At 52.2% G+C, this 113,078-nt stretch overlaps 1 protein-coding gene and 1 non-coding gene across 8 annotated transcripts; both read right to left on the reverse strand.

Annotated features, from left to right (window-relative positions):
• Positions 1-4,487: 4,487 nt before the first annotated feature.
• On the reverse strand, positions 4,488-98,763 carry PUM1 (pumilio RNA binding family member 1). Of its 7 annotated transcripts, none has more exons than XM_036396955.2 (22): positions 98,670-98,763; positions 93,744-94,117; positions 76,974-77,042; positions 66,339-66,444; positions 64,110-64,288; positions 61,479-61,645; positions 56,608-56,878; positions 49,622-49,715; positions 48,481-48,585; positions 42,426-42,577; positions 39,020-39,158; positions 37,485-37,628; positions 35,389-35,685; positions 28,767-29,003; positions 21,988-22,255; positions 19,714-19,843; positions 18,728-18,856; positions 17,262-17,399; positions 15,412-15,537; positions 14,273-14,394; positions 11,369-11,561; positions 4,488-6,340 (listed from the first exon to the last, which is right to left on the reverse strand). In XM_036396955.2, exons 2-22 carry the CDS (start codon positions 94,104-94,106, stop codon positions 6,209-6,211), a joined length of 3,561 nt encoding a protein of 1,186 aa, XP_036252848.1. In that variant the 5' UTR covers positions 94,107-94,117; positions 98,670-98,763; the 3' UTR covers positions 4,488-6,208. The 7 variants fall into 7 exon arrangements, with proteins under 7 accessions (XP_036252848.1, XP_036252845.1, XP_036252847.1 ...); XM_036396952.2 differs by having other exon boundaries at positions 18,722-18,856; XM_036396954.2 differs by having other exon boundaries at positions 48,481-48,582; positions 66,339-66,447.
• Positions 44,507-44,591, reverse strand: LOC118695639 (small nucleolar RNA SNORD103/SNORD85). The gene has a single exon (XR_004981557.1). It is a non-coding gene; the product is annotated as a small nucleolar RNA SNORD103/SNORD85 (small nucleolar RNA).
• Positions 98,764-113,078: the final 14,315 nt, after the last annotated feature.

The raw sequence follows: 113,078 nt of genomic DNA on the forward strand, positions 1-113,078 counted from the left end.
ACCTAGGGGGTACTCAGGGATAGATGGGAGGGGAAACCTTCGGGCATTCCGGGAATCGCTCCCGGGCCGACAGCTGAACCGGCCTCAGTTTCCCCACTCAGAACCCGGGAGGGCGGTGGGATCAGAGGGCAGGACCATGACGGTGACACCCCCACACCTGTGGGACCATGATGGTGACACCCCCACACCATGACGGTGACACCCCCACACCTGTGGGACCATGACGGTGACACCCCCACACCTGCTGGGTGTCCCGGGAGTGGCTCCGCTCTGAATTTGGGTGTTTGGTCACCCCTGGGGGTGGTGAGGCTGTGGGTGGGATGGGATGGGATGGGATGGGATGGGATGGGATGGGATGGGATGGGATGGGATGGGATGGGATGGGATGGGATGGGATGGGAAGGGATGGGATGGGATGGGATGGGAATGAGCCATTTCCACACGTGAATTCCTCCTTTCCTGTCAGGGGCCTAAAAATAGACTGGGACTCTCCTAAATCCCCTCATTTACCCCCAGAATACAGTCCGGGAGGGGCTCGGGGTGGGGCAGGGAGGTTACTGCAACAAAGGAGGGAAAATCAACAAAATTCAGCCAAAAATGGAGCTGAACCCCCTCGGGTTGGGAGAGCAGGGACTCGGCTCCCCACAAATGCCCCCGAGGATCCTCCCACTGCCCCGGGACTGGAAACTCAGGGAACACCCGGGGGGGAGTGGGAAACATCGGGGGGGCTCTGGGGGCCCCCACCTGAGAGACTCCATTGGGTTTTAATTGTCCTATAATTAGCAGAATCCAAATTAATTGTTTTTAAAGTACATTTATAGAATGAGTGAGAAGTGGGAAGGGAGGGGCAAAACCCAGGGAAAGGTGGGGAGGGGCTGAGGGTGAAAAGGGTTCCCAGGGACACCCCAGGGACACCGGGGGGGGTCCCAGAGTGGGGGGATCCCCGGGACAGTGGGGTGGTCCCGGAACAGGGGGTGCCCAGAGAGGGGGGCCGGGGGTGTCCCTGGGGCCATGGGGGATCCGGGGACAGGAGGTGGCTTTGGGGGGGGGGGGGGAGTCCCGCGGACACCGGGGGGGACTCAGGGACACCGGGGACACCGAGCCAGGGGTGTCACAAGGCAGGGGGGACCCGGGGACACAGGTGGGTGCCATGCAGGGGGGATCGTGGAGCAGGGGCCACCGGTGCTGGAGGGTCCCAGGGATGGGGGTCCCAGTGCCAGGGATGTCCCCAGGCAGGGCTGTTGACCCAACACAGAGGGTCCCGGTGCTGGGGTGTCCCCAGGCAGGGTCCCCGGGCAGGGCTGCTGTCCCCACACAGGGTCCCGGTGCCGGGATTTCCTCAGGCAGGGCGGTGTCCCCAGGCAGGGCCGCTGTCCCCACTCAGGGTCCCGGTGCCGGGGTGTCCCCACACGGGCTCCGCTGTCCCCACACAGGCCCCGCCCGGCCCGGGCCCGTTGCTGGGCCTGCACCGCCCCGCCGTGGCCGCCGCCACCCCTGCAGGGACCGGGCCAGGGCCGCAGGGTCCCCGCGGGTCCCCAGCGAGGGGTGGCACCCCAGGGGTGGCCCCTGAAGGCTGGCGGGGCTTTGTGGGACCCCACAGGAGGAGCTGGGGGCGGGCGGGGGGCGCTGCCAGCGGGGCCTTGTCCCCCCGCGGCCGCGGTGACAGCGGCAGCGCCGGTCCCCTGGTGTCCCCTCGGGTCTGGGCAGAGCGATGGGACAGGGGGTGGCACAGGGATCCCGGCTGAGGGGACAGGTGCCTTCAGATCCCTTCTCCAGCCGCAATCACCAGCCGTGCTCAGGAGGGACGGAGGCAGGGCCTGCACGGAGCCCCCGTGTCCTTCCCGGGCCGTGTCCCCTGTGTCCCTCAGCACGGAGCCCCCGTGTCCTTCCCGGGCCGTGTCCCCTCTGTCCCCCGGCAGGGCCAGCACGGAGCCCCCGTGTCCTTCCCGGGCCGTGTCCCCTGTGTCCCTCAGCACGGAGCCCCCGTGTCCTTCCTGGGCCGTGTCCCCTCTGTCCCCCGGCAGGGCCAGCAGCTCCGATCCCACTCCCCAACTCCTCGGGGTGGGAACGGTGCCAGGGCTGGCCCTGGACCCGCAGGACTCTGGGGAACAAACACAGAGCCTGGGCACGCTCCCTTCCTCTGCAGCCAGAATGGAATGCTCAGTGCTGAATTAAACATTATAAAATAGATTTATCTCCCTCATTTTCACCGTGTTTGTCCCCAGACCTGCAGCTGACTGAGCTCCACAGGTACCACCAGGTAAATGAGGTGGTGAAGAGCTCAAGAGACACCCAAAGAGCTCTAAAACCCCAAAGTTCAAGTGTCCATGCCCCTGCCAGCCATGCTGGGACACAGGGTGGGCAGAAACGCTGGGCAGAAATGGAGTCAAACCTCAAATCTGCTGAATTTAACACTAATGGGGTGGGAAAAGGTCAGTCCCAGTATGGGGTCCCAGATCAGTCCCGGTGTGGGAACAGATCAATCCCAGTACAGGATCCCAGATCAGCCCTGGTGTGAGTCCCAGACCAACCCTGGTGTAGGGATCCCAGATCAATCCCAGTGTGGGAACAGGTCAATCCGTGTGGGGTTCCCAGATCAGTCCTGGTGTGAGTCCCAGACCAATCCTGGTGTAGGGATTCCAGATCAACCCCAGAGCAGGAACAGATCAATCCCAGTGTGAGTAAAGGATCATCGATCCCAGTACAGCATCCCAGATCAATCCCAGAGTGGGGTCCCAGGGGTGCTGGCCCTGCTGAGGGATGGGAATGGGATGTGGGAAGAGTCCGGGCTTCAAACCCACCCTTTCCACATGCTAAGCAAAAATAAGTAATTTCCTGTAAAATGGGCATTTTCTTGCCCTCTATCACTTGGCCACTGACCCTGCCTCCACAAGTTCCCAGATTCATCAGCATTCTCCAAATGTCCCTCTGGAAAAGGGATTTTAAATGCAGCAAAGGGCAGCAAAGGGATAGGGAAGGTCCTGGATGCTGCAAATGGGGGAAGCTGGTGGGAAGGAGAGGCTGATTTTGGGGTTCTGTTCACACAGGGAAAGAAATGGGGAGCTGGAGCTTCCTAAATAAGGAATTGGGGGAATAAGGGAGACCAGGACATCATGGGGGCAGCAGGGGATGAGCGGGGGTAGAACCATCAGATCCATGGAGAAGCACCCGGGAAAGAATTCCCATTTCCCAAGATCCCATCCAGCCCTGCCCTCTGCCACTGGCAGCCATTCCCTGCCTCCTGTCCCTCCATCCTTGGCCCCAGTCCCTCTGCAGCTCTCCTGGAGCCCCTGCAGGCCCTGCAAGGGCTCTGAGCTCTCCCTGGAGCCTTCTCCTCTCCAGGGCAGCACCCCCAGCTCTCCCAGCCTGGCTCCAGAGGGGCTCCAGCCCTGCAGCAGCTCCGTGGGCTCCTCTGGGCTCTCTCCAGCACCTCCAAATCCTTGATTTTGGGGGCTCCAGGGCTGGGGCAGCTCTGCAGGTGGGGTCTCAGGAGAATCCCCCATTCCTGTGCTCATGGAGCCTGTTTAGGACAGGCTCCCAGTCCTGCACTTTAAAATCATCTCTGGGTGTTTCCCCCCCAAAAATAATGCCAGCTCAGCTCCCCCCTTCAGCACGTCAGACTTGCAAAGACAGAAATAAAGCCATGAAAAATGCCCTTCCCCTGCTCCATCCCAGCCCTCCAGCACAGCTCCAGCCCCTCCGTGTCCTGGTGCCACATTGAAGCTCCAAACTCAAATTCAACATTCCATGAACAGCACAGCTCCGAGCCTTCCCTGTGTCCTGCCCTTGTATTGGTGCTCCAATTCTGTGAACAGCAGAGCCCCAGCTCTTCCCTGTGTCCTGGTCCCACAGTGAAGCTCCAAACTCAAATCCAACATTCCATGACCAGCACAGCTCCAAAGCCTTCACTGTGTCCTGCTCCTACCCTTGGAGTGAAGCTCCCAACTCCAACTGAACATTCCATGAAAAGCAGAGCTCCAACTCTTCCCCGTGCCCCTGGATTGAGGCTCCAATTCCATGAAAAGCACAGCTCCAGCCCTTCCCCCCTGTGTCCTGCTCCCACATGGAAGCTCCAAACTCCAACTGAACATTCCATGAAAAGCACTCCTCCAAGCCTTCCCTGTGTCCTGGCCCTGCAGCAAACCTCCAAAGTCCAAAACAGCACTCCATGAAAAGCACAGCCCCAGCTCTTCCCTGTGTCCTGGCCCTGGACTGAGGCTCCAATTCCATGAAAAGCACAGCCCCAGCTCTTCCCTGTGTCCTGGCCCTGGACTGAGGCTCCAATTCCATGAAAAGCACAGCCCCAGCTCTTCCCTGTGTCCTGGCCCTGGACTGAGGCTCCAATTCCATGAAAAGCACAGCCCCAGCTCTTCCCTGTGTCCTGCTCCAAATTCCAATTCAACATTCCATGAGAAGCTCCAGCTCTTCCCCTTGTCCCCTGGATTGAGGCTTCAAACTCCAACAAACAATTCCATGAAACCCCGAGCCAGATTCCAAAGTTCTGTATTTTTCAAAATAAAGATCACACGTTGTTTAGAGACAATCTACACAAGAGTTACAAAAAATAGTCGCCCAGGCAGAAGCATACACAGGTTTGTTAATTATACACATATGGTTACAAGTGTGCTTGCAAAAAAGTTCATTGGAAATATACACAAGGCTCTGTAAATGTACACCGTGTAGTGTTACAATTCTATATTCAAACGAGGAAAATTGACAGTATGTTACATTCACTTACAAGTAGACAAAATGCAAAATACAGTTCATCTTCTGTACAAAAAAGGGGGAGGTGATTCACACTTTACAAGGTGAAAAGGGGCTCTGATTGTAAGGAAAACTAGGAGGGGGCTGTACTTTTGCACTTTTTGTTTCTTACTGTCACAAAAGAAGCAAAACATTACTTTGTAAGATTCAAAAAAACACTATTTGGAACTGAATCAGGTCTGTAGAACATTTAGAAAGGATCTCTACCGTCCAACTAGGTGACAAATAAAACCAAGCAGTTTATTTTTCTTCCTTTTTTGTTTTTAAACATTAACTAGGCTGTATAAAGAGAACATTTCCTTCAAAAGAAAAAATTTACTTCTGGTTGAAATTACAATTTACAATATACAACACTATATGCTACGACCATAAAAGGTGTGAATATACACTGAAATGCACAGGTTTTGCTAAATTCTTTTTTTTTTCCTGTTTTCTTACCAAAAAACGGGTTTTATGTCGATTCAAACTTCTCCACATTTACATTACAGAGGTTTACAAATGTACAATTGTACAGTCAGAAGTATGTTCCACTACTAGGGTACATTATAGATACAGATCAGACATCAAAACAAGAAAATACTACAAATTTTTATATATGTAAAGTCTACACCAAGTATACACTATATATTTATAGAAGCAAGACCAAAGCCGAGTTGGATTTTTTTCTTTTTCCTCATGCTAAATAATCAAATTGTGTCTCTCCAGGTGAACAGAGGAGTGGGCATAAAAAACCCCCCAAATCCTCCACTTTTAGATCATCTCTAGGTGTTTTCTCAAAACGCCAGCTAAGCTCCCTCCTTCAGCATGTCAGTCACAAATAAAATAGAAATAAAGCCGTTAAAAAGTCCCAAAACCGGAATTTTGGTGTCTTTGTTTAAAACCAAACTTTAGCAAGTTGAATTTTTCTCTGTTTAGTATTTCTACCAGTGGTGTCACTGAACTAAAATTCCAACTTCTTGCTGATTTTTGGGCTAAAAGGAGGAAAAAAAAACCCCAAAAAAAGGTATTTGCAAAAAAGGATGAATTAAAAACAGGGGTTTTTTTCCTGTTTTGTTTGTTGTCTTCGAACCAACCACCCTGAAAGTCTCCACATTTGGAATATAGATACAACAGTGAACAAAAATGTGGCCTTCCATGTACATCTGAGACCTATGTACAAGAATTCTATACACCAGTAAAACAGCAGGGCAATTAGTTAATTAAAAAAAATAATTAGTACATGTTATGCATAATAAAATTAAAGAAATTTACAAAGGCTTCTCTTTTTTTTTTTTTTGTGGTTTTTTTTTTCTGCTTTTCTTTGCTTGTTTTTTTTTTTTTTCTTTTTTTCCTGTGGGTTTTGTTTGTGTTTTTTTAGCAACCGTGGCGGGTGGTGTGGGTGGGTTCTGGGGTGGATTCCTGGTGGATTCCTGGGATCCTGGAGTGCCTCTGGAGCAGCCCCTGCTCAGATGATGCCATTGGGGGGGCCGCAGATGGGCCCCAAATCCACCCCATTTTTCATGTAGTATTTCTCCAGCTTGGCCAGGATGTGCTTGCCGTAGGTGTACTTGCGCAGCGTGGCGATGTGGGGCCGGATCTGGGCAAAAGCAACCAAAAAAATGGGATTTAAGACATAAATAATGCATTAAAAAGGCCCCTTGCCCTGCTCTCCACCCCAGCTCCAGCCCTTCCCAGTGTCCTGCTCCCGCATGGAAGCTCCAAATTCCAATTCAACATTCCATGAACAGCACAGCCCCAGCTCTTCTCTGTGTCCTGCTCCTGGACTGCAGCTCCAATTCCATGAACAGCTCTGCTCCAAGCCTTCCCCGTGTCCTGGTCCCACACTGAAGCTCCAAACTCCAACTAAATATTCCATGAACAGCAGAACCCCCGCTCTTCCCCATGTCTTGGTCCCACAGTGGAGCTCCAAATTCCAATTCAACATTCCATGAAAAGCAGAGCTCCAACCTCTTTCCTGTGTCCTGCTCCTGGATTGCAGCTCCAATTCCATGAAAAGCACAAAAGCACAGCTCCAGCCCTTCCCTGTGTCCTGCTCCCACACAGAAGCTCCAAATTCCAATTCAACATTCCATGAACAGCACAGCCCCAGCTCTTCTCTGTGTCCTGCTCCTGGACTGCAGCTCCAAATCCATGAACAGCTCTGCTCCAAGCCTTCCCCGTGTCCTGGTCCCACACTGAAGCTCCAAACTCCAACTGAACATTCCATGAACAGCAGAGCCCCCGCTCTTCCCCATGCCCTGCCCCTAGACTGCAGCTCCAATTCCATGAAAAATACAGCCCCAGCTCTTCCCTGTGTCCTGCTCCTGCCCTTGGAGTGAAGCTCCAAACTCCAACTGAACATTCCATGAACAGCAGAGCCCCAGCCCCTCCCCATGTCCTGCTCCCCTCAGGATTTATGAAACCTGAGTGGGGTCACACCCATCCCCAGGGTCAAACCAACCCCCCCAGACCCCAGAAGTCTTGGCTGGCACTGATGCCTCAGGTTCAGCTTTTCTGTTTTTCAGACTCTGCTTTAGTGTGTGGGTCTGGGTTCACATTATGGGATGCTGAGCTCTGTGCACAGAGCAGGGAGACAAAACAATTCCTGCTCCAGCTGGGCACCAAGGACAAATGATCCAAATCTCAGCCCAGGAGCACAAACACCGTGGGCTGGAGAGAGAAAAACAAGCAGGGTGGGACTGCAGGGGCTAAAGCTGGAATGGGACAATGAACTGCAAGGTGCAAATGGAGCAGAACTGATCCAAGGGAGAGACCCCGTGCCCGGCCGTGCATTTTGGGACCATTTTGGTTCATCTTGGGTGCAGGCCTGGCTGGGCTCTGGTGCTGCCCAAGGTGCATCCATGGATCCATTATCCTTTTAATTTATCCTTTTAAGAAATCCCTGCTTTATTCTTTAGCTCTGTCCAGCCTCTGCTCTAGGGCAGCCTTCCCAAGGCATCAGCATCACACAGTTCTGGAATCCAGGCAGTGTTCCCCAATTCCCAGTGGGATTCTGCACAAGGCAAGCACTGGGGCTTTGGATTAAATGGATTCTCACTGCCTGGGAAGGGTCAGATGGGATATGGGGAAGGAATTCCTGGCTGTGAGGGTGGGAGGGGCTGGGCTGGAATTGCCAGAGCAGCTGTGGCTGCCCCTGGAGCCCTGGCAGTGCCCAAGGCCAGGCTGGAGCAGCCTGGGACAGTGGGAGGTGTCCCTGCCATGGCAGGGGTGGCACTGGGTGGGATTTAAGGGTTCTCTAACTCAAACCATTCCAGGATTCCATGATTTCCCCATTTTCTCCTCTCCAAGTGGATGTGCAGCATTCCCTGCTCCAAGGCTGTCCACATCCACCACTGCCCCTAACAGGGACCTCATCTCCAACTGCTCCTGGCTCAGCAGCTCAGCCTCCAGTCCCTCACATTCCTGTTGCACTCCAGGGACCCCATTCCCACAGCACAAATCCAACCTGGCCCCCATTCCCAGCAGGAATGACTCCTGTGCCCAGCAGGAGCAGAGAAGCTCCAATTCCAACCTTTCCTTCTCTACCCAGCTTCATCTCTTTCACTTTCTCCCTTTACTGACACAACTGTTAAAATCACTTTTCAATTTCATTTTTTAAAATAAAATCTTAAATAAAATCTCATTTTTAGCCCCATCCCAAGCTGCTGTTTTCCACAACCAGCAGCCATTCCCACAGCCCTTGGCTCCATTTTTCCAGGCTTTCCTGAAGCCTGGGATCACAGCTGAAATCACATTCACTCAGGCCCACTTAGCTGTCAACCCTGAGCTATTTTTGACAGCCCCACTGATAATCTAATTTGCATTTTATCCAAGGGCTTTGCTCCATGGGAAAAAGAAAGTAAGAAATGTTAGGAACAATAATTTGTATTTTTTTTAATACACAATTCTCTGTTATGGATTAACAAATCCAGGGCCCTTCTGCTGCCACAGATAAATTGGGTGTATCCCTTGCCAGATATCCTTATTTAATTATCTTTAGCATTTCTTGTGCACTAAAACAGATTTGGGGTTAAAAGAATGACTCTGAGTGGCTCCTGAACCTAAGATTTAACCTCCCTTAGGATTATTCCAGCTGTTTGTGTTGATTCTGTGCATATGGAGGTCAAAGCAGCTCCCTCACACAAATTCCCACTGCTTTCCCAGAAAAATCAGTCTGGTTTAGTCAAGGATGCTTAAATATAATTTAAAAAAAAGCTTCATTAGCATTTGAATACCTGACATTATTCAAGATAAATAAATCTCAGCTTTTCCATGCCTGGGTCAGTCAGGATTTCATTTCTCTGGCTGTACCTGGGCTTTTTCATCAAGTAACCCCAACAAATGTCACTGAGGAAAATTAAAATCCCCTCAGCCCCACCCCCATCTAAAGCCTGTTATTCTCCATCCACTGCCATTCTGCAGCCCTGCAAATGTGACCTTTAAAAGCAGGAAAATGAAGATATTCCCTGTTCCAGGGCTCCCTGCCCCTGGAGCAGCAGGCACAGGGGATGGCAGCAAGGCAGATTTCATTGCAAATGGCTTCATTCTGGATAAATCTGAGCTCCTGGGATGGCTGTGCACTCACACACTGCAGGGTAATGCTAAACCATGGGAGTTTGGGATATCAGGAGGATTCTTCTCCATGGAAAGGGTGCTCAGGCATTGGAACTGCCCAGGGAGGTTTGGAGTCCCCAACCCTGGAGGTGTCCAAGGAATTACTGGAGGTGGCACTCAGGGCTCTGCTGGGGACAAGGTGGGGACAGGGCACAGGCTGCACTCAGTGGCCTTGGGGGGGCTTTTCCAGCCTCAGGGATCCCAGGATTCTGGGAAGTGTCACACCAAAATCCATTTAGAAGTGAGAAACAGGATTTGATAAATTGCTGTGGGCTCTAAGGTGGCACCAGCACGGTGGCACCAGGCAAGGCCAGTGGCCTTGGAGGGACATGGAGGGACATGGAGGGACATGGAGGGACAGGTGGGGCTGGCAGCCACGGGCACAGGGACACATCCAGCAGGGACACAGCCTGAGGGACACAGGGACAGTCACAGGGACACAGCCACAGCAGACAGGCACAGGGACAGATCCAGCAGGGACACGGCCACAGGGACACAATGGGACACAGCCTGAGGGACAAAGGGACACAGGCAGGGGGACACAGCCCACAGGGACAGAGCAAGAGAGACAGAGCCCAAGGGACACAACCCACAGGGACACAGCCCAGGGGACACAGAGGGACACAAGCATCAGGGACAGAGGAGGAGGCAGGAGGACACAAGCAGCAGGGGCACAGCCCACAGGGACACAGAGGGACAACTTGCAGGGACACAGGCAGGGGGACACATTGGGACACAGGCAAAGGGGCACAGTCCACAGGGACACCACAGAGCCAGAGGGACACCAGAGCCCCAGGGACACAGAGGGACAGAGATGGGGGACACAGGCAGGGGACACAGGCAGGGGACACAGCCCCAGGCCCGGGTGGCTCCCGGTGTCACTCTGATGTCCCCAGCCTGGGAGCCACAGGCCCTGGCAGGAGCGCGGCGCCTGCTCGCTGCAGAACTGGGTCACTGGGACACGGGCACTGCTGCCAGCTGCAGCTCCAGCCCAGGGCAGCTCCGTACTCCTCCAGAAAGCTGGAGAGGGATTTGTGACACGGGAATGGAGTGACAGCACACAGGGAATGGCTGCACTCGGACACAGGGCAGGGACAGATGGGACACTAGGATGGAATCGTTCCTGGGACCCCAACATCAGCAGCACCTGGAGCTGCTGGACAGAGTCCAGGAGTTTCTGGAGCTGCTGCAGGGCTGGAGCCCCTCTGGAGCCAGGCTGGGAGAGCTGGGGGTGCTCCCCTGGAGAGTAGAAGGCTCCAGGGAGAGCTCAGAGCCCTTGCAGGGCCTGAAGGGGCTCCAGGAGAGCTGCAGAGGGACTGGGGCCAAGGATGGAGGGACAGGAGGCAGGGAATGGCTGCCAGTGGCAGAGGGCAGGGCTGGATGGGATCTTGGCAATTGGGAATTGTTCCCTGGCAGGGTGGGCAGGGGCTGGGCTGGAAGTGCCAGAGCAGCTGTGGCTGCCCCTGGAGCCCTGGCAGTGCCCAAGGCCAGGCTGGACATTGGGGCTGGCAGCACCTGGCACAGTGGGAGGTGGCCCTGGGCTGCAATGAGCTGGCATTGAAGATCCCTTCCCACCCAAACCACTCTGGCATTCCCATTCCTCAATCCAGGATGGAAACCAGCAGCAAAATCCATTGCAGCAAATGGAGAAAGGAAAGGAAAGAATGATTTCCTGCATGGTTCCAGGTGCCCCCAGTGCCATTTGCCACAGGGGTTTGTAGCCTGGCAAGGCCTGGTTGGAGAGGTTTGGGCTCTGCCAGGGTGCCCAGAGCAGCTGTGGCTGCCCCTGGAGCCCTGGCAGTGCCCAGGCCAGGCTGGGCATTGGGGCTGGCAGCACCTGGCACAGTGGAAGTGTCCCTGGGGTGGAACAAGATGAGTTTTAAGGTCCCTTCCAGCCCAAACCCTTCCATAATTTCCACCTCCCAGTCACTGAAACACTCCAACCCCTCTGCCTTCACTTCCCTCAGGGCCCAGCAGTGCCAGGCTGTCCCTCCCCAGCCCCAGTGCCCACCTTGTGCATGACAATCTTCCTCTGGGCCGGCTCTGCCACGTCGATCATCTTCTGCACCACGTAGTTGGCGTACTGATCCTTCATCATGGTGTATAAGGCACTGTGGGGGCCGTCGTTCATGGTGCACACCTCGTCGATGAGCATGGCCCGCTCCGTGCGCGACGCGTGCGTCACACACTTCTCCACCACATTGCTGAGGGGACACGGCAGCGTCAGCGCGGCGGGAACGGGGAAATGGGGATGGGAACGGGGATGGGAATGGGAATGGGGAATGGGAGTGGGGATGGGGAATGGGAGTGGGGATGGGGAATGGGAGTGGGGATGGGGAATGGGAGTGGGAATGGGGAATGGGAGTGGGGATGGGAATGGGAAATGGGGATGGGAACAGGAATGGGGAATGGGAATGGGGATGGGGAATGAGGATGGGGAATGGGAACGGGAACGGGAATGGGAGTGGGGATGGGAATGGGAAATGGGGATGGGAAAATGGGAATGGGGATGGGGATGGGAACAGGGATGGGAATGGGAATGGGAACAGGGAATGGGGATGGGAATGGGAACGGGGAATGGGAACAGGCAATGGGGATGGGAATGGGAACGGGGAATGGGAATGGGAACGGGGAATGGGAATGGGGATGGGGATGGGAATAGGAATGGGGATGGGAATGGGGATGGGAATGGGAATGGGGATGGGAATGGGGAATGGGAATGGGGATGGGAATGGGGATGGGAAATGGGGATGGGAAAATGGGAACTAGGAATGGGGATGGGAACAGGGATGGGAATGGGAATGGGAACAGGGAATGGGGATGGGAAATGGGAGTGGGGATGGGAATGGGAAATGGGAGTGGGGATGGGAATGGGGATGGGAAATGGGAGTGGGGATGGGAATGGGGATGGGAATGGGAAATGGGAGTGGGGATGGGAATGGGGATGGGAATGGGAAATGGGAGTGGGGATGGGAATGGGGATGGGAATGGGAAATGGGAGTGGGAGTGGGGATGGGAATGGGGATGGGAATGGGAAATGGCAGTGGGGATGGGAATGGGGATGGGAATGGGAAATGGGAGTGGGAGTGGGGATGGGAATGGGGATGGGGAATGGGAACAGGAATGGGGAATGGGAATGGGGATGGGGAATGGGAATGGGGAATGGGAATGGGGAATGGGGATGGGAATGGGGATGGGGAATGGGAACGGGGATGGGGAATGGGAGTGGGGATAGGAATGGGGAATGGGAAATGGGGATGGGAATGGGAACTGGGAATGGGAACAGGAATAGGGGATGGGATGGGATGGGGATGGGAGTGGGGATGGTGATGGAAAGGGGGAATGGGGATGGGAATGAGGATGGGAATGGGGATGGGAATGGGGAATGGGGAAATGGGAACTAGGAATGGGGCAGGGAACTCGGCAGGGAAGTGGGAATGGAGCACAGAAGTGGGAATGGAGTAGGGAAGTGGGAATGGGAACAGGAACTAGGAATGGAGCAGGGAACTGGGAACGGGGACAGGGAACTGGGAATGGGAGCAGGGAACTGGGAATAGGGAACTGGGAACAGAGCAGGGAACTGGGAATGGAGCAGGGAACTGAGCACAGGATGTCTCCTCGAACCTTTTCACCCAGCCCTAAGAGGATCTCATGTGCTGCTACAAGGGCAGGGGATTTGTGCTGGCAGAGCTCAGCAATGTCAAACAAGATTTGGGATCTCAGTGGGAATTTGGGATCTGGACCAGCTCGTATTTCACCCCAATTTGTGCTTTGGGATCTGAGTGGGAATTTGGGAACTGGACCAGTTCAGGCCAGTGTCCAGTGATGCTCTATGAGGTCAGTGTCCACTCTCACTAGAGAAGCCAAGTTGTTGTTTTGATTTTCCCCCCACTGGAACGTGGTGGGAATGGACATCCAAGGTAAGAACAACAGAGAAATGCTGGTTCAGGAATGAAAAATCTCAGCCAAGCAGAGGATTTCCAGAATTCCTGAATATATTAATGAGCAGCCTGAGCTCTCTGGAGAGGCAGAAGTAGGGTACATGAAAGGGGACCACGAGCTGTGCTGGGCTCATCCCACACCCCTGCCTGACTCACAGCATCACCCAGAGGGTCTGCTCAGCTCAGGGGACCCTCCACTAATTAATGGAGCTGGAAAGAAGTTTGGGAAAAAAGAACCAGGCAAAGCAGGGAGGAAGAACCTGAAATAACAACGTGAAGACCACGCTCTCCTAATTCTCATTAATGTTCCACTTCCCTTGTGTCCATGGGTACTCTCATCAGAGGAAGGGGGAATTCTGAGCCTTTGAAGAGCTCAGCCTTCATGTTCTGAGGGCTGGAAGCTCATCCAGCAGGGATTCACACATGTGGGAAGCAGTGCTTTGTCCTGACATCACAAATACCTGGATCCTGCCTCACCCACGTGTGGCTCTGAAGCATCTGGGAATGCTGCAGCTCCCCTTGGAGGGGTCCCTCCCTGGGTGTGACTCCAAAGGGACACAGCAAAAAGCTGGGAATGACTCAGTGAGTGGAAATTCCTCTGGGAAAAGCGGGATGGATTGTGCTGCACTGATTTCCCAAATCTCCCCATGGCTGGACACAGCATCCCCGGGCAGTGAATGTTCTTAAAATCCAAGGGGTAGTGACAACTTAAACCCCATGAAAATAAACCAGATAAAGCAAAACACACAAGAATTCCTGGTGCAATTCAGGAGCTTGGTTTACAGCTACCCTTCCACATCTCCATCCTCCTCCGTGACAGACTGGCTGACATACCTCAGTTTATAACTATTATAAATAACATTTTTTATGAAGCAAAAGTCACTTTCACCTCCCCTACACCCACCCCTACATCTTCTGCAGCCCTTCCATGTGTCCATGCTGCCAGAGGGAGAATTTAAGGAAGGAATTACTACCTGGCAAATTTATGTTGACTCAACACAAGCACGTTGCCTCTGATTTCTGCTACAATCTTGCTCTTGTCCTCGGGCCGGCCGTGCTCCAGGACGTGCTGGATAACGTAATTCCCATACTGATCCTGGGTGGGAGGCAGCAGAGATGGGCACAACAGGTGGGTAAGGGACTAGAAGCATTCCCAGAAAACTGATTCCCTAAGTGCATTCCGAGTTAGAAGTTCAACTAAAGATTAATTATAATATTTACTGTACAAATCAGATCAATACTTTCTCTGCAAAATGTGCATTCTAGGGTGGTACCAGGTGGTAAAATGATGCGTTTTTGTAGAAATTTTCTTAATTTATAGAACTCAAAATTATGTCCTTACACAGGGAATGTCCATATTCTGCTTATTCCCAGGTTTTTTCCCCTCTCTCCAGGTTCAAACCTACCAAATCCCATGTCCTGGAGGGGTGTGCCACGGGTCTGGCTATGGGACACTGCTCTGAATTTGGGAATTTTCAGACCACAGGCTATTTATTTTCCAGTTCAGGGTACCACAGGCATGGCCTGATGTCCATGCCCAGCCTCTTCCCTCTTCCCAGTGCTGAGCACACAGGACTTGGGCCCTGGACCAGCTCATATTTCACCAGTTTGTGCCTTGGGATGTCAGTGGCAATTTGGGAACTGGATCAGAACTGGGTTTGCTGCTTTCTCCACAGGCCCCAAGAGCAGAATCCACGTAAAATCCTGGCACACCATGTTCTCCCAGAGACTGCAGGGAGGAGGGAAGGCAGCCAGGAGGGGGTGAGCACAGAACCAACTCTTTTTAAGAATTCCAGTGACTTTGAATTCTTAAAGCCAGGAGGGATGCCAGGAGCTGATTCACTCCTTTTCCTTGGAGTGATCAGCTCCTGGCACCCCTCCTGCACTGGAGCTCCTGGAAGAGCTCCTGGCTCTTCCCTGCACTGGAGAGAAGCCCCAGGACATGGAGCCTCCTCAGGCAGGGAGGTGCCACCCCTGGCCCTGCGCCCGTGGCCAAAGCAGGCGGTGCTGATGAAATTCCTGCCTGCTGTGCTCACTCCCATCCCTTCTCCAGGCGGGAATCTCCCTGCAGGAGCTGTCCCAGCACTCAGCAGTGACCTGGGGACCCACTGACCTGCACCAGCTGCTCCGTGTGCTGGTGGAGCTCCTCCAGGATGGGCAGGGTCTGCTCGGGCAGACAGTGCTCCAGGATCCGCTGGATCACCCGGCAGCCGTAGGGGTGCGTGGACAGAGCAAACACCTGGGGACAAAGGACAGGCAGCAGCGTGCCATTAGTCCTTGGGAATCCCAGAAACCTGCCAGGATTCCTGCAGGGAATGCCAGCTCCAGGCAGCAGCAGCTGGGAAACACCCACCGGGATCCCAGGCACATCCCGTCCCTACCTGGGGAAGGCTCAGCTTCCCCAACTATAAAAAGCAAATGGTGAAACTTCTTGATTCATCAAAAAAAACAAACCTGGAACAACCAAGCATTGCTGGAAGCTTGGTTATTCTTTCCAAATAATTCCAGCACATTGTTTGCCAGCACAAATTTTAAGCTATTTAAGAAATGCTATGAACCAGAAAAGTTAAAAATGCCCAGCAAAGGATTTTCCTCAACTGTTTGGATTTGTTTAAAAGCCTTAACAGTGCTTAGGAGAAGTGACAACAAAGAATCTTTCTCATTTCTAATGGATTAGCAGATCTGTGGGTGAGAACATGACACATTCTGTTATTGCTGCTCCGTTTTCTGTCTGAAGCACAAAGTCCCATTTGGTTGCTTTGATTTAACAACAGCAGCAAATCCAAGCACTGAAGTTTAAATCAACAGCCACACATTTTTAATAACTGGTGAGTAAACCCTGCAGGGAAACAGGGCCTGGAGTGCAATTAACTGCAGGAAAATCATCTGGAGGTGCTAAGTTTAATCTGCTGTGTGAAGGTTCAGATAAAACTGTGACAACTGGTCAAGGAAATGTCAGCGCCATCAGCTGAGCTCACAGAGCTGTTTCTGCCTTCCCAAACTCCCAGTGGAAAATCCAAGCCTAAATTCTAATCAGGAGCAAGTTTCCAGGCACAATCCTGCTTGTTTTGACCCAGCCAACCAAATCCCCACTTTCCCCAGCTCCCAGCTCCTGGTTCCTGCTGTAGCAGCCCCTGGCTGCTCTCACATCCCTGGGGCAAGTCCTCAAAACTTCAAAGTGCCCCTGCAAAGCCAATTAAATTGAGGCTGGGAACACCCCATAAGCAGCACTTTTGTACCGGGACCTGAGGCAGGCAGAGTGAAGCCAGCCACAACTGATACCCAATGATCAATTCAGGAGAGGACGCCAATAAAAAAGCAAAAAGGAAGAGAGTGTCAAGGACAATTGTCCATTTCTAGATGAAACTCCTGCTTCTTCCTTGCTCTGAGGCCCCTGGGAATCGGCATTCAGCCTTCCTCTAAGTCACCTGCACAGACAGGGAGCAGAATGACACTTTGCTCTCCTGTGCATCCCCCATTTTCCTCTCTGCTCCCTTCAAAGAGAAATGAATCTGAAATGCACCAAGTTCACCAATTCTTTGGGTTATCAGGGTCACCTGCCACTAAAAGGGGATCAGCTCTGGGCTCAGAACTTGCTGGGGTTTTACACAAGTGAGGTGATAATTAAGGGATTAATGGAGTTCAGACATGGCTAAGGTACCTCAGCAGCACAAAACTCTGCTCCCCACCTTCACTGGAAGATGGATTAGGGAGAGCCCTGTTTTCCCTCATCACTCAAAACCACTCAATATTCCAGGAGAACAGACTTGTGCAAGGAGGTTTTACTCTGACAGCTCTGCCCAGAAATGATAACACAGATGTGACCAAGGAGTTTCTGGACTCTCAGGTGGCTGAATCAACCCTGCAAGCAACAGCTGCTGAAACTGAGAATTCCCAGGAGGTGAAGTCCCAGCCACTCTGAGGCTGTTCCAAGCTGGCAGCAGGAGCTGGGCAGGGCCTCACCTGTCCCTTGAAGGCATCAATGATGAACTGCAGGGACTGGGGCTGCACACACTCGATGCACTTCTGCACCACGTGGTTCCCGTTCTGGTCCTTGACGCACTTGAGCACGTGCCCGTCCAGCTCCCGAACCATCTCGTTCTACAGAGGACACAGCACAAACAGAAAGCACCACCAGCATCCCCAGCTCAGAGGGCACAGCTGGCACTGCTGGCCTGGGCAGGAATGGCACAGGAGTGAGGGGTGCTCCCATGGCCAGGAGGTGAGGCTTGGCTGGACACAGAAACCAGCAGGGTTCTCCCCTGCTCTGACACCCTGTTAGCAGCCTGGCCTGCTGGGAGGGGCCCTGGAACAGAGCCTGGAGCTCCATTCCAACCCAGCCCATCCATGGATGGGACTCTGGGAAGATGAAGCCCTCCTTCCTGATGAGCATCCTCTTCCAAGCATCCAAATTAAAGAAATCCTGACTGAGCCAGAGCTTTCCTGTGCATCCTCCATTGTCCTCTCTGCTCCCCTCAAGAGAAGGAAATCTTAAAATGCACAAAGTTCACAAACTCTGGGTTATCAGGGTTACCTGTCACTAAAACAGGGTCAGCTCTGGGCTCAGAACTTGCAGGGATTTTACACAGGTGATAATTAAAGAATTGACGAAGTTTAGACATGACTTTGTATCCCATGTGCAGGGTGGAAGCTTCACTCACAAACAGAAATGACACTTTGGGGCATTTTAATGCTTTGACAAGATCTGGGTGAATTCAGTTTTGTAACTGAACCAAACCCAGGAATTTGGGGAGGACTGAGTACTGAAAAATGCTACTCTGGAGGAGCCAGAAAATCCTTGGAGCAGCAGTGCTGGAGCCTGGGCACAGCCCTGCTGACACACTTGGCTCAGGCTCAGCCTAAAGGGAAGGACCACCCCTAAAGCCTCTTTCATATTTTTAATTTCATAACCTACATTGAGATTCCTGTTACAACCATTCCCAACCCTTTCTGCCCAGCGTATTTTTCATCTCAATTCATTGTTCCTAAAGCCCTTGAGGAAGTGCTTTATTAATGAGCTCTGAGTGGGGCTATCAGCCACATCTCTCCAAAGCCAGGACGAGGAGCTCCTCATCCATCTCCCTGCAGGAGCGCAGGATGCTGACCCACATAGCAAGAACTCAGTGAATATTAAAGGCAAAACTCTTCCTTCAAGGGATTTAAAAATCTCTTTTAAAAATTCACCCTCATTTTCAGTTTTCCCTACACACATGATCTGCTTCCAGGGAATTAACAGAGAAGCAGCCCCATGGCCAGGGAAGGGGAACAAAGAGGTGACAATGACAACAAGGATGGTGGCACGGACTTGTCACACACAAGGAACACCACAAACATGCCAGGAACCAAACCAAGGGAACAGCAGGCACAAGAGGGACAGCTCAGGAACATCAAACATCAAGAAGAAAGTTAAAATTGAAACTTACAATTACCTGCTGGTCTGGGGGGATGAACTCCAGGGCCTTCTGGATCACCCTGCAGCCGTACATCTGCAGGGCCAGGGACAGCACGTGCCCACGGATGCGCTCTGCCAGCGCCAGCTTCTGCTCCAGGCTGCCAAACTGGGACAGGAGAAACAGTCACTGCCAGGACAAACCCCTGCCCTGGCCACTGGCACTGCCCTCCCACCCTGGAGGCAGGAGCTGCCCACTGAGAAGGATCAAAGATCAGTCCCACGGGAAAGGGGTGAACTGGCACGGCCAGACGTGTTCTGTGCCTGCCTGCACACCCCAAAGGGGCTGGGGCCACCAGGGTGACCAACCAACCCTGGACAGCTCACAGCCCCAGGGCTGCCAGAGCTCCAGAAGTGCTGGGACAATGTCTCAGGCATGCCCAGTGGCATTGTTGGGGTGTCTGGGCAGGGCCAGGAGCTGGATTTGATCCTTGTGGTGCCTTCCAGCTCAGGAGGTTCTGTGATTCTGACTCTCAATTACTGGGCAGAAGCACCAGAACGCCTGGTGAAGGACCAGAGCAGTGTCCAGGGACACAACACCTTTCCAGCTGCTGCTCTTACTGGAGGAGTTTGTCCCTTGTTCCCAAGTCCAGGAGCAGTGACAGCTCAGGGCAGCACCCTGGACAAGCTGTGCTGGATCTGCACTCACAGAATGCCAGGGAGGTTTGGGCTGGAAGCGACCTTAAGGCTCAGCTCATTCCAACCCCCATCCACCTTCCACTGGAAATTTGCATCTCCTGAACGCTGCTCTTTATTGGGACACATTTTGCTTCTCAAAGTGTCACTTTTCAGACTAATCTGAGTCCCACCCCTCAGTCACCCCAGCAGTGAAGATCCAACAGCTTGTGGGGAGGAGATGGTGTCAGTGATGAAGGGGTTTAGCCTCAAGGCAGGGTTTGCCAGGCTCATCCAATACCTCAGCACAGCAGGAGCCCCAGGAAGAGCTGCAGGGGAGGGCAGACTCACCTCAAAGAACTTCTGAATGACATAATTCCCAAACACATCCACCATGAGCTGATAGGCTGCCTGCAGGATCTCGTTGAACACCAGCTGACGCTCTGCTGGGGTGGCACGCTCCAGTTTCAGCTGAATAAATCTGAAAAGGAGGCCTTGGAGTGATGCCACGGGCACATCTGTTCATTCAACCCCTTCCCAAAGCCTCACCCGTGTGTTCCAGAAAGGACCATGAAAAATCCCATTACACCGTGAAGATTAAGCACTGTCATTAACCTAAGCTTCCTATCACAAGTTAAATATTCAAATTTAAGACATTTTAGTCATCAACAACTTGCAAAGCTCTTGCAAACACAGGTATTTTATCCAGCCATCTGACAGCTCGGGGTGGTCACAGCCATGAGGTCCATGACCACATGTTGGAATCTTCATTCCAGGCAAAGGAGATCTCAGTAGAGTCATGGAGGATGGCCTCATGTCCAGCTGGCTTTTAAAATGGATTTAGCTGTGCCAGCAGGATGAGTGAGCAAACCACAAAGCAAGGAAGCTCCTTTTCACAGAATCACTGGGTTGGAAGAGACCTTCAAGCTCATGGAGTCCAACCCAGCCCCAACCCCTCAACTCAACCCTGGCACCCAGTGCCACATCCAGGCTTTGTTAAACACCCCCAGGGATGGGGACTCCACCACCTCCCCGGGCAGAACATTCCAGAACTTTATCACCTTTCTGTAAAATCCTTTTCCTGATATCCAACCTGTATTTCCCTTGGGGTAGCTCGAGGCTGTGTGCTCTGGTTCTGTCAGTTCCTGGAGAAAGAGCCCAGCCCCAGCTGAGCACAGGCACCTTTCAGGAGCTGCAGAGAGCGATGAGGGCAGCCCTGAGTCTCCTTTGCTCCTGGCTAAATTCAAGGAGGAATTCCTGCTACCAGCACCTGTCTCCAACCCTGGACAACACCCCCAGGCACACACAGGCTGGGATCCTTGGGGTGTCTGGGCAGGGCCAGGAATTGGACAGGATTTTGAGGTGGGATTTCTAAGAAGAATTTCAAGGTGGGATTTCTAGGCAGGATTTCCTCACTGGAAGGGTGTTCAGGCATTGGAACCGCCCAGGGAGGTTTGGAGTCCCCATCCCTGGAGATGCCAATGTCCCTGAACTGGACAATCCTTGGGGATCCTGAGCGTGACACTGGCTTGGCTCTTCCTGCTTATTCCCTGGTGTGCCTCAGCTTGGGGAAGTGAGACAAAACTCAACTGCAAAACTCAACTGTGAAACTCAACTGTGAAATGCAACCAACAAAACACAACCACAAAACACAACTGCAAAATGGAACCAACAAAACACAACCAGCAAAATGGAACTAACAAAATAAGAACTGCAAAATGGAACCAACGAAACAACAAGCACAAAACACAACCAACAAAACACAACTGCAAAACAAAACCAAAAAAAACACAACCGCAAAACAACAACTGTGAAATGAAACCAACAAAACACAACTGTAAAACTCAACTGTGAAACACAACCAAGAAAACACAACCACAAAACGCAACCGCAAAACAACAACCGTGAAATGGAACCAACAAAGCAACAGCCAGAAAACACAACTGCAAAACACAACTGCAAAATGGAACCAACGAAACACAACTGCAAAACTCAACCGGCAAAATGGAACCAACAGAACAACAAGCACAAAACACAACTGTGAAATGGAACCAACAAAACACAACCACGAAACACAACCATGAAACACAACCAACAAAACACAACCATGAAACACAACCAACAAAACACAACCAACAAAACACAACCAACAAAACACAACCATGAAACATAACCATGAAACACAACCATGAAACACAGCCACAAAATACAACCAACAAAACACAACCATGAAACATAACCATGAAACACAGCCACAAAACACAACCAACAAAACACAACCATGAAACATAACCATGAAACGCAACCACGAAACACAACCAACAAAACACAACCATGAAAGATAACCACGAAACACAACCGTGAAACACAGCCACAAAACACAACCATGAAAGATAACCACGAAACACAACCGTGAAACACAGCCACAAAATACAACCACGAAACACAACCATGAAACACAGCCACAAAACACAGCCACAAAACACAACCAACAGAACACAACCACGAAACACAACCATGAAACACAACCATGAAACACAACCACGAAACACAACCATGAAACACAGCCACGAAACCCAAGGGATGCTCCCCAAGGCGCGGCCGTGGCCAGGCTGCCCAGCCCACCTGGATCCGTGCTGGTCCTGGGAGAACTCCATGATGTGGCCGGCGATCTCGCGCAGCTGCAGGTTGGGGTAGCGGTTGTTGCGGAAGTCCTCGAGCAGGCGGCTGCGGCCCGAGGGCATCACGTCGGACATGCCGTAGCGCAGGCGCGAGGACGGGAACAGCGTGCTGCTGGGGCTGAACAGGCTGGAGGCGCTGCTCGCACTGCGGTACTTGGCCTCCGCCCCCGGCGCCGCCGAGATGTAACGGCCACTGCCGTTCGTCAGCCCCCCTGCAAGAACAGGGAATGGGATCAGGGAATGGGGCAGGGAATGGGGCAGGGATGGGATAAGGGAATGGATGGGATCAGGGAACAGGGCACGGATGGGATCAGGGAATGGATGGGATCAGGGAACGGGATGGGATAAGGGAATGGGGCAGGGATGGGATCAGGGAATGGGATCAGGAATGGATGGGATAAGGGAATGGGGCAGGGATGGAATAAGGGAATGGATGGGATAAGGCATGGATGGGATAAGGGAACAGGGCAGGGATGGGATCAGGGAATGGGGCAGGGATGGGATAAGGCCATGGATGGGTATAAGGAGACATATGGGATAAGGGAACAGGGCAGGGATGGGATCAGGGAACGGGGCAGGGATGGGATAAGGCCATGGATGGGTATAAGGGCACATATGGGATAAGGGAACAGGGCAGGGATGGGATCACGAAACGGGGCAGGGATGGGATAAGGGATTGGATGCGATAAGGGAATGGATGGGATAAGGGAACAGGGCAGGGATAAGGAAATGGATGGGATAAGGGCATGGATGGGATAAGGGAATGGGGCAGGGATGGGATAAGGAACAGGGCACGGGTGGGATGAGGGAACAGGGCAAAGACAGGATGAGGGAACGGGGCAGGGATGGGATAAGGCCATGGATGGGATAATGGGACAGGGCATGGATGGGGGATAAAGGAACAGGACATGGATGGGGATAAAGGAAGAAGGAGACTAGGCACAGATGGGGACAAGGGAACAGGGCATGGATGGGGATAAAGGAATAGGACATGGATGGGCCTCATGGGGACACAGGGATGTGACACTGGATCCCTGAGTTCTGTTCCAATATGGGGGTAGGTCTGACATTCAGCTAAGCAGGATTTTGAGGCAGGATTTCTAAGAAGAATTTCTAGGTGGGATTTCTAGGCAGGATTTCCTCACTGGAAGGGTGTTCAGGTATTGGAACCGCCCAGGGAGGTTTGGAATCCCCTCCCTGGAGATGCCAAAGGAATGAACATGTGGCACTCAGTGCCCCAGTGGAGACCGGTCACAGGTTGGACCTGAAGACCCTGGAAGGCTTCTCCAACGTTGATGATCCTGTTTTATGATGTTCAGGCCTTGGAACTGCCCAAGGAGGTTTGGATTCCCCATCCCTGGAGGTGTCCAAGGAATTCCTGGGCATGGAACTCAGCTGGGCTGAGCTGATCAGTCACAGGTGGGACCCAATGACCCCAAAGGGCTTTTCCAACCTCCATGATCCCATTTTGTGATTCCTGACTGAGCTGCCCACCAAGGAATTGAGATGGGGATGTGTCCAAGCATGTGTGGCACTGCTGGGTTAGGCTGGGAACAGCTACACACTCCAGCAAAGAACTCTGATGATCCCCTCTAAACCAGGATATTCTGTGATTCTGACTCTATCCAGTGACATCACATCTCTGACTGTGGCTTTCTGACAGAGTGAAACAACTTCTGCTCCTTCTCCTGCATCCAAAATGTCTGAACCAGAGCAGTGGCAATCCCAACACTCCCAAATTTCAGCTTTTTTGCTGTTTCCACTGCCTTTGCCTCCACCCTCAGGTTTTTCCCACCTGTCCTGCTGCCCTGGCAAGGACTGAGTTAAAAGAAGCGTGCTGGGGGATAGATATAAAAGTATAAAAAATGTGGATATAAAAGCACAAATCTATCACTATTAAACACAGGTAAATACTAATAAATTAATTCCAAGAAAGGTTTTAAATCCCTGTGCTTTCACAAATGGCTGAAATATCTGGAGCCACACTAAGAGATGCTGAGTGACCCCAAAACAGGAATATGGGGACAGGTGATGCTTCATCCCACAAAGAGAAGCTTTGATAGGAACAAACTTAAACCTTCCAGTGCTGTTTCCCTGCAATTTTCAGGATGTGGCTCAGCACTGTGGCAGAGGATTTGGTTTCTGCCTTTCCTGCAGGGCTTGGGATCCCTCTGCTGGCGCAGGAGGAGCCTGCACGGATTTTCCTGGGTGGAACAAAGTCCAGGGAACGGGTCCTGATCACACAGAGACCTGCAGGGCCCCGGTGAGGCAGGGGGAATCCCAGGGAAACGAGCTGCAGGAATCTGTGCCACAGGGGAGAGCTCCAAGGAAAGCTTGGCAGGGCTGGCTGCAGAGAGGCTGCTCCTGGCAGCTGGGCTGGAATTAAAATATTCCATAAAAACAGAGCTGAGGGAGCTGCACTCCATCAGCATCATCGACACCTGGAGGAAGCACCCATGCAGGAAACTGGATGAGAACTCTGTATCTGATAACAGCCCAATTAATTATTAATGATGACCTCTGTGGCTCACTTCCAGCTCAGGGTATTTTGTGATTCTACATCTCTGAGCTGGGCAAGTTTCTCTGGAGCTGGTGCCAGAACTCTCCTTGCCCAAGGAAGGGGAGGACTCTTTTTCCTCCTGTTTTTTCCCCCAAGGAAAAGGAGAGCTGAGAGCTCCTTGTGCTGCCTTGCAATGGAGTGTCCAGCACCTCCTGCACCCCGACTCCCACACTGAGCAACAACTCCCAAATGCCACCAGGTGGTATTCCTGATATTCCTGATATTCCAGTCTCCTGGAAGGAGCAGCATTGCCACAGGATGAGGAAAGCACTTCCCAGGTGAGGAAACCCGGGTGGGACAAGCTGAGCAATGGGGCACCAATGCTTCCCACACATCTGGAATTCTCACAATTCCCACTTTTTATTTCAACACCTGGAGCAAAGTTAGGAGTTGGGACTGAAGTGGAAATGGTTCCTGATGGGAAAGGGGAGGGTTTGGCACTTGGGCTGTTATCCCTTGGCTAAGAGCACAATCAGTACAGAAAATCTGTCAGAGGCTTTCTGAGAAAGCCCCAATCACGTGGGGATGGAGAGTGACTCCACTTTCCCCCCTGGCTGTCTCTCCTGATGGCAATGCTGACTGCAGGTTCCCCCAGGATGCTCAACATCACCCTGGGAACACAGAGATCCTGTGGGGAACAAGCTTCCTAAATCACAATTCTGAACCTCACCAAAGGCTTGAAACCTCACGGTGCCTCCAGCTCCTCTGTGCCAGGACTTGGTCAGATCCCAGACTTCAGTGAGACTTTACCAAAAACTACAAAGAAACTGCTCCTTCTTCCTCTGGAGCCAGGCTGGGAGAGCTGGGGCTGCTCCCCTGGAGAGGAGAAGGCTCCAGGGAGAGCTCAGAGCCCTTGCAGGGCCTGAAGGGGCTCCAGGAGAGCTGCAGAGGGACTGGGGCCAAGGATGGAGGGACAGGAGGCAGGGAATGGCTGCCAGTGGCAGAGGGCAGGGCTGGATGGGATCTTGGCAATTGGGAATTGTTCCCTGGCAGGGTGGGCAGGGGCTGGGCTGGAATTGCCAGAGCAGCTGGGGCTGCCCCTGGAGCCCTGGCAGTGCCCAAGGCCAGGCTGGGCATTGGGGCTGGCAGCACCTGGCACAGTGGGAGGTGGCCCTGGGCTGCAATGAGCTGGCATTGAAGATCCCTTCCCACCCAAACCACTCTGGCATTCCCATTCCTCAATCCAGGATGGAAACCAGCACCAAAAACCATTGCAGCAAATGGAGAAAGGAAAGAATGATTTCCTGCATGGTTCCAGGTGCCCCCAGTGCCATTTGCCACAGGGGTTTGTAGCCTGGCAAGGCCTGGTTGGAGAGGTTTGGGCTCTGCCAGGGTGCCCAGAGCAGCTGTGGCTGCCCCTGGAGCCCTGGCAGTGCCCAAGGCCAGGCTGGACATTGGGGCTGGCAGCACCTGGCACAGTGGGAGGTGGCCCTGCCATGGCAGGGCTGGCACTGGAGGGGATTTCAGGTCCCTCCCATCCCAAACCATTCCCTGATTTCTCTGTTGTCCCACAGGAAGGGATCCAGGATTTCAGGGCTCCAGGGGCAGCCCCAGCTGCTCTGGCAATTCCAGCCCAGCCCCTCCCCACCCTCACAGAGAAGAATTTCTCCCTAATATCCAATCTAAACCCATTCTCATTTAGGTTAAACTCCTTCTCCCTTGTCCTGTCCCTCCATCCTTGGCCCCAGTCCCTCTGCAGCTCTCCTGGAGCCCCTTCAGGCCCTGCAAGGGGCTCTGAGCTCTCCCTGGAGCCTTCTCCTCTCCATCAGAACTGATTTTATAACAAAGGAAGTCAGACCTCCCCTTCCCAATACCCTCCATCACCAATGAAAGAGAAACTTGAAAAAAAAATGACTTTTCATGGATTTCAAGGTGAAATCCCCCAAAATCAGAGCTATCCCAGGTGACACCTGACCTACAGCATCACCCAGCATGGAACCAGCCATGGAGGGGACAAGGTCACAAGGACAGGAATATTTTGGGAAGATGGGAAGCCCCACACTGATCCTCTGGAGCACAACCCATTTCTGGGGGTGCTAATTCCAATTTCTTTCCAGAGTTTGTTCCCAGACAGATCCACCTTCCTCTGATCCAGAGGAATTCTTAAGATTCTTTGATTCCAAAGAATTTTTTGGATTTTTTTTTTGCAAGGGCAACCAGCTTCTTCCCAGGTTTGGAATCTGCTTCCTCCTCAGGACTAATTTATTGTGGCCATTTAACTGTCAGCCAAGACCTCCACAGCTGCATAAATAAAGGCAAAATCCTTCCAGTTCTATTAAAGTTCTGAACAAGGCACGATGGTAAATCTAAACTTGATCTCCAAGAATCATATTTATGACTACTCCAGCTAACCTAGAGCCAGCACTGGATTTATCACACATGCATGGAACACACATCATAAATACACAGTCTGCTGAGAGAGGAGAACTGCTCTGAGAAGCAGAAGTTTCGTTAAATCCAGCAGATTCATGACACAACCAAAACCAAGTGAATTTTTGGAGGAAATATTAAATTATCTGCTACAGGTGCAACAAATAATCTCTTTGATTTGTTTATGAGGGAATGAACACTGCAGGAGGTTCAGATGGGCACTGCTTTATTATTTAATATTTGCTTTCTTTATTTTTAAGATTTATTTTATTGTGGGTCAGGCAGAAGCTCTTTGAGAAGCTTCAGCTGCACAAAGTCATGGATCTTCCCAAAATGATTCCTCCTGTGCTTTTGATAAGGCCACACTGAGGGGAAATTTTCCAAGGTAAACTCACCAAATCCTCAGCTCAAAGGTGAGCACTGCTCCAGGGAATATTGGTTAAAAGGAGGAATTGTATTCCAAGCTCATTATTCCCAATTTAATGGGTATTTTAAAACATCCCCTTTAAAACCATTTAAATTGAAGATCAACTCTCCTTACCTACTTTATTCCACAAACCATTGCTGCTGTTACCAAGACCAGTGCAAGAAAATCCTCTTTTATAAACACTTGGGAATATTATCCCTAATTTTGAGCTGAGGGAATGTCTCAGGTTGGAAATGGGGCTGTGTGTCCTGTCCCCATGTGTCAGAGCTGGGCAGTTCTCTGCTGTTCTTGGGGCAGTTTTCTTGATCTCTGCCACAGCCAATCCTCCCTGCAGGAGATCTCTGCTGTCCATGGCCACTGAGTGTCCCTGCAGGGCTGATCCAATTCCAGCATCCCATGGGGAGATGCTGCGCCCAGGGCAGGAGCCAAGCATTCCTACCTGGATCCAATGTGAGCCTGGCACAGCACAGCAGCCTTTGCCCAGGGCATTGCCAGAGGAGCAGCTTCTGCTGCCCTGCATGGCCAGAGGGAGCCCAGGCCCATCTGCAGCAGCCCTGGAGCTGCAGAGGAAAACTCCCCCCTTGTGCAGGATCCCTGCTCCAGCAGAGCCACAGCTGGCACTGCAGGAGGGCTGAGCCCCCATGGGATGGGGCTGTGCCACCCCCTGACCCACAGCGTGCCAGGGCCTGCTCTCACTCTGCCAGGGTTCGTTTGTACTCTTGCATTTGGATTTTTAATTTTCCCTGTTACAAAACTGTTATTCCTGCTCCCATATCTTTGCCTGAGAGCTTTTTAATTTCAAAATTATAATAATTCAGAGGGGGGTGGTTTGCATTTTCCATTTTGGGGGATACTCCTGCCTTCCTTAGCAGACACCTGGCTGTTCAAACCAAGTCAGGAACTCATTCCATGTCCTGCAGCTCTTCCAGGAACCCAAGAGGAGATGAAAAATCAGCATGGCTGGGCCAGAGCTCAGCAGAGCCAAAGCCTGGAGGGCTCCTGGGTGAAAATCAGCTTTTATTTTATTTTTATTTTTTCCCTAATAAAGAACTGTTATTCCTATTCCCATATCTTTGCCTGAGAACCCCTTAATTTCAAAACTGTAGTAATGCAGACAGAGGGGGTTTGCATTTTCCATTTCAGAGAAGGTTCCTGCCTTCCTCAGCAGACACCTGGCTGTTCAAAGCAAGACAGGAAATGAGGAGCAAAGATGGAAACCTGTTCCCAGCTGAACCCTGCAGGACACACACTCCAGGAGGGCTGGACCTGAACTAAAGATTGTTCTCCCCCTAAATGATTGTGAGACCACAGAACTGCTGCCTGGGGGAAGCAGGGGTGCTGCAGGAGAGCAGAGCAGGGCCCTTACCCAGGTTGAGGCTGGAGGAGGATCCGTGTGAGGACAAGGAGGGAGGAGGAGTCTGCGAGTGCCCGGGGCCCTGGCTGGGCAGGGGCATCCCCACGGGCCCGGGGGAGGAGGAGAAGCCCAGGCCGTTGTAGAAGCTGTGCCCGATGGGGGTGAGGCTGCTCGAGGTCCTCTTGTACAGCTCGCTGCTGCCCGTCAGCGAGTCCCGGCGCGAGCCGCTGCCCGTGGTGGAGTTCGCCACTGCAGGAACGGGAAATGGAAACCGGGTGAAATGGGAACACTGGGGAAATGGGGAAATGGGGAAATGGGGAAACTGGGTGAAATGGGAACACTGGGGAAATGGGGGAAACAGGGGAAATGGGGGAAACAGGGGAAATGGGGGAAATGGGTAAAATGGGAACACTGGGGAAATGGGGAAACTGGGTAAAATGGGAACACTGGGGAAATGGGGGAATGGGGGAAATGGGAACACTGGGGAAATGGGAACACTGGGGAAATGGGGAAATGGGAAAACTGGGTAAAATGGGAACACTGGGGAAATGGGAACACTGGGGAAATGGGGGAAACAGGGGAAATGGGGAAAACGGGAAATGGGGGAAATGGGGAAACAGGGGAAATGGGGGAAATGGGGAAAACGGGAAATGGGGAAACTGGGTAAAATGGGAACACTGGGGAAATGGGGAAATGGGGGAAACAGGGGAAATGGGGGAAACGGGAAATGGGGAAATGGGGAAACTGGGTAAAACGGGAACACTGGGGAAATGGGGGAAACGGGGGAAATGGGGGAAACGGGAAATGGGGAAATGGGGGAAATGGGAAAATGGGGAAATGGGGAAAACAGGAAATGGGAAAATTGGGGAAAATGGGGAAAGGGGGAAATGGGGAAAACAGGGGAAATGGGGAAAACGGGAAAATGGGGAAATGGGAAAATGGGGGGAAATGGGAAAAATGGGAACACTGGGGAAATGGGGGAAACGGGGGAACAGGGAAAATGGGGAAATGGGGAAAGGGGGAAAACAGGGGAAATGGGGGAATGGGAAAATGGGGGAAACAGGGGAAATGGGGAAATGGGAAAATGGGGAAAGGGGGAAATGGGAACATTGGGGAAACGGGGGAAATTTGAAAAATGGGGGAAACGGGAAATGGGAAAAATGGGGAAAACAGGGGAAATGGGGAAAATGGGGAAATGGGAAAACAGGGGAAATGGGAAAATGGGGAAAACAGGGGAAATGGGGAAAGGGGGAAATGGGAAAATGGGGAAAATGGGAACATTGGGGAAATAGGGGAATTTGGAAAAATGGGGGAAACAGGGGAAATGGGAAAATGGGGAAAACGGGAAATGGGGAAAGGGGGAAATGGGAAAATGGGGGAAACAGGGGAAATGGGAAAATGGGGGAAACAGGGGAAATGGGAAAATGGGGAAAGGGGGAAAATGAGAACATTGGGGAAATGGGGGAAATTAGAAAAATGGGAAAACAGGGGAAATGGGGAAAATGGGGAAAGGGGGAAATGGGAAAATTGGGGAAAATGGGGGAAACAGGGGGAATGGGAAAATGGGGAAATGGGAAAAATGGGGAAAACAGGGGAAAATGGGGAAAATGGGCAAAATGGGCAAAATGGGGGAAATGGGATAAATGAGAAAAATGGGGAAAAGGTGGAAAACAGGAAAAATTGGGAAAATGGGAAATATGGGGAAAATGGGAAATATGGGGAAAATGGGAAAATTGGGCAAATGGGGGAAATGGGGAAAAAGGGAAAAATGCAGAAAATGGGGAAAATGTGTAAAATGGGGAAAATGGGAAAACAGGGGAAATGGGAGAAATGGGGGAAACAGGGGGAAATGGGGAAAATGCAGAAAATGGGGGAAAATGTGGAAAATGCAGGAAATGGGGGAAATGGGGAAAATGAGAGATGCCACCAGCCCCAACACTGGAGAGCCACAGCTCCACTGCACTGGGCTGGTGCTTGGCAAAATGATCAAATATAGTCATTAAAACCAGTCAGAGTCATTAAAACCAGCTAAAATCATTAAAACCACACTGTTAATGAGAAAACAGCCAAACAAATTATCTGGGATCTTGTTTTGCCTTCAGTGCCTTGGAGGATTTCCTGTGACAGAGCATAGGGAGAAACAGCTCCAAAAATCCCTGAGCAGAACGGTCAAAGGATAAAAATCTCCCTGAAGGAAGGGACCATGCTTTGGGGACACATTGAGACCTCTGGGGACACACTGAGACCTTTGGGGACAAACGGAGCATTGGGGATACTCTGAGCACTTTGGGGACATGAGCACTTGGGGACTCACTGAGACCTTTGTGGACACGCTGAGCACTTTGGGGACACACTGAGCACTTTGGGGACACGCTGAGCTCTTTGGGGACACGCTGAGCACTTTGGGGACACAGTGACCACTTTGGGGACATGCTGAACACTTGGGGACTCACTGAGACCTTTGTGGACATGCTGAGACCTTTGGGGACAGGCTGAGCACTTTGGGGACACGCTGAGCACCTGGGGACACGCTGAGCACCTGGGGACACACTGAACACCTGGGGACATGCTGAGACCTTTGGGGACACACCGAGACCTCTGGGGACATGCTGAGCACCTGGGGACACGCTGAGACCTTTGGGGACACGCTGAGCTCTTTGGGGACACGCCAAGCTCTTTGGGGACACACTGAGCACCTGGGGACACGCTGAGCTCTTTGGGGACACGCCGAGCTCTTTGGGGACACGCTGAGCTCTTTGGGGACACACCAAGCTCTTTGGGGACACGCTGAGCTCTTTGGGGACACGTTGAGCTCTTTGGGGACACACTGAGACCTTTGGGGACACGCTGAGCTCTTTGGGGACACACTGAGACCTTTGGGGACACGCTGAGCTCTTTGGGGACACGCCGAGCTCTTTGGGGACACGCTGAGCTCTTTGGGGACACACTGAGACCTTTGGGGACACGCTGAGCACTTTGGGGACATGCTGAGCTCTTTGGGGACACGCTGAGCTCTTTGCTCTGCCCTTCAGGAGAAGGCGTGAGCTCCCCAGGGTCCCTGTCCCGCACTCCCGGGACGGGGCAGACCTGAACTCCCCCTGCTGTTTGCTCAGAGCTGAGCCCCAGCCCCAGGAGGTTTCCCCGTGCTGGCTCAGGAGCGAGCCCAGCCTGCTGCACACTCCCTGCAATCCCTGTGCTCACCTGCAGCAGAGGAGCAATCAGCTCCTGCCTGCCCCCAGCTCCATGGAGCTGGAAATCAGAATTCAATTTCACTCCTAACCCCCATGGTTTTTCAGAGCTGTCTCGATAGGCAAATACAAACTCTTTAAATGCACTGTCAACTTGCAGGGGGAAAAATCAATTCTGCATTAAAATCTTGTTTAATAAACAGTGAAATTGTTAACTGCAACGAACTGATCATTTTTGGTGAGTGCACACGGGCTCCAGAAGCAGCAGGATCAGAGTTTTATTCATTGATTGAGGGAAAACAAACTTTGTGAATCTTGGCACTGAGCAAACCACTCATGGAATTCAATTAGTTAAATAAAGTGAGGTGAGAGAAGCAAATGCTTTGTTTACCTGGAACCAAGATGGTTCCAATCTCAAGGCTGGGTTAAAGAGAAATATTTAGAATAACTTTTATTGCAAACTGTTCCTCTGTGAGGTAACAGCCCCTCCCTGAGCCTGCTCTGATGGAGCCAGGTCGGAACCTGCCCCTCACTCTGCTGAGAGCAGCAAAGTTCAGGACATAATAACTGCCCTGAGACTGAGCAGTAATTAAAACAATTGTTCCACTTCAAAAAAAACCCACAAACCTGAGGGGAAAAAAACCCTAAAAAACCACAGACATCTCTGGATGGGTTTGATTCTGACAGGAACCTTGGTCTCCACCTACCCAACACCATCAAAGCATGGATGGGAGATGCCTACAACCACAGAGTGATTCTTTGGTGTGTGATGGGAACAATTCCCAGAATAAAGCACAGAAACCACCTCAGATCAGCTTTTTTAGAGGCATGGGGAGTTCCTCAGCCTTTACTCTGAGGTGAGAGGGGTTGATACACTCTGGAACCAATTCCTGTCAGCCAGTACTCCACATGCAGGGAAAAACACTTCCAAGTTAATTACTGCTACTGCAAATTATCACCTACTAAAAGCATTCTTGCCAAGAACTGCTGCAGATTTTAAAGCCTGAAGTGGTCCCTAAAGGAAACTTCCCAGTTAGGCCGGGATGGATGAGGAGGGCTCAGCTCAGAGCACAAACTCCTGAATTCAGGGGTTCTCCTTGTGCTCCTTTCCCCGGCTGTGGGAATCCTTAAAATCAGAGGGGTTTGGGAAAGCTGCAAAAGGCAGGCTCAGAGACAGCAGAGCTGTGATTGGAGCTGAGCAGCTGTCATAAGACTGGTCAGCAGAAAAGTTATATGAGAAGCAGAATGTAACAACAACTAGAACAACGGTCTGTGTATTAACACTTGTCTAGAATAATTCCCTAAGCTACAGAAAAGTTTATCCAGTGAGATATTGGGAATTTCTAAGCTTAATAATGGAGCTCTGTGCATTGTGTTTGAAGGCTCACAAGCAGGTATTGTATTTGAAATAAGCAAGCACTGTTTAACCAAAGGTACCTGTGCTTATAGTGATTGGATAGAACTACTGTCAATGTGCTTCTGCTTTGTGTGATTGGTCAAAATTTATCTTTAGTCAGATCTGTCCAGCCACCATGTCAGGATCAGCCCCTGAATATTGCCTCATATTTCCCCCCAACCTTTCCAACCACTCTGTAGGGGTTTCTTCCCTCTTTTGCTGCCCATCCAAAGCCTTACAGGCATTTTGATTACGTGGAGCTGCCTCCTTGACACCTCATATAATCAGTGTTCTGCATTCCTCCACGTCTTGCCTCCCCCTGTGCTGTTGTGGTCCCAGCTGGGGGGGCACTGTGGGCATTTCCAGATGCCCAGGGGGTCCTTGCCCATGCTCCCTTCCCACATCCATGTCCCAACTTTTAAAGTGAGCTGTAACATTGAGTTCTGTGGGGTGTGAGCTGCTGGCACCTTCCCACTGCCATAAGCATGTCATAAGGCTGATGCTGGGATATCAACAGCTCAAGAGGCTGTTCCCCAAGGGTCCTGTCCTGTTGGTGATTCCCACAATTCCCCCTTGGTTCAATGCAAAAGAAACTTCTGTAACTGTGTTGTTTATTAACCACCTTGTGTTTCACAGCTTTACTAGAGTGTATCTGCTTATTACTTGCTTAAAGCATCTTTTTGCTCACAATAAGCATTGCCATATTACAACACAGCAATTTTAATGCTGTGAAAGTCCAGTCAGTTCAAAGGGAGTAAGTCATGTCTGATAGCAATTACAACTCATTCTTCAAAAATGTCTCACCAGTTCCAAAGTCTTAATTCAAAACCTTCCTCCATGTCTATATCTTCATCCACTATCTCTGTAAGATTTTGAGAACTCTCTGTGAATCCACTTCCCACCTCTCTCTCTTGCATAATAAAAATTTCCTTGATAGCTTTGTCCATCATTTGTCTCACACACTGAAGCATGCAGGATATCACTACCAGTACCACCACTAAAACACCCAACACACATAAACCTATTTATAAAGTTCCCTTAGATACAGTGCCAAGCTCCATTCTTGGAACAAATCATCCAACCTCCAGCCTCTGAGGAACCACAGGTGTTGCAGTGTGATTTCAGGGTTTACCCCAGAACCTCGGGTCCCTCCCCTGAGGATTCCCTCCCAGCTGTGTCAGTCACCTCTCCTTTCCCCTCCCAGCACTGTCTGGCACTCCTGGCAATCCAGAAGGGCCTCGAGTGATTGGCAGATCCAAAGGATGCCCTCTACCCCTGGGGGGCCCTGGGCCATCCAGGTGTCCTTTGTCCCTTTGTCCCTCCCCTCCTGTCCCTGCTTGGTGCCTCCCTGCCCCTTCCCTGCCCCTCTCCCCGGGGTTAAAGGAGCAGCAGCCACGGGCTCAGGGAGTTCTGTTGGAGCTGGTGCTGCATTCAGAGGCCTGAGGGCCAGAATAAAGCTCTGGATCCAAACCCTCCATCAGAACCGACTCCTTTCCTTCACCATCCCCTTAAAGCTTCTCTGCCAGAGGGAAACCCCAGGAGCAGCCCCTGTTATGGGGGGAAGCTCCATCCCAGCACCACCAGAGCTCCTGCAGGCCTGGACTTGTCTGCAGTGCCAACTGCAGCACCCAGGCAGGCAAAAGTGTCTGTGGGGTGAAACACCACACACCCAGGCAGGCAAAAGTGTCTGTGGGGTGAAACACCACATACCCAGCCAGCCAAAAGTGTCTGTGGGGTGAAACACCACACACCCAGGCAGGCAAAAGTGTCTGTGGGTGAAACACCACACACCCAGGCAGGCAAAAGTGTCTGTGGGGTGAAACACCACATACCCAGCCAGCCAAAAGTGTCTGTGGGGTGAAACACCACACACCCAGGCAGGCAAAAGTGTCTGTGGGTGAAACACCACAGTGCTGCTGTTTGGTTCAGCAGCAAGAGCCAGACAAGCCAAGGCACGTCCCGTCCCCAATACTGGTGACACCAACACAGAGGTGTGCCCATCAGCCCTGTCCCATTGCTGCTCTGTCCCAGCCCTGGCCACACTCCTCACCTGCGGTGCCGAAGCCGCCCAGGGCCGAGCCCAGCGTGGCTCCCAGGGAGCTGCTGCTGCCGAAGCCCAGCGAGGTGTTGGCGGGCTGGGCCGAGCCCTGCGAGAACAGCGAGCTGCTCTGCGAGTTGCTGCTCAGGGAGTTGCTGCCGTAGAAGGAGCTGGAGGCCAGGTTGTTGGTGGGCTGCTGCTGGGGCTGGGGCTGCGGCTGCTGCGTGCCCAGGGGCCGGAAGGGGCCGTTGGTGGTCCCTGCCAGGCCCCCGGCTGCTCCGTTGGCCGATGCCGCGGCCGCCGCCACGGCTGTGGGACACAATCATGGGAGAAAAAAGGAAAAGTCACTGAGAAAATCCATTTCCATCACAGTTCTGTGTCACAGACATCTTTTATGAAAAATCTTTTCCTTAGGATTTTTCCTCCTGAGAAGCTGAGAGGCCTCAGGAACAAAATGTAACCAATGGTTATCTGCTGCTGTGGAATGCCACAGGTGCATCTGGGATTGGGCTCGTGTGGTTGTTTCTAATTCATGGCCAATCACAGTCAGCTGGCTCGGACAGAGAGTCCAAGCCACAAACCTTTGTTATCATTCCTTTGTAGTCTATTCTTAGCCAGCCTTCTGATGAAATCCTTTCTTCTATTCTTTAATATAGTTTTAATATGATATATATCATAAAATAATAAATCAGCCTTCTGAAACATGGAGTCAGATCCTCGTCTCTTCCCTCAACCTGAGACCCCTGTGAGCACCAGCACAGTTCTGGAAGTTAAAACTTAGCAGGTCTCTTTGAATTGCTACAATTTTTTTCTTTCAGGACCAAACTGCATAAATCTCTGTTTATTGTATCTGAGCTGCTCACAGCCCCCAGACTCCAGCCATGCCCAGCTGTTCTTGCTGCTCTTGTGCTGTTGGAGCTGCACAGATCAAAACCAGGCATGGCTCTTTCTCCAAAGACCCAAGAGTCCAACCAGTACAGCCTCACACTTGCAAGGGCCAGTTAAGAAACCAGAGTTTTGAAATAATTGAAATGATCCTTCAGCACATGAAACATGAACCTCAGTGCCAAGAACATCGAACCCAAGGACTTTTGGTTTTCAGCCAGTTCCAAAGTTAAAGAAAAAGCAAAATAAACAAGAGCTATGAGAAAACAATTAAAAGGCCCATTTCATAATCTGAGCCCAATGCTGGCAGGGGTTGCTCACACCAACAGATTGAAAAATCCTTTTAAAAGCCTTGAACTCCCAAGGAACCCAAATAAATGACAAAGCAACTCATGGCAAAGGCCATTTTTCGGTACGGTGCTGTCATAAAGCACAAATCCTGGGATGGCTTGGGTTGAAAAGGACCTCAAAAATCATCCTGTTCCAGCCCAGGGTAACCTCCCACTGTGCCAGGGTGCCCCAAACCCAGTGTCCAGCCTGGCCTTGGGCACTGCCAGGGCTCCAGGGGCAGCCACAGCTGCTCTGGCAATTCCAGCCCAGCCCCTGCCCACCCTGCCAGGGAACAATTCCCAATTGCCAAGATCCCATCCAGCCCTGCCCTCTGCCACTGGCAGCCATTCCCTGCCTCCTGTCCCTCCATCCTTGGCCCCAGTCCCTCTGCAGCTCTCCTGGAGCCCCTTCAGGCCCTGCAAGGGCTCTGAGCTCTCCCTGGAGACACTGGGAATTCTGAAGGCTCCAGCAGGTGTGAAATCTGGTGCCAGGGGACAAATTTAAATACCTGCCATGAAACTCATGGCATGATTTCATGATACCATGAAAATCATTCAGGTTCCTGCTGCTGCCCCTCTCCGTGGCTGCTCCGGAGGCTCAGCCCAAGTTGAGCACAGAGGATGTTTCTCAACAACAATCCCTGATGGATCTCAGTGAGGGCAAGTTTGTCATCACTGCCAGTGGAGCACGGAGGGGTGGGGATATTGGGGACACAGCAGGCACTGGGAGGGACCTGATGTCACCTCCCTGAACCACTGGGGGGGCAGGACTCACCTGCCTGACCCAGGGAGGGACAGGACTCACCTGCCTGACCCAGGGAGGGACAGGACTCACCTGCCTGACCCAGAGAGGGACAGGACCCACCTGCCTGAGCAGAGGGGGACAGGACTCACCTGCCTGGGCTGCAGAGGAGCTGATGATGACAGGGGCAGGGGCCACCAGGCGCACGGGAGCCCCCAGGCCGTTCCTGGCCCCGGCATTGACCACGAGGGCTCCTGTTTGGTCATAATAAGCAGCAGGAGCCAGCACTGGGTAACCTGCAGAGGCAAGCACAGGTGACAGGGCAGGTGACAAACACATCAGCCATGTCCAGGTGAGTGCAGTGCAAGAGGGTTTTTAAAGGAAAAGCTGAATGAAAAAAAAAAAAAAAAGAAGCAAGAGCAGCCCTGCTTTCCCCAAAAATGTCCACAATGTTGCACTAAGAATTTCAGGTAGAAAAGAGTTTTTGCCCCCTGATTCTTCTATATTACACTGTAACCAGTGCTAATTCAGCTAAAAAGGGGTTTCATTTCTGCTCCACCATATGTACAACATGTGCTGGGATTGCTCAGAGCTGGGGCTGCCTGGGTGCACCCACAGGGAACTTCCACTTCTGTATTTTGGAAGGTTGGTACCATAAAATATTCTTTAATGCAGGTAAATAAACTCTCATAAATGCTGGTGATACACACAGCAGCAGACTGACAGAATACAGTGATTTAGGGACCTCATTAGGGAATTTACTTTAAATGAAAACAATACAATTAAATGCAGTGATTCTCTAAGGTGGGGGGTCACTAAGAGAATGTTCCCTGGGAATATTTGCTTTGCAAATACAGGTACAAAGATATATCTATAATTGTATATATGTGTGCATTTGCTTTGCAAATACAGCCCAAATAACAGAGATTAAAGGAAATCTGCAGACTGCTGGAAATCTGCACAGTTCACTTTGTAACTCAATACTGCAACATTCTTCTTATAAATAAAATAAAAAAACCGAATTAACAGTGACGTGACAGTGCCAGCAAGGAGACCTGAAATCCAAAGAATCCTTTTTTCCTTACATTTGTCCAGCAAGATATATCTGTACATTATTCTAATGAGCTCAGGTTTGTGCTTTGCCATCACAATAATATCCTGAATAACTGAATTTCAGCAGCACTTTACCCCAAAGCCTCAGGGATCAGAGTCAGAATTCCTACAGCAGCTCCTCCAATGAAGAGCTAGAAATGAGAACTAAACCCTGCTCCCTTTTATCCCTTTTCTTCCCCTGTTTTTAAGCCTCTTGGAAGAGCAATCATGGAAGGAAGCCCCTGTTAAGTCAAGCACCTGGCAGGGATGGAGAGCTGAGATGAATGAACGGGACTAAGAAACCTCTGAGGTTTAAAATACATATCCCATAAGCTTGAAAGGTCCACAGAAAAATCTGGAGGTGATTTTCCACAGGAGCAATCAATTCCTGGAGTACAGTGCAGGCACAGGGAGATAACACTGCTGTCACCTGTGCCACAAGGTCACCCGTGAGCCCTCAGTGCTGCCAGCTGGGGACACACCCAACCCCAGAATGAACCCCCAACCCAACACAAGCAGGCAGTGCTGGTGCCAGGCCAAGGCAGCCCTGGCAGATGCCATTTCCCAGGCTCTCCTGGCCTGGCAGTGCTGGTACCTGGCATTCCTGCTGCCAGCCCCTGGCCGAAGGCGAGCGCGGAGTTGACGGCGGCGGCGGCCACCAGAGGATCCGTCTGCTGGCCCTGCTGGTTCTGGTTGGGAGTCAGGGGACGCTGGCTGGCTCCTCCACGGAGCACCTGCAGAGGACACAACAGCCACTGGGTTATTCTGGGTCCAGGACAGAGCCACTGTCACCAGGCAGGAGCAGGAGCAGCACCAGAGGCGAAACTTCTCTCCTTTGCTTTAATTCGCTTTTCTTCACATTCGAAAAGGACCTGGAGGGGCTGGAGCAAGTCAAGGGAAGGGAACAGAGCTGGGAAGAGTCTGGAGCCCCAGGAGAGGCTGAGGGAGCTGGGCAGGGGCTCAGCCTGGAGCAAAGGAGGCTCAGGGGGCCCTTGTGGCTCTGCACAGCTCCTGCCAGGAGGGCACAGCCGGGAACAGGGACAGGAGCAGAGGGAACGGCCTCAGGCTGGGCCAGGGCAGGCTCAGGGTGGGCACCAGGGAAAATTCCTTCACTGAAGGGTGTTCAGGCTTTGGCTGCCCAGGCAGTGGTGGAGTCCCCATCCCTGAAGCATGCAAAACACACAGAGTGGTGCCTGCAACAGGGGTCAGTGCTGGGTCAATGCTTGGACTCAATGATCTTTAGAGGGCTTCTCCAACCTTTCTAATTCCCTGATCTCACCTTCAACACTGATCCTGTGCCACAAGTGTGTACCAGCCACCTGCCCACCTCAGCTAACGTTTGGTCCCTGTCACAGCCCCATTAAAAGCCCTCTGAGCAGAAACCTTACACAGCCCAGTTCAGGAGCTGGGGGCGGGTGACAGGAGGTGACCTGGGTGTCTCCAAGCCACCAGCCCCTGCAGAGGGCACAGACCCGGTGACACAAGACTTAAACCACAGGAAATCATGACCAGAGAGCCCACAGTGGGGTTTGCAGGGACGAGCTGCTGTGGTGGAGTCCCTCAGAAGGGACAATGGCAGAGTGGCCACCCTGCAATGCCCTGGGTCAGGCTTGGCTTGGCAGAGCCTCGCTCAGAGCTGGTGCAGGAACCTGCAAGCTCAGCTTATGAAAGGAGCCAGCCCCGTGTCCCCAGCACATCCTGCAGCAGAGGTGACATTGTGGGTGTCACCTGCTGGAGTTATTAACAGGAAACACTCACTGTGCACAGAAAGGCTGGGGAGGATGCCCAGGCTCAGTGACTGGGAGGTGCCCCCGAGCCTGCCAGAGCCTGCACAGGAAGCTACTGGAATGTTGGGGGACACAAGAGAGATGATGGACTCTGGACCTGGCTGACAGAAGAGATTTGATAACAGGATGCCTTGGCAAAAGCAAATGGAACTTTGAAAATTGGACCTGGATTGCAAGAGGATTCAATCAGATGGATTTACCAGAAAAAGAAAATCCCAGTAAACTCTGCAAGCAAGGGATGTTGTTGTATGCATAAGTTTGTGTGTGTGATTTTAACCTAATCACTGTAGTACACATTACCAGTCTCCCTGAAATAGTACCTAAGTGTTTGTATCCCATAATAAAATCAGATTCTGATCTCTGAATCAGTCTCCCTGGCTCTCTCCATCACTGACAGGAACCCTCCAGCCCAGGGCATCTCTGGGAGCCAAGAATTCCAGGGGGTGCAGACTGCAGCACTGGAATGCTGGTGGGTTTATTAACACACTATTAAGATGTCACAAGGGTGACAAATCAAGCGTCCACACTCAGTGCTCCAGGTTCCCAAAGCCTCTGCCTCAGCACTTTTAATGCAAACAATCCCTGCTGCATCCCCTCAGAGCAAGGTCTGCATTCCAAATCCCGCTCCTGACCCCACTCATGCCTGCTCCACGGCCATAAAAGTAATGAAACATCCCATAAAGGCCACTGGCACTGAGATATTTTATTTTAATAGCCTCTCAGCTCATGCCTGCTGCATCTGTAAAGGCCTTAGAACACCTCCTGACACTGGGTTTGGTTTTCAAAGGGTTTTCAGCTTCTGAGCTGAAAAATTCAGCTGCCAGTTGCTCCTTATTCTGCCATAACCAAGGATGAGACAGGAGAGCTGCTGAGGAGACTGAAGGCCAGCTCTGGTTCCTGGTGATTCCCCCTCACACACCAACAGCACCAGGGGTTTGCTGCTGCACAGCTCAGGCCCTTCCCAGCCTGACCCACTGGTGCTCCCCAAAGCTCTGACAATAATTCACCACCAGCCATGTTCATGTGCCTCTCTCCATGGGCATGATGGATAAATCAAATTACAAATGTACAGGTGGCTCCTGTTCCTTTGTCTTCAGGACAGGCCAAAGGGTTTTCTGTTCATTTAAAACTACCCAGAGCTGAGGTCACAATCAGTCATGGAGAACATGAGGGTTTTGAATGGCTGCAGCTGTGTCAGGGGAGGCTGGGGTTGGGTTTTCCACAGAATCACCTGGACTGGAGAAGACCTTTGAGATCACAGAGTCCAACCTGTGAGCTGACACCACCCTGTCACCCAGACCATGGCACTGAGTGATGCCAAAGTGACACCCAGGCTCTCCTAAAACACCTCCAGGCACGGGGACTCCACTCCAGTGGGCAACCCCTTACACTGTCCCAACACCCCTCCTGGGAAGGAATTCTCCCTGATGCTGGTCCCCAGAGGGAATGGGAATGGGCACAGGAATGGGCATGGGAATGGGAATAGGAACGGGCACAGGAATGGGCATGGGAACGGGCATGGGCATGGGAGTGGGAATGGGAATGGAAAGGGGCACAGGAATAGAAATGGGAATGGGCATAAGAATGGAAAGGGGCACAGGAATGGGCATGGGAATGGGGGCATGGGAATAGGTATGGGAATGAAAATGCAAATGGGAATAGGAATGGGCATGGAAATGAGCATGGGAATGGGCACAGGAATGGGAATGGGAGTGGGCATGGGAATGGGAATGGGCATGGGAATGGGAATGGAAAAGGGCACAGGAATGGGCAAGGGCATGGGCATGAGAATGGGGGCATGGGAATGGGCATGGACATGGGAATGGAATGGGCATGGGAATGGAATGGGCAGAGAAATGGGCATGGGCAGAGGAATTGGCATGGGAATGGGCATGGACGTGGGCATGGAATGGACATGAGCATTGGAATGAGAATGGAATGGACATGGACATGGGCATGGGCATGGACATAGGCATGGAATGGGCAGGGGAATGGAATGGGATGGGCATGGGAATGGGCAATGGGATTGGGAGTGGGTGTGTGGGAATGGGCACGGACGGCCCAGAGGCTGCAGAGCCTGGACAGAGCTCCCAGGGATGCCCAGGCTGGGATTGCCGGGGGCCTGTGCAGGGCCAGGGGCTGCAGTCCCCGATCCCTGGGGGTCATTCCCCAGCCAGAGCCCAGGTGTCCCTGGGCAGGAGGTGCCAGCCTTACCTGCTGCTGGCCCTGCTGCGTTTGCTGCGTGCTCTGCTGGCTGGCTGAGTTGGTGGCGGCGGCGGCGGCGGCCGCCTGCTGCTGGAAGAGGCTGGCAGGATAAACTCCCCAGGGAGTGACTCCATAGTACTGGTGAGGCACCACAGCTGGACCTGGAACACAGCAGGGCAAGGTGAGCTCCTGGGGGGGCAAGGGGCACCCCAAAATCACTGCTCATCGTGGCTGGTTTGATGGGATCTGCGTGAAACCCTCTGCAAACACAGAGGGATTTGGCATTTGGGGCACACATTTTATAAAGTTTCAAGTCAGACCTGGAATTTCATCAATGCACCAGGTCAAACTCTGCCAGCAGTGATTCCATGTTTTTACTGGTGTGCCCTGGTTTTACAGAGAAGGAACAAAGATCTCCAATCCCAACAGAGGAACCTTGTTTGAAGCACAGAGATAACTTCTCATCCCAGCTGACATTCACAGCTCACTGCCATCCACCTTCAGCTCCTCAACAAAGTACCAAACCCTCTTCACAGCTGGAGTGCATCAACCCTCAAGTATTAAAATGCTTTTTCCAGCCCTGCTTTGCATTTGCAAATCTCCCCTCAAAGAGGCTGCACCATCCTGTCCCTTCCCACACTCCCTCCTCAAACTTCACATCCCCTCCTCAAACTTAAGAGGCTTAAAAATAATAACAACAACCCTGGAGAGCAGCAGAAAAAGCCTCACTTTTGAAGATTCCTTGTGTTTATCAGGTCTCAGGACAGCACAGAAATTTGGAGACAGCAGAATGGCAGCCTCTCTCCTTAAATAATCCCAGTTAGAATAATGCTGAGGAAGCTCTCAGTGCTGAAGGGAAGAGCCCTTCCCACCCAATAACATGGATGGGAATCCAATAATTTTTTAGTATGACTGTTTGATATCTTTAGGAAAGGTCAGCAGAAAAGCAGAAGTGTTCCCTTTGATTCCCAAATACATCCCCATTCCAAGGCTCCCTCCCCACAGCAGGAATAGCTCAGGCAGAGCCAGAGTCAGGTGTGACACTGGAATAAACAAATCTTTAGAGAACCTTGGTCATGCCTGGAGTAAAAACAGGATTTTTTCTTTTTAAAGAGAGAATCTCAGCACTTGGGTTCTGCCCAAGTGTGTGATTCCATGGAAAATGAGGGATGACACAAAAAGGGAAGTGAAAGCAGTGTTCAGTGTTAGCCTGGCTGTGACAACGGGGAAAAATCCTGCAAGTCCCTTTTCCTTTTGGTTTTTGTTCCTTTCTTCTTGATTTTTACAGTACCAGGCTCAGCTGAATCCTGCAGGATGTCAAGGAGCTGGATGAGCTCCTGCTCCCACATCCACACTTCAGAACATTCATTCCATGTGTTGTGCCAAATATTAAATTTGTGTTTCAAACATGTAAGAGTTACTCTCATTACATTATTCTGGTTTTAACTACTGTGCTTTCCCCAGATTGAGGATTGAAGTGCTCAGCTCTGTGCACACCAGGGAGGTGCTGGCTAATTCCAGGCAGATGCTGAACACCTGGATTTGTATCTCACCCCAAGCCCATCCTTGCTGGATTTACAGAATCAGAGAGGCTGATCTGCCTCTCCTACTCAGATCTGGAGCAGCAACCACTCATTTCTTACCTTCCACCCTGGAAATTCATGAGCAGTGCCAGCTAAAATGGAAAAAAAACCTGCAGCAAATGAATCAGTGCCATGAAGGTGGTGCCTGTGGTGCCTCAACAGGCACAGACAGGTAGGCAGGGAGTGATTTTAACCTGTTTATAATCACTGAATGCACATCAGACCCCAGCTCCCAGGGTTCTCCTGCACCCAACAGGGCAAGAGCTGCAACTGCTCCCTTTTAATGCAAGTCATTAACCTGCATTTGCCCTCGGGCTGCTGCAATCCCTTCATCTGGGCAAAAATCTGGGCATCTCTCTGGGATATATTAGTCTCAGCTCTAATTATCAACCAAGCACAGCCTAGATGGGCTTTTCTCCTAGGCAGAGGCTGCTGCCAAAGCCTTGGGTGTACAAAAGCAGAGGAGACTTTGAAGTTTGCAGCAGCTGGGTTTGAAAGGGCTGCGAGTCTGGCTCAGCTGCTCCGAGCACAGGAGAGAGGCTCATTATTGAACAGAGTTCTCAGTGAGGGCAAGTGTGGCATCACTGCCAGACCCAGCAGCACCCAGAGCTGCTCCCCCTCCAGGAGATCCTGCTCTCATCAGAGCTGGCCATTCTGGGAAAAGAAAAATTCCAGCACCTCTGGAGGTGAATATTGAATATTGCCCATGCTGTGTCCCACTGAGCCCCTGGACAGCCAGAGCTGCTCCTGGCAGGGAACAGCAGCAAATCCAGCTGGGAATGTGCTCAGAACATCACTGAGATGAGTGAGAGCACCCAGGGGTTGTGCTTCCATCTCAGCCTGCCCAGCCCAGCCTCTCCTGCAGGGCAGCCAGGCTGAGCAGCAGTGACAGCAAATCCAGCAGTGACAGCAAATCCAGCTGTGACAGCAAATCCAGCTGTGACAGCAAATCCAGCTGTGACAGCAAATCCAGCTGCCCCTGGAGCTCAGAGAGGCTGCAGGCACAAACCCCAGGGGGCTGTGGGGTGATCCCTTTGGAATTCCCAGGGATCTGTGGGGTGATCCCCTGGAACTCCCAGGGATCTGTGGGGTGATCCCTTTGGAATTCCCAGTGGTTTGAGGGGTGATCCCTGTGGAATTCCCAGGGATCTGTGGGGTGATCCCCTGGAATTCCCAGCATGGCACCCCCAGGTGCTGCTCCAGGGAGGGCAGTGAGCAGCTGAGCTCAGCGGGGCTGCCCCAGCCCTGCCCAGGCTGGCACTGTGAGGTACCCAGCACAAACCCAGCTGCAGGGGCTCCCAAATCCCAGCCCTGGCAGGGTGTGCCCACACCCACACCTGCTCCAGCTCAGCACCAAGGCCTGATCCTTCCACCCAGGCTGAAACCTGCTGTGGGAGCCTCTGCTCTTGCTGTGACCAGGTCACCCCACATTCACCACCTCCCCACAAAGAACAGGAACACTTTTCTACCTTGAGCACCTCACCTCTGAGGGAATCATTTCCTACCCCCAAGTCTGAAAACCTCAGCCGTGGGAGCCTGTGCTTTTCCTGTATCCAGGTTATCCCAGCATTCATCCACCTCCCCACAAAGAACAGGAACACTTTTGTACCTGCAACACTCCACCCCAGAGGGAATAATTTCCAAACCAGCCTAAAAAAGGCAAGTTTTCAGTTTTCTGAGTGACATCTTTCGCAAATGATGGAAGGCAATTCAAAGGCAGCAGTATCTTCCCCACAGTTTAAAATCTAAATGAGGGGTTTTTTTAGGAAGTTCTTCCCTCTGCATTCAAATTTGTTCTTTAAAATGCTGCTATTGTTGGGAAGAGAAGAGCATTATCCTAGAGCTGCCAGTCTCACAATCATGACAAACCTGCCATAATGGCAGAACTTTAATTGACAGATTATCTCTGCCATCAAACACACACCAAAGTCTCCTCTCTGCTCTGAGAGGAACTGTGAGCAATAAACTCCAAATTCATTTCTTCCATCTCAGAAGCTCCTCCAAGTTCTCCCAATTTAACACTCCCAGGCACATCAGTGAGGCTTTTTGGCTTTGTATAAACATTTAAATTGTCTCCTGTTCCTCCAGTGCTGCTCTCAGTCATGACAGGGAAAAAAAGGGTTCTCAAACCTGCTCAGGCCCAGACAGGAAAGATGCTTTTCTGAAATAAACATCAGCATGAAGTTTATCTTGTCATTTCTAGGGTCCAAAGCCTGGTGAGAGGGTTAAAATAACTCCTATTTCCCAGTGTTATAACACTATAAATACACCCAGCACATCACACATTGTTTGGTTTCTTTCAAGAGTCATGAATTTAGAATTACTCAAGTAGAGGCCCTGATGCCAAGTTTGGGATGCTTTAGGTATCCCTGGGGTGTCATTTCCAGTTCAAATGTCTAAAACCTGAGTTAAGCACAGCCTAGATGGGGTTTTCTCCTGGTCAGAGGCTGCAAAAGCTCAGGCAGCTCAGCTTCAGTAGAGCTGAGAAAAGAAAAAAAACCACTTGCTATTTCCTGGAAACGTGGCCCAGTTCCATGTGCTCTTTCTATGAAACCAAGCTGCTGACCTGCTGCTCCTGTGCACTCTGCTGCTACCCAGAAAGGAGCTCTGGAGGCCCTGAGGTGATGCAGAGGCCAAGCAGGAGCCTCTCTGTACAGGAATCGTTCACAGATCTCCTGCTCTGCCTGGAACGGAGCCCTGCAGCTCCTCCTGACTGCACTCCCCTGTGGCACTGGCCAGCAGCAGCTCAGCTCATTCACTCCCTGCTCCATTCCCCAGCCCAGGAGGGTTCTCAGCAATGTCCTTGTGCCCCTGCCCTTGGCTCTGTCCCACGGAACACGGCGTCATCATCTGCCAAGGCCTGGTGCTGCCTCCACCCAATCTCCCCATGGCATTGCACAATCCCAGCATGGAACTCCCAGCAGCCCAGGCCAAAGCCCAGATTACAATCCAAACTCTTCCCACACATCTGCATGATCCACTAAAACCTCCATCCAAGCGGGCAGCAGCTGCTGAATTCCCATTTCAGAGCTGACCCCACAATGGCCTCAAAGCTGAAAGGCTCAGCAGGGGTTTGGGAAGAGCTGGAGCAAAGCTGTGTCCCAAACCACAGAGTGTCACATCCACACACAGCCCAGGCCTGTGCCTCTGATCTGGGACAAGCCACCCAAAACCAGAGGACTGAAGTGAGTTTACAAGCTGTAAGTAGAGCATGGCAGCAGTGAGAGCCCCCACAAACACCCCACTCCAACCAGAGCAGTGCTCATGTGCAGCACAGAACATTCCCTCTGCCTCGTTCAAGGAAAGCCAGGCATGGTTAGAAAAATCCTCCTCTAAAAGCACATTCTTCCTTTAAAAATCCTCTCCTAAAATCATGTTCTTCCTCTAAAAATCCTCTCCTACAAGCACATTCTTCCTTTAAAAATCCCTTCCCAGAAGCATGTTCTTCCTTTAAAAATCCTCTCCTAAAATCATGTTCCTCCTTTGAAAATCCTCTCCTAAAATCATGTTCCTCCTTTGAAAATCCTCTCCTAAAATCATGTTCCTCCTTTGAAAATCCTCTCCTAAAATCATGTTCCTCCTTTGAAAATCCTCTCCTAAAATCATGTTCTTCCTTTGAAAATCCTCTCCTAAAATCATGTTCTTCCTCTAAAAATCCTCTCCTAAAATCATGTTCTTCCTTTAAAAACCCTCTCCTAAAATCATGTTCTTCCTCTAAAAACCCTCTCCTAAAATCATGTTCCTCCTTTGAAAATCCTCTCCTACAAGCACATTCCTGCTTTGTCCCCAGTGCTTGGGCAAGAGCTTTCTGGCACCCCCAGCACCAGTTCCATGCTCACCATGTCCCCCACAGTGCCTGACAAGCTGTGGCACGGAGCTGGCACCTCCAGAACCACCAGCTCTGGCTGTGACAGCTGGGAGGAATTTGGGAACTGATACATGAATGGCTGGAGGAAGATCCTGCAGAAAGAGCAGAGGCTCCATCTTTGCTGCCATCTGGAAAAGGGCACGTTCCCAGTGTGAGCCCCAGCAGAAATGGATGTGTTCACCTCCTGGGAAGTGGAAATTCCCAGCAGAATTTCAGGGAAAAGTTCATTTGCAGAATGCACCACAAGCTGAACAGAAAGGAGACACAACTTTCCTGGCAGGAAACACATCCTGCATCTTTCCAGCCTTCCAGAAATGTGTTTTCAGAGGTTCTCCCTGCTGGGTTAGTTTCAGAGGTTTCCCCTGCTACTGTCAGTCACCAAAACACCCCAAAAACAGAGCAATATTTGTGTCTGTTCCCTTCCCATTTGCTCTGGGAGCCTTGAACAAAAATTATCCCACTTCCTCTCCGGTTTTAACAACAAATTCCGGTTTTACTCACAGCCACACCATTCTAGCCATTGTCCCAGCCCAGGATGCTGATGTCTGCCTTGCAGAGCCCCAGCTGCAGAGCAGGGAGGGCTGGGAGTGCAGAGGGAGCTGGGAGCTCTCACCTAACGTGGCAGCTGCCGCCAGCCCGGCCGCGTACGGATCCGTCCCCGGAGGCGCCGCGCTGATGATGTAGGGGTTGGGAACGAAGGCAGCAGGAGCTAAACCTGCTGAAAACATTCCTGTCAGTGCAAACAAACTCAACAGGACTGCAGCCCCACCACAACCCCCCTGTGCTGCCTGGACAGCACCAAAGTCGGGCTGGTTTTGTGGTTTGAAGCTTTTTGAGGGTGGTTTTCTATAGGGAGTGACAACCAGTGAGTGTTGATGGGCAGAGGAGAGATCTGGCATTAAAAAAACCCCAATTCCAAGGACTCAGTGCTCCTTAAGAGGCAAAATCCTTTATATCCAACAGCTCAGGTGCTCCTGCAGGGCAGACAGACCCTGCTCAGGAGACTGGAGCTTGTTGCTACTCTGTATTTCCTACAGTGAGTAAATCAGGACCCAAACCACTCCATCCTGAGCTCCACACCCACCACAGCATCCCAGCATTCCAGCTGGTCAGTCTGGAAAGGGCTCAGAGAGGAAAAACAGTTTAATGATTAGAGAAAGCCCAGGTGGGCGGGAGAGGGGTGTGCAGGGGAGGTGAAGGTGAAGAGGAGGAAGTTAAAAAGCTGAATCATTTCCATCCCTGAACTGCACTGAGCACACAAGGGCACAGCACAGAGCCTGGAGAGCCCCAACACATTTATACTGGGGTTCTGGGCAGGAAAAACTACCACAAATTGCTTATTGTGCTAAAAAAAATATTGCATTGTTTTCCTGGGTTTCTACACATGATTAAGTGCTTTATTCCCAATTAATAAATATATATAAATTTTTAAATTTTTTTGAATAATTTTGCTTGATATCAATCATGTGTTTGCATAAATGACATTTTTAACTCATAGGACCCCTGGCAGCACATCCAGCTGATATTCAATTGTGCATTTCTCCTCACTTCACTGTGCTGTCACCCTGATTTATGCTTCACTCAGAGACTTCCAAAGCCTGTCCTGACTGACAAGCACCCTCAGGAGGGTGAGTGTGTCAGTCCTGCCACACAGGGAACTCCTTTAAAAGGCTTCTCAAGTGTGCAAGAGACACCCAGAAGCAAAACTGATCAGGAGGAGGGCTGGGGGACAGGCTGGGGAGAGGCAGACTCACCTATGTGTGGCTGGTGGGCAGCAGCCAGGGCGTACTGCTGCTGCTGGGCTGCTGTCAGCTGCTGCACTGCCAGTGCATTGGGCCTCTGGAACAGCTGTGGGGAGAGCACAAACAGCCCTTAAAGTGGGCACAAATAACCCTTAAAGTGGGCACAAACAGCCCTGAAACCAAGCACAAACAGCCCTTAAAGTGGGTACAAATAACCTTTAAAATGGGCACAAACAGCCCTGAAACCAGGCACAAACAGCCCTTAAAGTGGGCACAAACAGCCCTGAAACCAGGCACAAACAGCCCTTAAAGTGGGTACAAATAACCCTTAAAGTCAGCACAAACAGCCCTGAAACCAAGCACAAACAGCCCTTAAAGTGGGCACAAATAACCCTTAAAGTGGGCACAAACAGCCCTTAAAGTGGGTACAAACAGCCCTTAAACCAGGTACAAACAGCCCTTTAAAGTGGGCACAAACAGCCCTGAATGTGGGTACAAACAGCCCTTAAAGTGGGTACAAATAACCTTTAAAATGGGCACAAACAGCCCTGAAACCAGGCACAAATAGCCCTTAAAGTGGGTACAAATAACCTTTAAAATGGGCACAAACAGCCCTGAAACCAGGCACAAATAGCCCTTAAAGTGGGTACAAATAACCTTTAAAATGGGCACAAACAGCCCATAAAGTGGGTACAAACAGCCCTTAAACCAGGTACAAACAGCCCTTTAAAATGGGCACAAACAGCCCTGAAACCAAGAACGAACAGCCCTTAAAGTGGGCACAAATAACCCTTGAAGTGGGCACAAATAACCCTTGAAGTGGGCACAAACAGCCCTGAAACCAGGCACAAATAGCCCTTAAAGTGGGTACAAATAACCTTTAAAATGGGCACAAACAGCCCCTAAAGTGGGTACAAACAGCCCTTAAACCAGGTACAAACAGCCCTTTAAAGTGGGCACAGACAGCCCTGAAACTGGGCACAAACAGTGTGTTGGGAGGCCACCAGTGGCACCAGTGTGCCCTCCCAGTTTGGCTGAAGTGGGAAATGGGATGGGAAGGGGATGGCCAAGGGATGCAGAGCCAAGTCTGGGACACCCAAAAAGCCTTTAGAGCCAGCAGAGGGGACACAACCCCAGACCAAACACTACCTGCTCACTGCTCAAGGTTATTGAGAATTTATTCCTCACTAAATAAAAATAATAGGATTCCCTTGAAGTATTTTTGCTGAGGGTTTGGGGTTTTTTTCCTTTCTTCAGGGCCTTACTAAAAGTTTTCTTTCCCAGCTTCTTTTGCCTCTCCCTGGAGGAAATCCCTGAATTCACCCATCTTCAGCTGTAATTAAAGCATTTAAGGACACATCAGCTGAACATCTCTGAAATTATCCAGCATGTCCATCTCCCCTCACTTCCAGGGATCATTTCTAGGTGGGAATGACTTCACAAAGCACTGTGAGAAATGATTTCTCCCTCCACTCCCTCAGAACAGACTTGGATGCCCAAATGCCTACGATTTTCACACCTATTATCCTGCCCTCCTTTCAGACAAGTGAACTGCTGGCAGACACAGCAATAATTCTGCCCAAATTTTTGGCAGAAACCCACAACCATCAAGAAGAAGCCCAGAAACATCAAGAAAACTCTATTACTTATTTTATTTAGAGGCAAAAATTGGCACTGGTTCTCCTGAGAGCAGGGTGAGCAAAGCTGTGTGAGAAAATCCACCTTTATTTTTGTCTTTTTACAAGTTCAGGTGGAGAAAACACATCTGAGGGATCAGCATTGGGTTTATGAGGTGGAAATGCAGCAGTTAGGGCAGCCAGAATTAACCTGCTGTGTGCCAAACCCTCCCCCTCACAATGGCTTTGTTTGCTCATCCCTCAGGGGTTATCAGAACGTTCCTTGTGGAGGAAAATATCTGATCTACAGTTCCTTTATTGCCTCCTGGGCCATAAAACACCCTGAGCAGGCTGGGTGCACAACACACCTGCTTTTCCTGCCCTTTCTGTTGTTTCAAGGTGTTTTTTGTGGTCACACAAAGCTGGGTGGCAGCTCTGCTCAGGTCACCAGGAGCTTGGGCAAAGCCCCACTGACATCTTGGAACCCAAACCCTGTGAGTGAGGAACCCCTGAGGGAGCTGGGGGTGCTCAGCCTGGAGAAAAGGAGACTCAGGGGTGCCCTCATCGCTCTCTGCAGCTCCTGAAAGGTGCCTGTGCTCAGCTGGGGCTGGGCTCTGTCTCCAGAACTGACAGAACCAGAGCACACAGCCTCGAGCTGCCCCAAGGGAAATACAGGGTGGATAGCAGGAAAAGGATTTTACAGAAAGGTGATAAAGTTCTGGAATGTTCTGCCCGGGGAGGTGGTGGAGTCCCCATCCCTGGGGGTGTTTAACAAAGCCTGGATGTGGCACTGGGTGCCAGGGTTTGGTTGAGGGGTTGGGGCTGGGCTGGACTCGATGAGCTTGAAGGTCTCTTCCAACCCAGTGATTCTGGGAATTCTGGGAATTCTGTGAACATCCCTGAGTGCAAAACACCAAGGAGATCATGGACAACAGGAGCAGCAGAACATGGAATGAGAGGCAGTGGCTCTGTGGGAGTGACCAGCAACATTTCACTGATCAGCAAATATGGGGGAAAAACCCTAGAAATCCCCTAAACTGCTTCCTCCTGAAGTGTGGATTCCTCTGCAGCATCCTCAGGGTTGGGGTCTGCTGTATCAGCTCAGCAATTTCAACTTTTTAGCTTTCTTCAGCTGCACAATTTCACCAAACCCTTGAGTTCTCACATGCTTTTCCAGCCTGCTGATGTGGATTCCATCACAGTGAAGCAGAGAGGAAATGGCTGCATTATTATTTCCTTGTCTTGAGGGCACAAAAAGCATTTTTCCTTCCTAAAAACACTTCTGCTCACTTTACACATGTGAGGACTTCCACACTTCCCAAATGCAACTCAATGAACCACGTGGGAATCAGAAAAGCTGGGAGAAAGGAACCCACACCCACTCAGAGCCTCAGCACTTCACCATCAATATTTCACCTGCTGCTCGTGGCTCTTTTTGCTGTCTGCCTGCTCTGGGGGCTCATCTAGTCCCTGCAAAATTTGACTCCCAGACATAAAAGGTCTGCAAGAAAGCTGGAGAGGGACCTTTTACAGCACAGGACAAGGGGGAATGGCCTTAAACTAAGAGTGCAGGGATTTAGATGGGATCTTGGGAATTGGGAATTGCTCGCTGGGAGGGTGGAGAGGGGCTGGGCTGGAATTGCCAGAGCAGCTGGGGCTGCCCCTGGAGCCCTGGCAGTGCCCAAGGCCAGGCTGGAGCACCTGGGACAGTGGGAGGTGTTCCTGCCATGGCAGGGGTTGGAATTGGATGAGTTTTGAAGTCCTTTCCCACCCAAACCATTCCAGGATTCTGTGACCTCTCCCTCTCCCCTTGAATTCACAGCCTTGCTCAGCTCCCTCAGAAGAAACTCAGCCCAGCTGCAGATTTCATCCTGCAGCCTGTCCAAGGAAGCAGAGCCAAGAAAAACCATCCCAAGTGCAGCCTCTCCTGAGGCAGATAACCAGGGGAGCTCTGGGAATCATCAACTCCTTTTATTTAGGGAGAGCTGCTGAAGCCTTGCTGGGCTGTCTCCATCTGCTGAGAGCACAGCCCCACACTCCAAACCCAGAGTTCAGTGCTCAAAGGTGGCACTGGGAGCAGACAAAGGACAGGAACCTCTGCACTGCAATATTAACCTGAATTGACAAAGATAGCAGGAAAGGGCACCTGGGGTGTTCCAGGCTGCTGGAAAATGCATTTGGAGTGAAAAGCTACAAAGGCCTGACACGGTTCAGGAGGAGTTCAGGGAGATCATCCAACATTTCAGTGAGGCTGTTCCATGTGCAGACAAATGAAGGATGATTTCCAGCAAGTGGAGGAGCTCACTGAGGGAATTCCAAGGGAGCAGAACCCCAGAGTTATGGGAATTCTGAAGATCAGATTTCCCTCAGCAATATCAACACCTGACATCCCTAATCAGATCAGACATGGGTAAAACCTTCCTCTTCCTCACACTGCCTGCAGCTGGGCTCTCCTGTAATCCCCTCCAAGGATGGGACACTTCCCCACAGCCCCAAAAGGCACTTTCAGGGAGGAGATCCCTTGTTCAGGACAGATTTCCTGCTGCCAACAGAATGGCAGAAGTCAGATTCCTTTCCTCCAGGCTGAGAGTGGCAGTGGGCAGCAAGGACCCCTGGCTCTGGGGATCAGGAATATGGGGAATGGGCACAACCCCCTGGATTTACATCAACCTGCCCTGGGAGGGCACATCTGGCTGGGGAGTGATCCCTGACCTTTACTACAGCACCTCAGGCTGACTGAAGGCTCCTGTTTGCTTTCACTGCAGGTGGAAGCTGCAGCAAGGCTGAAAACTGAAAATAACAGATTTGTCTGACAGCCCAGCAGAGCCTGGGTGGGACTGAGGGGCAGCAGCTGTGTCCCCACTGCTCCCCCAAAATCAGGGAGAGATCAGAGGGGATTTGGGCTTCACAGCACAGAAATGGAGCTGGGCAGGGTCTGGAGCCCCAGGAGGGGCTGAGGGAGCTGGGCAGGGGCTCAGCCTGGAGCAAAGGAGGCTCAGGGGGCCCTTGTGGCTCTGCACAGCTCCTGCCAGGAGGGCACAGCCAGGAACAGGGACAGGAGCAGAGGGAACGGCCTCAGGCTGGGCCAGGGCAGGCTCAGGGTGGGCACTGCAGGAATTTCCCCATGGAAAGGGGGCTCAGGCCTTGGCAGGGGCTGCCCAGGGAGGTTTGCAGTGCCCAGCCCTGGGGCTGTCCCAGGAATGCCTGGAGGTGGCACTCAGAGCTCTGGGCTGGGGACAAGGTGGGGATGGGGCAGAGCTGGGATTGGATGCTCTGGGAGGGTTTTCCAGGCTCAGTGATTCCATGATTCCCAGACAGTTGGTGACACAGAGGTGACATCAGCTCCACGTGGACAGTGCCCATCCACTCGGTATGAAATAAAAAATGCAAACCCAGCCTGAAATCCTCACTTCATCTCCCCCAAAACAGGGACCCTGCCCTGCTCTGCCTCCCTTTGGCAGGGTTTATTTCCACCACTGAGGTGCCAGACGTGCCAAATCTTAATTTTTAAAGGCTGAAGGAAGCAAATAAAAACTCCTCAAACTTGTAAATGAGCCTTCACTTAAATAGAAAACCCTGACAAAATGCAAATTCCAGGCTTCCCACCCGTGCTGTTGCAGTCCCATCTCTAATGCTTCTCCAGAAGCAGCTCACTTGTGGAGCCCTCATGCTTTAAAAAACACCCAACTTTCCTGGTTTAGAAGTAATTCTGGCATCCCAGGCCTTACACCAGAGGAAGACAAAGACTTGGAACTATCTGTTGTTTTTTTCCTTTTTGAACTCTACAGCAGCTATTTAGTTTAATCATTAAATTTTCCATCATTAACCTCCCAAAGATGCTGTAGAACAGAGCAGCCAATTGAGCTCCAACCCAGATATTTACATTGCTTTTAAGGCTGTGATAACTCAGCACAAACTTGGCAATGCTTTCCCTCACTCCAGAGTGCCAGAGGCTCTTCTGCTAAAAAAAATCAGATATTTCAGGGAAGCCAGGGAGAGTTATATATCTCTGCAATCAGCTCCAACAAAGGATTCCCTTCCACTCTGAGGGATATCAGACTTGCAAAGGGAGAGCAATAAAGTTTCCAATCATTACCCAAACGAGCAGGAACAGGAGCAGAGCAGGAGTCGATTGCTGGAGCCAGGCCCAGCATTCAGCAGGAGCCAAGGGAGTCTGGGCTTGTGTGGGAGAAAGGTCAAACAAACCTAAGCCAGGCTCAGATAAAGGTTTGTAGTAGTGGACTCTGCCCTTAGGGTTTAAACCAGGCTCAGGTAGAAGAAAGTTTGAACTTGTAATTGCCTCAGGCTGCTCTGGCTGAGCAAAGCTGAGTGTGGGGCTCAGCAAGGCCCAGTGTGGGGCTCAGCAGGGCCCAATGTAAGGACCAGAAGGGCCCAATTTGAGGCTTAATAAAACCCAGCGTGGGGCTCAGCAAAGCCCAGTGCAGGGCTCACACCTGGGCTGAGCAGCTCTCAGTCACTTCCTGAGCTCCAGGGTGGGTGTTTGGGGTTTTTTTTAGCAATTTTTGCTACTTTAAAGCTCTTTTTCAATGCCAGCTCCTCAGACAGCCAGGACCACCAGAGAGGGCAGTGCTGTGGGAACTGCTGGGGGAATTCTCATTATTCCAGCTGCCATGGAAGGCTGATCTGCTCAGTTCCCTGGGAGGACACACACAGCACAAAGACAATGACAACATCTCCAACCTTCCTCCATCCCTTCTCCCAGGACAGGATCCCGAGCTCATCCCACCCCACAGCAAGCACAGTGCAGCCACAGGGCTGGATCAGGGATCAGGGACTGGGATCAGGGCTTAGAGATCAGGGATTGGGGCTCAGAGATCAGGGATTGGGGCTAAAGGATCAGGAACAGGGATCAGGGATGAGGATCAGGGCTAAGGGCTAAAGGATGAGGAGTCAGAGATCAGGGGTCAGGGATCATGGCTCAGGCTCATGGCTAAGGGCTCAGGGATCAGGATCAGGAATAGGGCTCAGGATCAGGGCTCAGGATCAGAGATCAGGGATCATCAGGGATCAGGGATTGGGGCTAAAGGATCAGGATCAGGGATCAGGATCAGGGCTAAGGGCTAAAGGATGAGGGCTCAGAGATCAGGATCAGGGGTCAGAGATCAGGGACCAGGGCTCAGGCTCATGGCTAAGGGCTCAGGGATCAGGATCAAGAATAGGGCTCAGGATCAGGGCTCAGGAATTAGGGCTCAGGGCTAAGAGATCAGGGCTCAGAGATCGGGATCAGGGATAGGGCTCAGGATCAGGGCTCAGGAACTAGGGCTCAGGGCTAAGAGATCAGGATCAGGGATCAGGAGCATGGATCAGAGCTCAGGATGAGGATCAGGGCTCAGGGATCAGTGTCAGGGCTCAGCTCTGTACCTGCTGCTGGGAGTTGTAGTCAAAGAGCCCCACGGTGGCCGCGGCCGAGTCCACGGGGACCTGCGTGCCGGAGTAGTCGAACTGCAGCGGCTCCATGCCCACGTGCTCCATGGCATCCAGGGGCACGCTCTGGGACTCCATGTTGGAGAAATCCTCCACAGGCTTGGCCCCGTTGGTGCTGGCCAGCTGGGCCAGGCCTTCAGAGCCGTTCTGGTTGGGGCCCAGCAGATCCACCTCGCTCGCCGAGTTCTGGCAGTTCCCGGGCGTGCGGCTGTGGGGGAAAACGGGTCAGGGAATCAGGGAGGAGAGCTCCAGCCCTTCCTAGGGGATATTCCTGCAGGGAAACAGGGCAGGAGAGCTCCAGCCCTTCCTGGGGGGTGTTCTTGTAGGGAAACAGGGCAGGAGAGCTCCAGCCCCTCCTGGGGGATATTCCTGCAGGGAAACAGGGCAGGAGAGCTCCAGCCCTTCCTGGGGGATGTTCCTGCAGGGAAACAGGGCAGGAGAGCTCCAGCCCTTCCTGGGGGATGTTCCTGCAGGGAAACAGGGAGGAGAGCTCCAGCCCTTCCTAGGGGAGGATGTTCCTGTAGGGAAACAGGGCAGGAGAGCTCCAGCCCTTCCTAGGGGATGTTCCTGCAGGGAAACAGGGCAGGAGAGCTCCAGCCCTTCCTAGGGGATGTTCCTGCAGGGAAACAGGGCAGGAGAGCTCCATCCCCTCCTGGGGGATGTTCCTGTAGGGAAACAAGGCAGGAGAGCTCCAGCCTTTCCTGGGGGATGTTCCTACAGGGAAACAGGGCAGGAGAGCTCCAGCCCTTCCTAGGGGATGCTCCTGCAGGGAAACAGGGCAGGAGAGCTCCAGCCCTTCCTGGGGGATATTCCTGTAGGGAAACAGGGCAGGAGAGCTCCAGCCCCTCCTGGGGGATGTTCCTGTAGGGAAACAGGGCAGGAGAGCTCCAGCCCTTCCTGGGGATGTTCCTACAGGGAAACTGGGCAGGAGAGCTCCAGCCCTTCCTAGGGGATGTTCCTACAGGGAAACAGGGCAGGAGAGCTCCAGCCCTTCCTAGGGGGGATGTTCCTGCAGGGAAACGGGGCAGGAGAGCTCCAGCCCTTCCTGGGGGATGTTACAGGAGTTACAGGATGGAAATTAAAGAAATGATCTGAAATAGTTCTCCAAATTAATTCTGTGGAGAATTGATGTATTAAATAAAATAAAAACTAAAACCAGGTATGCTCCATCACATCCCCAAACCCTCCAGAACTGCCCAGAGGTAGTGGAATGCAGGAGGGAAAAATAAAGAAATGGTCTGAAATAGTTCTCCAAATTAATTTTATGAAGAATTGCTGTATTTAAAAAAATAAAAATTAAAACCAGGAATGCTCCACGACACCCCCAGACCTATCAGAACTCCTTGGAAGGGTTGTAGAAGAGAGGGGAAAAAATAGAGATGGTCTGAAATAGTTAATTCTACTGAGAAATTGGTGTATTTCAAAAAATAAAGCCAAGAATACTCCATCCCAACATCACATCCCTAAACACACCAGAACTGCTTGGAGGTGTTGGAGTAAAGAGGGGAAAAATAAAAAAGATGATCTGAAATAATTCCCTGAGTGAATTCTCCAGAGAAATGGATGTATTTAAAAAAATAAACAAAAATAAAAGCAGGACTGCTCCAGCCCAGCATCACAGCAGCAATACACCCCAGCCCCAGCAGAACTCCCTGGAAGTTACACAAGTCTTGTAGAAGACAAGAAAAAGAATAAAGAGATGTCCTGAAACAGTTCCCTAAGTTAATTCTACACAGAAGCTGATGTATTTAAAAAATATAAAAGCAGGAATGCTCCAGCCCAGCATCAGAGCCACCAGAAGGGCCTGCAGGTGGTGTAATAAAGAGGGGATAAGGAAAAAACATGGGCTGAAATAGCTCCCTGAGTTAATTCTACAAAGAAATTGATGGATTTTAAAAACAAACAAAAATAACCCACAAACCCCAGTGCCAGCCTCAAACACCTGTTACAGTAAAAATGTAAAAAGCTCAGTTTCTGTTTTCTCCTCAGGTGAGAGCCAGAGAGAACAAGCCACAATCTCCCCAGATACTCATATTTAATGGAGTATTTGGTGATTTTTAACTGTGTGGAGCTCTGGCACCAAACCTCACTTAACACCACTCCAAGCAGCTGCCATGGGCTCCTGACCACCCAAAATGAGGACTGGACTTCATGGCAATGCTTCACATCCATGGAAGAGCCAGGAAAGGGCATTTCCCAGCACTTTGTTTGGATTCTATATTTTATTTTACCATTTCTTTGGCTTCTCCAGTTTTCCTACAGGCCATGAGGAACCACAAGAGATCCAGAAATGAGCAAGGAACATAAATGTATGAATGGCATCAAGGGCCACAGTTTGAGGTTTTCAGGCCTGCAGAGGTGCAAGGAACAAACCCAAACCCCAGCTGTGGTGGGGACAGGACAGGACAGCAGCAGAGCCAACACTTCCCACGGGGGCTTCCATGGGAATCCCACACAGAGGGATTAAAAATGGGTGTGAAAATCACCGGGATCACACCCAGCCCTGAGCTCTCAGGTGCTCCCACCCTCTCCCCCTGAGGACATTCAGAACATCCTGGGGACTCCACAGGATGGAAAAACCTTCCCAAAGCCATGGAGTGCATGGGCTGATTGCACAGGGATGTGCCACTGACACATCTCATGAAAATCTTTTCTAGGGTTTTTCTCCTGAGAAGCCTCAGAAAAGAAATGTAAACAATAATTATCTGTGGGATGTGGTCTGGAGCTGGTTTACCAATGGGTGCATCTTTGACTGGTCCATGTGAATTGTTTCTACTTGGTGATCAATCATGGTGAGCTGTGTCAGACTCTCTGGTCAGTCAAGATTTTATTATTCATTCCTTTCCAGCTTTCTGATGTCTCCTTTCTCTTTCTATAGTATAGTTTTAGTGTATCATTTTCTTTTAATATAATATGTATCATAAAATAATAAATCAGCCTTCTGAAACATGGAGTCAAGATTCTCATCTCTTCCCTCATCCTGGGGACCCTCAAACAGAAGCCCAGGGATGCCCAGAGCCAGGGGCTGCTCTGCTCCTCACCCCACCAGGGAGGGGCTGGGGCACACAGGGAGGGTGACACAGCTGGGACAGCTGATCCCAACTGATCCAAAGGGTTTTATAAAAGAGATTTTATCATTCATTTATCAAATCATCTGCATCAGATAAAGGAAGGAGTTTCTCACACTGAGGGTGGGCAGGGGCTGGGCTGGAATTGCCAGAGCAGCTGTGGCTGCCCCTGGAGCCCTGGCAGTGCCCAGGGCCAGGCTGGACATTGGGGCTGGCAGCACCTGGCACAGTGGGAGGTGGCCCTGGGCTGCAATGAGCTGGCATTGAAGATCCCTTCCCACCCAAACCACTCTGGCATTCCCATTCCTCAATCCAGGATGGAAACCAGCACCAAAAACCATTGCAGCAAATGGAGAAAGGAAAGGAAAGAATGATTTCCTGGATGGTTCCAGGTGCCCCCAGTGCCATTTGCCACAGGGGTTTGTAGCCTGGCAAGGCCTGGTTGGAGAGGTTTGGGCTCTGCCAGGGTGCCCAGAGCAGCTGTGGCTGCCCCTGGAGCCCTGGCAGTGCCCAAGGCCAGGCTGGACATTGGGGCTGGCAGCACCTGGCACAGTGGGAGGTGGCCCTGGATGGGATTTAAGACCCCTTCCAACCCAACCCACTCTGGGATTCTGTGATATCCCAGCCCACCCAGCAGCCAGAGCTGAGGGAGCAGGGAAGGGGAGGGTGTTTGGAGGGATGTGTTTGGTCTTCATCAGTCCCTGTCACAGAACCCCAGAGTGGGTCAGGCTGGGAGGACCCCATGGGGTCACTGGTGCCACCCCCTGCTCCAGCAGGGCCATCCCAGAGCTCAGGGCACAGCAGTGTCCATGTGGCTCTGGAATGTCCCAGGGAGGAGACTCCAGCCCCTCTCTGGGCTCTGCTCAGGGCTGGCACTGCCCAGGGCAGCTCTGCCTCCTGGCCAGGGGCAGCTCCTGGGCTCAGGCCCTGCCCGTGGCTCTGGGGACATGGCTGGGCCTGGAGCAGAGCCTGGGGCTGCTCTGAGCCCTGCACACAGGGACAGACAGACAGGGACACACAGGGACAGACAGACAGGGACACACAGGGACACACAGACAGGGACACACAGGGACACACAGGGACAGACAGACAGGGACACACAGGGACACACAGGGACAGACACACAGGGACAGACACACAGGGACACACAGGGACAGACACACAGGGACAGACAGACAGGGACACACAGGGACAGACAGACAGGGACACACAGGGACACACAGGGACACACAGACAGGGACACACAGGGACACACAGGGACAGGGACAGACAGGGACACACAGGGACAGACACACAGGAACACAGACAGGGACACACAGGGACAGACAGGGACACACAGACAGGGACACACAGGGACACACAGACAGGGACACACAGGGACACACAGGGACACACAGGGACAGACAGACAGGGACAGACAGGGACACTGGGTGATATCCAGGGGTCAGGGCCCCCCTCAAGGCTGAGCAGCCCCAGCTCCCTCAGCCTCTCCTGGGCAGGGAGATGCTGCAGTGACCCCCAGCTTCCCTGGGAATGGGGCCCTGACACCTCCTCTGGGATGTGCCCCATCAATTCCTGCCTTAGCTTCACTTCCAGGCCCAGTTTTTCCTTTGCCCATTTAAATGTCTGAATTTTCACTTTTCCCCTTCCCATTCTCCCCCCGTGGAGCCTGCAGGGCTGAGTTTAGACCCCAGCAGTGATTGCTATAATTGATTAATTACTGAGCACCCATGCACGTACCTGAAGTCTTTGACGTCGGCGTCGATCCCGTTCTGGACAGGCAAACCATTGGATTTATCCATCACATCCCCCTCCTCCTTCAGATCTCCCAGTTTATCTCCATCAAACGTGCCCTTGCTTTTCTTATCCCCTTTGTCATTCTCATCACTCTCTGCATCCCTTGGCCCCTGGGCAAAAGAGACATTGTTTTCATAAGCTGAGTTTTCAAATCAATTTTCCTGTTACCCCAAGATGGTAACGAATCAAAGACACGTGTCACCATAAAAGAAGTCACTTGTAAACATTAATTCCTACCCAAAAAAATCGTTAAAAATGCAAAATATTCAATAATAATCAAAGAAATAAGGGAATTAGCTCTCACTCTTCCAAGAGCTGCTTCATCTCTTCAGGTTTCTTCATTTAGTAACTCAAGGTTTGCTTTTATAGGCTCTAAAAATCCCATCCCAAAATAATTTTAAGGAGTTCTCTTTCTAGATGGGACTTCAGCACTTCAAAATCAACACCAGCAAATGCTGCAGGGACATAAAGTGAATTAGTGCCTCTCTGAAGAGCCTGGCTCAGTGTCAGACACTGCTCTTGACTGGACAAGTGTTTGAAAATCACCTCAGTTTTGGAGGCATCAACAGTGAATTCCAAAGCACAGCTCATTCAGGAACACTCAAATAAATCACTGCCTCAATCATTAGCCCCTGTGATCCTGAAGCACATTTCTTTGGGAGAAAAGGGGAAAAAAAAAGAGGGGAAAAAAAGGATTTCTGTTCTGTTGAGCATTCCATGAGTGCTGTTACATCTGCAGCGTGTCTGCATTTTATTGCACTTGGGAGGAGAATAAAGGGTGATGATGCCTGGGGCATTGTTTTGAACAACAAAAGGGAGAGGAAAAACAACATAATTTATGATAAAAACCAGCACAGGGCATATAAACATATTTATCAGAGAGAGCTTTGGTGCTGCCACAGGGACAGCCATCCAAAGCCTGCCTTCCACTTGACTGGAGGGAGAAGTGCTCTGCACACAGCATTTCTGCCTCTATCCACTGAACCCTTTTCCCACTCTCTCTGATTGGAGGGAGGGATTTTCCCTCATATTTAGAGAAAAAGAAATTGTTCTAAAAGCAAAAATCTTTTGCTGTTGCTTCTGAAAGAAAACAAATTGTGTTTCCTTAATATTCCTTGGAAATGCCACCTGTAAATCCAACCCCAAACAAGGGGGTGCTCAGCAGTGACAGCTGTGTCACCACTGTCACTCTGATTGTGGTGACACTCCTCCCTGGCCGCCAGCTGGGATAAATTGGCTCCTTGCTCTGAATGCTCACATCCCAAAAATCCTCCTTGCTCTGCCCCAGGGCTCTCCCCAAAAATCCTCCTTGCTCTGCCCCAGGGCTCTCCCCAAAAATCCTCCTTGCTCTGCCCCAGGGCTCTCCCCAAAAATCCTCCTTGCTCTGCCCCAGGGCTCTCCCCAAAAATCCTCCTTGCTCTGCCCCAGGGCTCTCCCCAAAAATCCTCCTTGCTCTGCCCCAGGGCTCTCCCCAAAAATCCTCCTTGCTCTGCCCCAGGGCTCTCCCAGCTCCCTGGGCAGCCCCAGTGAGGGCCAGCAACCCCAGCAGGCTGAGGGCAGCTGCAGAGGACAGCAGCCAAAGGAGGCTCTCCCACATTTCTGGAGCCCTTTCCCCACTCCAGGCTGGGTTTGGTGCCAGCTCTCCCCACATCCACGAACTGGAGGCTGTGCCCCTTCCCCACCCCACAAAAGGGGGGTGCCAATCCCCAGCCTGCCCAGCAACCCCAGCTGGGAAACACATCCAGCCACAAGCAGGAGCTCCAGGGAAGGGTGCCTGACACCAATCTATTTGTTAGGGGGGGTTTATCCCAAAAAACAGCATGAGGAAAACCTCCAGGACAAGGATGAGCATTATGCCATGACATTATCACCAGGTAAAGGGTTTGGAGCTGGAATCCCATTTTTGGGATCAGCACCAATGTAGCTGTGATATTTTCTGAAAAACCCTTTTTTTAGGATTTTTTCCCCTGAGAAGCTGAGAGGCCTCAGGAACAAAATGTACCCAATGGTTATCTGCTGCTGTGGAATGCAACAGGGGCATCTGGGATTGGCCTCATGTGGTTGTTTCTAATTAATGGCCAGTCACAGCCCAGCTGGCTCAGGCTCTCTGTCCAGGAAACAAACCTTTGTTATCATTCTTTCTTTTTCTATTCTTAGCCTGCCTTCTGATGAAACCTTTGCTTTTATTATTTTAGTCTAATTTTAATATAATATATATAAAATAAAATAATAAATCAGCCTTCTGAAACCTCATCCCTTCCCTCATCCTGGGACCCCTGTGACACCATCACACACCAAGGCAGCCACAGGCCCAGTGCAGGTTTGTGGGACCTTTTCCAAGGATTAGCATGGATGGGCTGTTTCTGCTGGGGGGCTTTTCCAAGGATCCAGGGAATGCCAGCACCTTCCCATCTCCCACCCCACACCCCCAAGGCAAAGACTAAACCTGCCCTGTTTGAGAGAAGAGCTGAACTGAGAGCAAAGAGAGAAACTCTGCCCTAGAAATGATTCACAGCCAAGCAAACCAAGCAGCAAAGGGAGGAAAGAACAGAGATGAGGCAATGAGGCACTTACAAATGCTCCTTTCCTTAGGCAGGAGTCTCCAGGAGATGAGCTCAGCACATACTCCACCATGCTCACCCCCAGCCCTCCGCTCTCAGAGCGTGGGGACAGCACTGAGTTCACTTCACTGTTCACATGGAAGCCCTGCCCAGGTCTTCTCTGCACCATAATTGGCTGGGAAACAGAGTGATCTGGAACAAAACATGGGAAACTCTCACAAGCACATCCAACCATTCAAAGGAGGCAAATTAAATCATTCAATATGTACTCCCCAGGGGCTTTTTTGCACTCAGAAGTGCCAACTTTGTGATTCTGCTGATGTCCATTCGTTAAACCAGGATGGCTTTCTCATTTTTTAAATACTACAACATGTAAACCTGCAAGTGAGAGCTAGGTTTAAAATCTGAACTCATAAAATGTCAGAAATGTGAGAGGAATTAAAGGTTGCAATTAAAAACCCAAAGGTTTAGTTTTTAGTTTTAGTACAATTCTTGCATTAGTACAATGAAAACAAGTTTTGGCTTGTCATTTAAACCATGATCCTGCTGCTCCACCATGTCAGGATCAGAGATTTTTTTGGCTGCTCTTTCCTCAAGGAAAGGTTCCTGAGGAGTTCATTTCTCCTTCCTCATCCCCCTGTCCCCCTGCACCACCCCAGCCCTTTGCCATCCCCGAGGCTTTGAGGTCCAAGCAGGGCAGACTCGGGGGCTCCAAATCCTGCTGGGCTCTGCAAAAATCCCTGCCTGGGGAGGGGAGAGACCTCAAAAGGGGAGGGGAAAGGGGGAAAAAAAAGGGGAAAAGGGGGGGGGAAAAGGGGGGAAAAAAAGGGGGGAAAAGGGGGGAAGGAGGGAAAAGGGGGGAAAAAAGGGGGGAAAAAGGAGGAAAAGGGGGGGAAAAGGGGGGGAAAAGGGGGGAAAAAGGGGGGGAAAAGGGGGGGAAAAGGGGGGGAAAAAGGGGGGAAAAAGGGGGGAAAAAGGGGGGGAAAAGGAGGAAAAGGGGGGGAAAAAGGAGGAAAAGGGGGGAAAAAGGGGGGAAAAATGAGGAAAAGGGGGGGAAAAGGGGGGGAAAAAGGGGGGGAAAAAGGGGGGGAAAGGGAAAAAGGGAAAGGAATTCTCTGTTCCAGGCAACAGGCAGGGAGGGAAGAGCTGTGGGATGAATGGGAACCAGCACAGGGAGGGATGAGAAGGGCCTGGGGGAGAAAATCCCAAGCTCAGCTGGTCCCAAAGCCTGGCTCAGCCCCAATCCCCCTCAGCTCCAGGCTGGACTAAGGCAGACACAAGGTGCTCCCAAGGGTGGGACAGGCAGCAGCACCCAAAATCCCCCAGTGCCCAGACTGACCCAGGCAGGCACATCTGGAGAAGCTCTGTCCCCTTTTCATGGCCATTTTCCAGTGGAAATAATAAAACAAAGTCTTAGTACTAATTTAAAAATGGGCATTTTCATCAGGGAAAACCTCACACAACAGTGAGGTAAATGCCATTTCCTGGGAGCTGCAAATGCCATTTCCTGGGAGCTGTAAATGCCATTTCCTGGGAGCTGTAAATGCCATTTCCTGGGAGCTGTAAATGCCATTTCCTGGGAGCTGCAAATGCCATTTCCTGGGAGCTGCAGGTTTTGGGAGCTGCACCAGACCCCAGCTGAGGTTCAGGAGCAGATTCATGACACAAAACCCATGGACAGAACAAATCAAAGATCAGCATTTCAAACCCAGCACTTGCAGGTTGTTTTTTTCCCTAAATATTCTCCCCCAGAGTTCAAAATCAGGGACAGTCTCTGATGCAAGAACAAAATCTTTGGCAGATTTAACTCAACGCTAATTCAAAACATCATTTTGATTTTTTTTAACTGAATGATGGGTTTTGTTTGGTTGATTTAGTATTTTAAAATGAAGGGATTTTTTTTATTCATCTTGTTGTCCAAGACCTTTGTTCAAACTTTCAGCTGATCCATCCCAAGGCAGAAAACACATCAGAAATTGAAATTTTAAGGGTAATTTAAGGTTTTTAAGCAGATAGACATGAATTTACACATATTCACATTAGACAATGTTCTGACATCCATGGATATCCTAATTTTATCACAAAGCAAAGTGAGATTTTCTGTTTATTTTTATTATATAAGCCAGATGGGTTTTTAAATCTTTTCAAAGCTGTGTCATCCAGCCTGGCCATGGACTTTGAGTAAATAAATTGCACATTTCTGTATTCAACCCCAACTAAATTAAGGAAATAATTGAGCTACCTGATGTTCCCCAAGCACTGTCTCTCCACTGATCTCCCAGAAATATCCCTTTTGGTCCATCTTTGCTGGAATCATCAGATTCCCAAAACTTTTTACCCGGCAACAGCTGCTGCAATTAAAAAAAAAAACAAAAACAAAACAAAACAAAAAACAAATAAACAAAAAAAAAGAACAGAACAAAGCAAAGCATGATTAAAATAAGTATAAAATGCAAACATAAACCCCATAAGCGTCTCCCTTCTATCAGCTATCAACCATTACACAGAACTGAGATAATCAAATATTGACATCTCCCAGGTGAAAGCTGAGGGAACAATTCCATCTCCCCACTCCTGATTGTCCTCCCAGCTCCAGGAGCCCCCCACACATCAGACACTCACAGACACTCTCCAGCCTCTCTGCACTCACAAGGAAAAGAAAGAGGGGGAAAATATTGTGAGTTTTCCTGAGGTCATCTGGGAATAAATTCCTGCCTGCCAATGGGAGCTGCTGCTGGAGGGCCAGGAAATCAGGGAGAGAAAAGCCCAGGAACTTCCATTTCTCCTTCTGCAGGAGGGACAGCAAAGCTCAGGAATTCCCATTTCTCCTTTGCAGGAGGGACAGGAAAGCTCAGGAATTCCCATTTCTCCTTCTGCAGGAAGGACAGGAAAGCTCAGGAATTCCCATTTCTCCTTTGCCACAGGGACAGCAAAGCTCAGGAATTCCCATTTCTCCTTTGCCAGAGGGACAGGAAAGCTCAGGAATTCCCATTTCTCCTTTGCCAGAGGGACAGGAAAGCTCAGGAATTCCCATTTCTCCTTTGCCAGAGGGACAGCAAAGCTCAGGAATTCCCATTTCTCCTTCTGCAGGAGGGACAGCAAAGCTCAGGAATTCCCATTTCTCCTTGTGCTGGAGTGACAGGAAAGCTCAGAATTCCCATTTCTCCTTGTGCTGGAGTGACAGGAAATCAGGGACAGGAAAGCTCAGGAGTCCCCATTTCTCCTTGTGCTGGGGACTCTGGGGCTGCAGGGGTTCTTTGGGAACACTGATGGGAGGGAGGGCAGCACGTGCCGTGTGCGGAATGGGACAGAGCCACTCTGAGCTGGGATAGCCCAGGGGTCCTGGCTCTGCAGGGGGAGACAGAACAGCTTCCCTGGCAATTCCAGCCCAGCCCCTGCCCACCCTGCCAGGGAACAATTCCCAATTCCCAAGATCCCATCCAGCCCTGCCCTCTGCCACTGGCAGCCATTCCCTGCCTCCTGTCCCTCCATCTCTTGTTAAAATCCCTCTCCTGAATCCTTCCTCCCGTTCTTTAGGGGGTTTGGGAACAGTTTCACCAGGGATCACCTCCACACTGGGAATTCCCAGCCCTGAGGTGACCAGGGGACAATATCCCAGGAAATCCTCTGGATGGGATGGATGGAATTCCCAGCAGCACATTCACAGCAAATTAACCATGAAATGAGCCTTGCCTCAAGCTGGGATAAAACTCAAGGCACTGAAGATGAAAAGAACCTGAATGTGCTTGAAATTACCATGGAACAAACAAGAATCATCAGCTCTGGGGATCTCTCCTCTGGATCAGGAGTGGTGATAAATCCTGATTGCTATCTGTTTCAATACCCTGACTGATAGCAAATTAAATATCCTGATAACCACTTCAGTATCTCAATTTGGTATCAAATTCCATGCCCTGATTGATATCAAATTCAATATCCAGACTGATACCAACTCCTGCTGATAACTCCAGCAGCAGAAGTGCAAATCTAAGGCTGAGTTGAGGAGTAAATCAGCTGCTGGATGCAGAGGAAGCAGCAAGAACTGATTTCACACCTCTCCTGTGCTGGTTTAAAGCACAATCACAAAGTTGTGCTCTCCATTTCCTCCCCAGCTCAACAAAGAGCTGTTTGTTTACAAAACCAATCAGTCTGCAGTGATTTCAGACAGGATTTCTCCTCACACCCTCAACACGGTGCAGGCTGCTCGAGGATAAAAGCAGGGACCTTGCCCCATGCTCCCCTTCCTGCCATCCCAAAACAACCCCAAAGGGAAGGGCAGGAGGCTCCCATGAGCAGCCATCAGTCCCAAACACAGATGAACCTGCTCCTCCATCTGCACCAGGAGGGGGGGACAAGCCAAGCCACTGCTCTCCAGTATTTATAAACATCAGCACACCTCAGGTGTCTTGCAAATTCTTTTAAGTTTCTGTCATTCCCATATTTCTTCAAATGCAGCTATTTTTATTCCTGCTCATGCCACAGTGCAGAAATAACAACTCTGCTCATGGCATTGCGAGGAATTTTGAACAGAAAGCAGCACAAACTGATTCAACTGAATTTTACCTGCAATTAAAACACTTCCCAATACCCCTGACAACACCTCACAGTGCAGGACACAAAATGTTCTGCAGCCACAGCTCCAATCATGGAATCCCAGAATGCTTTGGGTGGGAAGGATCTTAAACCTCATCCAGTGCCACCCCTGCCATGGCAGGGCCACCTCCCACTGTGCCAGGTGCTGCCAGCCCCAATGTCCAGCCTGGCCTTGGGCACTGCCAGGGCTCCAGGGGCAGCCACAGCTGCTCTGGGCACCCTGGCAGAGCCCAAACCTCTCCAACCAGGCCTTGCCAGGCTACAAACCCCTGTGGCAAATGGCACTGGGGGCACCTGGAACCATGCAGGAAATCATTCTTTCCTTTCCTTTCTCCATTTGCTGCAATGGTTTTTGGTGCTGGTTTCCATCCTGGATTGAGGAATGGGAATGCCAGAGTGGTTTGGGTGGGAAGGGATCTTCAATGCCAGCTCATTGCAGCCCAGGGCCACCTCCCACTGTGCCAGGTGCTGCCAGCCCCAATGTCCAGCCTGGCCTTGGGCACTGCCAGGGCTCCAGGGGCAGCCACAGCTGCTCTGGCAATTCCAGCCCAGCCCCTGCCCACCCTGCCAGGGAACAATTCCCAATTGCCAAGATCCCATCCAGCCCTGCCCTCTGCCACTGGCAGCCATTCCCTGCCTCCTGTCCCTCCAGGCCTTGTAGAAATCCCTCTCTTGTATCCCTAAAAAGAAAATCATGGAATTGCTAAGGTTGGAAATTTCTCTGTTCTGCTCATTCTCTCCTGCCTCTGCCCTGTCCTGCAGGGCCCAAACCCCTCTCATCCTTTATTTCTACTTGGGAAGAAATTCCTCCCTGGCAGGGTGGGCAGGGGCTGGGCTGGAATTGCCAGAGCAGCTGTGGCTGCCCCTGGAGCCCTGGCAGTGCCCAGGCCAGGCTGGAGCACCTGGCACGGTGGGAGGTGGCCCTGGGGTGGAACTGGGTGGGCTCTGAGCCCCCTCCCCACCCGGAGCACTCTGGGACTCTCCCACCCCTGCAGCAGCTCCAGCACACCCGGGGCTGCACCAGCATTTCCAGCTGGAGAGGGACCTGCAGCTAATCCAGGCCTGCCCTCTCTGCCCTGCTCTCCTCCTCCCCTTTCCTAAGGAAAAGAAAACCTTTACCAGCACAGTCCTGCAGAACTGCACCCCAACACCTTCTGAATTCTGCAGCGGCTCACACCCAAGGCTCACAAAACATTTGAATTCTCACTGTGTCCTGCACAGCCCCTGCTCCTGCACAAAGCCCAGCCCTGTCCCCTCCAGTTTCACCTCTCCCCACCAGAAACACCAAGATTCCACCTGGAAGCTCTGCACCATCAGCAGAAACAAACAGAGGTTTACCCCACACGGAGATTCCAGAGCTATTTACGGACATCAGGGAAACCCCAAAGCCAATATTAACAGATGCTAACGAGTGGAGGGGGCTTTGTTCTGTCAAGTGCTGCTCCAACCAACACAGAGCATTAGCAAGCAGCAATCGGCTGCAATTATGCAACAGGCTGCTAAGACAATGAATTTTTCCTCAGGGAAAGTTGTCAGTTGCAATGGAAGGAAAAAAAAAAAGGCGTATTTTAAATGACTCTCATGCAGTTGTGCAGGTTGGAAATTTCAAAAGAACAAGGAGTGGTTTAAAATCAGAGTGGTTTATTCATTCCCTGGTTTTTATTAAAATTGACCCTATCCAGTATGAAAATAATCCTGCTAAGCCCTCTTACAAAGGACTTACCAGTTAGGCCAATATTCAATTTGGCAGAGCAGGGAGGAGGGGAGGACTTACCCATCATCAACAAAAGCAATTCTTCCAGCAGCCAGGGCACAGAGATCCCACTGAGATGGGATTATGAATTAGACAAATTAAGAAAACTGATCCCCCTTAGACAAAGCAAATATTAAGATAAAAGCAGCCATCTGTGCAGTGCAGAACTGGGTTTGTCTGCAGCAACAGGCAGGGAAGGCAGAGCGGGTGTTGATGGGTGTGTACAGGTCCTGCTTTGTACCACAGATGTTATCAGCCCCTTCCAGCTCGGGCAGGGAGGGGAGCACCTGGCAGCGGTGCCAGCCCTGCACAGGGAGGGGAGCACCTGGCAGCACTGCCAGCAGTGCCAGCCCTGCACAGGGAGGGGAGCACCTGGCAGCACTGCCAGCAATGCCAGCCCTGCACAGGGAGGGGAGCACCTGGCAGCGGTGCCAGCAGTGCCAGCCCTGCAGAGGGAGGGGAGCACCTGGCAGCAGTGCCAGCAGTGCCAGCCCTGCACAGGGAGGGGAGCACCTGGCAGCGGTGCCAGCAGTGCCAGCAGTGCCAGCCCTGCACAGGGAGGGGAGCACCTGGCAGCAATGCCAGCCCTGCACTGCCCTGCACATCCCTGGCACTGCCCTGCATGGAACTGGCATTCCCTGCCTGCTCTGGGACTCCCACTGCTCACAGCTCTGGGGAGAGAACAGGAAAGGGAGCATAGGATTGGGAATGTCTGACCATTCCTTGTGCTCCTGCTCAGGTCTGCTCCCAGCCCTGCTCTGAGCTTTCCTGAAGTGCCAGGGGAGCTGCTGTGGCACCATAACCAACCTTGCTCCACTGATCCCATCTCCATCCCAGCCCCACTGTTCCCATTTCCATCCTGGCCCCACTGTCCCCATTTCCATCCTGGCACCACTGTTCCCATTTCCATCCTGGCCCCACTGTTCCCATTTCCATCCTGGCCCCACTGTTCCCATCTCCATCCTGGCACCACTGTTCCCATTTCCATCCTGGCCCCACTGTTCCCATCTCCATCCTGGCACCACTGTTCCCATCTCCATCCTGGCCCCACTGTTCCCATCTCCATCCTGGCTCCATTCCCATCTTCAGTGCAGCCAGCACTGGGGAAACTGAAAAACCCAACCCAAACATTACTGCCAATGCCAGGACTCCCCAGCTGCCAATGAATCATCAATTTATGGGGCCAATAAATCATAAATTTATGGGAACACAGCACATCAGTAGCATGGAAAGCAGAGGCACAGGGGTTTAGTTTGGCGTGGTTTTTTCCTTCATTTTTGTTTGATTTGTGGTTGTTTTCTTTAATCCAGGTACACAAGTGTCCAGCCCCAGTCTCAGCACCACTGGGACTGTGTCCCTCTGCAGGGGCTTCTCCAGAACCTGCCCAGCTGCACCTTTAACCATGGACATGGGCCCAGAACCATGGAATATCCTGAGCTGGAATATCCACAGGGATCACTGATCCAGCTCCTGAACCCCCCAACAATCCCATCCTGAGCTGGAATATCCACAGGGATCACTGATCCAGCTCCTGAACCCCCCAACAATCCCATCCTGAGCTGGAATATCCACAGGGATCACTGATCCAGCTTAGTGACCCCCCAACAATCCCATCCTGGGCTGGAATATCCACAGGGATCACTGATCCAGCTCCTGAACCCCCAACAATCCCATTCTGGGCTGGAATATCCACAGAGATCACTGATCCAGCTCCTGAACCCCCAACAATCCCATCCTGGGCTGGAATATCCACAGGGATCACTGATCCAGCTCCTGAACCCCCCAACAATCCCATCCTGGGCTGGAATATCCACAGGGATCACTGATCCAGCTCCTGGACCCCCAACAAGCCCAGCCTGGGCATCCCTGGAGCTCTGGCAGCCTCGGGGCCGTGCCCATTCCCTGGGCAGCCTGGGCAGTGCCCAGCACCCTCTGGGGGAAGAGCCTTGCCCTGAGCTCCAGCCTGAGCTGCCCTGGCCCAGCTCCCTGGCTGCTGTCCCCTACCCCTGTCCCTGCCTCTCCAGGTCCTGATGTCCCAGAGTTCCCCCACAAGGATCCCCAGGGGCTGCAGGAATTTCACTGCCCACACTCAGTGATCCCAGCACTGCCCCCTGCAAGGGCAGCAGCCCAGCAGTAATTAAACACTTCCAGAGAAATGCATCATTCTTTCTTACCAGCACTTCTCTTGCAGGGCAGGCTGCAATTCCCTGCTACCCCCAGCCCTCCAGGTTTGAGTTAAGCACCTCCAGGTTTGAGTTAAGCACCTCCAGGTTTGAGTTAAGCACCTCCAGTTGCCTCATGCTCTGTGTCCCCATCCTCCTCCCACCCTCGGGATTAAGTTTCACCAGCACCTCACCCAGCTGCTCCTGACTCCAGACACAGACTTTGCACAACCTATTCCAAATCCAAGGTCCCAAACGCCTGGGAGGGTTGGGGACAAACCCAGCTGCACCTCAGAGCCCCTCTGTGCTGTCCCCAGAGACACTGCACCCATATTTCCTGCTGCAAAGGGATAATGAAACCCAAGGGATTTCAGCGAGGAAAAGCAGACATGCAGCTGCCCATCCTGAGGCTGGGGGACAAAGGGAACTTGCAGGGCTTGTGTTAAGGCAAAGATAAGGGGCAGGGCTGTGGGATCAAGGGCCAGATGTGCTGGGCTGAGCCACAGCACCAAAATCCCACATGGAGCTGCCAGACAAAGCTCCAAGGTGAGTTCTTCATCCCAGAGAACAGCCTGGAGCAGCTGCTGGAGCAGAGGCACAACATCCCCTGCCCCAGAGCTGCTTTAACATTACTGACCAGCCACTACCAACAGCACAAAGCTTTCACAGTTCAGAGTGGAGAAAAGGGGGCTCTGGGACCCTTTTCAATCCCTGCTTGAGAAAATATTGCACTTCCACTCGCTGGAAATTGGGGAATGTGAGGCTGGGAGTCTGAGGATGGAAACAGCCCCAAGAGAGAAGGAAGTTGTGGGTGCTTTTAAATTATTCTTAATGCTCCCAGATAAGGATATCTGTTGATCTCCAAGCATTATCTACATTTTGAGAGCAGGATAGATAAGAGATTTAACTGTTTGACAGTGCTCTTTAACAAACTGCTCTGATGTTTTCACTAACACCTTCCATCACTGAAATTATGACGGTGCTTAACAAGGAGCAAGGAAACCAGAAGATAAAAGAAATCGAACATTAAATGCAGAAATGGTCTTCCTCACCTTTCTCCACTATCAATTTATTTCAGTATCATTTATTTCAGACTCCCTGCCTTTCTCCCCAAGTCTCCTTCTCATTCCAGGAGCAGAAGGGGTAGAAACCACCTTCTGGTTTCTAAGGCATCTAAACTGCACAAAACCCAGGTGAGGACCATGGTCCTGAAAGCCAAAACAGATCCTGTGGGATCTCCTGAAATCAGCCTTGGAGAGATACAGAGAAAATTCCATGGGTAAAGAATGGAAACTGTGAGACTGAGGGAGAAAAGCCCCAAGAGACAAGAAACAGTGGTTTAGCTGAAAGAGAAGGGTGAGATGTCACCTTTCCCAGAAAAACCCGCTCATTCCAGCATGTGCAAAAGCCCAGTGACAAAAGGATGCCACTGCCAAAACTTTCTGCATCACAGTTACAAGAAGGGGGAAAAAATGAGTCATCACTGGGAGGCAAAGCTCCAAAACACAAACCCAAACTCTCAGAAATGCCTAACTAAACCAAAAGGTGGGAGAAGTCAGCATTTTTAGGAATTCCTTCAGGCGTTCCAGCTCGGTGACCTTGTGTCCTGACAAGCAGACGAGTGCTGTGCTCACTGTGAACCTGCTCCCAGGCAGCCTGGGCTCTCTCTCTCTCTGGGAATGAACCTCCTGCCCAAATGAGGCGTCACAAACTCATCTCTGAGAACATTCCCACCCCCAGCATTCCACAGGCAAGCTGCACATGGAGCACAGCAGCTGCTGTGCAGCAGCTTCAGGCAGGTTTTTAATGTCAGGTTTGCTCCTTTGAAAATCATTTTCACCTCCTCTTAGTCAATAGTCTTGGGGTAAATTCATCCAACCTGGAGAAATGGATTTTCCTCTCAAGTCACATCAAAATCCAATCCTGGATTATGGTTTTCCACAGAAGAAAAGGGAGAGAAGGCAGGGATGGAGGAAGAAACAGAGGAAGGAAGGAAGGAAGGAAGGAAGGAAGGAAGGAAGGAAGGAAGGAAGGAAGGAAGGAAGGAAGGAAGGAAGGAAGGAAGGAAGGAAGGAAGGAAGGAAGGAAGGAAGGAAGGAAGGAAGGAAGGAAGGAAGGAAGGAAGGAAGGAAGGAAGGAAGGAAGGAAGGAAGGAAGGAAGGAAGGAAGGAAGGAAGGAAGGAAGGAAGGAAGGAAGGAAGGAAGGAAGGAAGGAAGGAAGGAAGGAAGGAAGGAAGGAAGGAAGGAAGGAAGGAAGGAAGGAAGGAAGGAAGGAAGGAAGGAAGGAAGGAAGGAAGGAAGGAAGGAAGGAAGGAAGGAAGGAAGGAAGGAAGGAAGGAAGGAAGGAAGGAAGGAAGGAAGGAAGGAAGGAAGGAAGGAAGGAAGGAAGGAAGGAAGGAAGGAAGGAAGGAAGGAAGGAAGGAAGGAAGGAAGGAAGGAAGGAAGGAAGGAAGGAAGGAAGGAAGGAAGGAAGGAAGGAAGGAAGGAAGGAAGGAAGGAAGGAAGGAAGGAAGGAAGGAAGGAAGGAAGGAAGGAAGGAAGGAAGGAAGGAAGGAAGGAAGGAAGGAAGGAAGGAAGGAAGGAAGGAAGGAAGGAAGGAAGGAAGGAAGGAAGGAAGGAAGGAAGGAAGGAAGGAAGGAAGGAAGGAAGGAAGGAAGGAAGGAAGGAAGGAAGGAAGGAAGTCTTTGACCTGAGAGAGGGCACCTCCCTATGAATCCCACCACACCACTGTCCTGGTTTGCTCTTTTTCTCCACAACAGCTACTTCAGGGTTCCAGGGGTTTTTGTTTTTCACACCTGGCTCATGCACTGGGTAACAGAGAGGATGGATTAAACATGGAAATAAACTGGTCTGAGCTTGAGAGGAGCATCAGACTTGCATCAAGCTGAGCTGCCACACATGACCATCCTCCTACCAGACATGATTTTCTCCTCTGTCCTTCCACAAGGGACTCACTAAAGGCAGAAGGAACCAGGCAAGGCAAAGAAGTCTTTCCATCCAACTTCCAGGAACCCACAGGAACAAGCTATTCTTTCAGGTCACTCCAAAACCAGATAAATTCTCTTTTTTCCAAGAAAACCAGTGGGCATTTCCCCCTCAATGTGCCACCTCCTTGCTGCTGTGACAGATCAAATTAACTCTGGCTGGGGGTCTGTGAAGTTCCAGCTGCAGGGCCATTATCTGTGCCCTGCTCTTATTCACCCTGCAGCCCTGGCTCACCCTGCCCAGTTACTGCAAACCCTAAACACAGCCCTGGCCTTTCTGCAAGAGCCAAAAAAAGGTGGCCAGGACTGGAAACAGAGCAGCAGACAATGGCCCACAGCCCAACGAGGTCTGAGCTCAGTGAATCCCAAAATAAACCTGCTCCAAGGCTTGGGACACCTGTTCCCAGCTGGATTTGGAGCTGTTGTTGTGCAGCCACTCTCTCCTGCTGGATGAGCCAACAGGTGGAAGTTTAACTGTTCCTCCCTCTGAGATGGATTCCAGCCTGGCAGGTTTGGGGCCGGGCAGGTTTGGGGCCTGGCAGGTTTGGGGCCGGGCAGGTTTGGGGCCGGGCAGGTTTGGGGCCGGGCAGGTTTGGGGCCTGGCAGGTTTGGGGCCTGGCAGGTTTGGGAGCTGGCAGGTTTGGGGCCGGGCAGGTTTGGGAACTGGCAGGTTTGGGAGCTGGCAGGTTTGGGAGCTGGCAGGTTTGGGGCCTGGCAGGTTTGGGGCCGGGCAGGTTTGGGAACTGGCAGGTTTGGGGCCTGGCAGGTTTGGGAACTGGCAGGTTTGGGAGCTGGCAGGTTTGGGAGCTGGCAGGTTTGGGGCCTGGCAGGTTTGGGAGCTGGCAGGTTTGGGAGCTGGCAGGTTTGGGGCCGGGCAGGTTTGGGGCCGGGCAGGTTTGCAGTTGGATAAACCACGCACACAGACACACAGACACACAGACACACACAGGCACACAGACACACAGACACACACAGGCACACACACAGACACACACAGACACACAGACACACACAGGCACACAGACACACACAGGCACACACACAGACACACACACAGGCACACACACAGACACACAGACACACAGACACACACAGGCACACAGACACACACAGGCACACACACAGACACACAGGCACACAGGCACACACACAGACACACAGACACACACAGGCACACAGACACACACAGGCACACACAGGCACACACACAGACACACAGGCACACACACAGACACACAGGCACACACAGGCACACACACAGACACACCTCGCAGGCAGAGCAGAGAACCCTCAGCATCACACTCATCCCAGCAGCCTCAACAGCTGCTATTTCATTTCTTGCCCCTCCCAAAACACAGATTTGTTTCTCCAGGCCTCTCACTTACCTCTCCCATAGCCCGTCCCTCCAGAGCCAGCGCTTGGAAATCGTGATTCAGTTCATCCATGGAACGCACCTATCCAGAGAGGGGAGAAAAGGCCATGAGGAAATGCTTTTCTTTGCTGCTATTTTTATTATAATCACAGTTTAGAGCCATTTTTCTGCTCCAGACTGAGAGCCTGTAACAAGGTTATGCAGCTCCAGAGGATGACTTACCTTTAACACTCCCAGCAGTTACAACATTATATACTCTCATTATTTTACACACACATGTATTATTACACACAGATTTATTTCTGTGTGTTAGATTTATACATGCACAGGAAAGGAACAACCAGCAATTACTTTTAAGACACACAAAGCCTTAACACAAGTGTTTCTGCTCATATTTCACAGTGGTTTCAGGTGAGGGACTCAAGGCATGAGGAGCCAGCATCATTTCAGGTGGGAATCAAGGAAAATCTCCTGTATGAACCTGGCAAATTTACATTCAGGTTACACTGACACAAAGCAGAAAAACCAACACTTTGATTTGATGAAAACTGAGTCATTTGGAACAGAAAAATAAAGCATAAACTTGAAACTATTGGATAAATAAACTGACAGAAGCACAGAATGGATCCACAAGGACGATCCAAGTCCAGCTCCTGTTCCTGCACAGACCTCCCAACAATCCCACCCTGGGCATCCTGGGCTGGAATATCCACAGGGATCACTGATCCAGCTCCTGAACCCCCAACAATCCCATCCTGGGCTGGAATATCCACAGGGATCACTGATCCAGCTCCTGACCCCCCCAACAATCCCATCCTGAGCTGGAATATCCACAGGGATCACTGATCCAGCTCCTGGACCCCCAACAATCCCATCCTGAGCTGGAATATCCACAGGGATCACTGATCCAGCTCCTAAACCCCCAACAATCCCATCCTGGACTGGAATATCCACAGGGATCACTGATCCAGCTCCTGGACCCCCAACAATCCCATCCTGAGCTGGAATATCCACAGGGATCACTGATCCAGCTCAGTGACCCCCCCAACAATCCCATCCTGGGCTGGAATATCCACAGGGATCACTGATCCAGCTCCTGAACCCCCCAACAATCCCAGCCTGGGCTGGAATATCCACAGGGATCACTGATCCAGCTCCTGGACCCAGCAAGCCCAGCCTGGGCTGGAATATCCACAGGGATCACTGATCCAGCTCCTGGACCCAGCAAGCCCAGCCTGGGCATCCCTGGAGCTCTGGCAGCCTCGGGGCCGTGCCCATTCCCTGGGCAGCCTGGGCAGTGCCAGCACCCTCTGGGGGAAGAGCCTTGCCCTGAGCTCCAGCCTGAGCTGCCCTGGCCCAGCTCCAGCCGTGCCCTGGCTGCTGTCCCTGGCCCAGAGCAGGGATCAGTGCCTGCCATGGACTGGAAATGTTGTAAGTGCAGAAAAATCCTTCTCCTGCTTCTCATTCTCAAATCTCAGCTGCTGAGCAGAGAGGAGGAAGCAAATTCAAAAAGAAACCCCCAGAGTCCAACTCTGGACTCGAGGCCAAAGCCCAGCAGCTGAGCCACGTGCTGGGACTGCAGCACTGCCCTCCCCTGCCCCAGTCCAGGGTCCCAGCAGCCACCAACACCCTGCACAGCAGCACAAACTCCCCTCCTACTCAGTGTTTACACACTCCCTGCAGCCCAGAGGGCTGAGGCACCTCTCTGCTCAGCAGGGAGGAGTTTATTAAGCTTTTAGAAAGGAGTTTATGAAGTTTTTAAATGAGTAATGCCCACACTGATGCAGGTTCCTTGCAGCATGCTGCAGGTTTACACACAGGTTTAGTCCTGGCTCTGCACAGAGCCCTGCCAGGCTGAGCAAGGAGCTCAGCAATACCTGCTGGGTGAGTTACAGACAAAAAAATCCCAAAAATTGTTCAGATGCCTACCAGTGACCAGCACTGGAATGTTACACCACCCTCAGTGACCTTAACCATGACTTCTGATACTGCAGCACCACTTCCAGCAGGACCAAGACCTTGGGATTATGTTTTATTTCTATTCTAAGATAATATTCTTTAGGTCTCATCTATGACAATATTCTGGAGATCTCATCTAAGAATCAGACAGAAGAAAGCACCACATTAACCTCTAGAAATCCCCTCCAGTCTAAATTCTTCTATTCTGTGGCCATCACACTTTGCAGAAGATAAGTGGTATATTAGTGAATTATTTATTAGTTATTTACATCATTTGCAAATCCTCAGGGGTCACTCACTCACTCAGAATCCCAGTTTAAAAATCAGGTTTAAAATCTCTTGTTACTGTACCTCAGTTGCTTTCAGTTCTGCCTCAGCCTTGCCACCCTTTGCAGTGACATTTGTCACATGGGCCACCGACACCGAGTGAAACCCTTCCCCAAACTGCAGCCACAGGGGCTCCCCTCCCCTGCCAGCTCCACCCCTGCTCTGCAGCTGCCACAGCTCAGCTGCCTGGTGCCACAGAAACGTCACTGGGACCAAACTCTTCCGTGGAGCACTTCGAGCTGAACTCATGGAAAGCGCTGCAACCTCCAGATGTGCCAAACCACAAAAGCTGGCAGAGAGCAAATTATTGTTTCCATCAGACATCTGAGGAATGGAGAAGTTGCACAGAGAGATTCAGAAGGTGATGTGAACTCACAGCTGCTGAAGTGATGTCCCAGCAAACCACAGAAGCCACACAAAGGCTGCTCAGTGTGCCCAACAGCTTCCCCAAAACAAACCAACTATCTCCCAGTGCTGAGCTGGGGGAACCTCAAAACAAAGCTGCTCAAAGATCCAATCACTACATTCCCAGCAAAATCCAAAAGGACATTAAGAGATATTTTTACTTGGTTTGGTCAACATGGAATGGTTTGGGTAGGAAGGGACATTAAAGCCCATCCAGTGCCACCCCTGCCATGGCAGGGACACCTTCCACTGTCCCAGGTTGCTCCAAGCCCTGTCCAGCCTGGCCTTGGGCACTGCCAGGGGCAGCCACAGCTGCTCTGGGAATTCTGCCCCAGCCCCTCCCTACCCTGCCAGGGGATAATTTCTCCCATACATTGAATTTAAACCTATTCTCTGTCACTTTGAAGCCATGTCCCCCTGCCACCCCAGGTTTGTGCCAATAGTCCCTTCTCCATTTTTCTCTGCAGGCACTGGAAAGCCACAATGAGATCACCCCAAACCTTCTCTTTTCCAGGCTGAACAACCCCAGTTCTCAGCCTCTCCTCAGAGCAGAGGTGCTCCAGCCCTGCTGATGACTTGGTGGCTCCCAGACAATGCCACAGAACAAACAGGCTGTCCCCATCCCCTCTCCAGTATCCCTTACCCCAGCCATGATGAAAAGCAGAAAATAAAAATTGCCTTCTCTATCAGCTACCAGATGTGAGGAAACGAAGAAATTATTCATTCACAGATATTTCACATCCCTTATCATCTCTCTTTCAAGAATCTTAACAAATATGGATAAAAGCATTTTTAAATCAGGTCTTTGTGCCTGATTTTGGCCACTCTGCACTCAAAGTGTCCATAAACAGCAATTCTCCAGCTCTTTCATTCACACACTTTCTTTCCCTTCATTGATCATTAGATTTATTTGATTTTCAAAGACTGCACCCAAAGGATCTTTTTCCCATTTCTCAGTGCCTGTAATGTTCAACAGCAACACATTTTCACCTCACTGCACACAAATATCACAGGGCTCCTTCAAGAACAAAGTGTCTGAAAGAGCAGAACACAAAGGCAAAGCCATGACTACCAACACCTCTGCATTCCATCAGGCAGGGATTCCTCTGGAATGGCCATCAAACAATAGAGTTGATCTTCCACCTCATCAGGATCTGTTCTTGTTCTGATCCCTGAGCTCTGAGGAGCACAGAGCAGAGCCAGGCTGGTGTAAACACAAGAAACAAGGAGGTCCACAGAGACAGAACTTCTCTCCAGATGAACATTGATGCTGATGAGATTTGATTACCAGAAAATGTGGCTCACCACTGAAGCAGAGATTTGAAAGAAATCCAGAAGACAACGCCAGGATCAATCGGCTGCACGAGGCAGCAACGCCCTGACACCTGAAGCTGATGTGACATCCTGGGAGGGAGAGGTGAGCTCCACACAGTTCAGGAATCAGGAATCACACAAGGAGAGGGCAGCTGGAGTCCCAATCCCTTGGGAAGTGATCCAAGCAAACCTGAGTCCCTCTGCTCTCAGCCAGCAGCACCCCAAGGCTGCTGCAGGCAGGCTGTGCCTCTGGGAGGGGATGCAGAGTGCACATCCCCACAGGAGCTGCTGCCCTCCTGGGGATGAGGGAACCCCTCCCTTCTGCTCACACACCCCATGGAACCCCACTTCACAAAATGAGGGCTCTGGACACGAGCACCACGTTCTGGAAGGAGTTCAGTGCACAAGAACATCCCTCCCCTCACCATGAACGTGTGGATGCACTCAGGAGTTATGGAAATCTCATTCACGAAGGATTTCCACACACTAACACAGGAATGTGTGTCACTGTAACACACTCCAGCTCCAGCCACTCCACTGACTCAGAAACCCCTCCCTGCCTGCCCCGTGGGAGCACACATCCCGAAGTGGGATTCACCACCAGCCACGCTGAGAAACTGGAGCACAACCAGGGGATCACTGCACCTCCTGAGGCTGGGGGGAACTCAGGCCCTGCTCCGCACCAGTTCCACATCTCTGCTGAAAAACACGGGGCAAAGCCACAGCTGGATTCCCATTGCACACCCAGACACAGCTGGATTCCCAGTGCACACCCAGACACAGCTGGATTCCCACTGCACACCCAACAGGCACAGCTGGATTCTCACTGCACACCCAACAGACACAGCTGGATTCCCAGTGCACACCCAACAGACACAGCTGGATTCCTCACTGCACACCCAACAGACACAGCTGGATTCCTCACTGCACATCCCTGAGGCACAGCTGGATTCCCAGTGCACACCCAACAGACACAGCTGGATTCCTCACTGCACACCCAACAGGCACAGCTGGATTCCCAGTGCACACCCAACAGGCACAGCTGGATTCCCAGTGCACACCCAACAGGCACAGCTGGATTCCCCCTGCACACCCAACAGGCACAGCTGGATTCCTCACTGCACACCCAACAGGCACAGCTGGATTCTCACTGCACACCCAACAGGCACAGCTGGATTCCCACTGCACACCCAACAGGCACAGCTGGATTCCCACTGCACACCCAACAGGCACAGCTGGATTCCTCACTGCACATCCCTGAGGCACAGCTGGATTCCTCACTGCAGATTCCTCTCTGTCAAACCTCCAAACCTCATTCATTCTCCCAGATCACTGAGGGCTCCAGGACCATGGAGTCCCAGCTGTGCCCAATCCCCACCTTGTCCCCAGCCCAGAGCTCTGAGTGCCACCTCCAGGCATTCCTGGGACACCCCCAGGGCTGGGCACTGCAAACCTCCCTGGGCAGCCCCTGCCAAGGCCTGAGCCCCCTTTCCATGGGGAAATTCCTGCAGTGCCCACCCTGAGCCTGCCCTGGCCCAGCCTGAGGCCGTTCCCTCTGCTCCTGTCCCTGTTCCCCCCGGCTGTGCCCTCCTGGCAGGAGCTGTGCAGAGCCACAAGGGCCCCCTGAGCCTCCTTTGCTCCAGGCTGAGCCCCTGCCCAGCTCCCCCAGCCTCTCCTGGGGCTCCAGCCCTTCCCTGAACACTCTCCAGCCCCTCAGGGTCTCTCCTGTCACGAGGTGCCCCAGCAGTGGCAGCACAGGGACAGTCACTGCCCTGCTCCTGATGGTCACCCTGCTGCTGCTGACACACCTGGGTCCGTGTTCAGACTGTCACCAGCACCCCCAGGGCCTTTCCCAGCTTCCCAGGCTCTGTCCCAGCCTGGAGCTGCTGGGGGCTGTGGTGACCCACGGGCAGGACCCTGCATCTCACCATGCTCCCAACCCCCTTGGCCTTGCACAGGTGCTCCAGGGGCCTTGCACAACTCCAACAGCAGACACCCAATCCTGCACCAGGAGGACAAAAAGCATGAAATGCTTCCAGCTCTCCTGTACTGCACAGTGCAACAGCCCAAACCCATTTGTCCCATGGTCAATGGCCACTTCACACCTCACACACTGCAGAGGAGCCTCTCAGCAGCTCTGAACCAAACACATCCACGGGGATTTTCCAGCCCTCGAGCAGCTCATTCATGTCAGGCAGCCACCTCACACAGGACAACTGCACTTTCTTTCCTTTAAAATACGATTAGACAGCCTCAGCATCGCAAAACTCAGTGACAACAACTCAGAGCAAATGTTTTCCTTGTCCCAAAGCTACCCAGACACCAGCCCCTGTCCATGTCTGGAACATTTCAGAATGGATGGAGCTGCACCAGACAGGCACCAAGCACAATTCCAGCAGCTGGGGATGCTCTGTGTGCTTGACCTGCCGCTCACCCAGCACCCCACAAACCCAGGCAGACACTTTTCCCCATCTCCAAGCCCCTTGCACACACCCCATCACAGATTTAAGTTCTCCAAGTTATCTCGTGCAGAAGAGCAAAGACTGAGATGCTCATCACAGACATCACCAAAGATCCACAGGTCTGGAACAGCCTGGAGAGAGCAGAGGAACACAGGGACAGGGACTGAGCCCCTCCTGCTCCAGCTCTGCACCCCAAACAGGCCTGGGGTCCCCTGGGGTAAAAAACTGCAACACAGCAAAGGGGTCATAAAGATCTTGCAGGGCTGGAGCCCCTCTGGAGCCAGGCTGGGAGAGCTGGGGGTGCTCCCCTGGAGAGGAGAAGGCTCCAGGCAGAGCTCAGAGCCCTTGCAGGGCCTGAAGGGGCTCCAGGAGAGCTGCAGAGGGACTGGGGCCAAGGATGGAGGGACAGGAGGCAGGGAATGGCTGCCAGTGGCAGAGGGCAGGGCTGGGTGGGATCTTGGGAACTGGGAATTGTTCCCTGGCAGGGTGGGCAGGGGCTGGGCTGGAATTGCCAGAGCAGCTGGGGCTGCCCCTGGAGCCCTGGCAGTGCCCAAGGCCAGGCTGGGCATTGGGGCTGGCAGCACCTGGCACAGTGGGAGGTGGCCCTGGGCTGCAATGAGCTGGCATTGAAGATCCCTTCCCACCCAAACCACTCTGGCATTCCCATTCCTCAATCCAGGATGGAAACCAGCACCAAAAACCATTGCAGCAAATGGAGAAAGGAAAGGAAAGAATGATTTCCTGGATGGTTCCAGGTGCCCCCAGTGCCATTTGCCACAGGGGGTTTGTAGCCTGGCCAGGCCTGGTTGGAGAGGTTTGGGCTCTGCCAGGGTGCCCAGAGCAGCTGTGGCTGCCCCTGGAGCCCTGGCAGTGCCCAAGGCCAGGCTGGGCATTGGGGCTGGCAGCACCTGGCACAGTGGGAGCTGTCCCTGCCATGGCAGGGGTGGGATGGGATGAGCCTCAAGGTCCCTTCTGAACCAAAGCCCCTGAGATGCCATGAAAGCACAGAATGCCAGGATCCCAACCCTGCAGCAGCCCCAGAGCCAGGAGCCAGGGCACTGCTGGGGCTGCAAACTGCAGCTCATTGGAGCCCAGCAAAGGCAGGCCCCGGGGAATGGCACTTGTCAAAAGGGATTCTGCACTCAGGTCAATTAACAGCAGCCAGGGCCCCAAACTGTCCTTCTGATTACTAAACACCGAGCTGAAGACCCAACAAATTAGCATGAAAACAACAGGGAATTTACCTTGCAGATTTCCAGGACTGTATTTTTCATTCTAGAATAATCCAAGGGGGGTTTTCATGCCCTGAGAGCGACCAGCAAAGCATGTGAATTGTAATTTTGGGTAAATATTAATGTCAACAGTGTGTGTTAATACTGCACCTTATATTAAGCAAATATGGTTGCTAAAATGACCTTTACATACAAATTCCAAGTGCAGGGCTGTATCACATTTCAGGTATCCCAGGGGATTGTACACCAGTTTTTATATATTAAGGAATCCTCATTTATGTAGAATTTACATTCACCTGGGCAGACAGGCAGCCAAACTATCCAAGGCTAAATTTCACTCTCAACCCCAAAGGATTCTTTTTCTTTCTCCTTATCCAAGAGATGTTTCACAGGAAGCAAAAGGCAAGTGGAATTAAACAAAGAAATAAAACAATCTGGCATACAAGAGGGAAAAAAAACCCAGAAAACTAATTAGAAATTTCTTTGGAGAAAAAGAATCTAAAAAATATTTGCTAAGAAATATTTGAGCTAAGAAATATTCTAGTGATGATCTAAAGTGTCTCTAAAAGTGCACTGTGAAGCTGGATTTATGATTTTTTATTTTAATGTTGAACATTAAACAGAGTAAATACCTGTATTTACTGGGGATGGCAGTGACTGAAGAGGGTTTATATGATCTGTTTCTATTTTGCAAAGCAAACCTCTGCCAGCCCCAGCTCTCCAGGTTCCCATTCCCACCCCCTGCTCCTCACCTGGCCCCATTCCCTGCTCCCATCCTCCCTCGGCCCAGGATCCACCTCCCCTCCCTCAACTGGAACATTTGTTCCCCCAGTTCCTCTCCTGGCCAGGAACTCCTGAAGCTGGAACATGCAAATGGATCATTTCAGTCTTCCTTTGATCTGCACTCAATTACAGGGCCCAGTGCTGCCCTCAGCCCTGCAAACCAACCCCAGGGAATCCCACAGACCCTTCCACGAGGAATTCTGCCCTCAGCCCTGCAAACCAACCCCAGGGAATCCCACAGACCCTTCCACGAGGAATTCTGGCCTCAGCCCTGCAAACCAACCCCAGGGAATCCCACAGACCCTCCCACGAGGAATTCTGGTATCAGCTCTGCAAACCAACCCCAGGGAATCCCACAGACCCTTCCACGAGGAATTCTGCCCTCAGCCCTGCAAACCAACCCCAGGGAATCCCACAGACCCTTCCACGAGGAATTCTGGCCTCAGCCCTGCAAACCAACCCCAGGGAATCCCACAGACCCTTCCACGAGGAATTCTGGCCTCAGCTCCTCTCTGCCACCCTGGCAAACAAAGGCCTGGCCAGGGATGGGTGCTGGGACCACAAATGGTGGGAAGGACTCTCCTGCTGCTGCCTGAGCTCCTGCAGGGCCTGAGGAGCCTCCCAGGATTTCAGCTCTGCTGGGGGATCTCTCTTGTTCTGCTCCTCCACTGCTGCAGAGAAATGTGGGGAATTGTGTCATTGTTGTATTTCTCTGCAGAGACAAATGTCCTGATTTCTCAGCTCTAAGATCCCACAATTCCAGACTCATTTGGGTTGGAAAGGACCTTAAAGCCCCTCTCATTCCACCCCTGCCATGGGCAGGAACTCCTCCCACTGTCCCAGGCTGCTCCAATCTCTTTCCAACCTGCAAGATCCAACAGCATTTGTTTTGTTTGTGAGAAAACAAGATGAGATCCCAAGTTCTCCCTATTTGTACATGCCAGGTGCTTACCCAGAGCACCTTCAGAGTGTGATTATTGCTTGGATATTTATTTTTAACTCCTGTGCACTCTGCAAGTGGGAATGTAGTATTTCCATCCATTTAGCCTCTATATTTTAAGTCTTGCTCAATTTGCAATTAATTAAAAAAAAAAACCCAACAAAAAACTCCAACCAAACACTTCTTTAGTAAAACATCCCTCAAAAAAAAAAAGGCAACATTACTACAAGAACACCAGAACTGAGACAGGAAGAACAAAAATCATCAAAACCAAGAAACATCCTTAGAACGGAGAGGAGAAAACCAAAACCAAGAAACATCCTTAGAATGGAGAGGAGAAAACCAAAACCAAGAAACATCCTTAGAACGGAGAGGAGAAAACCAAAAACACCAGAACTGAGACAGGAAGAACAAAAATCATCAAAACCAAGAAACATCCTTAGAACGGAGAGGAGAAAACCAAAACCGAGAAACATCCTTAGAATGGAGAGGAGAAAACCAAAACCAAGAAACATCCTTAGAATGGAGAGGAGAAAATCAAAACCAAGAAACATCCTTAGAATGGAGAGGAGAAAACCAAAAGCTACAGCTGAATACTTTGATTTATATACCCACGATTGTTAAAACTCTTGAAATGAACTAAAGGTTTACAAATTACAGATGGAAACAAATCCTCCTTCAGCTGGGGGAGGCTGCTTGAGTTTGTACAGCTCACAGAGGAGGTTATTTCAAAAAATGCCAGATCTGAGTGCAGTCAGACAATTTATAGCATCCAGGAGAGGGGAAATGCATTCCCCAGCTGACAGCAAGGAAAGCATCACACACTCCTCAACAGGTCTGCACTGACAACCAGAGGCAGGGTTAAAATACCTTGTTCCATCAACTGATTACTGCCCTATTTTTAGCCTTCTCCCATAACAATAGTGGGTAAAGAAAGAATGTGAAGTCACAAGTATTAGACAGGATTAGGTGGTTTAACTACTATTTTTGTAGTAAAGGATTCATGGTTAGAATTGCTACTACCATTAGCACTGGAAGCAAAAAGCCATTGAAATTGCAGATTGGCTAATGCCTTCCCTGGCACGGGGCCAGGCTGATTAATGATTCAGGGGCCAGAAATAACTGCAGCAAAGGCAGCCTTGCAGAGGGGCTCTCCTTCCTTAGCTAATTATGTTTTTCCTCCCATTTTATCCACCCAGGGAAGCGCTTCATTAATGTGGAATTTAGGTTACCCTGCCATGTCTCAGGCACATATTGGGGTGCAGGATTCAAAAATACTGGATTAGGGAAGAAACAACCTTAGTTTTGTCCTGCTGGAGCTGGCAATCCCTTGGGAAAACCATCTTCTGCACCCCAGGGATGTGCCTGGAGCCATGGGTCTGTGCAAGAGCTTGGGGCCATGCTAAGATCTGACCTTGGGGGGCTTCTCCTTTTACCCCCAGCCCCACTCTGACCTTCCCAGGTTTAAATTCAGAGGGAAAAAGATGTGGAGAAGGGATGCAGCAGTGTTTAACTGCACCTCTGTCAGAAGAGATGAGAGTGGCCTCACACCACCCTGACAGGGACTCACTGAGGTTTAGCAACAGTCGAGTTTCAGCCCAGAATGAAAGTCTGAACAGGGCAAGAAGCAAAGCCAGATGTTCCCAATAAAAACAACTGCCCTGGAACAGAAGTTACCCCTAACAAAGGCAGGAGTAACAGGAGAGCTGAGAGCAGCTCCTTGCCGGGAGGGAGCAGCATCACATGGCAGCAGCACAAAGGAGTGTTTGTTCAGCCTGACATCAGCACTCAGGGAAAGCAGCCTGGAAATCATCCCTGATACACCTAAGAGGGAGGGAGCTCTCTGAGCCAGGCAGGCCAGAGACAATGCCCTGCAACAGCTCTTCATGGAGATTTCTGATCAGCAGCTGGAATTTGTGGCAGTTCACGAGGAACAGGCGGCTGGGGATGGATTGGGGTGGCTGGGGAGGGACTGTGGGGCTCAGATCCACTGTAAAGCTTCACCCATCTGCAAAAATGCTCCCAGGATCACAACCTGCTCTGCAGAAGCACAAGGAGGTCACAGCAACTCAGCAAACCACAAATGAGCTGCTAAGGGGAGAGCAAAGTTGGGGAGAGGGGAGGAGAAAACAAGCAGGACAAGTTCTGTAATAAACCTCTTTTCAAAGCACACTCATACAAGATACCCACTGAAATACCTGAAGTCTCCTGCAAACACTGAATTTGCAAATTCAGTAATGTGAAAGTGGTTTTGCTCCTCCTGAGTGAGCACCATGACAAGGAAGCAGAGCAGAACAGCAACAACCACAGAGAAATCCCAACACCAGCACACACTTGGGCAAGCCCAGCTGGACAATCTTATCTGTAGCTGCCCATCAGGAACAGTAAAATCCATGGATTTGGAAGAAGCAGAGTGTCAGAGTATCTTTCTGAATGTTTCAGAGTGTTTTCTCTCCCCTGCATACCACAAGGATTTTCCAACCTGAAATATCCAACTAAGCCAATCTACTCATGCCCCTTCTACCTCAGGAGAAATTTTCAGGGAGCAACACAAAGCAGAAAATCAAATTAAATGTTCCAGTTCTCCTCCCAAGCTACCCCTCCACTATGGAGAAATCTCTGTGAAACAGATCAGCCAAACCAGACATTTCATTTCAGCAAGGAATTGTGTTTCAAATTACCTGGGTATCAAATTAGCACAGCCCTTTCAGTGTCAGGGAAAGGAAAGCCCTGAGCACTTCACTGGGACACAAGGAAGTTCCCATGAAAACTCAACAGGTTTAATGAAACAGAGGGCAGAAACCACCTTCAAGGGCTGAGCCACAGGTGCTGTCACATGGTTTGTGTGACAAGGGACTCACTCCATGCTGTCAACCCCAGTACAGACAACACATCCCATTATGTGGAGCACATATCCACAGGCACATCAGAAATCATGGAATGTTTGGTTGGAAGAGACCTCAAATCCCAGCTCATTCCACCCCTGCCATGGGCAGGGACACCTTCCACTGTCCCAGGTCGCTCCAACCTGGCCTTGGACACAGCCAGGGATGGGGCAAAATCTCTGTCCTAAGAGTAAAGCATCACTTAGCCAGGATTTCCCTTTGGAAGAACAAAGAACACCAGGGCTGCCTTCGCTTCCAGGACCTTTTTAGAGGCTCTTGCCACGAATTTCAGACAAGCTCTGGCCACGGTGCCTGCCAGCAGCACCCAGCATTGGCAAACATGCTCAGATCCAGCTGCTCCCAGGGCAGGAAGGAGCCTGGCTGGAGGAGCTGTGCCCCACGAGGGCAGAATTACCAGAATTACCTCCTGCCTCTGCTTGGATCCAGCTCCCAGTGAAGAACTCACATGGTCACACTGCCAAAAGGCAAAACTGAGCAGAAAGCCCAGTCCCAGCCCTGTTGTGCTGACTATTCTTCACCAACTCCATGTGAAAAATTCCCCACATTCAACAAGACCATCCCTGCAGAGTTCTATTGTCTCCAATTATTAATTAAACATGCTCTGAGAGAAAGCAAATGCCTAAAATCATTTGCTTCTACCAAGCAACTCCCACACTACCCGAGTGCAATTCCAGTGACTGCAATTCCAGAGGGACACACCACAGAACTCTCCCTTCACTCCAGTTCAGGCACACACACACACACACACACACCAGCCACAGGAGACCCCAGCCAAGAAAACCCAGCCAATTTTCCTGAAAACCTGCTCAGTGTTGATAACTTGTCCCAGCTGAATATCCCGAGTGTCTTTGCACTGCCCCCAGGAGCAGCAGAGGCTGTTGGGGTTTGGGAGGAGATCTGTGCAACCTTTCATAACCAAGGCAGACCCAAGCCAGGCCATTCCTCACCTGGAGCCATCCTGTGCCTCCCTACGTGATGTCCTGATCCCTGCCCGTGGTTCTGCAGGATAAACAGCCCACAAACAAACACTCTCCTGCAGCCAGGGTAACACTGCCCAACACCAACCAGGCAGCAGACAGCCCAAACCTGCTCACTCCAATATTAAAATTACTGGGGACCCTGAACCTCAGCCTCCCCCTGCTGCTTTCTGTGGATAAAAAGAGAAAAAACTGCAGGTCAGTGTCTTCCATAGAAGTTTGGTGATTAAGGATCTGGAGCTGCAAACAGCTGAGATTTTGCTCGAGAGACCAAGTTAGGAAATCAAAAGGCTGACCCCAGCATCACTTCAGTGTCTGCAGGGACAAAGAAGACAATATCAGCTTTTTGTGTGGATGGTGAAGCTTTGACACCTACATTTGTGAAATGACAGGGGCATCTTTAATTGTTTCATTTTATATAAAAACCTGGCCCCAAACACACCTTCCAGAGAAGGGGAAAATGCAACAGGAAAAGAAAGTTTCTAAGCAAAACACAAACAGACACAGCATTTTCCTGCTGCTCACAAGGAGAGCACACCACAGGAAGGAGCTTCTGTCCTCCCTTCCTTGGGAGGAACTTTTCCTTGAGCCATCCCTGCTAAAGCCACTCTCAGCCCAATTCCCAGAGCTTCCAGGAGGAACAGCACAATGAAACCCATGGGAAGTCAGTCAGGGGACTGCAGCTCAGGTGTGACTCAGAGCACTCCTGGCTGTTTAATGCCACCATGAAATGTCATCATTGGTAAAAGCCACTGCAGTGTTATCACCAACAGACACACGTCTGTCTACACATGCAACAAAAAGAATCTGGGATTCAACAATTAAAATCCTTCTACCTTTAATCACGACCTCCCAAGCTCTAGGCAGACATTAACCTATATTAGCCTATAATTATTTTTTTTCTGACTTCCCATTATCTTTTAGCTACTGAGTTTCCTAACCAGTCTTCAAGGCTGGGCCCTCACTAAACCATCTCTGAAAGTCTAAAATGAAAAGTACAGCAATAAAAGTGCATCCATAAGAAAGAGAGTCAGGAGACATCCCTAATGATTCCCTACCTCCCTGCATGTCCCAGCACTTCCTGCCACTTCTGTTCTTGCAGGCCAAATTCAATTCTACCCCAGCTAAACCCAAACTGAATTAAATCATTCTGCATGCATAAGATTAGTCCGTGCTCCAAGGAATTTATAATTTAAGCAGCAGATGTGGAGGTGGCCAAGAAGTCAAGAAGAATGGCAGTGCTAGGATTACACATATCCTGCATTCTGCTTCCCAGGAGCAAAACCCTGAGGCAAGCAGAGAACCATGGAAAAAGAGGGATGGAGCAGCAAACTCTGATAAAAGTGCCCATCAATCAGTGGAGCACCAATATCAAACAAGACTGAGGAGAACAGGGTTAGTGCCCCACCTCAGAGCTGACCTGGAAGAAATTAGACACAAAGATTGCTTGGAGATGAGCACTGAATGCAAAAACACTGGAACACTGGAACTACAGCTGTACCCCATTTATCAGAGTGTAAAAGCAGCAGGAAGCAGAGCAGATGAAAACCCCAACGTTAATTCTGGCCTGGTGGGTATTTCCTGAGCCTCAGCTCACAGAACTCACAGGGGAAACTGAGAGCATCACACAGAATCATCTGTGAGCTCCATCCTCTGTCCACACAACCTTCTCACCACTGCCCACTCTCACAACAGAAACTGGATTTGAAAAGTTCATTTAAACTAGCAAAAGTTAATGAGCTTTCCTTTCATTAAGTGGTTATTTATTAGGATCATTCCATTCCCCAAGTTACTGAAGAAAATCAAGCTGAGCAACACTTCTGCTGACAACAGGACAAGCCTCTGGAAGAGGCAGGATTCTGTTGTTTGAGTGAAAGTTTAAGTCTTTCCATTATTAAATAAATAAAAGTTCGAATACCAGCAGAGTTTTTAATGACTGCGAGCTTGGAGTGCCCTGTCCCCACCCCCCTTATCTCCAGAGAGTTTTGTTGTCTTTGCTTTCAGGGATTTGCAGTAAAAGGAGGATGAAAGTGTGAGCTGGAGGAAAAGAGGATTGAGAATTTATGACATCATTTTAATTCATGAAGTCATCTTGCCACAAAATGCCCAAACAATAGCAGGCCCTGCCCAGGCATCTCCACCCCAAGACTCCGTGGCTGCTTTGATTTGAAAAACCTACAAGTTCACAGGAAGAAATTCTTGCTTATGGTTTCCTTCAGAACTTAAAACATTAAGATCTCTGGCACTGATGTCTCTTGAAGAAAGTTTTACAGTTAGTGACTGAAAACTTGGAAAATAAACAGAAAAATTACATCTGTTTCAATGAAGTTATTTCTTCTGAATTGATACCCAAATACTACATTTCTCCATAAGGGAATAACAACAATATTTTTCTAGCTCTTTACCTCATATTGCAGTATTTTATGTGATTTTTCTTCCAGAACAAATTAACAGGGCACTTGGGTTTATTTCTTTGTTGATGTACACACTGCCTTCAGTGAGGCTGCAAAATTCCCTGCAATGTTTGCTTTTAAATGCTCTGGTTGGCAACACATCCCCTGGGGAGGCACAGCAGAGGAGCCAGGGCTTGGCCGCTTAGATCCAGAAACTGGAGGCAGGAGATGTTCACAAAGGTTGCAAAAGCTTTGTGTCTGCTGCCCTGGCAATATTTGTGGGGATCATTCTGCTTTAAAATGTGCTTACACTTGGGTTCTGCTGCCTCGGAGAGGAAGCACTCGTGTGTCTTTGATGAGTGAGCTACAGGTCACAGACAGAGTGGAGTGAGTCAGCCACTCATTTAACTGCAGCACGAGTGACAATGCAACTGCTGAAAGGACTTCTAGTAAACAGCACCAGCACACAGCCTGGCCCACCACCCCTCTAGAGACTGAGTGGCCCTAAGGAGGTCCTAAAACCACTGCTTGATGACACTCTTAAAGCTGCTCTTCTCAGTTCAGCTACACTCCTCATCACCACCCTCCTCTGTACATGATAACCATAAAAACCCAACCCCTAAGCAAAGAAACCCAGTCAAACATACCACCAGCAACTTCCACTCCTGTGTTTTCCAATATTGGGAATGGTAAAAGCCCAACCTACATGCATTGGCAGTTTTGTAATACCATTACATAAGAATTATTTAACTACAGCAACAGATTTGAAAAGCAGCAGCAGCAGCAGTCACGGCTATGCTGGTTCACACATCAGAAAAAAAAAATCAATAAAGGGAGTGATGAATTTTGTAAACATGCATTCAACTGTGACAGGGAGTGGATTGGGATTTGGGATTTCAACATCCTCAAGAGCAAGAAACCTTTCAACTCAGAGCTACCAGGGCACCGCCACCCTGAAAAGAGAAAACAAACAGCACCACTGTGGCCACTCCACCAGAACCAGCTCCAGCTTTAGAAGAGCACCATGAAAAGCATCTCTGAGAAGGCTGCAGGCTGAGTTGGGAAAGCTGGGAGTGGTTTTCTACCTGATGCTCTGCATGGATGTTGTCCCCGGTGGGCCAGCGGTGTTTGCTGTTGTTGTAGCCGCCGCCGCCGCTGCCTCCTCCCCCGAGCTGCTCCCCGTGCTGCCTCTGGAAGAAATAATCCACCATGGCGTCGTCCTGGGAGCGCCCCGCCACTCCTATGGATCCGGGCACGGGGCTGGAGTGTGTCCCTGCTGCAAGGGCCTGGTTTGCAGCTGGCTGTGGCTGAGCCTGCGAGCCTGTGCCAGATGTCAGTACCACAGGCATGGTGGGGTTGGCTGTGTCTTGAGCGTGCTGCTTCAGGTGGGGGCTGAACGAGTCCTGCCACAGAACTGCTTTTCTCTTCAAAACGCACGCTACGCTCATTCCACCAACACCTGCAGGGGCACATGGGGGAAAGAGAGGGGAAAGAGACATGAAATCCTCCCAGCTGCAGCTTTGAGCATTAAATAACACACCCATCTTGTGACTGGCAGGGGAACATCGCTGTGGCAAAAGTGACTCCTCCAACACTCACTCACTCCGTGAACCCAGCAGCCAGAACAGCACCGAAAATGCAGAGATCCCACTGAAAATGCACAGAAATCCCACCAAAAACCCACAGAGATCCCACCAGAATTCCACAGAACCCACTGAAAACACACAGAGATCACACCGAAAACCCACAGAGATCCCACCAGAAATCCACAGAACCCACTGAAAACACACAGGTTTTCCCGCCCGAAAACCCACGGGGATCCCGCCCGAAAACCCACGGGGATCCCGCCCGAAAACCCACGGGGATCCCAACGAAAACCCACGGGGATCCCGCTGAAAACCCAGAGGGATCCCAACGAAAACCCACGGGGATCCCAACGAAAACCCACGGGGATCCCAACGAAAACCCACGGGGATCCCAACGAAAACCCACGGGGATCCCAACGAAAACCCACGGGGATCCCAACGAAAACCCACGGGGATCCCAACGAAAACCCACAGGATCCCAACGAAAACCCACAGGGATCCCAACGAAAACCCACGGGGATCCCAACGAAAACCCACGGGGATCCCAACGAAAACCCACGGGGATCCCAACGAAAACCCACGGGGATCCCAACGAAAACCCACGGGGATCCCAACGAAAACCCACGGGGATCCCAACGAAAACCCACGGGGATCCCAACGAAAACCCACGGGGATCCCAACGAAAACCCACGGGGATCCCACTTTCTGCGCAGCACAGGCTTAGCAGGAGGCACAGGATGCCCACGGAGCAGCAGCACAATGGCAATTTCTGCCAGGGACAAGACATGACTGGAAAACTGCGGGGAAAAAGCCCCCCAAAAACCCATGGAAGGCAGTGACACCAGAACCTGCTGTGTCCATTTACACCAGGCAAAAAGGGCCTGGTCCCCCATCCATATAACACTCAAGACCCCTGTATCCCAAAGTATTCCCTCAGTCATGCAAAGCAGCAAAGCAACAGTTTGGTTTGGTTTTGGTTTGGTTTTTGTTTTTCAATGCAAACTTAAAATCCCGGATTTCTGCTCGTACAGCTCACGGAGCCCAAACACCGCGTGTGCCCTCCCTGCTAACTCAGGAGTGTGCTCAGGAGGCAGTAAAACCCATGGACATGCTTTATGCAATTCCCTAGAGAAAGAACAGCAAACCTGGGATCTCAGCAGAACTTTCCAGAGCAGGCACAGCCAGCACTGCTGGTACTGCTGTGGATGGCACTGGGGGAAATTTGGACAACTCCAAAAGACTTTCAGTGCCCAGAGCACTGACCACCCCAGTAAAATACCCCAATAAATTAAATAACTCAAATGTTTTACATGCATCCAAATGATCTGTGAGCAGGACAAAAACCTGCACATTAAGCTGACAGCAACTCACTAACTTCCTTTTCCCCAAATATTTTGATAACATTCCAGCAGCACAAAACCACAGAAGTTTGTTTGTTATTTTAAGGCAGGACTATCAGAGCAATAAAGACACTACAGGTGTGAACAGCAAAGCGTTTTCCCCCCATTATGTAATGCTCACACAACAAGCCAAATTCATTTTTAAAGGCATGGGATAGTCTGAATTAATCTTCATTTAAAAGATCAACAGTTTATCACCTGAGGTATCCAAATGCAGCCCCACAGAGCTCTGAGGATGAAACTGGGGCGGTGGAGCCCTGAGAAGCTCCTGGCAGAGCAGCCCCAGGATGTTCCACTGCTGTACCTTGGTGGCTGCAGAGCTTGGCCCTGCTCCTGCCAGCGCCTCCGAGGGCCTGAAAGGCAGCTCTGTTCCCTCCCTGCTCCTCGTAGTAGCCCTGAACAACACTCTACTACAAACTACTTCCAAGAACAATTTACTAATGGTGGGGAGACCAAAATAAAAAATCTGAGTCCTATCTTTGATCCAACTTTGTCAGGTTTGCCCCACGAGTCGAGCATGGGGTTAATGCTGAGAGGAAAATGACTCTGAAAACTGCAGAGATCAGGTTGTTTTAATTGCACCTCCAACATAATTCGGTGCTGCACATACACAGCCCCCAGGGCCACTCTGCAGGGCTTTTTATACACTCACAACTTAAATACCAGGGACATCCAACAGGACTCACTCCTCCAGCTTTCAAAGAGTCTGGAAATCACCACCTTCCCCACATACTTGAAAAAACACTGAAAACACGATATGACTAAACCTTGACTGATTTTGAGACTACAATTCAGTTTAATGGCATTTTCCTCTTAACTTCCCTTTAGCGAACAATATCAAAATCCATCGGTAACATCACATGAAGCACTCAAGCTCCTCCATGCAAAAAGAACGAAAAAATTAAGTAATTAATGGTAAGAAATTCATTTGTCATCAAACTGAGGTGGGTATTAGCTGTAGCAATGAAATCTGAGCCGCCCCTTGAAAGGAAGTTACAAGTTATCTCAGGGCAGACTGTAAAAAAAAAAAACAAACAAAGGAAGACACTATGAATCCCCACCAAAAAATTCCCAGTATCTATAGATTGTGACAAGCCCATTTCCAGTGAGAAACAAGATACAAAGTTGCACTGCCACAGTCTTTGCTCCTTCAAAAGGCTGCAGCCACTAATTAATTTCTGAGTTAACAAAGGTGTTATAAAAATCAAGAGGGTCCAGAAAATCTCAGTCAATGGATTAAGGAGAGGCTGCTCCCAGGCGCTTCCTCTCTGGGCTGCTCCAAACACGAGCGGAAAACTTGGCAAAGGCGACATTTTGCAAGGGAGCAAAGGGGAAGGGAGCATTGTGGGTAGTTCAAGTTTAGTTCCAAGCCGTGTTTTTATGGGAATGCCGCGATCGAGGCAGCAGCGGGACAGCTGAATCCTGTCATTCAAAGCTCCCGGAGCGCCGGGAACACGGGCAGTCACCTACACAGGCACTGCAAAGCCGCAGCTGCTCGGGGCCTCCAGAGCCTCTCGCACTCCCGAACTCTTCCTGAACACAGAGGATCAACTTTTCCCAGGTGAAACCCCGGCTTTGCAAACAAAGGCTTCCACGCTGCTCCACCGCGCTCAGGGCAGGCGGCTCTGCTCTTCCCTGCGTGAAAACGCGGTGGGGAAACGAGCTGCTCCGTGTTGTCACCGCAGGCAGAACACTGCAGATTATGGGACGTTCCACAAACAACAAAAAACTTCGGAGGAATCTCCCTGCGAGTTTGAAGTACCGCTGGTGACAACACTGAATAAAGGAGCTTTAATCCACACAGAGCCCGGCTCCACAGCCAGATCCTCCCGGCTCTGGTTCCCTATTACCCTCAAAATCACAGATTATTACAAAATTAACACGATGTAAAACGATCGTTCCAAAAAAGTTCAACCCCAAAGCGGAGGAGTTTGGGTTGGGTGGGTTTTTTTTGGAAAGTTCCACTGGAAATGAAAGCAGAGCCATTGTTTGAGAGCTGTGTGGCCTAGCAGAACTTTTAACGTTATCCCTGTGTTTTCGTGAAAACCTGGGGAGCCGCAGCACTGAATTCCTGACCCATCGGATTCCCAAAACCAGCACTGAAACACAAAAGGACCCACGGTCCCCCTTTCCCCCACCTCCATCCCTCTTAATAAAGGAAATTCCTTACTCATGATCTGCCTAATAAAATCTCTGCTCCGAACAAAGTTATTAAACATTGACCAAAGCAAACAACAACAATAACAACAACAAAAAAAATCAGAGCATTTCTCAGGTTGGCCCGAGAGGCTCTTAAAATTCCAACTTTGCAGCTCACAAGGGCCGAGGCTGTCGTTATGTGAGCACGAGATAAAAACAAGGGGGGAGAAAAACCCCACACAAACACAAAACCCCCAGGGTCACCCAGCACATCGGAAAGGATTGTCTGCTTTTTCCCTCCCTCCCTCTGCCAGCCCCGACCCTCTCCCCTTCCAGGGACCCCCAGAGCCGCCGAAACCCTCCCAAAATCGGGGGGGAAGGAACCCAACCACCCCCGGAGCCCTGGGGGCAACAAAGCGGGGCCTCGGCCGGAGCGACAGAGCCTCCCAGGATTGAAGGCCCGGGACAAGGGGGAGCCCCCGCCGGGATCAAACCCGTCCAGGAGCAAGGGCAGACCCTCCCCAGGAGAAGGGGGAGCCCCACAGACCGAGGGGCAGCCCCCGGCGGGCCGGGCCCGGGCCAAGGCGGCTGAGGGCTGGGATGGGCCCGCGCCCCCCCAACAATAACCCCCGTCCCCGTTACCGGAGCGCCCGCGGGGCCGCGCTCGGGGCCCGGGGGTCCCCCCGCGCCCCCTCCCCGCTAACAATGGGCCCAGGCCGCGGCCCCGACAGGGAGCCGGGCGGGAGCGCCGGCGCAGCGCCCCCGCCGCCGCTCGCCTTCGGGGCGGCCTGGGGCCTCTCCTCCCGCTCCCCCCGCCAATATGCGCCCACCGGCGGGTCCGCGGGGGTCCGCGGCGCGGCGGGGCCGGCCCCGGGCCGGTACTCACGGGCGGAGCGCTCGGATGCAGACGGATGCCGGGCCCCCCCCGGCCGCTCGCCGCTGCCTCTCCCCGGCCGCTCACTCCGACAACATGGCGGCGCGGCGGGGCCGCGGCCGCGCTGCACCACGGGAAAGCGAGGCCGCTCCAGCGCCGCCGGGACGGGGCGGGAGGGACCGGGAAGGGCCGGGACGGGACGGATCGGATCGGGATGGACCGGACCGAACCGAACCCGAGCCGGCCGGGACGTGCCCGGGCTGTGCCCCGACCCTGCCACACTGCCCAGGCTGGGGTCAGCCCGCAGCGCCCTCCCAGCGTGGCCCCTGCCCGGCCGGGGTGCGGGCACAGCCCCGCCTTCAGCCCCGCGCTGCCGCTGGCACCGCCACCGGCGCTCACCGGGCTGGCGGGGATGTGGCTGAGCGCCCCCAGCCTGGGCTCCCTGATTTCCCCCCTACTCCGGGCATCCTGAACGCTCTGCACCCCGCTGCCTGGACATCCTGGAGCCCCCGAGTCCCCCCTGGACATCCCACATCCCCCGAGTCCCCCGAGCCCCCCTAGCCTGAGCACCCCGACCCCCCCAGCCTTGTCACTCCCAGCTTGTGCACAGAGAGCCCCTCCAAGCCGGGACACCCTGAGCCCCCCCGGCTGGGCAACCTGGACACCCCAAGCCTCCCAGCCTGTGCACCCTGAGCCCCCCAAGCCTGGGCACACCGATCCCCCCCAGCCTTTGCACTCCCAGCTGGTGCACACCGAGCCCCCCCAGCCTTGGCACTCCCAGCTGGTGCACACCGAGCCCCCCAAGCTGGGACACCCCAAGTCCCCCCAGCCCGGTCTCCCCCAGCCCCCAACAGCGCTGATTCCCCTCCTGCCCCAGAACCGCACCGGGGGCACCGAGCGCCAGCGGCACAGCGGCGCCTCCTCACCCTCCACCAACACAAACACAACTTTGGGGCGCTTCTCCCTTGGTGCCTCCCCCTCCCCACGTCCCCTGCCCACAAAGCCGGGGCTGCGGGGGAACTACAGCCCCCGGCGTGCGGAGCCCGGGCAGGGCAGGGCGGGCGGCGCTGGCCGCTGGGAGCGGTAGTTCTGCCCCGGCTCCTCCATGTTAAAGGGGCAGCCCGCGGGCAGCGCCTTTGTGCCCTCCTGTCCCTCTGCCCCTCCTGTCCCGCCGTGCTTCGCTCCCGGGGCCCTGGGGGAAGGCTGAGCGCTTGATGCGCTCATGGAATATTTTCTCCCCGTCTTGGCGGGGCACGCAGGGAACCAGGAGGGAAGAGCCGGCGCTGGGGAGAGCTCGGGACGTGCCCGCACTTGCACGGAGAGAGAAGCGGCAGCTGCTCCCAAGGGCTCCGGCCGGCCGTGGGGCACAGAGCCCGCGGCGCGGGCGGGTCCCGCAGCCGCAGCTTTTGTGGGTTAGGAGGGTGCAAGAAATCACTTCAAGCCCGGGTTCTCGGTCATCAAAACACGTGAAAAGCTGGATCCAGCCGTGCCTTGCATCCATTTTCTGCTCGATGGGCTGCCGGGGTGACTGATGGGTGTTTCCATCGCCTCACTGCCTCTTCCAACGTGCACTCCCTGGTGGGGCAGTAGGGCCTCACCCCGACCCCCAAAACCCTGGGGAAACACGGCTTGAAGGGTTTGGTGTGGGTGCCCCAGGCCGGGCGTGACAGGACAGTCAAGATAAACAGCGAGCAAAGGTTTTCCCTGCCGAGGGTGGGTTTGGAGCCGAGCCTTGTGCAGACACCCAGAGGTGGCTCTGGCCAGCAGCAGCCTGGCTTGTGTGGCCTGGCCAAGCCCTGCTGAGGTAAACTCGGTTCTGTTGGGCTCGGCTCTGCTGGGCTTGGCTCTGCTGTGACACTGGGCATGGACCCAGGCATGGCTGAGAAGTGGACACGGCTCTGCTGGGTCATCCCTGTGGCTCCAGTGTCTTGAGTTCCCTGGAGAGGGGAAGGGGCTGGAGGAGGAGTCTTGTGAGGAGAGGCAGGGGGAGCTGGGCAGGGGCTGAGCCTGGAGCAAAGGAGGCTCAGGGGGCCCTTGTGGCTCTGCACAGCTCCTGCCAGGAGGGCACAGCCGGGGGGGTCGGGCTGTGCTCCCAGGGAACATGGCAGGAAATGGACTCAAGTTGTGCCAATGGAGGTTTCAATCAGGAAAAATTTGGATATCAGGCATTGGCACAGAAAGTGAAACCACAACCCCTGAAAGTGTTCAAAGAATATGTGAATGTGGCATTTGAGGATGTGGTTTAGTGGTGAACACGGCAGTGCTGGGTTAATGGTTGGACTGGATGATCTTAGAGGTGTTTTCCAGCAGCCCAAATATTTCCATGATTCTGTGGGGGCCCATGCAGTGTCCCCAAAATGCCAACTGTGTGGGCAAGGCCAGCCTCTCACTGGGGTAGAAATGTGAATGGTGGAACTGTGTCATCTGGGCACTGGACCAACTCAATCTGCCTGCACACCCTTCTCCTCTGGTTCCACCCTTCTCCTCTGGTCCCACCCATCTCCTGGGCACCCTGGGCTGGTACAAGGCACCAGCGATGGCTCCTGGCTGACAAAGATTTGGGCTGCAAAGCCTGAGAGGTCAGGAGTTCATTCCCACACCATGTCCTCACTGGGGACAGGGGGCTGGGGTGTCCCTGCAGTTCTGCACTTTTTCTGGCCACTTTTGGGGTGTTGTACCTGCCAGCTGCCACCCTCAGCTCCCCACCAGGCTGTCCCTGAGCTGTCCTGCTGGCAGGGCCCTCCCTGGGGTCCCCAGCAGTGCTGTCCCTCTGCTGTGAGGCAGAGATAAGAGCTCTGCCAGGTGGGCTCAGCACACACCCAGGCTGCTTGCTGACACTGGGAACGTGCTTTCTGTTAATTATACCTGGGATAATTACAGTTATGCTGGTGTAATGAGAGGGGGAGGGAAGGAGTCCTGCTGGGGATGAAATGTGAGTGGTTCAAACCCTCATTTGCCAGTGAATTTTGCCGGATTTAGGGAGAAGTCCTGCGGCTGTGAGGCTGAGGGGAGTTTGGGTCTCATCTCCAGCACTTCCGTCCCTCCCACAGCCTCTCCTGCCTCCCACCACTGCCATCCTCTCTTCTGCCTCAGACCTTGCCCAAGCTCCCAGCTTGTTGCCATCCATGGAAAAGTCTCCCACTGGGAGAACATGCTGCTCCAAAAGCTTCAGAGCCAGAGTGAGAGGAACAGGCAGTGAAATAACTTCCACCTCCACAGGAAAAACCTTCTGGGGGTGGAAATGTCCTTCTGATCTTCCTTGCACCGTTGGCCACCAAGAGCTGCCCCAGCTGCCTGGCCCTGGCTGACCCCATACCAGTGCTGACAGAAGTTATCCTGGGATACATCTTCATCTGCAGAGGGAAAAGGGACCTCCAGAGGGTGACTGTGTCCTCCCACCTCCGAATGTCTTGCTCCCTCTCTGCCCCACAGAAGGGGCTTCAATCCATGGTGAGCATCACTTTGAACAGCAAAATTCCACAATCTCACCAAATGGCCAAATCCAGACCCTCCTTCCCTGCTCTGCCCAGACGCTGTGCCCGGTGGCACGATGCCCAACACCACAGAATCTTCTCTTTGAAGGAGTCTAAGAGCAAACAAACCCAGCTCTGCCACCGTGATTCATCCTCCTGGGAGCAGAGCTTCCCACAGCTCCACAAGGGAGACACCTGCACAGGACAGGGGGTTCACCTGGGACAAAAAACAGCTTGGGGGGCTCCTAAAAGTGGCTTCAGTGCTGCCCCAGGGAGGCCTGGCTGGCCCCAGCCTTGGGATATCCAATATTTTTATTTCAATGACAATTTGATGCCTGCAATTAAAAGCTAAATTGAAGGAAGGAGGATCTCCCTCTGTGTGGGGCACCAACATTTTCTTGGCCACCAGAAAAAAAAAAAAAATTAAAAATTCACTGACTAACTCAATTTTTCCCAAGCCAAGCCAAAAACTGCTGAGGTCTTTATGCAGAATATTTTCAGAGTGTGCTGGCTTGACCAAAAAACCCTTGCAGAGCCAAGTGCATCATTGATTTGCATCACTGGGGCAGCATTTCGTCAAACCCAGTGCCTTGAGACACAAAACAATGACCAGCCCTGAGCTGGGCAGCTCCAGTGCTGCTCCAGAGCACATCCACTGCTCCAGACACCTGAAATCAGGGCCCTTCCCAGTGCCACCTCCATGGAAAGGCTTCCTGAGCTGGACCTGTCATCAGCAGCAGCCAAGGAAGGTCCCTGGGCTCTGCAGCAGCTCTGAAACCCCTGCTTTGCACCAACACCTCTCACCCACGGGTTTCTTTCCACGCTCGTGTTGACACACCCAGAGCAGATGGGTTGGTTTTTCTTCAGGAGTCCCAGCCAAGTGTCTAAAAGTGGCTGCTGAAATGTTGTGGTTATGGGAAGCTGCAGGGAGTTCTGGCTGTGGACCCACCTGGCAGCAGCAGGGTCTGAGAGTTTGGTGTTGGCTGCAGAGCTGCTTTTTCTTGTGAAAATACAGCCCCCAAAATTAAAGCTCTTAAGCAGCTCCCACCCACCAGCTGGGCTTAGGGCTGTGCATGGGGTCCCCAGTCCCTGGTGCAAGGACAAAGCTGCTCTGGGGGATGTCCTGAGGCTGCTCAGGTCCCACTGTTTCCTCTCTGTGCTCAGGGAAGCTGCTGGCAAAGCTGCACCACATCCCATGGTGAGGAAAGAGCCATGCCAATGCCTCTGCTGCCCAGGGGAATGGGCTTCCAGCACAGGATGGGCATGGACCACTGCAGAGTCCAGAGGAGGACACCAGGATGGACAGAGGGATGGAGCAGCTCTGCTGGGAGGAAAGGCTGGGAGACCTGGGGGTGTTCAGCCTGGAAGAGAAGCATCTTCCAAATTGTGACCAAATTGTCACCTTCCAGTGCCTGAAGGAGCTACAAGAAAAGTGGAGAGAGATTATTAATGAGGGGCTTGGAGGGACAGGAGGCAGGGAATGGCTGCCAGTGGCAGAGGGCAGGGCTGGATGGGATCTTGGCAATTGGGAATTGTTCCCTGGCAGGGTGGGCAGGGGCTGGGCTGGAATTGCCAGAGCAGCTGGGGCTGCCCCTGGAGCCCTGGCAGTGCCCAAGGCCAGGCTGGAGCACCTGGCACAGTGGGAGGTGGCCCTGCCATGGCAGGGGTGGGATTTAGATGATCTTTGAGGTCCCTTCCAACCCAAACCATTCCATGGTCCTGTGATCCCAGTGATGTCCTCTGCTGTCCCTCCTCCAGTTTGTCACAGCTCACGGAGCCACTGCAGGAGACAGCCAGAGGCTGGCAGTGAGAAATGCCCTGGAGAAGTGGAGATAAACCCAGGATGGATTTATGGGATCCACAATAGTCTAAATCCAGGATAAGAGACACACGGGGCTTCTCACTCTGTGGGGTCAAGAAGGTTTTCCCCAGAGCCCAGGCAGCAAGGAATGTTTTAGTCAGGAAAATGCTTGGTAGATGTGGGATCTCAGCACATCGTTCCCAATGTCCAGAGATGCCAGGAGAACCCTTGGGGGTCTCGAAAATCCTGGAATGTTGCCAGAAGTGTCTGGTGGCTTGATTTTGATCCATCCACAGAAGTGACAAGAGTTTGAGGACAAGAGAATCACTTTAGAGTAAAAGGTGTAAAAGAGACACATTTAGAGGGTGAAATATAGACTTTAAGGTTTTTGGTACAGGGGGGTTATGGAGACAAGATGGAGGGATCAGGGCGTGTCTCGTCCTTCTTCTTTCTTCTTCTTGTCCTCCATCTCCTGTGGTGATGTTGGCACTTGGGGATTGGTTCATGGTGAAGGTGCACTTGCTAACATGGGTGAAAAGCATTGGGAAATAAAGGTAAATATTATGTACGTAGATATTAGTATAAAAAGACATGACCGCCCCGTGGGTGGTCAGAGTGCCTGTGACTGCTTGCAGATCAGACCTCTGTTGGGCAGACAGAAAATTTTGTAGATAAGAAATAATAAACAACCTGAAGACCGAAAAGCTGAAGAGTCCAGACTTGTCCTTTAAAACGCGTGCCACCCAAGAACCACCCTACCCGTGTCGGGGCAGAGACAGACAGCCGAACCCGACAGGTAGACAAAAGATTTTTGGTTTTGGCAGGCACAGGGGGTCAAGGGTCACTGGAAGGGACCCCCGAGTGCCCCTCTGCACCCCCCTGCCACACTGAAAAATGAGGATGGAGTTCAGAAACCTGCAGGAACTGCAGCCACACAAACGCCCAACAGAGCTCTAAACCAGGAAAAAGGAAATTCGTGTTTGGTTTAAAAACCACCTGGGTTTTCCCCCCAGTCCTTGCTGCTGAGACGTGTCACAGCCCTGCTCACATCCCCACCCTCCAGCAGCCCTTTGAGGCAGCTGCCAAACCCTGCAGGGATCTGGGCAGAGAGAACAGGAGCAGGGAGAGAGGCTGAAGGGTTAAAAGGTGAGAGCCTGGGGAGCCAGAGCTGCTCCCTGCAGACAGGGGAGGCTTGGGCTGAGGGGATGGAGCACAGAGCTGGGAGCTGCTGGGATATGAAAATTCCTGTGCCTCCTCAAAGCAGCTCCAGGCAGGAGAGTTCAGGTGGTGGCAGCTTCACCCCAGAGGGGAGGTGGCAGTGGTGTCCCTGCTGTCCCTGTGCTTGAGATCCAGCTGGGAAGGAGCTGCAGGATCCATGGGCAGCACTTCCAGGGCCTGGAGGAGCCTTGGCCCTGCTCAGGACATGTCACCTGCAGCACCTGTCCCTCCAAACACCCCAGGCGGCCACAGCCAGGGCTGGACCTGTGTGGGGTCACCCTGATGCCCTCAGGAGCTGAAAGAGAGGCCAGATGGAGTTAAGGGGAATAAAGTGAATATTTATTGCAGAGCCTTCAAAGGCCACACCCTGGCAGCACAAGAGCCACAGTCGTGGCTCTGCCCAGATGGCTCCAAGAAGGAAGCAAAAGAGAGCTTGGTCACAAGAATTCACATTTTTGTAAGTTCTGCTCCATTTGCACATTGGAGTTAATTGTCCAATTACAGCCCCAGCCCATGCAGTCCCATCCTTGTTTTTCTCTCTCCAGCCCATGTTGTTTGTGCTCTTGGGCCTGAGATTTGGATCATTTGTCCTTGGTCCCCAGGTGGAGCAGGAATTGTTTTGTCTCCCTGCTCTGTGCACAGAGCTCACCATCCCATAATGTGAAACCCAGACCCACACACTAAAGCAGCACAGAACCTGAAAAAAAAAAAAAAAAAAAAGCTAAAATCCGAGGTACCAAGCCCAAATTCCCAGCTGGACCCTTCCCCCACCCACCTGCTCTGTGGGCACCAGGAGGGGTGGCTGGGACACAGGGGCTGTCCCAGGGGAGGGAGGCAGACACTGCCCGGGGGCATTTCCCACCCGCTGCTGCCACCTTGTCCCCAAATGCTGCCGTGGTTGGAGCGACAGCAGCTCCTCAGAGGGGCTGGTGAGGCTCCCCTCCTTGGGGATCATCCCCCACCCCGTTCCTTGTCCCAGATTCTGTCATTAACGCTCTGAACAGGAGGCTGATTAAGGTTTCCAGCTCGTTTGTTATCATTAAGGACATGGAGGCTGGCTTTTCTCAACAGGCAATTACGTGACTCAGCCCTTTGGAAGCCTCCTGCCCTCCTGTCCGCATGACTTCTCACAGCCCCACGGTGTGATTGCATTTCTGGGGAGTGATTTCCCTCTGCCAGCTCCCTGCTCCTCATTTGCATTGCATCAGCCCTTCTTTGGAAAGCTGGAGAAGGGATGCTCTGACTTCCTCCTGCTGCTCTGACAGGATCATGGAATCCTGGGATGGGTTGGGTTGGAAGGGACCTCAAAGCCCATCCAGGCCCATGGCAGGGCCACCTCCCACTGTGCCAGGTGCTGCCAGCCCCAATGCCCAGCCTGGCCTTGGGCACTGCCAGGGCTCCAGGGGCAGCCACAGCTGCTCTGGGCACCCTGGCAGAGCCCAAACCTCTCCAACCAGGCCTTGCCAGGCTACAAACCCCTGTGGCAAATGGCACTGGGGGCACCTGGAACCATGCAGGAAATCATTCTTTCCTTTCCTTTCTCCATTTGCTGCAATGGTTTTTGCTGCTGGTTTCCATCCTGGATTGAAGAATGGGAATGCCAGAGTGGTTTGGGTGGGAAGGGATCTTCAATGCCAGCTCATTGCAGCCCAGGGCCACCTCCCACTGTGCCAGGTGCTGCCAGCCCCAATGTCCAGCCTGGCCTTGGGCACTGCCAGGGCTCCAGGGGCAGCCACAGCTGCTCTGGGAACCTGTCCCAGGGAAGAATTTCCTCCTAATATCTAATCTCAATCACTCTCAGTTGAAGACCATTACCCTTTGTTCTTCCACTCTCTCTCTCTCTGCAGAAAGTCACTCTTCCTCTTTATCAACATCTCCAGAGCCGAGCTGGGCTGGAGCACAGCATTGAGACCAGGGGACCCTCCCCCTGCAGCCAGAGCTATTTATTAAAATTTCTGTGTATATTGGACAATATTTACCATTCCTGGAGCAGAGTCACAGAGCAGCAAAGCTCTCACAGGGGTGAGTGGGGACTCACAAGGGCGCTGGCACTGCCCAGGCTCCCCAGGGAATGGGCACAGCCCCAAACCTGCCAGAGCTCCAGGAGCCTTTGGACAGCACTCCAGGGATGCCCAGGGTGGGATTGTTGGGGGTCTGGGCAGGGCCTGGGGTTGGACTGGGTGATCCCTGGGGGTCCCTTCAGCTCAGGATATTATGAGACTCTCTAATTTTGCAGTATTGTTCTGGCAGCTGGGTTTTCCTAGTCTCCAACCCCACTCTTTGCTTCCAGCTCCTCAGACCTTATTTAGTGGTGCTTAATTTCTCCAAATTGCTCTCGTCCTTGTCACACTGGAGAGGGTGACAAGGAGCTGGTGCTGCTGGGGTGGCCCTGGGGCCCTCCCCAGGGCACAGCTATCTGCTCCCTGCACCTTCCAGACGTTTCCTGTTGTGTTCCCAGCTAAGAGAAATCAACAGCCTTAAAACTGTCACATTTCTAAGGCCACCACCCTGCCAGCTGCACCCTCCTGGGCTCAACTTTAGGAAATAGCAGCGTCACATTTGCCTGTAACCCTAATTCAGCCCCCTGAGGCTGTGCACTCCTTAATTACAGGTTCACAAATGAGGGGTTTTTGCATGACACCCCTGGCCCAGGCAGGCCTGGCTCTGTCCCAGGGCAGAGAGGGACAAGGGGACCCCCCTGTCCGCTCCATGTGTCCACTCCATGTGCCCACTCCTGGCCAAGCTGGAAGGAGCTTCAAGGACAGAAGTTTGGTGCTTGAAATGTTTTGCTTCTCCTCTGCCTGAGTGATTGTGCAGAAACCCAGGAGGGTTTGTTGGGCAGTGCAGGGTGAGGGGTGGAGGTTGAGCCTCTCAGCTCCCAAACCCAACCCCTGCTGCCACCAGGGTCCCCCCAGACCCCTCCCCAGCACCTCCCATGCTGCCCAGGGTTCCCTGGTGCCTCCTCCCTCTCCCCTGGCCCAGCAGAGCTCCTGCCATCCCTGTGCCATGCACACCTGGGCTTTGGGCACAGCTGTGCCATCCCTGCCATCCTTGTGCCATGCACACCTGGGCTTTGGGCACTGCTGTGCCATCCCTGCCATCCCTTTGCCACACACACCCGGGCTGTGCCTCCTGCCATTCCTGTGCCATGCACACCTGGGCTTTGGGCACTGCTGTGCCATCCCTGCCATCCCTGTGCCACTCACACACACCTGGGCTGTGCCATCCCTGCCATCCCTGTGCCCACACACACCAGGGCTGTGCCTCCTGCCATTCCTGTGCCATGCACACCTGGGCTTTGGGCCCAGCTGTGCCATCCCTGCCATCCCTGTGCCCACACACACCTGGGCTGTGCCATCCCTGCCATCCCTGTGCCCACACACACCTGGGCTTTGGGCCCAGCTGTGCCATCCCTGCCATCCCTGTGCCCACACACACCTGGGCTGTGCCATCCCTGCCATCCCTGTGCCCACACACACCTGGGCTTTGGGCACAGCTGTGCATCCTGCCATCCCTGTGCCACTCACACACACCTGGGCTGTGCCATCCCTGCCATCCCTGTGCCATGCACACCTGGGCTTTGGGCACAGCTGTGCCATCCCTGCCGTCCCTGTGCCCACACACACCTGGGCTTTGGGCCCAGCTGTGCCTCAGGGCAGGTGGAGGCTGCTTCGTTCCACCTCTCCTTGCCCCCGGCTCCCACGGCTGTGCCTGGGGCTGCTGCTTCTCCCTCCTGCTGCAGCCCACCCTGGGCACAGCCTGGACACCTCCTGTCACTCCTGGCCCTCCCAGCCCGAAGGAGCTGCCTGGGGAGCAGCTGGAGCTCAATGGTTTCACTGGTTTTTTTTGCAGAAAGGAGAGAGATGCAGCTCCCTGGGGCCAGGAATGATTTATCCCGACCCCATTCTGCCCTGCCCCACATCCCTCAGCTCCCTCATCCCCCCTGGAGCTCCCAGCTCCTCCCAGCTCCTGCTGGAGCTCAGGTACCCCCGGCTCGGGAGCCAAATCGCCTCGGTGTAATCTGGAGGCAGCAAATCCCAAATCCGTGCTGAGCAGGGCTGAGCCACCCTCTGGAGCTGCCCTGCCCCTCCTGTGAGGCTGGAGAGGGAGGAGGGCAGGGAGCACCCCCCGAGAGGTGACCCCAGGTGACGCTTTGGGGTGGTGGAGGCACTGTCTGGGGGTTCCACTTGCAGACCATTTTTACAATTTGTAACTTTTACAGTCAGCAGGAGCCAAGCTTTGCTCTCACAGAGGGACAACAGATCACAGAGACCTCAGAGCTGGCTGGGAGGGTTTCTCAGCCAGTTCCAGGTGGGAATTTGCCTGATTTTCCCTGTTCTTGCAGCCATCCAGGCTGTAACCAAGGGATTTACTCGAGCCCACGCTCAGGTCTTGCACTCATGGTGGCAAAGGGATGTGAATCCTTCTGCCACTCCTGAGGCCCTTCCCTTCCCTTCCCTTCCCTTCCCTTCCCTTCCCTTCCCTTCCCTTCCCTTCCCTTCCCTTCCCTTCCCTGCCCTGCCCTGCCCTGCCCTGCCCTGCCCGGCAGGTGCTGCCTCCCCATCCCCTCCACCTGCAAACCCCCCTGGCTGCTGTGGCAGGAGCAGGGCAGAGCCCTCAGGGGTGGATGGGGTCTGCAGGGCGAGTTTGGGGATCCTGGAGAGCCCAGAGCTGTGAGCAAAGCTCCCGGAGGCAGGAACAGCACAGGGGAAATCCCATGGCAAAGGGCAGGGAATGGTGCAGGAAGACCCTGGAGCTTCTCCTGCCATCCGTGCCAGCTGCCACCTCCCCCTGCTCCCAGCAGTGTCCTCTGCCCTGCCCACGGTGGCTCTGGCACCAAATCCACCCTCACTGCCCGCACCGAGCTCCAGCTGCCTCCGCCCCGTCCTCAGCCCCGCCCCGAGGCTCTGGGGCTAAACCCGGCTCATTCTGAGCTGGATCTCTTGCTGTGCTCCAGCGAGGGCATCCTGGCTGCTCATCTTGGGGACTGATGGGGCCACATATTTACATTTATATTTATATTTGCTTATATTTTCATAAAATATATAATACATATTTGCTATAGATACAGATAAAGACAGATAGAGATCTCGAGAGTGAGAAATTGTGCCTGTGCTGTGGCTGCACCACAGCCAGCAGAGAAAGCCCCAGATCTGTCACCAAGGCAGGAGTCACATCCGTGCAGTGCCCATCCAAGTGTCACCTTCCAGCCAGGACCAGAGATGATGGGAGCCCTGAAAAGAGCATTTCTCTGGGGATGAAGGGCTGGGGACTTCGGGGACACCCAACCCATATCATGACATGAGTGATGTGGTTTTAGGAGGATGTCCTTGGGGTTGTCACATCTGGCTGGGATCCCTGGAGAGCCATCCCTGCTTGCTCAGGGATGTTCACTCCATTCCTGTTTGCTCAGGGATGTCTGTTCCATCCCTCCTTGCTCAGGGATGTTCTCTGTCACCATGATGTTTTCTGAAAAACCCCTTTGCCAGGATTTCTTCTCCTAGGAAGCTGAGAAGCCTCAGAGAAAAATGTAAATAATAATTATCTGGTGTTTCTCCTTGTGTTTTGCTGCTTTGGAATGTGGTAGGTGATTCTTTCATTGGTTCCATGTGAATTGTTTTTTCTTAATGATCAATCACAGCCAGCTGTGTTGGACTCTGAGGAGTCACGGGTTTTTATTATTCATTCTTTTCTAACCTTCTGATGTATCCTTTCTCTTTCTTTAGTATAGTTTTAGTATATAATTTCTTTAATATAATATCATAAAATAATAAATCAGTCTTCTCAGAACTTGGAGTCAAATTCTCACCTCTCACCTCATCATGGGGACCCTCACAACACCACAACAGTTCTCTCCATCCCTCCTTGCTCAGGGATGTTTGTTCCACCCCTCCTTGCTCAGGGATGTTCTCTCCATCCCTCCTCACTCAGGGATGCTCACTCCATCCCTTCTCACTCAGGGATGTTCTCTCCACCCCTCCTTGCTCAGGGATGTTTGTTCCACCCCTCCTCACTCAGGGATGTTCTCTCCATCCCTCCTCACTCAGGGATGCTCACTCCATCCCTTCTCACTCAGGGATGTTCTCTCCATTCCTCCTTGCTCCCGAGCCAAAGCAGGAAGGATCAAACCCCAAACCTGTCCCTTGATGATTTAGCTTGGTGAGAGCACCTCAGAGCTCCGTTCCCCGGGTCCCAGCACACCTTGGAGCTCCCAGCTGGCTCCCCACATCCCCGAGCCCTGAAAAGCGGCTCTGTGCCTTTGTTGGAGGCTCTGAAAGCGCCTTTTTTCCTCCTGAACATCTGGGGCTCGCCGGGCTCCGGCGGCTGCGCGAGGCAAAATTCATCCTTTGTTGCTCCTCCGCCGTTTCTTTGCCGGGCTGGGGATGGAAGAAAATCAGCTCGTGTTTCTGCTGCCCTTGCGGGCACGGCCCGCTCGGGGCTCTGCACGGAGCCCGGGCACTGCTCGGACTCGGTAATGACAGCGCAGCCCCGAGGGGAGGGGACAGTGCTGGGAGGGGACAGGGACTGTGTGAGGGGGACAGGGACTGTGTGAGGGGACAGGGACTGTGTGAGGAGACAGGGCTGGGAGGGGACAGGGACTGTGTGAAGGGACGGGGACTGTGTGAGGGGACAGGGACTGTGTGAGGGGACAGGGGCTGTGTGAGGGGGACAGGGGCTGGGAGGGGACAGGGACTGTGTGAAGGGACGGGGACTGTGTGAGGGGGATAGGGCTGGGAGGGAACAGGGACTGTGTGAGGGGACAGGGACTGTGTGAGGGGACAGGGACTGTGTGAGGGGACAGGGGCTGTGTGAGGGGGACAGGGACTGTGTGAGGGGGACAGGGAGACTGTGTGAGGGGACAAGGCCTGTGTGAAGGGACAGGGACTGTGTGAGGGGACAGGGACTGCGCTGAGGGGACAGGGACTGTGTGAGGGGACAGGGACTGTGTGAGGGGGACAGGGACTGTGTGAGGGGGACAGGGGCTGGGAGGGGACAGGGACTGTGTGAAGGGACAGGGCTGGGAGGGGACAGGGAGACTGTGTGAGGGGACAGGGCTGGGAGGGGACAGGGGCTGTGTGAGGAGACAAGGCCTGTGTGAAGGGACAGGGGCTGTGTGAGAGGGACAGGGGCTGTGTGAGGGGACAGGGACTGTGTGAAGGGACAGGGCCTGTGTGAGAGGGACAGGGGCTGTGTGAGGGGGACAGGGGCTGTGTGAGGAGACGGGGGCTGTGTGAGGGGACAGGGACTGTGTGAGGGGACAGGGACTGTGTGAGGAGACGGGGACTGTGTGAGGGGACAGGGACTGTGTGAGGAGACGGGGGCTGTGTGAGGGGACAGGGACTGTGTGAGGGGACAGGGGCTGTGTGAGGGGACAGGGGCTGTGTGAGGGGGACAGGGACTGTGTGAGGGGACAGGGGCTGTGTGAGGGGACAGGGGCTGTGTGAGGGGGACAGGGACTGTGTGAGGGGACAGGGGCTGTGTGAGGGGACAGGGACTGTGTGAGGGGACAGGGGCTGTGTGAGGGGACAGGGGCTGTGTGAGGGGGACAGGGACTGTGTGAGGGGACGGGGGCTGTGTGAGGGGACGGGGACTGTGTGAGGGGACAGGGACTGTGTGAGGGGACAGGGGCTGTGTGAGGGGGACAGGGGTTTGGGGAGGGGACAGTGCTGGGAGGGGACAGGGACTTGGAGAGGGAACAAGGACAGTGTGAGGGGACAGGGGCTGGGGGGGATGACAGGGGTTTCGGGAGGGGACAGGGGTTTGGTGAGGAGACAGGAGCTGTGGGAATGGGACAGGGTGTGTAGGGAAGGGGACGGGGACCGTGAGAATGGGACCCGGGCTGTGCAGAGGGACCGGCTGGGGCCAGAGTTCAGAGCGACCCCCCAGACTCCCCCGTGTCTGTGAGGATCAATGCAATGCCCACACTCT

The sequence above is a fragment of the Molothrus ater genome, chromosome 24, assembly GCF_012460135.2.
Source record: "Molothrus ater isolate BHLD 08-10-18 breed brown headed cowbird chromosome 24, BPBGC_Mater_1.1, whole genome shotgun sequence".
NCBI classification, from domain to species: domain Eukaryota; kingdom Metazoa; phylum Chordata; class Aves; order Passeriformes; family Icteridae; genus Molothrus; species Molothrus ater.

What these genes read in the sequence shown, in the direction of transcription:
- PUM1 (XM_036396950.2), bottom strand. Translation starts at nt 94,106, where the DNA reads ATGAGCGTAGCGTGCGTTTTGAAGAGAAAAGCAGTTCTGTGGCAGGAC. An exon ending in TCATTCAGAAGTTCTTTGAG is followed by an intron (nt 18,857 to 19,713) that starts GTGAGTCTGCCC and finishes CTCCTGTCCCAG; the next exon opens with TTTGGCAGCCTGGAGCAGAA. An exon ending in TTGATGCCTTCAAGGGACAG is followed by an intron (nt 15,538 to 17,261) that starts GTGAGGCCCTGC and finishes CTTTGTCCCCAG; the next exon opens with GTGTTTGCTCTGTCCACGCA.